This window comes from Pygocentrus nattereri, chromosome 3, assembly GCF_015220715.1.
Source record: "Pygocentrus nattereri isolate fPygNat1 chromosome 3, fPygNat1.pri, whole genome shotgun sequence".
Classification (NCBI taxonomy): Eukaryota; Metazoa; Chordata; class Actinopteri; order Characiformes; family Serrasalmidae; genus Pygocentrus; species Pygocentrus nattereri.
The window spans coordinates 16407337-16551515 of record NC_051213.1 but is presented as its reverse complement, the minus strand read 5'-3'; the positions used below and the strand labels follow the sequence as shown (position 1 = coordinate 16551515).

The following is a 144179-nucleotide window of genomic DNA, read 5'->3' as shown; positions in this document are numbered from 1 at the left end:
CAGGTCCATCTGCCTTCTGCCACTCAAACCTGGGCTGAAGCATGCTCGCCAATCCTTGCATGTAAGGTGTGTAAAATCACACCACCATAACTCTTTACACCAACCTTGAGGACTGCACAATACAACAGTGATGAAATTACAGGCTCTTGTAACGTATTAAGACAATATTCAGAATTGTCAAAACTGCAAAACTGCATTAGCCTGCATCATTTTGGCGAAATTATTTAAGTTTGTAACATTACGTAAAAGCCTTGACTCTTCAGAAATTAGTCAGTGCTTTTCACAGTTCTCATTTCCAAAACACTGTTAAAAGCACTGATAAGCGTGGACATTATGACAAAGGTAACATGTGCTTTTGCATTATTCCAAAAGGGCATTTTTGCCAGTTTTGTAGAAAAACTGCAAAATCTCAATAGTCTTCTCCTATAACAGCTGCTGTTTTTGTGTCTGTGCCATTCAGACTGATATATGTAAATAAACTCTGTTTTGATTTCCTGTCTGCAGTGTGCCCCATTGTAATTCATTGTAATTAACAGAAATTTGAATTATTCTCTCGCAGCATCATTGGCAATATTATGATGCTCACTATTCTCCTGTACGTGACAAACACAGCAACTTCAATTATGACTACATTCCCCCTCCAGTACACCGAGTGTCAAGAGCATCTCAGAGTTATTCATGCAATGGGTCTACGTGCATCTGCACACACTGGCTGGACAAATATAAACAGCCTTTGTCAGGAGTCCCCTAATAATTCCATGTTGGCCCCTGCATCTGGTGCACCATCAAACTATTTGTTTGGACTTCAAATTGATTCATAAACTGTTTTTATACAATTGCTGACATGCAAAAGGATTGACTGGCTTGCAGCTGACTCTTTGCATTATGACCCCACACATATAAACTCATCCTGTTCCAAGATGACCCACCATTTGGTAAAATTTCAAGGAATGAATAAGATATTTAATTCACTCCTTCAGCTATGAGAGCTCGAATTTAACTGGTGATCTGGGGCTTTCCAATGCCCCTGTGAATCTCTGTGTTTATCTTTAAGACAGAGCTCAGAGCTCTACTTTAAGATGAATGCAAATGATGCTTGGAGAAGGCCATTCCCACAATAAGAATGACCCGCTGGTGGCGGAACTTGGCGGAATCCCCACAGGAAGCATTTCCCTTCATTGTGTCTCCGAAAGCTTGCGGCTATGATCGCCATAACACTGGTTAGCTTGCTTTCTCAATCACTCATCACATCTCCATGGTTGTCATTTTGACAATGTCCATCAACAACATCTGAGAGCTCACTGCAGTTAGTCGAGCTAATATTCCTAAACTTGTCCATTTTTTGCTATGGTAGGCTATTAAAGTCAAAATGATCATTTATTCACACACACTATTGTTATGCCTGGCACGGCTCTACAGACCTTTCAAATAAATACAGAGATCAAAGTATGCCGTTAAAATTTTCCAGATTTACCTTAAATTCAGCAACATCACATTAACCCATTGAAGGGGGGCATTTTTTGAAAACTTATGAAGACCATACTTATGTAGTGAAATACGAAGCCAAGAAAGCTGTAACATTTGCATCTATAATAAGTATTAACTTACAATTACTACTCACATATATAGCCCATAATTAAGCAATAGAACACAAAAGGAAGTGTGTTATCATGAAGGCTTGTGTCTACGACCAAATCACAGCCGTGAAGTTATAGTGATAACACACGACCTCGAGTGTTCTACTGCTTTTATACAACAGTTAAATAAATAAAGTAATAAATAAATTGGGCCACGAATGTGTCATTTAATATGTTTTAATATTCGCAGTTCCTTCCAAATTATTGTTCCTTAACAAGCAGCTTGTGGCTACGTCAGAGTAACATGCTCCGCTCACTTGCTGTACAGCCGGCAGTTTGCTCTCCAACTCCTCACACAGACCAACTGACAGTTTGGGAATTTAGTGTAGTCTCATCTTCAGAGTTTGACCACATCGGCTGTCGGTCAAATGAGATCTTCAAAGTGTCAGTTTTCTGTTTGTGGCAAAGTAAGAAGTAAAAAAAAAATAGAGAGCGTCTCCTATCAAAGTCGTTGCTTAGCAATGGTGTCTCAGTGGAGTAATACGGTGTTTGTGAACCCCTGATGTTATGGCGAAATAACAACACAGTTACAACGCCTCTCAACCAATCAGCTTGTGTGGCCAGACCTAACTGTTGTATAAATGGAAACTAAGCTGCAATAAACGGCCTGTTTCAAATTCATTGCTTTTGTGATGTCATGAAATATATATTACACATTTATTACACATAACTATGCAACCTATACCTGTATCAAAATTTATGCTGATGTTATGTATTTCTGGATTCCTTTTTGAATAAGGTTCAATTTAGCGCAGCAAAAAAACCCCCAGAAAAATCACAGATGACTTACGTCAGTCTTAAAGGCACAATAAAAAAAAACAGCCTCTTTAATTCTCTGGGGAAAGAGGAGAGTTTGAAAATGGTAATGTAAATAATTAATTATACCTGATTTTGGGACATAAAAACATATAAATGTCATAAGTTAACCTTAAGGAGCAAAAATGTATGATATGGGCTCTTTAATACTCTCAAAGAAGTACACAATCAATTGATTCACTTTCACTATTACTTATTCTGTTTGTCCAGGGCTGATTATTGATGTTCTGATTGTATCCCTCTTTATTCCAGTCTCTCTTCATTGTTTTCCTTGCCTTTTATCATCTCTCACTTCTAATCTTTGTCTCTCTCTCGCACACACGCACACGCACACGCACACACACACACACACACACACACACACACACACACACACACACACACACACACACACACTTCAGCAGTAATATGAATAAGTACAATCTTATCTCCATTAAAACAGCTGGAAAAAATCTCACTGGAAAATGTGTGTGAACATCAGGAAAAGGGTGGTTGTGTGATTATGACAAAAAAGATCATTTTGATTACTTTCAGTGATTGTGACTCTGATCATTAGGCTGAGTGCAACTTACAGAGATTGAAATCTAAAAACGCACAGTGACAATGCACTCCACACTCCGGTACATCAGTCATTCAGCAGACTATTCATAGAGCATTTAAGGGCATTATCAGGTTATTCAGCATGTCTACAGCAAAGGTTTGTGATTTATTAGAACACCCATTTGCTCAGGCATGACAGCAAGAAAGTGCTATGTTTATCCTGCGAACATATTAACAGATATAATAAATCACTTTTAGCTATTCTCAATAAAACAGGCTAACTGAAAGCAAAACTTGGGCAATATATAGTACTGTGTCACAGACCACCCTTCACTTATTTAATTTCCAGCCAAAACGGACAAAGAACTCAATGCTATGAAACGGTCTGAAAGAATCTGTGTAAATGTCAAAAAGGCACTACTGAGAAAAGAAAATAATAAAAAGCAAAAAGTAAAAAAAAAAAGGAAACTTACAAATTAAACAAAGAAGCAGCTGGCCTTTTCAGAACAATAGAATGTCCACCCCAGACCTTAACATCAGTAAATTAGTTTGAATCGTGAAAAGCGGAAAGAAATAAAGAAGACTGAACTTTGGAGGTGTGGAAAAATATCCCTGCAGATTTCTCTGAAGAACTGAAGGCAGATCTAACAAAAAAAATTGACAGTTGCAAAAGCAAAGAGTGGACACCTTAAATACTGATCAATCTGATATATTTAGCATTGACGCTTCTGTGTCATTTTCCATCAGATTTTTTTTGCTCTTGCTGCTGCAAAATTAAAAACTTTTACTTAATGGCAGTTAAACTAAAACTAAAAATGAAATAAACAATGGACTTTCTCTGATGTTTACACGGTGATGTTGAAATTGTGACTAAATCCATCTGGTTCGGCATTTAAAAATAATTTAACGTGTACTTCTGTACAGCTACAAATGCAGTAAAGCGAATAAAATGCGGTCACTTTAGCAGCACAACATCACCTGCTCTTCTACATTACAAAACATACATCAGTAGATATCGGTCTGAAATATCGGCCAAATCTTAACAACACTTTTTTTAACCAATTAACTGCTGATATTGATATGATTACAATATCACTGTAAATCACTACTGCAACAGCTACTACCAACTATTAATTTATTGGTAAATCATAAATGCACTCTCTCTATGTTTTATTATGGTGCCCAATCCCAAAAACTACAGAAAATAACCTTACCCTGCAGAAGACTCATGAAGGACGCTTTTCTTTGTGAAATGTCAGATGTCATTCACTACATGTACACTGGGTAGAGCAGCTGGTTAAGGAACTGAGGCACAGTTCTCACTAAATGAACCAACTACCTATTCACACCCCACAAAAAAGGAGTCCATTCAAAACAATGTGCTTCCTGCCCCTCTGTGTGCGTGTGGGTGCGTAAAATCGTGTGTATGTGCGTACTGTAGAGTTTGCTTGCTGTGATATCTGTATTCAATTAGTGATCTTAAAGGCCAGTTTTGGGGAACGTGGAAAACTGCTCTTCAGGGGAATCACAGCAGGGCTTAACCATTTCATTTACCACAGTACAAAATCTGAAAGTGACATTTTCTGTGATTCCCTATACCCCTTTATTCTTTTTGTAAAAAAAGGCCTTCAACCAGGACCTGGCTGGCAGTGTGAAGTCAAACAGCTGGACCCTGTGGCTAGCAGGCCCAATTAAAGGAAGACCTTGCTCGGGGCACCACAGCCGCTTATGTTACTGTGCCATACTCAGCAAAAGGTTTGTGCACTTCAGACTTCAACTCGGCAGATACTGTATCTGTATTGAGAATGGAGTATGTCAAATAAATCACATGTTAAAGTCACACATCTTTGAAGCCAAATTTCTTTAGTAAAATCTTCTAATTATTGCCTTAGTAGTTTCAAATAAATCTAAGCTTTCATCATGTAACAATTAGGGTTGTACTGATATGGCAATTGTGGGCTGATGCTGATATATGATATTCCTGCAGTAAAATTACTTAAAGAATAAGCTAAATAAATAAATTATTTAACTGTGCCTCTTTAATAATAATCATAAAACTATTAAAGTGTGCATGAAAGTATTACTTGTACCATGACAAACTGCCATATCAAAACCAGACTCCAAACTGCCTTTTTTGAAACACTTGAAAACACCAGCTGGCCTTTACACTGTGCAAAGATTTTATGACAAATGTACTGGTAGAAATGGCCCAAAAAACAAAGCAGCTTCAAAAAACAATGACAAAAGAGCCAGCATTTTTCCTCATATAGATCTTTTTGTTTCGGTATTTTTAATGTGGTCTACTATCCCATCCATGTAGCCCACAGCATAGAAACAGCCTGTTTGCAATGGAAAAAAGTCCACCAATAATTTTTAGTGCCAGCATTGCTCTGCTCCACTACCACCCCCCCCTCACACACCCCCACCCCCCCACTCCATATTCCACCTCTGTTTACGTCCAAAGCTCCAGCTACCCTGCTCACATTTTCCTAATAAAAGGGGAGTTAACTGACGTTCAGTGGAGGAAGCCACCCCTTGCCCCATGGTGGCAGCTAACGTCATTGGTTATACTTCACCATTCAGTGCCAAGAGCAACGCTTCCAACATTCCACTGCACATGCCCCACAGGCCAGTGGATTGGAGGCCGGGGTGGGGGCCTGCTGTGGCGTGGAGCGTAAGCAGCAGGTAGGAGGAAACCCGTCCCAGCCCAAGCCCTTCCTGCTCTGCCTGATTAGAGTGTGCCTGAACCACACACCTTCCTGAATCACAGCTGAGGCCTAATCAGTTAGGGCACTGCCTGTGCTGGTTGAATGGAACAGAAAAGGTGTTCCATAGAAGGACTGAATTCTTACTACAAAACCAATCAATTAGGACCTGAGATCACACAATTCACTCAAAACATTTCTGAAATCAACTAAGGCTTTTCCATCAGATCTTCATTTGCACTGCCATGTGACCCATACTGAATGTGTCCATGCTGAATTTAGGTACTCTTATTGACAGGGCACCAAACATACCAAACTGGGATGTAAGGGTGAAGGTAGAAATAGTACAGACCGGTACTTTCAGAGAATCACCGCACTCTGTCAACTGAATTTGACTACTGGCATTTCTGAAAAACCATTCACTTGCCATTGTTTATGTTTACTATTAACACCAGTGAGAGAGACACAAGCTCCAGGGAACCCCACCTACTTTCATGTTTCTGTTGTACGATGGGAAAAGACATGGGTATTCGACCAAGGTATGGATGGCTCTATATTAGCACCTGTCAACGCTGTTTTGCGCTGCAATGAATTTTTGTTTAGAAACTGTTCAGAAACTTTATGTTTAGCGAGGCTGCAGCAATGACAACAGATACTAGCAGCTTTCACACTGAGCGAAGTTATCTTAAATAGATATGTAAATATATTAGTGGTGTCAAAACGTATGCATTAATACCATTTTAAGACAATAAAATGTTTAATGCCACTAATTTTTAACACTATTAACATATTTTCCTCGTTTGACCTTTCAAACCATCTGTAGTTACCCTGAAGCCCAGCTTCTTGCATGCTGTTGCTAAGACTCTGTGACTGCAGCGCTCTTGATGACAAACAGCTTTTAAATGACAAGTTCTACATTGGCTCTCTTGCTAAAAATAAAGTTATTTTTAACTACTTCCAAGAAGTGAATTTGTTTACCACAGGAGTACATTAAGTCTGAAGTATCATTTACCAGCCAAACAAATGACTTATGCCAGCAATACCAGTAATTCACCAGACTGCACTGGACAATGCTCACAGGAGACATGGATGCATCAACAAGCAGTGAACTAACAAAACCAACAACAAAAGGTAAAAACATCTATTCAAAACCAGAGGTAACCTAGCAGTATGAGAGTGAAAAGCTAAAATTCAGAACTACATGACATTGATGGACATCCTATTCCAAAACCGTGGGTATTAATACGTCGCCCACCATTTGTGGCTATAACAGCTTCCACTCTTCTGGGAAGGCTACTAATTGAGGCCTCTGTACAGGCCACTGGAGTTCCTGCATACCAAACTCATCAATTCATGTCATTATGGACATTGCTTGGTGCACAGGGGCACAGTCATGCTGAAACTGCTGTTCCCTAAACCTTTGATATAAAGTTAGAAGTCTATAATTGTCTAAAATGTTTTTATATACAGCAGCAACAACATTACCCCTTACTGGAACTAAGTGGCCAAAACCTGAAAAACAGCCCCAGGTGATTATCCCTCCTCCACCATACTTTACTACAATGCACTGTGCATTCCGATAAGAAGAGTTCTCTTGACATCTGCCAAATGCAAATTTGTCCATCAGACTGGCAGCTAGGGAAACTCTATAGTGAGTGATGGAAAGGAGTTTTTACAGGCCTTTTTACATACGTCCCTGCTCTGAGAGTTTGAGGCTTCATGGCTGAGCTGTTGTTGCTCCTAGGTACTTCCACTTCACAACAATAATACAGCTGACAGAGGAAGATCTAGCTACTGACTTGTGGCAATGATTACATTCTATGGCAGTGCCACATTTAGAGCCACAGAGCATACAGAATGACCCATTCTATAGCCAGCGTTTATTGGTGGACAGTGCATGGCTATGTGCTTGATTTTACACACCTGTCAGCAAGGAGTGTATCTAAAAAAACTCTAGCCCTAAGCCCAAACCCAATAATTTTGAGGGGTGTCTACAAACTTTTACTCATATAGTGTATATAAACCCTGTTGCTCTCACTGGACACTGGTGGTGGGAAATGGAAACTGTGTTCACTCTATGGAAATCATGTGATTTACATGTTCAGTTCATGTGAACCCTGCATTCACACAATGAAAACAATGTATTAATTTTCTGAAAGTAATACATTCATTCTGCTGAAGCTTGTTTTGTCCACTTGTATAGCTATGACAAAAAGCACTGCTTTAATTAAATGGAGCAAATATCTTTTAAGGTCAAATTTTCATTTATATCAAATGTTGATTTTGCTCATTGCAAACATACTGTAATGAAAGGAACAGACAAATTCATCTACTAGTTTTGTTTTGCTTAAGATGTTTATTTTTTTATTGCCATCATCTTATAATTAATGAAAGTCAGTGTTGCACAGAACAATGTGACTGTACTAAGGAATGCAGCCTAACCTACCATCTTCCACACAGAAAACATCTTCCCTAAACAGAAATCAATCCAACAGCATTAAAACGCAATACAGATTGTATGTGTTTGCACAGGAAGAGTTTAAGTTACGTAATCAAACAAAGTATCATATGTGAAGTGAAAGACATTGGGTCATTAGGCGATGAACTAACCAGTATAATCCTGATCACAAGACATGCTTATGGCTGTCTCCTCTGTAATGCTACTAGCTAAAGTTAATGCAACTTGAAGAGGGGATAATACTTACAGTCTTACATGGAGGAACACACTGCTAACCAAACAAAGTGGGAAAAATAACAAGTGTCCAGTAACTGATCTGGAGACCCATTCAGTCAAAGAAACTGAAAACATGTGCAGCCTCTCTCATCCCATTAGGCCCAAAATAGGGGCGGGCAATACGGTAAAATTGTAATGCCATGATACTTACAGATATATTCAAAGTGTATGATATGTATCACAATTGTTTTCAGAGGTCTGATAGTCTGGAATGGATTAAATGCATCAGCCATGCAACATCTAAAAATACTACATTTTTTCAATGTTTGAAATGTTGCGCATTACTACATTCAGTTAAAAGGGCCAATTGTGTTTCATTAGACTCACAGCTTTGTCAGTTAGAATAGTGCCAAGTTCCCAATGACAGCGAAACCCGACACAACAAAACCATATGGGAGGCCTGTCTAACTCTCGGGAGGCCTGTCTAACTCTCTTTTTAATTTAATGTACAGTTGTTTGGAACTCTCATGATTTGCTCAGGAACGTTTATAGCAACGTAACTTATCACGATGATATCTTACCATCAATTAGCTCATCCCATGCTGTCAACAGTGAACAACAAGACATGTCCGGAAGAAAAAACCCATCATTATAAACCTGTCCAACATTGTGTGCATACAACATTCTTCAACCGTCCCCGCCCTATTTACTCCCTACCTTTCAAGGCTCAGCACGGATCGCAGAACTAAGCAGCTGGCACTGTACAACCTGTTGCTCCAAGCACTATACAACGGTCGCTTATCAAACCACAGACACTCGCTGATTATCCTCCACTGACATCAGTACTAGTTCACTACAATTGCGAAAGTGACCTCAGATCATTGGCTGCATTATTTCAAACTGCCACCGCCCTCAGTGGTAATCAAGAATCCAGCTGGTTGACATGCAGCTGCAATATGCATGCAGTCAGTGCCCTTCAGTTTGGCCAAATTATGGCATATTAAATATGTCAGAGTTAACCTGAGCAACGCATTTTCTTTGTCGTTTTAAAGAGCCATAAACATATAATAATATGAAGTATGAGCGGAGGCCCTACAATCACTCATGTGGCAAAAAGACAGCACGCTTAGCCCTGTACTCAATAATACGGTGCAAGAATAAGATAGAAGGGAGTAAGTTAGGGCGAGGTTAGAACCAGCTGTGGCTTTTCTGAGAAACCTTTCCTGTCAAGCAGCGAGTTAAAGTTTGTTAGTTGCGCTTAGCTAATAAGCAGCCCTAACGGACAGGCTTTCATCAACACTTAACTACAGCTAGCCGGCTAACTTTGTCACCTACAGGTCTTAGACTCCTACACTCCAAAGTTGAAATGTAGCTACACCACCTATACCGCGGTTCAGATCCACTTAAAAAAAAAAAACATTGTGGCTACATGTTTGCCTGCAAGTTGCGGGTTCCATCACACAGACGCTAACTCAAACTCAACTCGCGCGTAAGCTAGCTAGCACCGTGCAGCACTAAGCCGCCGCCAACAGTGTTCACATAAAGCGCGTTAGAACAAAGAGCAGGCTGTTCCTGAGGACGAGACAGCCTGAACAGCAAGAGATCCTACAGTACGGTGTGTAAGCATTGTCACCTATTTCTCATACTCACATAGTTGTCTCAGCGCTCCCGTTACCGAGCTCAGTCCATGTGATTCAAGTGCAGGGTGTGATTTTCTCCCTCCTGCTGTATCCATGGGGACGCGGCGTCACCATCAGCTCCGGACTCAACACCAGGGGGCGGAGCCAGGGGAGGAGCTAAGAGAGAAGAGCGAACACAAACGATTACAAAATTCAAATCTATTAATTATTGTTCGTTTCTTTTATTGGTATTTTTCATTTAAACCATTATATAGAATTTCCAACGCAAACGTGCCTATCATTTGTCACGTATTCAATATGGACTGTACAAAAGCAGACTAGAAAAAATTCAAATCCAAAAACTAATTTTCCTTTCATTTGAATTTTATCGGGACAGCTCTATTTTTAAGGATTTTCAGGTTAAATTTCTATGAGAAAAAAAAACCAATAAGGCGAAAACAAAAACAAACCTGGAGGGAAGCTGAAATCTGCAAACCCAGTTTTCAAAAAAGATAAATAAATAATAATAATAATAAAACAAATAAATATCGGAGGTCGTGGGATGTGGGAGGGGCGACATAAAACGAGACTTTAAGCGATTCGATCTTTGCTCAAACCCTAGACTTAGGGTTAATGACTTTTTAATGCCAAAGTCATTTAAATGCCATCACTTCAGCTTCAGGAGAAATTTCTCAAAAACAAGAATTTTAATCATTTGAAAACGCACTTCACACTTCAAACATACAGAATTCTCTCTAAAAACATCCTTTTCATTGGATGCTCACAAAAGTATTTCCCTGGTCTACCAGCAACTAAATGGCAATAAGACACTAACTAACTAACTAACTAACTAACTAACTAACTAACTAACTAACTAACTAACTGAATAATGTAGAGTTCACTTAATTCAGTAACTTAAAAATACATACTGGAATAATCTAAATGCACTGGTCAGGACCTTTTGCCATTTCTTTTCAGCTCATGAAACCTGAGATCTAAACTTGTCATTTTGTGTTTAAATGTGTGTTTAATGCAAGAGAGCCAAGCTGTAGCATAGAGCAATCAGAAACTTGCTGTAAAATACAAACACAGGGCCTTATTTTTTAATAAGTTTTCAATAAGTTTTTTCGTGTTCTTGAGAAAAGCTGTAAGATAAAGTTTACCTCAGATTCATGACGTGTTCTTAAGCCACAGAATTGTGCACACCCTTGTTCCTTAGAGTGTGCGTAGATTCTTAGATTCTATTCTTACCTAAGAATAAATCCCAAATTAAAGCATTTGTGAATGTCAGAATCTTCATGAAAACTGCGTAAGTGGGTTTTAAGAAGAAAGATCTTTGTAGGTAGAGTTGGAGAATGAGGCCTGCAGTTAGCAAATATTGCTTACTGTTTTTTTTTTCAAACATTGGTCTGAATTTTAAGTTATGACTGATGACGTATTCTAGTATGTTAAACAGCTGTCATGTCACATTTCTCTTAGAAAAAATGATCAAATTCATGACATTTGAATATTTCTAATGTTCGGTTGTTTATTCTCTCTTCTCTGATGCTGATTGTGAACTGCAGGTATAGCACTTCGGCTGTGTAACATTTGTCTTAGTCTAGTGAGAGAAGTCGTTTCAACAGCAGCAAAACACCACATGCACTTCATGCCAAAAAGTATAAAATTACTTCTTCTGATTAGTAAATTCAGCTACTTTAAGGTGAACCCGTTGCTGACACCGGTGTTCATTTGCTCATGCAGCTGGTATAATCTCCTTAAAGCAGCATTGCTAAAAGGATGGGACACACTGGAGCAGCTGCATGAGCCCATGATCACCATGTCCAACGGCAAACGTAGAGGGGTATGTTCCAACATCTAGTGTAAAGCTTCTCGGAGGTGCAGAGGATGTTACTGGAGCAAATTCGGAGCGAAATACCCTCAATTTGAGAAGAAGCTCTTCTGGGTGTGTACAGAATAATTAGAATAGGCAGATGAGGTCATTGAATACAACGCTGCCGGTGGGCGGGGACAGAACGTTCAACAGGGCGCGGGAAACTGCTGCAAACCACATAAACCAGTTTTTATTGAGCGACATTGTGCTGTTTTATTTGTTTGCCGTTGTTAGCCTTTCATTTCATTCATCTTATTTGGATTTAGTGAGAAGAATGAAGAAAGGAGAGAGAGAGAGAGAGAGAGAGAGAGCGAGAGAAAGCGAGAGAGGGAGGACGCGAAATGTTGCTATGCTGCGCCATCTAGCGTGCCAAGTGTGTAAATGTAAACCAGGTCAGTAAGGCATTGAACTCACGAGTAGCTCATGTAGTTCTATTTTTTTATTTACCAGCATCAACAGCAGCTGGTTTGGTGACATCTGAAATTAAAATACTCCAATGTTACCAGATAATGTGGTAAAAAGCTGAGGTTGTTGCCGTTTAGTGTTAGGCAGTGGGTGAGGTCTGAGGCTAGTGTCCTATTTTAGCTATAAGCCTTAACAGGTTAAATCTGCTGTCTGGGTTTGCACTGGACAACTGGAGGTCATCACCTGATGACCGCAGACAGTAGCATATGCCACAAAGCAGATGGGCCTGCGGTCAGTGACTGGCTATGTAGGTCTACCAGGCAGGTCATGAGAACAGTTTTTGTTGTTTGTTTGTTTTATTTTTTGAATGGCCCATCAAAGTAAATGACAGAACACTTTCCGGATAAAAAATGTGAAGAAAAACAAAAAGCAAAAGACCTCTGTGGATATCAAATACAAATAAGTTCACCTTGACCTTGCACTAGGTACCTTTCAAAGTAAATTTCAAGCAGAGACAGGCAGCCAGTTGCTGTGACCTGAGGGCAGAACAGGACACCATATGGCTTACCCAGACTCTTTTATAGCCTTGTAGATGTTATTAACCTCTTTTTAATTCGTAATTATCATCCAAGAGAACCCAGTTAACCTCATATCTTCTCAAAATCACCCATTTCAAATGATTTAGAGCTTGTTAATAAGCTGCAAAGTTAAAGTTAAAAAACTAATAAGCAGGGGGCTCAGGATTGGGAAACATTGCCCTATTACTTTCACTGTTGTGGCATACACTAGCAAAATACCTTATATATTGATAATAGATCATATATTTTGGTGATTCCATACAGATGCTATGATTACATGCGATCTATAACGAAGGGATTTCTGCATTAAAACCTGATGATGCCTGCCCTTCATTAAAATTTAATTGGAAGTAATAAGTAAGATTGAGAAATATTTAATTCTCTAACCTGGTAATCTGGTTGAAATGTGCAATTTTAATTGTTCCTACTACACACCCAGGCCTACCTTTCACAAACCGTGCCCCTTTATTTTCTGTATCTTCACTCTGTTCTCATTTTATAATGATTTTTCATATGGGATGTTATTTGATTGTAGCCCAGATATTTATCAGAGAGCATGCCAAAAGCCAGGAACAATTTACCCATGTTGTGCCTTTCTTTTCGAGTATTAAACAATCACTTAAGTGGATGTACTCCTGGCACAGTACTGCTAGTCCTGATGCAAAGCCTGGGAATAGAGCCATGGTACATGTGAAGCAAAGTTCTAGACATGGAGATTGAAGGAAATCTCATTTGCGTTGTCATTAAAGCCCAATAAAGAAACTCAGCAGGCAAAGCCACCTTTGAGGTCATAATAGGACTCTATTACAAGAGAGCTGCAAACATTCAGATTCCCCAAATTTCCTGTTGACAGCCTGATGCACAGGCTACACTTGGGTCTCAGCATTCCTGTCGATCAGTGACACAGACAAAGTGCATAATAATCCCAATAGAGAACTGTTTAGCACCAGCATCTCCACCCCCAGTTTGTAAGATAATGGCAAAAAGGGTAGGTTATGCAAATGTAATTTGTATACTCCTTTCCATTAACAAAATAATTGTGTATATAGATGTCAGAGGTTGTGAAATCAGTTTTGAGAGAGTTGATGTCTGCATGGATCCTTTGTCATCAATAAGATAAGCCTGCATCTCCAGCTTTGGACGTAATGAATAGAATTATTATTATTATTCTGTATGTTGTAGGAATAGTTTTTGTAACATAACATATTTGCGGTCCACCACTGCAAGGGAATATCTAATTTCAACAATCACATGTGCTGTGTTGGAAGTTAGCTCCTAGGTAAAAGCAGGCGCCTTCAGTTTGCACTTCCAGGAAATTTGGGTAAATCTGTCACAGTTACAGTGGTGCTAATGGAATAAAGTATAAGCACTAAATGAAAAAAGTGAATAAATGTAAATAAGATCTGTCAGCAGACCGAAGTGGCTAAAAAGCTTGCTGTCTTGGGCACATCCTCCCTACAGATTACAGGCCTACACTCCAGCACTGTGTTTTGAAGGTGAAAAGCAGTCTGGGAGCCTGAACAGTGATGACGTTTGACCTAGAGGAACACCATCTGCTTTGAGCTGCTTTACCACATGCAGCACATAAACCTTGTGCTGTCACAGTTAACAAGACTTACTGCTGGTCACAGCTAGAATAATGAGGTCATAAATGAGACGTGTTCAGTTTAAAACAATACTTAGTGTGCCAAGCCTTGTCTTTCTTGTCTTTCATATGGAAAAAAATAACTTTCTATATGTATTTATCAAATATATTTTTGCAGTGTATGAAAATGGCCAAAAATGTTTTTGTTTGTACAAAAATGGCAAAAAAAATTTTGTTAAATATATTTTTTTAAATGTCCTTATTTATATTTGTTATTCATTTTTTTTTTCAATTGTGTGTAGTTTTAACAAAGGTTACAGATATAACTAGCTACACACGAGCTGAATGAACGGTACTGACTTTGTGTTTTGCATTGTACATATAACTGCATTTTCACAGTATACCAAGTGTACACCTCCAACACTTGACTTTGCCATGTTAAAGGTTTATAGACTAGTAATTAAAATTAAGATACTGGAATACAAATTCCTTTCAAAAGGTATTCCAAATAGTAAAATGATAAACACATTTACATACATTTAATTTTATATGACACATTTTTATAAAGATTTCCCCATTCATTTTCAAATAAATGCAGTTAAACTGCACCTTTTTTCACATTTTAGTTAAATTAATATCTAAGTGACATATTCTTACAATTACGCTAAAGTGACCCCAAAACAAACAATTGGAGATGCCCCATTGCACGTTGCTCAGGTCTGACAGACTGACCCAATTTGGAGACCTCTCCATAGGAATTAGGCTACCTTCCTCTAGCCAACAAACAAGGTATGCTGGGAGCAGGAGGCTTATGCCACACTGTAAACAGAGGGGTATAAAATCCGGCTCAGTGCACGTTTGGCCATCAGGAGTCAGAGCCTGCAGAGGGATAGTACAGCATCTCCTCTAGCAAACATATACATACATACCTTTACCAGCCCACTACAACAAGAGCAAGCATGGTTCTGGAGGACTCTGAATATGACTCTGTCTTTGAGGCTGAAGTCACTGTGAGTGCTGACTGCTCTTTTGATTGTATTTAGTTGGTGAACTGGTTTCAGAGAGGGCTGGTTTAAGAAGAACTGCTTGAGACTTTTTATCTAGTTTTGATTGATTTCTCATTGAATTAGTTTTGTAATTGACTGTTGTTTATGGCTGGATTGGGTTACTTTCTTATTTTGTTCTGGTTTTAAAAGGATTAGGTTGGATTTGATTATTTTGTCATGTTGATGCTTAATCGGGTTTATAGCAATGTTCTGTTCTTTTTTTTTAAAAGGTTGTTAGTTATTGTTAGATTGGGTTACTGTGGTTGTAGATTGTATCAGTATGTAATAGAGCAGCTCAGGACTGGACCACTCTGCTGAAAGACATGTGAGATCTTTCAGGAAATGTGTATGAATGAATGAGGGAGGAACTTTCTCATTGTGAAACTGCATTCAGCTAGTGGAATGAGAGCAAACAGTTCCAGTTGCCCTTTTTGCAGCACTGTATTAACCACAGTGACTGATTTAACTGACTGGTAGGACAGAAGGTACTTAATACTAATGATTAATGTAATGTGATTCTACGTGATTTGCGTTATTGTATCAAAGCTTCCTCAACTTGATATACTGTAAAATGAAAGGAGATCTCATTTTTATAATTTCTACATGCCCCATTTCATGATTTCTACAAGGATGGATGATTTTACCTGGTCGTAATGGCTTCTGTCACTTGTCTGTTAGCAGAAATTCCTGCTTATACCTTTACAGCTGCCTAGCCAGAGGCTACAACTGGCAGTTAAAAACAGCAGGCATCCTTGAGTAATGTGAACTGATTCAGTTGGTGCTATACCTGCTGTAGAAGGACCACTTTTAATTCCCTAAAGAATCTTTTAGTGAACAGTTCTTAAATTTTTTTAAAAAATGAGAATCATGAGTATAAAGACCTTCTACATACTATAAAGGCTTTGATACCAATTAAAGGTTTTTCCTAGAACTGCACATCCAACATCCATTTAGGAAGCTTTATTTTTAAGAGTGTACCACCTGGATATGTGGAACCACTGCTGTATAATCAGCCTTCCTTCTTGAGAGAATTTGAAGCTAGTCTAAGCACAGCTGTATATTTTTATGTGGCCTAAAAGCTTGTGATCTAGACCTCTAACCTCGGCTTTGCTCTTCATAGGAGGACAATGTGGAGACCCCCTTTGGCACAGTACACTGCAGCATGACCGGCATCCCCAAGGAGAATCGACCTGTCATCCTTACTTTCCATGATATTGGACTGAACTGTAAGAATCTGTATCCTCTTATTCTTTCACATGTTACTCGTTGAGTTTTCATGCCAAGAGTATCTGAGGTTTATTGCTTTTAGGTAGCTGATCACAGCTTGACAGCACAGCCTAATCATTTTTGTGTGTGTAAATTCCAGGTTTAAATTCTAAAACTATAAGCTTTATTTGTTGCTTTGTAATGACTGTGTATGGCTGTCTGCAGATAAGACCTGCTTTGATGGCTTCTTCAGCCATGAGGACATGCAGGAAATCACACGCCACTTTGCTGTGTGCCACGTCAATGCGCCTGGGCAACAAGAATGTGCCAGCACCCTTCCCACTGGGTGAGTGTGAGGCAGAAAGGCATTTTAGGGAATGGAAGATATTCTAAGATTACATTTAATCTAAAACCAGATCTTAGTATCTCTTACCCTTTCCACAAACTTGCTCACCAGAAGTCACTCTGTAGGCATCTTTGTGCCTTCAAACCACAACATATCTCTCTAATCTCTACGACTCCCTGGATGGCAGATAGAATGTAGGTCATGGTGTCAGTGCCAGGGTCTGAGTGAGGCAGAGCACAGCAAGGCACCGGTGTCTGATCTGCCATCTGTTCTAGGACAGATGCAGCATCTGCTACATTAATGCAGCCAGTCTAAGAAATATAGGGGTAGACTATAGGTTTTCAGAGCTAAAACAACTCTGGAGGCCAAGACTATAAATGTGTATAGTGAACTATAGCTTGACTTTCATCAGCTTTGCCATCCCTGGTATCCATATGTTTTATTTCTAGCTGTAGTTCAGAGTTGACTTTTGCCAGATCTATGAGATCTGTAATCCAGTTGTCATGGTGTTCCACTCTCAGGATTAAAAATTAAATACTGAAATTTTGCTTTTGTAGATACACCTACCCCTCGATGGACCAGCTTGCAGAGACCCTGCCTATTGTGCTCAAGCATTTTAAGTAAGTGACCCAGTTGAACTCTGAGACTGAATGTCAGAAATGTTATCATTTTTATATGAAACATCACCTTTACTTGAAGAAGCTACATTTTTTTCTTTAAAAAAATATATTTTCTCTCTGCAAGTATTAAGAGTGTTATTGGATTGGCCATCGGGGCTGGAGCCTACATCCTTGCACGCTTTGCTGTGAGTTGCAACTCTGTCTGTCTTCTTTGTGATGCATTTTGACGGACCACTGTGATTAAACTAGGATTATGGCTCCGATAAATTCTTGTTGCAGAATGTAGCAGTATGTTGACACTTAATACTGGCAGCATAATCCTACTCATTATAATTGGCAAGCTGGTCATTAATCCACTGGAATGTTGTCCTAAGCACAAGCAACCACTCAGCAAAACGCTGATACTTTAGAATCACTTGTATAAATATATATGCAGCCTACATTCAAGGAAAAATTATTCTAAAGTATCAGCATTTTGAAGAGTGGCTGCTTGTATCTTGATTGATCAATTGTCTTCTCGGGGTTCACTCTTGTATATATATCTCTTGCAGTTGAACCACCCTGATCTAGTTGAAGGTCTCGTCCTGATCAACGTCAATGCTCAGGCAGAGGGCTGGATGGACTGGGCAACACACAAGGTGCCACACCTTATGCAGTCTATAACCAGCAGCTATAACTAGTACCTTTAAATTTGAACACTATAATTTATTTTCTTGATCCAAATACAAGTTCTGAGGAACTGTAATTAAATTAGAATCATGTGTATTAAATGGGTACAGACACTTTGGAACAGTTTTCAGACTGGTACTCTGCTTATTCACTGTATGCAGGCAGTTGCAGGCTTATGGTGACACATTGATTTAATCCTAGATTTTCATTCTTAGGGGATTAGAAAAGGAGTGTGGCTTAAACCTCTTTTAATAAACTCATGTATTTGAAAAATTACTTTACTCACTAAAAACTAACTGACTTTTTCCAAAGTTCTCTGGCTTGACACATGCTGTCCCTGATATGGTCATCTCCCACCTGTTTGGAAAGGTAAGAAATAACTTGCATAAACAAATATGTGTTCATTAGTCCTTGAAGATTTAAAAGTTAGACACCTTTTCATTAACTGTGCCTTAAAATGTTACCAATGTCTTTTTTGAATAATTTCTGTGATCATGCTCACTGTGTATATAGAGACCAAAGCTATTTTAAATATATTTACTTCATGATTGACTGGTTGATTATTTTTTTACTGAATGTATTCTGTTCTTATCCCAGGAGGAGATTCACAATAACCATGACCTCATTGCAACCTTCCGTCATCACATCACAACCAGGATTAACCAGACCAACCTTCAGCACTTTGTCAAGTCCTATAACAGGTATCTCTGAAGTCTGGTTCATTTATTGGCATCCATTAGCATCTTCTCAAGAGTTCTCCACTCCTGGATCTGTTAAATATAAGAGGTCTATTTTTTCAGCCGAAGGCATCTGGACATTGAGAGACCCTCTGCAGGTGGAACTGTCAATGTGAAGACCCTAAAGTAAGTTACAAATGAAGCACTGATGCCAGTGTTTCTGTTTCATCTTCATTCTGCGTTATTTTTACACTCCCTTTATTTACTGAAAGATTGTATTTTGTTCTAGGTGTCCGGCTCTTCTGGTGGTGGGAGATAGCTCTCCGGCGGTTGATGCTGTGGTATGTTCTGGGTTTTTATAATCATCAGAAAACACATCATTCACATCAAACTTCCATGTGAGTGTTCATGTGAATGCTGCTGACCTTTCTTTTCTCTCAGGTTGACTGTAACTCAAAAATGAACCCAACGAAGACCACCTTTCTCAAGGTTAGTGGTCTCCAAATTTCAGACTTATTGTATTTCTTTTCTTTTTTAAATTATAAATGTGAAAGATGACATGAACCATTGTGTTCCATTGGGGTACTTGAACCCATTAGCACATATCGATGAACCTGTTATGTGCAACATGTTTTGTATATGTTCCTCATATAGATGGCTGACTGTGGAGGCCTTCCCCAAGTTGACCAGGTGTGCATTCACCCATTAAAAGAATACTTTCCCATTTTAACTGACCTTTAAACTGAGCCTGTATGTATTTACTTCACTTACGGTTTCTTTTTATTATGTTACAGCCAGCCAAGCTGGCCGAGGCCTTCAAATACTTCATCCAGGGACTTGGCTACAGTAAGTGAACACCATAAACACAAATAAATTAAATTACACAATCAGCCTCTATAAAATGTGAACCACATTCGAGAAAAGACCTACACATCATTATTTGTGTTTTAATGACACCAGTGTGTTGAAAAAACCTTTTGTATTCCACCACTTATTCAGTAGCACTGCAAATTTACATCTCATGCATAACTTGCTATTCAACTTTATTGAATTTATATATATATATTTATATGATACTGCTTGTGGTTGATGGCATAGGCCTTCATAAATGTCTACAAACGTCTAACAAGAACGTTTGTGTTAATATGGATGGAGAAATCTGTGTTGTGTTAAACCTGCATATGTGTTAAAACTCCTCAGTTATTCACTGTTGTAACTACATACCTTATAAATTACTTTCATAGTTCATAGTTAAGGGTGTAAAAATTCAATACAGTATAGAATAACTGTTTCATGGAAACAACAATCAGTGATGAAAACTAGGCATCTGAGTGCTTCCTATCATAGCTGAAGTGGAGTAAGCCTTATGCTATGCACCCACACTAAAATGGGCTTTGTTCTGATATTGCTTATTACTTTTGTGATATTTGGGACTTATTTTGTTAGAATTCTGCTGTCAGGTGCTGAGACAGACCACAGAATCAGAAATTGTATTGAATCTGAAAATATGTGTATTGTTGCAACCATAATTTAATTCACTGGTTAATAAGCCTTAACCACAAACACCATAACTACATAAGATCTCAACAGTAGAAACTAAATAATTATTTAATAATGAGTTCTATGGTTAATAACTGAATAATAAGCCCACAGTTTAAGAGGTAAGATGAAAGTATTACCTCATCTTGTCTCTCTGCTTTCCTCTTTGTCTCAGTGTCTTCTGCAGGCATGACTCGTCTGTCTCGCTCTCGCACTGCCTCTGGCAACAGCGTTTCGTCTCTGGATGCCAGCCGGCTCCGCACACGCAACCGCACGCACACCGGCGAGGGTCAGCGTGGACGGTCTCATACTGATGTCTCCATGGAGAGTGCCTCCAACAGCAGTGTTGAGCCAGTCCTGCCAGCAACCATCCATTCCACTGAGGTGTCCTGCTAAAAGCCTGACTGCCCTCACACTCAATTTCAGTCTAAATCTAATATATAATGCCTCAAATGATGTGATAATTGCATTTGGAACATTAGAGAGATTGTGTATCTTCATCAGGGAGCGTTTCAATGAGCTGGTGTGGATGTGCATGAAAAAGCCCACTGAAATAACATAGCTAGTTTAAAATGTCAGTCTCAGTATTATAAGCTTTCCTTTTATATTATCAGTGTATTATACTTTTTATGAATGATCATGTATGAAAATACTAATATACTATCATATGTATAATATGCTCCTGAAAAACTGAAAGCACTTTGATGTATTGGTTGGATAAATGTGTGATGATATGTATCTGAGGAGGTGCATTGCGGGGTACTTGTAATAGCTGATGTGAAGCTATGGGGGAATTTTTCTATGTTACAGCAGTGAAGAATGAAATGTTAGATTTAGTCTTTATGCTACCATTGACTTTCTACTGTATATTGCAGACCTCCAGCATGGACATCAAACAAATTTACAAATGCTGGCCATGAGTGGATGCATCCAGAACTTTCCCCAAATGAGAAATTAAAGCTCTGAATAGCATCACAACAACACTAGTCTGTGTGTACTAAGTGCACCTCTGTCATGCTATGTAAACTAGATATAAAAAAACTAAACAAGAAGAACAAGGTTTTCCTTAAATCGCATGGTGATATATATCCCTTTATAATGAAATTTCAAAACATGCTCAGAATGTGCATTTGCTAGGCTGCTTCTTTAATCAGCAGAGATACTAGAACACACTTGTCTCACAAGCCTCATTACTTCTGAATGTAGTAAATAAGTTATGAGATCCATTGCATATTTATCACAGTGATACATGGGCAAACCTATATAGCTGTATAAAAATATATCAAAAGCATTTTATGTCTGAGTTAAATGTTAGCATATGATTTTTCCCATGCAACATTAAGAATGCCCTATCTGTACTCTCTTCTCTTCAACAAGCTGTAAAATGAACACAGTATTTGTACAAAAGCTAATTATTACAGGTTTCAGAAAGTGCTCTTATCTCCCATTATAATATTAAAGGATTGTACGAAAATGATACAAAAATTTAGCATTAAACAATAAACATGACATATATCTATAGACTATATTCACCTATTGTTGAAACAATTTTTGCACTGGCGTTCCTAAAACACTATATTCTCATGTCATTAATAGAAAAATAGCATACATTTGTGAAACAATATTTCCATATTCTAACAGTTTTAACATTTTATTTTACAATGAAATCAATTTCCAAATCTCTTGATCAAACAAATATTACATGAGCTAGTCGTCCACTCATTGCACTTAGGAACTCAATATGAACTTTGAAGAGACAGAGGACAAAAAAAACGTCCAAGGAAACTCTCTTCAGCAAATATATTCCAAATGACTGACCACCATAAATTCCTTCCAAGTTGTTGGAGCACAATCCAAAATCTAATAACACACAGGGTTCTTCTCCAATACTCTGAATCCAAAAGTGGAAATTGGCTTCCACATTAAGCGTGCAAATATATTATCTGAACGCACAAAAGTGAAAATATTACCATTTGACATGAGGAATCCACGTATGACCATAAATCAGCGGTCTTCTCAATTCATGATCTCACCGTGCTCATAGAAGGGCTGCAGCTCAGAAAAGATATCATTGGGGTTCCTGCAGGAGAGGTTACAGAAGCAGGCGTTGATCCACATGTACTTCCATGTAAAGACGGATCCATTGGGGCACTCAAACTCCACTTCGATTGTCTTAGACTTGTAGGGGATGCAGCAGCGCTCATCAGAACACACACCACAATATTTGGGCCAGTAGGGCTTCTTGCTGATACAACCGGAGATGGTGAAGTTCTGAAACTCACGCTCACGGTAGATGTTCAGGCACTTCTTTCCTGGCTGGGTAAAAGAAATTATGACAGTGAGAAAGATTTGCTTAATAGGACAAATGTCCCTCATTATAATATGAGTAGTATGTTTGGACATAAAGTTTGGTAAAGAACAAAATGTGTGACCAAATAAACATGCTGCCACTGTGAGATACACAGTTTTGAGATACACATACAAAAATATGCTTGATATAATTTGCATTTTGTTGTCTTTGTACTGTATCTATGTTTAAATATATGCAGTATGTGTAATTATTTTATGTCTATACAACATCCTGTGTTTTTATGCTACGGTAACACCAGAATTTCCCATTGGTGGTATATCTACCCATACAAGGTTTTAACACAGTAATGAAATGAATAAATAAATTGCATCATTACCCGGAAGTGTTTGGTAATGTCCACCTCACAGGGTCGGAGGTTGCATAGTCGGGTTTCTTTCTCCATCTCACACTGTGCGTTTTCATTGGAAATTCGCAAGGATACGCCCCGCCCACAGGTCTTTGAGCAGGGGCTCCAGGGGGTGGTCTGGGTAATGCAGTTCTTGTGCCAGATGTCATTGGTGCTTAGGGACACTAAGTAAGACATAAAACACTCTAGTTGCATAATCCATCTAAACCCTTGAGGTCTATAAACTGGCCACATAAAATACCATATTGTGAACACAATGCCTTATATTGTGACAGTGACAGGCCTTAGGATATACTAAAAATGTAGCAGTGAGCTCTTGAGGTGGCAGAATTGAAGTGTGCATTGTTTAGATACATTGACATTTGTTGGCCTTGATTCAAAATCTAAGAACGCTCATCAATAATATCTGAGGCAGAGCAGGATGCTCAGAGCACAACAAAAATGTCTTTCTGCATTTGTTGTCAGATTACACTACTCAGCCCCCTATTATATCCATATTGCAAAGGTTGGTAACACTTCACTACTTGAACCCTTCAACATAATACAGACACAACCATCATAACCTGCTACATATCATGGCAGACGTCATTTGCTGTCATGTGTTATCATGACAGATTTTGTTCAGTGATATAACAGTAACAAGTAATAAGTCAAGACAGATGACAGATGATGTAATGTTTGATGTCTTGATAACTTGCACTGTATGGCCAAAAGTATGTGGATACTCTCCTAATTACTGAGTTCAGGTTTTCAGTCACATTCGTTGCTAACAGGTGCATAAAATCAAGCTCATCGCCATGGATTCTCCATGGACAAAGAGTGGCAGTAGAATGGGTTGTACTGAAGAGCTTGGTGACTTTAAAAGTGGTACTGTCACAAAATGCCACCTCTGCCTCAAGTCCATTTATGAAATATCTGCCCGGCGAGATCTGCCTTGGTCAACTGTAAGTGCTATTATTGTGAAATAGAAGTGTCTGGGCGTAACAACAACTTTGCTACAAAGTGGTAGACCACCAAACTTACACCAAGTGCTGATGCGTGTACTGCTTATCCTCCGTTGCATCATTCACTACAGAGCTCCAAACTGCTTCTGGAAACATCAGCACAATAACTGTGAGTTGCGAGCTCCATGAAATGGGTTTTCATGGCTGAGCAGCTGCACACAGGCCTAAGATCCCTCTGTGCAATGCCAAGCGTCGCCTGGAGTGGCATTAAGCACACTGCCATTGGACACTGGAGCAGTGGAAACGTGTTTTATAGAGTGATGAATCATGCTTAACTATCATGCTTCACTATCTGGTGTGTTGGACACATCATAGTGCCAAGAGTAAAGTTTGGTGCAGAGGTATAATGGTCTGGGTCTGCTTTTCAGGGATTGGCCTTGGCACCTTAGCTCCAGTAAAGAGTAAAGTTAATGCTACAGCATACAAATAATTTTAGACAATTATATGCTTTCACCTCTGTGACAAAAGTTTGGTAAAAACCCTTTCTCGTTCCAGCATGACTGCATTACAAAGCAAGGTCCATGAAGACATGGTTTGACAGGTTTCGTGTTGAGGAACTCCAGTGACCTGCACAGAGCCCTGACCTCAACCCCACTGAAAACCTTTGGAATTAACTGGACTGTTGATTGATGAGTCAGTCCTTTTAATTCAACATCAGAGCCTGACCTCACAAATCCCCACAGACCCATGCAAAAATCTTGAAGAAAGCTCGAAGAGCAGAGGCAGTTATAGCTGCAAAGGAGCAGCCAACTCCATATTAATCCCCATGGTTTTAGACTAAAATCCAACAAGCTCCTATAGTAGTGAAGGTCAGGTGTCCACATACATTTGACCATGCAGTGTATGTTATATGCTACTTTTTGATGCATAGTTTAGTTAGCTGTCATGAAATCAAAAATTTCTATATAACTATATAACTGGGCATAATTTGAAAACTCATGACAGCATATGCAATTTACTGTAACATGTTTATGTCATTACATCAATGTTATGTAGCAGGGTTCAAATAAAGTGTTACTCAAAGATCAATACCGTGATAGTGATTAACAAACGATAGGTTATGCAGCTACACCACATCAGAACTTTCCCTCAATCAACAGAAACTTGATAAATACAAAGCTGATAGTTTACTGTTTAAATGGGAAATTTAAGCTCACTAAAGTGGTCCTTACCCTCCACAGCATGTCTGGGGCTGGTCTTGCGTGGTTTTCGAGGCTCATCACAGATCCACTGCTCACAGCACCTGCCTGGAATCTTCACCAGCTTGGGCGACTGGCACCACACCCGGGGCGGCAGGGAGTCAGTGCACAGGGGCACACATCCAATTGCTCCATTCACACACAGGCAGCGGTACTTACAGCTGGGCTGGAAACTCTGCCCATTACGGTAGATAACACCATCATATTCACACCCTGACCCCATCATATCTGAAACACATACACAGCAGCACTGATGACATCATCAGCATGAAGACTTTCTTTGTGCAGCTTTTGAATTACAGACAAAATGAGAGAGTGAGTGGCAAGAGCCTGATAGCCACAAGCGCAAGTAAATATACAACTAAAGTGCATTATAAGAAGTGTTTATACAATAAGCAATTCAGAAATGTCCATAAATTGGGACAAAATTCATTAACAATGTTTTTACCTTTAAAATCGAGGTGGTACTACAGGTATATGCTGAGCATGTCTAGGGCTGTTTGCATTTGTGCCACAGCGGATGACAAAGGCCTTTTCACATAATGTTAAGTTTTGAAAATGTACACATTACCACATGATATCTTTCCTGTCACAGTTCATGTTTTGTTTGTTTATTCCTTTTAATGTAAGAAGCTCTGAGCACAAGCAGCACCGCAAACTCTACCACACACAGAAATACAGCACTGCTGTAGGATCAGTGGCACACACCATGCTGCTAAAAAATTAACTAATTTCTCAATTTCATGGTCATTATTGGTAATTATCAATAAACTGATAAGTGGTCCTAGAGCTATATATGTACACTATATTGCCAAAAGTATTCAATCACCCATCTAAATCATTGAATTCAGGTGTTCCAATTACTTCTATGGCCACAGGTGTATAAAACCAAGCACCTAGGCCTGCAGACGGCTTCTACAAACATTAGTGAAAGAATGGGTCGCTCTCAGGAGCTCAATGAATTCCAGCATGGTAGCGTGATAGGATGCCACCTGTGCTACAAGTCCAGTCGTGAAATTTCCTCACTACTAAATATTCCACAGTCAACTGGCAGTGGTATTATAACAAAGTGGAAGTGATTGGGAACGACAGCAACTCAGCCACAAAGTGGTAGGCCTCGTAAAATGACAGAGCAGGGTCAGCAGATGGTGTACAGAGGTCACCAATTTTCTGTAGAGTCAATTGCTACAGACCTCCAAACTTCATGTGGCCTTCAGATTAGCCCAAGAACAGTGTAGAGAGCTTCATGGAAAGAGTTTCCATGGCCGAGTAGCTGCATCCAAGTCTTACTTCACCCAGCGCAATGCAAAGCGTCAAATGCAGTGGTGTAAAGCACCGCCACTGGACTCTAGAGCAGTGGAGACGTGTTCCCTGGAGTGACGAATCACGCTTCTCCGTCTGAAAATCCGATGGACGAGTCTGGGTTTGGCGGGTGCCAGGAGAACGGTGCTTGTCTGACTGCATTGTGCCAAGTGTAAAGTCTGATGGAGGGAGGATTATGGTGTGGGGTTGTGGTTCAGGAGTTTGGCTCGGCCCCTTAGTTCCAGTGAAAGGAACTCAATGCTTCAAGTTACCAAAACATTTTGGACAATTTCATGCTCCCAACTTTGCAGGGACAGTTTGCGGATGGCCCCTTCCTGTTCCAGCATGACTGCGCACCAGTGCACAAAGCAAGGTCCATAAAGACATGGATGAGCAAGTTTGTTGTGGAGTCCTGACCTCAACCAGATAGAACACCTTTGGGATGAATTAGAGTGGAACCAGGCCTTCTCGTCCAACATCAGTGTCTGACCACACAAATGTGCTTCTGAAAGAATGGTCAAAAATTGGTCAATAAACACACTCCTAACCCTTGCAGAAAGCCTTCCCAGAAGAGATGAAGCTGTTATACCTGCAAAGGGTGGGCCAACATATTAAACCCTATGGATTAAGAATGGGATGTCACTCAAGTTTATATGCGTGTGAAGGCATACAAGCAAATACTTTTGCCAATATAGTAGATATACAGATATACATATACAGATAGATAGATAGATAGATAGATAGATAGATAGATAGTCATACATCAACATAATATATTTTTTAATATATTATTAATAATGGTACTTTTTTATATTTCAATCACAAAATAACAAAATATAGTGTAATTACATAAAACCTTAAAACATTCGTTATTTGTATCTTGTTTTTGTCTTTTCGGCCCTTGACTCAAAAACCCTTTTGCCACCGAAGGCATGAAGTTTGGTGATCTTTTTGTTCTACACTGGTGGGCATATATATATTGCATCAGGTGTTGTGTTAAGGTATGATTAGCTGGTAGATAAACAGATTATGAAGTAAGAACAGTTGATTAGTATGAATCACTTACATGCACATACTCCTTTTTCGTACCTAGGCTTGTCAGCGCTGTAATCACAGTATAGTCCCTTATGGTAGTCACAGGTGTCTTTCTCATTGCAGGTTTCGCCCACCTGCTTGGCACAGGCCTTACAGCAGTCACAGCCGTCCGTCAGCAAGCTGACCCCAGGCGGGCACACAGAGGGGCTCTTGGGGCACTTGCAAGGCCATTTACAGAACTGTGTCCTGTTGTAGGGGTCCAATTCTGTGGTCATAAGAGGAGTGGCAGTGGAATTTTGGGACAGGGCCTTTATGACGAGAACAAAGAGAAAGAGAAAGGTGAAAAACACTGTTCTGTAATACCATGCTGCAACACCAGTGATGCACAGGGGGGCAGCATTGAGTTAGTTTTCACAGTGCAGAAGTACAGTTAGTGAACATGAAGTAACTTCAGGGAAGATGTAACTGATCCCACGTCAGTTCATCATGATGACGGCTATCGATTAAATATGATGGTAAGACATGCCAATGACGACACCAACCTTAGCCACTGCGCTCCATCTAAAGTAAGCGTGTTCGTAAGCAGCGCTTCATCCTTTAGCCGGTATATACTGTAACATTTAACACGGCAATCCTGAATCACAGTTAACGCTAAATACTGTATAACGTGTTGCCACCTCATAAAGCGCAAGAACATTCAACCAACTTCTCTGTGTGCTAATGACCACTTTCAGCATCTCCCACATCTCACTCCTCCCTGAACTTACAACCCAACTGTGCCTCTGTAAGATCTCGACATGCAGATACACACAACCAGTGATAAGATCATTCACCTGATGGAGGCCACTGGCTACCAAAAGAATCCACGACAGGAGCCACCTCATCACTAAAATCCTGAGGGAGACACATTGAGACAGAACTTATTCTCCTCTAGAACGGAAATCCATCGCCCTCCAAGCTGCTCCCGAGTCTGTGTGAGGCATCAGTTTGTGTCTCACTGCCACATTTACAGCAGCAGCTCTGCCTGACTGCGTGCTGACGTCAGCGAGGAGCTCATTCCTTTGAGGAGAGAGAGAGAGAGAGAGAGAGAGAGAGAGATGGACCATCTGACCTTTTGGCTTTTGTTTTCCACCTATGCGGCTATTCCTAAGCACTCAACGTGTCCTTACAGGTGGTACATGGATTTTATTTCTGCTGTGTATACTTACCCCCACTGCCAGCTTCACTAAACCTTGTTTCTACACTCAATGTCTGTTTCTCTGCATACTTTGTTAGCTCTTTTGCTCTTTAGTGCTTTAGTGGTCTGGACTCCCTCTGGACCACCACAGAGCAGATATTATTTGAGTATAGGGTTGGGCAAAATACTAAGACACTGCCCTAAATGTATTCAGTAATATATTCCTATGTATAAAAGTAACATATTAAGAATACATTTAGAAATCATAGAGTATTCATACAAAATGATTACAAAATTATCAGTATTTTGTCTCTTATGACCTGCTTCAGTCTGCTGCTCCCATAATCCCACTGCCCTTTCATGACCTAAGCTAAGAGTTTGCCTTGTCCAGATAACATGTTTTAATGTGACTGCCCTGCCAGAGAAAACAACATAGTTTTCTAACTAGCAAACTATGGCTGATCACCAGCAAAACCAGCATGTGTTGTGTTTTGACACTGGTTAACCAGCATGGCCACAGTGAAGTAACCAGCTAAACCAGCACCAGACATAAACCATCTTAGACAAGTATGAAATACTGTACATGCTGGTCTGTGTTGGATTTTTTAGCAGGGAGTAAAGTGGGTAGCTCTGTGATTTACAGTTAACAACATGTATGTAATTTGCCACAGATTGTTCAGTACAATTCCAAAGCTGAGCTTATTATTCATAATCGTGTCCACAACTGAAGAGATGTTTTAGTTCAGTTATCAACAAAGAGTTTACCATCACTGTGATTTATCAGTCTACTCAGGCTTTAGCAGGAGCGTCCATGTCTGTAAGGAAGCTGTCTTTTGAGTTCTTCTTTAGAGTATATCTTTACACGCTGTGTTGATTTTAAAATAGTTAATAACAAGCATTGATGGTGTTTCTATTACAGATAGCATATACATATTTTTCAATTCAGCAGGTAAGTATTCTAAATTTATTCTCCTATAAATGTAAAAAGTGACTGGTACGAGTGGATCGGACACAGCAGTGCTGCTGCTGTTTTTAAAGACTACGTCCACTCACTGTCCACTCTATTAGATACACCTACCTTGTTGGCCCACCCTGTAGACGTAAAGTCAGAGATGATAGCTCACTGTGGTTGCACAGTTTGTGTTAGTCATCATCTAGTCCTTCATTAGCGGTCACAAGACACCGTTGGCTGAATATTTTGGTTGATGACCTATTTTCAGTCCAGTTGTGACACTGAGGTGTTTAAAAACTCCAGCAGCACTGCTGTGTCTGATCCATTCTCACCAGTGCAATACATGCTAACACACCACCATCATGTCAGTGTTACTGCAATGGTGATAATCATACACCACCCAAATAATACCTGCTCTGTGGGGGTTGTGAGCACTGAAGAATAGGGTAAAAGGGCACTAACAAAGTACAGGTTTTCAGTCTGTAACAATGAGTGCAAAAACAAGGAGGTGGTTTTAATGGTATGACTAATTGGTCTATGCTAAGATCCTGACCCTGTGAAGCCACAGATTTGACTAAATCCCGGCACACTGAAAGCTGTCTTTCTTTGTGATAATACTACATACTGCAAAATGTAATGGTGCAAAAGGTATTTGGGTGGTAATGGGCTACTATTCTCATAGTAAAGCTTAGGTACACATACTATTTCCTAATATATGCACCACAGTGAACATACTGAACAACAGAACCCTCTGTGTGCCTCTAAAACTGTGTTAATGTTCTTGAAACCTTTGCTAGTCCTCAAGTGTTCAGTGTTTCCGGCGTCCTGCCCTGTGTGGTCTTGCAGCAGTACATAAATCATATTGTTCTATTAAGTCCTCTTTGAGCCAAATCAGATGTGGAAAATATAAAACTCTGCAGCACAGCTGGACAACAGGATTGGAGTTCAGGATATAGCATTATTGTGAACACGAGTAGTCATTTCAGGAAGTATATTTTCATGTGACTGCTTTACAGGCAGAGGGTCCATATAGGGCTTATGGTGAGAAAAACAAAGTGCCCCCTTTTCTTGATATACTGAAATGAGCTAACCCTCATTGATCCTATTCAAATGCTATTATACACCACTTCTAATTAGCAAATTCTTCTAATTTACAGAGAACCAATTGCCAATGCAAAATGTTCAGGTGTACACACACAGCTTGTATAATCTCCACAGAAAAGCGACAGTTAGTACAATGGGGTGTTCTGGAGCAGCTGGACATGAGTCTAAGGTCATCATGCCCAATGTTATGTGGCTAGAGGGTTATAATGACCCCAAGCACTGGACTGTAAAGCAGTGGAACTGTGTTATCTGGAGTGATGGAGCTACACCCAACACATTTGGGATGAGGTGAAGTTTGTGATCCAGAACTAATTGTCCAATATCAGTACCTCACTAATGCTTTTGTGGCTGAATCTATCTAGATTCTCACAGCAATGCTCTAACTTCTAGTGTAAAATGTTCCCAGAAGCGAAGAGTCTGTAATTGCAGCAAATTGGCATAAACTCACAATTAACACCCTTGAGAATGGTTGAATTAACTAGTAGTGAGATTAAGTAGAAACTGTCTACATAACTCTGACAAGAGGTTTAAACACATCTTATTCCTGGACCATTTAGGAGTTTCAGTGGGAAACAACCATTAAGACAGTAATGCTGCCCAGCACTGGACATGATCAATGTCTGGGAAACTGGCCTCAGGAGCTTTTCAGCTCTGACTGAGGACCATGTAGTGCTGCTGAGTAGAGCATCAATCATACTACTTAATAATAATAATAATTTCAGAAAACTTGGCCCCAATCGAGTGGTTTCTAGAACATACCTAAAGGAGCGCCAAGAATCAAAGATTACAGGGGGCTGTAGAAGATCAGAGACATTATTATACCCTGGGGTTATAACACTACTCTAAACACTGGTTTCCTTAAAGCAGGCTGAGTTTGTGTGTTGTCATGGAGTACACCTTCATCCAAAGGTATTAACAAATAGACTGATGTTTAAAGCATTTTAGTCCCATTACTCTGACAGTGAACAGCTGAATGCATTTGTACCATGTAATAGAAAACATATCTGTCAAAATATATTCATGACCAGTCTAGCATCTTGGAGCCAACATCTGATCTTGGACTGATAAAGGCTTTCAGAAGAGAACTTCTGTCAATCTGCTTTTCAAGACTATGCAAATAAAATGTGAGTGAGTGGAGAAAAGAGCAGTCTTTAATATAGTTTGAGCTGAAAGATAGTGTACAAAAAAGAATATGAGCAATTATTATAAAATTTGTTAAAAATCATCTAGAGATGTATTCAGGGACATTTCACTGACATCAGAGACATTGCTGCTTCTTTCTGTCAGTAAGAAATCATGCATTTCTTTACAGATGTGAATACATCAGAAGTCTGAGACACATTTGTATTTGAAAACCATGATGGAGAATATATTTCTGCTTTTGCAGTGAATCCATTAGGCGTGTATTGGAATTTGCACAGCCCAAGCTAACACGTCACGTCCACACATTCCATGATTTGAAAAATTGTTTGGACATTTTCTGGCTTATGTGAGACAAAATGAACAAGACAGTATTCCAGACATCTGGACCACAACAGCCAAGAGACAGCATGATGTCTAAGAATAGAGTGACAATGTGCATCTTGGACTAAATTTGTTTCCACAGTGTCGGATCGCGCTGAAACATCTGGAAACCTTCATCACTACAACAGCCCAGTTGCCCTAATCAGAGCTTTCTTTCACTCTCTCTCTCTCTTTAGGCTCTTTTTAAGCCATCACGTTGAAATCAAACAAATACATCAGTTTTTAATTCAACCAATGTTCAACTATGGAGGCAGATGATCCGCTGTGGCGAGGCCTAAAGGGAGCAGCCGAAAGAAGAAGAAGAAGAATGTTCAACTACTAATATGAATCTGTAGATGATTTTAGTTTAGTTATATCTATGATAACATGAAGGCCAGCAAAAGGAAAAGAAAGAATAGTTTGTTTGTAAAATGCAGTTTTATTGTTTAATTCTTAGTTTCATAGGTGCATGACTACAAAAATAGTTCAAAAAGCCAGAAATTTTGTGCTTTGGCAGCTGAAATTAAAATAGTCCTAAATTAGCAGACAAATGAAACCAATGATTTCTACACATTTTCAGTGGTTTAATTATAAGCATCTTTCTCAGATTTGGGTTTGCTCTGAGTCACTGAAGAGCTGAAATCAGACAAAGACACAGGCTTTGTCTCTGAGGTTGGAAGCTGAGATGCTCCAGCGTCTCCCACTGCATTTTCACACAGGAGTTTGCCTACAGTGTAAGAAAAACACATACAGTTGGATTTAAGTACTTTAAATACAACCCCAATTCCAATGAAAGTGGGACGTTGTGCAAAACATAAATAAAAACAATATGATGATTTGTAAATACTTTTCAACCTATATTCAATTTAATACACTACAAACACACGATATTTAATGTTCAAATGGATAAACTTTATTGTTTTTTGCAAGTATTCACTCATTTTTTATTTGATGCCTGCAACACGTTCCAAAGGAGTTGGGACAGGGGCAATAAAAGACTGGGAAAATTGAGGAATGGTCAAAATCACCTGTTTGGAACATTCCACAGGTGAACAGGTTAATTGGAAACAGGTGAGCATCCCTGAAAGGCTCAGTCGTTCACAAGCAAGGATGGGGCGAGGTTCACCACTTTGTGAAAAACTGCGTGAGCAAATAATCCAACAGTTTAAGAACAACGTTTCTCAATGTGCAATTGCAAGGAATTTAGGGATTTCATCATCTACAGTCCATAATATCATCAAAAGATTCAGAGAATCTTGAGAAATCTCTGCAAGTAAGCGGCAAGGCAGAAACCCAACATTGAATACCCATGACCTTCGATCCCCCAGGCAGCACTGCACTAAAAACCGACATCATTCTGTAACGGATATTACCACATGGGCTCAGGAACATTTCAGAAAACCACTGTCAGTGAACACAGTTCGTCGCTCCATCTACAAGTGCAAGTAAAATCTCTGCCATGCAAAGTGAAAGCCATATATCAACAACACCCAGAAACGCAGCCGGCTTCTCTGGGCCCGAGCTCATCTGAGATGGACTGACGCAAAGTGGAAAAGTGTCCTGTGGTCTGATGAGTCCACATTTCAAATAGTTTTTTGAAATTGTGGACGTCGTGTCCTCTGGGCCAAAGAAGAAAAGGACTGTCAGGATTGTTATCAGTGCAAAGTTCAAAAGCCAGCATCTCTGATGGTATGGGGGTGTGTTAGTGCCCATGGCATGGGTAACTTGCACATCTGTGAAGGCACCATTAATGCTGAAAGGTACATACAGGTTTTGGAGCAACATATGCTGCCATCCAAGCAACGTCTTTTTCAGGGACGTCCCTGCTTATTTCAGCAAGACAATGCCAAGCCACATTCTGCACGTGTTACAACAGCGTGGCTTTGTAGTAAAAGAGTGCGGGTACTAGACTGGCCTGCCTGCAGTCCAGATCTGTCTCCCATTGAAAATGTGTGGCGCATTATGAAGCGCAAAATATGACAACAGAGACCCCGGACTGTTGAGCAACTGAAGTTGTACATCAAGCAAGAATGGGAAAGAATTCCACCTACAAAACTCCAACAATTAGTGTCCTCAGTTCCCAAACGCTTATTGAGTGTTGTTAAAAGGAAAGGTGATGTAACACTGTGGTAAACATGCCCCTGTCCCAACTTCTTTGGAACATGTTGCAGGCATCAAATTCAAAATGAGTGAATATTTGCAAAAAACAATAAAGTTTATCGGTTAGAATATTCAATATCTTGTCTTTGTAGTGTATTCAATTGAATATAGGTTGAAAAGGATTTGCAAATCATCGTATTCTGTTTTTATTTATGTTTTACACAATGTCCCGACTTCATTGGAATTGGGGTTGTACTATTGATAATATAAAATTCAGTGAAAATATGCAATTGGTCCTTATTTTACATTTCTCTCTTTTTTATTTTTTCCACTGATGATGTTTATGTGGTTTCATTTAACAAAAGTGACCATTTTCCAATCTCTCTTTATTCTTTAGAATTAAACAGGCTGTTTTTTCCATGGTGCCTCTGTGACTGATGTATGTAAATGTCAATTTTGAGTGACTCTTGTTTTGTGCTTCATTCAAAAAGCTGTCAGGGCTGAACCCTTCTTTATAGCTTCAGTATGAATGGATGGAGCTGAACTAATGTAGACACAGTAGGTAAATATGTCCAAAACTGCATTAACACCATGTTATACATACTATACTAATAAATGGAATTGAATGGATGAACGGAATTCTAATGGTGATGTACTACTTTTGACATACTGTTTAGTATGGTGGTATGCTATTTTGGACACAATCTAAGTGTTAGTTTTAATGACATCAAAAACCATTAATTAAAAATGGGCTGCAGCTTTTATATATATATATATATATATATATATATATATATATATATATATATATATATATATATATATATATATATGGACTGTATCAACCTGAGAGTAAATAGCAAATTTTGACTCTTTAAGAATATTTATATACTGTTTTAAAGCTTTTTATTTTAAAATTTGGTGCTCCATGATATGAGCATTATAAAAGGTGAGTCTTTGAAAGATGCCATTAAAAAACACTTTTGGTTCCCTAAAGAACCAAGTTTGAAATATGTGTGAGTGTAAAGAACCTTTGAAAGAATAAAGGAACCTTCAAATAGTGTGAAGATTTAAAGCCTTTTTCCTAGAGCCTTTACATAATGAAGAGGTTCTTTAAATGCATATCCACTGAGAGATTCTTCAGGGAGCCAAAAAGTGATTATCACTTTTATCACACCAAAGAAAGAACATCGTTCATGACAGTCTTATTTTTAAGGGTTATTGCTAAATTTAATTTAGTTTAAAAGTAGTAAAATAAGCAAAACTACACTGTATGTGAACATACCAGCTGACAGCAATCAGTGTGATATTTTAAGTAATGTCTTCACAGCTTCTAGAATCTTAAAGCTATTGCTTCATGCCATCTATTCATCTATCCATCTATCCATCTATCTATCTATCTATCTATCTATCTATCTATCTATCTATCTATCTATCTATCTATCTATCTATCTATCAATCATCCCACAGAGCAGTATTACTGACCTGTGGAAGCGCTCAGGATTGGTACGTATTGGGACCAGAAGGAGCACTGTGCCGTCCGCAGGCTCTTGCGGTTGCTGAGGCTAGGGGACAGCTCCTTATAGTTCTGCCCGCTTGGGTGGGGCAGGAACTGAGGCCAGGGAGGCAAAACCTCACCCAAGGACATTGTAGACACTGAGAGAGGCAGATTAGGGGTTCTGCCGAGAGAAATACAGAAGGAATGAAAAGGATGACAGAGACAGACAGGGTACATTTCAGCACACAGAAGAATGATATGATGGGTACCCAGTCTTGACGAAGTTGGCCATGTAGCTCATGATCTGCAGAGAAAGTTTTCTCTCAGTGGAAGTGAAGAGTTCTTGTGTTTCTGGAACATGTGGCACTCCAAACACATACTGCATATCCAGAGGAGCTAACAATTCAGCACTGGTGTGAAGAAGAGAGTAAACAATATCAGTCCAGTGGAATTTGAGAAGTAGAAGAGATATGCATGTCTTTCTTTCTACAGTCATGAAGGTTCAAAACCAATCATGACTGTGCTTGCTCTTCCTGCGTTAAGAAGACTGTGGTCTAAAAAGGAACAGCTTGCTGATGCTGATAACATTCTTTAAACTTCAAGCATTCTTCTTTTGCTTTTTTTCCAACTACATCACTCATGAGGTTTTGGAATTTCCTTTCCAAGACACAATTAGGCAAAATCTCAAGGAGGCACAAGATGTACTGCTTGGAATTTCGCCTAACTGTGTCTTTGAAAGATAAGACAAGGTCAGACATTCATCAAAGTACGTTTAATGAACTGGTAAAACGAGGACTATAAAATGGAATGTTTCCTAATGATGTACTGCTGATTGTACAAATCTGCCACAAATTGTGTAAATTCTGCATTTCTGTTTTGCAATCTTACAGAACATTATTCATGCTGTATTAAACTATATCAGGAAAGCTGCAGTACTCTACACTGACTGTACTTGTTTCTAGAAAGGCACCAATATGGGCATTGTAGTCTGATGATGATATTTGATGTTTTTCATGTCTGTACCTTCTGATGCTGATCCATTTTTAAAATATATATCTACATGAATAAAAATAGTTTGTTTTTATAAAGTTATAAAAGCAATAAAATGAATGGAATGCAGACACTTTAGCACAGTAACCCAGCCTCACCTAAACATTCTGCTTTTTGATTATGATAAATACAAATATCTGCATGAAATATCAGTCAAATCTAAACATCTGGCCATGTATCCCTACTTGTTTCTGTGAAAAAATGTAGCTTTATGCAGAGCAACTGTGTAGTGTTCATATATTAACACTTATGCTGTCACAGTAACATTTTTCACAACTGTTGCAATTAACTGACTGTACAGTGTTGTATACTGTAAGTCATGCCAGACATTACTGCCTCTAATGAGAGGCTCGCAAGGACAATAGCTAGACAATTGAAATATTAATGTATGAATGCATTTGCAAATACTGTTTACACTGCATCTTTTTCAAAAATACTGTTTATGAAGACATTTACAAATACAGCTGAAGCATCAGTGGAGTGGGGCCTCAGGATGAAAGAGAAGAATGAGAGACAAAATTCCATAAAGTGAGGGAGTGAGGGAGGAAGACAGACACAAAGTTATGTTGTAGGAAATCCAGCAGCAGGCAAGTCCTTCTCCAACTGCAGATCCAGATCCGCAGAGGCATGTAGGAGCACACTGAGGCTTCTGCTTGAAATCTTCTATGTTCCATTCTTTTATTTTAATCTACTTACTGACCAACAATATGACAGCGTTTCCACTAAATTAGTACAAAATCTCTGGAAAAGGCATAAAGTTATTGGCCTGCGAGACTGTGTCTATGCAGTACCTGCTGTGTGCCATGTAGTCAGGGAGGTGGTACATGTAAACACTGGACCGGGTGTGGGAGGCCCAGAAGCTGGCCATGTCCACAGAGGGGCAGGTGATGAAGAAATCCCTGCAGTGGAAAAAAACAACTGATGAGTGTACTGGCACATGCCTACAGTGATGAATGGACAGACTACATAATGATAGATAGATAGATAGATAGATAGATAGATAGATAGATAGATAGATAGATAGATAGAGAGAGAGAGAGAGAGAGAGAGAGAGAGAGAGAGAGAGGACTACATTTTTGAGCGCAATTGAGTACAATTTCATGGATTTAAATCTCTGGATTGGAGGTGTTATATCTTCTGATTCCTTTTCTTCAGCAAATCAAGTCACAAAAAGACACCTCCTCATTGCTCCAGAACAGAAGTCAAAACTATGCAATAGTCTTCAATGGTCTAACTGTTTCAACAACATTCCTCTGTTCTTCACCGGTATTCTTGACTAATAGTTTCCTTTGGACTCACACCGGTTTCCCTGATGTGTGGTAATGTGCTCCTCTCAAGAATGCTATATATTTACACAGAGTGACTTAAAATGGGCCTAGCAGCCACCAGAGCCAAGACTTTCCATGCCGGCTTATGTTTAAGACTAAACACGTTTTTCAGTCTAGTCCTGTTACACCAACATGTCTTAGAAACTGTAAATAAAGAGCTCTCCCTCAAGCAGCTCTCAACATCATGTTTAACGGGACAAGTTTTGGCAAAATTTCACAGAGGTCAGAGAGGACAAATACATTTTTTGGAGCTAATCTCACTGACACAGATGATTTACAATATATGTTAACAGTGCTTGTTGAGGTCTGTGTTCTAGACACTTTGTTTGTATTTCACATACCGTCACAAACTAAGGTTTGCACAATTTACAAGTAACATCTGTGAGAAAAAAGCACACGGCCTCATGATTATGAATTGGTGTTTGCTGTGTTGCTGTGAGAGCTGCAAATTGTCAAGAGTAGTGTGTGTATCAGTTTGCTTACTTTTGTGTGGGTTAGTTTTAGTCCATGCTATATCTGACACTAGTCATTATGTGGGTGGGAAACCTCACATGAGCATACACACATCCCTAAGCCTGCCCAGTTCTGCAATTGGATCCTATTCTTTTTATCTAGCACCACCTTCATCCACTCATCCAACCCTGATCTTTATGGCTATTTGAATCTATAGCATGCTGCGTATTGTGCATATTGTGTCTATATGTTTTTTCCTATATGAATTTGTCTTTGTCTCTGGGTCTATTTCAGTTGCACTCAGCTCAACCATTTCCTTCCTGTTGATTACAAATGCCACACCCCTCTGAGCGTGAGTTTGTGGTGGCATCCTCACTGCATGCTGTTTAAAGCCTGCATATCCAACCATACAAACATTCGCCTGCTTTAAGCCCACAACACAAAACTATTTTAACTCCACATTCTTAAGAATTTCTGACCACTAAACATGCTCTAGAGGTTTCTGGTAAAGTAAAACAGTTATGCTTTTTCTTCGAATGCCACTAAGAATGAAAGTACTTGCTCAGAAAGACAGACTGGATTTGTTTGTTGATTTATTTAAATAAATGGTGGTAATTGACTGCAAGCTTAAAATACTTGCTTAGCATACATTTGAACTGAACATCCAGGCAAGACAACTCAGGAACATCCAGAGGAAAACATGTCTAAGCAGCCAAGTTTTTAACATGCCAATGATCACACACAGTAGCTTTCAAATAGGCAAATAAGTCATAGTTCCACTTGCATTATGTTAGGGAAAATCTTTACCTTGGGGGAAATATTTGATTTCTTGGCAATTAATTATAATTTAAAGCACGAGCACTAAGACCTGCCTGCTCCTGTGAAAAACACAGCAGGATCTTTCAAAAACAAGAGGGCAGTTCTGTCATTTAAACATTTCTCTATGTTTGACTTGCAAAGCAATCATATTGTGTTCTATTCTACAAAAAGAAGAACTCAGTTTTTTAAATGTCACAGAGGAAGTGAGCAAGCAGCTGAATCTTAGACCACTTTTTGGGATAAGTGATCTTTCCATTCTCTGCCCATGAATACCAAATTGCCAAAAGTCTTCACTCAACCATCCAAATCATTGAATTCAGGCATTCTAATCACTTCTATGGCCACAGGTGTATAAAAACAAGCACATAGGCATGCAGACTGCTTCTACAAACATTTGTGAAAGAATGGGTCGCTCTCATGAGCTCAGTGAATTCCAGCATAGTACCGTGATAGGACGCCACCTGTGCAACATTTATTTTTTTTAACATTTATGGCATTTGGCTGACGCTCTTATCCAGTGCGACTTACAATTTGATTGTTTTACACAGGTAGGCGAAGGTAGTGTTAGGAGTCTTGCCCAAGGACTCTTATTGGTATAGTGTAGGGTGCTTACCCAGGTGGGGATTGAACCCCAGTCTACAGCGTAGAAGGCAAAGGTGTTAACCACTACACTACACCAACCGCAACAAGTCCAGTCGTGAAATGATTGTGATTGGGAATGATAGCAACTCAGCCATGAAGTGGTAGGCCATGTAAAATGACAGAGCAGGGTCAGCAGATGCTGAGGCACATAGTGTGCAGAGGTCGTCAACTTTCTGCAGTCAATCAGACCTCCAAACTTCATATGACCTCCAGATTAGCTCAAGAACAGCGTAGAGAGCTTCATGGAATGAGTTTCCATGGCCAAGCAGCTGCATCCAAGCCTTACATCACCAAGCTCAATGCAAAGCGTTGAATGCAGTGGGATAATCCGCCACCACTGGACTCTTGAGCAGTGGAGATGTGTTCTCTGGAGTGACGAATCACGCTTCTCCATCTGGCAATCCGATGGACGAGTCTGGGTTTGGTGGTTGCCAGGAGAACAGTACTTGTCTGACTGCATTGTGCCAAGTGTAAAGTTTGGTGGAGGGGGGATTGTGGCGTGGGGTTGTTTTTTTTAGCAGTTGGGCTCGGCCGCTTAGTTCCAGTGAAAGGAACTCTTAATGCTTCAGCAGACCAAGAGATTTTGGACAATTTCATGCTCCCAACTTTGTGGGAACAGTTTGGGGATGGCCCCTTCCCATTCCAACATCACCAGTGCACAAAGCAGCACCAGTGCACAAAGCAAGGTCCATAAAGACATGGATGAGTGAGTTTAGTGTAGAAGAACTTGACTGGACTGCACAGAGTCCTGACCTCAACCCGATATAACACATTTGAGGTTAATTTGAGTGGAGACTGCGAGCCAGGCCTTCTCATCCAACATAATTGTCTGACCTCACAAGTGCGCTTCTGGAAGAACGGTCAAAAAGTCCCATAAACACACTCCTAAACCTTATGGAAAGCCGTCCCAGAAGAGGTGAAGCTGTTATAGCTGCAAAAGGTGGGCCAACATCATATTAAACCCTATGGGTTAAGAATGGGATGTCACTGAAGTTCATATGCATGTGAAGGCAGACCGCCGCCTTTTTTTTTTTACAAATATAGTGTATGGTCTAAGCGAGGTACTATTAGACTGGACAGAATGTTGGTGACACATTTTTGTCTTACTTTAAAGTGTTATTACTTTCAATGTATACATTTGTCACAATAAATGTGGTGTAGTTTTTTGTCTTGTAATCAATGGTAGCAAAAGTGTCCCAGCTGTAAACCTAATTTTAATTAGCATTTTAAACTGGAAGCTCAATGCTATAGTGAATCTAAAGATATATTGTAGTGGTCCAAAGTCCTTTCTGAAAATTTCTCATCAGGTTCACTCAGATTTTTGTCAGCATTGTAAAGCTTAATCAACATGGCAATAATTGCTATGGAAGAAGGTGTTTGTGGGTGGAACATGCTCTCTCTCACCTTGTTGCGTTCTCTAGAGCGCGAGAGAAGACGTTGTAGCCAGAGGGAGTTGGAGAGTGCTGAAGAGAGTAGAACCATGTAGCTGCTTCTTTCACAAACACATTGGCATCTTCTCCTCCAAGGGAATTGGACAGAGCCTCGTAGAAAGCTGTTTTGCTGTCTGCTCTTCCCTGGAGCTGCTCAAAGTTCTGTTCAAAAAATAGTATCCTACTTTAACTTTAAGCTTGTTCATTTTATCAGCATACAAAATCAGTAAAACAAAATAAAGTAAACCTCATAATTCTATATTTTACTTTTATTTATTTATTTATTTATTAATACACATTTGACTCCCCCAAACCTTTTCTAAGGGAAGACAAATATCATTCGTAGTTACTATCCAATGTTTCATTTCAATTAGCACAGGAGCTACTACTACATTTGAAAACAAAAGAATAATTGCTAATTTACACTGTATTTATGTTTATTTGTATTTATTCTAATAATGAAAATACACTTACTGTCCAGATAAATGGTTTTAATCAATTTGCTTAGGAGCCTAAAACTCTTACCCAGTACTGTATGATGAAAAGTACTTTTGTAGCATTAGACTCAGAGGCTTTCATAAGGGTTAGAGGTTTTTGTTTTTTTTTACTTCATTTACTTCTTTGATCTAACCTTGATATTTTTAGCTCTGCTGATAAGTCCATCCTCTGCTGAAGACCCAAGCAGCAGCGGGACTTGGTGGAAGCGGCCAGAGTTCAGAGCAGTGAAAGGCTGCTCTCCCACCACCACACCATCCACCACAGGTGACCAGGCCTGCAGAGGACCACTCACTGCCAATAACTGCTCTCACACACACACACAGACACAAACACAGACACAGACACACACACACACACACACACACACACACACACACACACACACACAATCATGCAATGTGCTTGACATTAAATCATCTGTACAACTATGGAATATTTTATATTTATATCAATGGGGAGGTTTCTAATAGTCTTAAAGGACCTAGCAAAAATGAATGGATCAATTAGCAAAATGAATGGATGATGTATATCAGATTAAAACCAACTGTGCAGTCATAATTTTTAATGCAGCAGAGCCACCTTGGTTTGTGCAGCGTTGATGCTTTGAGCTGGTTGTTCTCTCAGACACGTCAGTAGCTGTGCGGGTTCAGAGGATGAGCAGCCAAACTCTCTGCCTAGAGACACAGCCTGCTCCTGGGCCTTCTGTTGGCTCATTACCACTGCTGGAGAGAATGCTGAACCACCCTAAAAGAAAACATGCAGAAACTCAATAAGTGGCTGTCAGTATCCTACTGGAACTGTTAAAAAACTACATTATTAAATGGTTACATTTACACCTGAGTTCTTCCTTCCAAATATAGACAAAGGTTCACTACATGCTGGAACATTACTGTGATAATTTGATTGCATTCAGCTACACGAGCATTAGTGAGGTCAGATGATGAGTTCTGGATCACAAACTGCACTTCAGGTCATTCCAAAGGTACTGAAGTGAACATACTTCCACAGGCCAGTGCTAGGGGGTTTTTATACCCCTCTATATAATGCTTGGCATTGCTCATGGTGACCTTAGGCTCATGTGCAGCTGCTCCTGGAGATCATACAAGCTGTGCATGCAACTGTCAGCAATAGGTGCACCTTAAAGTAACTGATTTTTAATACTTTCGAACTCTTATGAAGCTATTGCCTCATTTCTTGTTATCCTGCTATGTCTCCATGGTGCTTTTCCCACAAGAGTAGCAACAGCAGTACTGGCTGTTTCGTATAGCTCTCCTATTTCATCATATGTTAAAATGAAAGATTAAACAGAAAAATGTTGTGATATAACTATAGATTTGAAAGTGTTTCCACTAAATATGAACACATGACAGTGGTTTATTCTGTTTGTATACACATTTATTGCCAGTTATTTATATGTGTTTTTGTTTCCAGTAGTGTACTATATGAATTTGCATGTTTTGGGCAGCTTTATCATCACTTCCTATTTTGTTCATTTCTGGAGTGGAAAATGTGGTCTGAAACATTACTTCCCCATTCTGACAGGTTGCTCTCAAAATCGACTCTTCACTTATCATAGGAAGCCAAAATATATCAGTCATCAGAAACAGCAAACTGTCCTGCAGTGCTAACCGAGACAGGAGAAGTCCCTGAGCTGGGACTTTTTGTATGACTGAGATATTAACTACATGGATAAGTGAGCACTGCTATGTTGGTACATTTAGAATAAGACCCAGTGATGGGCATTATACAGGCAAGCCTGAAGTTCTCTACAGAGAACTTGACACAAACTACTACTGAAGCTGATCTACCATCGAGAGGTAAGACCTTCACTAAAAAGAAGTACATGATGTTTATAAATAGAAAAATGATTAGGATCATAATTCCAGCATCCATGCTCATTTGTTATGATTAAATCTGTACTACATTGAGCAGGACTTCTGTCAATCAAATATGGATAAACGGAGCTTCTATGTAGATTTTTAAGTGCATCAACTACAGTCTATAGTTTGTGTATTATTTGTGTATTGTTTTTATCGCTTTAAAGTTAAAATTGCTAGGATGTGTCGACAAGAGAATAAAATCATGAGATCCACCATAAATCCGAAAGAAAACTGTTAACTGATATTTAACCTGCATTCATTTGAGAAAAATAACTCCCTGTCAAATCCACTCTATCAACTAAAACTGAAGCGGGACTCTGCTCTGAACTCTGAAAAAAAAAATACAAGGTTGTGAAACATATTTTGATGACTTGACAAAAACTGAATTCATCATCTGATTAGGACAAGGAACTAAGAGAGGGTGCTTCCGGTTTACTCTGTGCTCTGTTAATAATCTGAAATATGTAAGAAATTTGAATCTACATACTTTACAAGACTGCCTAAAATAAAACATAACTTCTTGTCCTCAGATGGCAGAACAACGATGGCTGCCACATTCACAACTATGTCACCTCACATTTAACTAAGCTCAAACCAGACAGACTGTATCCACAAATACTGCTGCTTTTGACCAACATTATGTTTACTAATTCATCAGACCCTTCTCAAAGTCAAAATATACTAGTCTTATTATTACTATCAACAATAACTTATACACATTTAACTGTACTTAGCTAATGGACACAAACACCATTTTTCCACAGGTTTCTGTTATAAATGTGTTTAACTCAACAGGTTGTCTGTTCTTTAACTATGTACAGGGAAACCCACTGAAAACATTGTCAATAGTAAGAGACACACACAGCAGATGTGACAGAAAGATAATAGGCTGAAAAAACACCCTTTGAAAAGCTCTGTAACACGTTATTTTAAGGCTACCTATATAAAGACTTTGTAACACATGCATAGGCACTGAATAATATTTATAAAGCAAAATTTGAGAACTTATAAGCTTAGGCCAGTAATCCTACACTGACAAATTGGAGTAAATGAAATAAATGGCCTTGTATTGACATAAAGAGCTTTTAATTAAAGTGTGATTGGATCTATTTATAACACTTTTATGAAACATAATTCCTAAGTATTCCTAAGTGATCTTATAAGGCAGATTTCTAGACTATTTCTATTTTCCCTTATGTACAAGTTCTACCACTGATATTTATATACAGGAAGATGTGTGAAAGTTATTACTTAGTTATTACCAAGTTCATATGCATCAAATTGTTCCATAGAACTGATAAATGATGTTCTTAATGAGAACTGTGCCTAAGGTGCACTATTTGAGAAAGTTGAGTCATAACAGTGTAATAAATGAAACAAATCCTCATCACTTTAGTATGAGGGTCATTAGGTTAAAGAACCACTCACTGAAAGGTTCAGTAACACTTCATTTGAAGGCTGCCTACATAGACGTCATGACACACACATAAGCATTGAATGAGATGTTTATAAAACAATGTTTGAAATTTGTAAAATTGTAAACAGTTTATGCCAGTAATCCAACGATATCATGTATTTTATAAAGTAAGCAATATTGTATTAACAGTAGTAACAGTATTAATACTCCAGTGTTTTTCAATCCAATCTCCATCAGTCACATCTGTAGTTACAGTCTGTTACCATGGACAATAATGTCATTTTGCAATTTCTGATATAATCTGTTCATAAATACTTAAGTATTGTTATTTAAATACATTATTCAGTGCTCATGTGTGTGTTAAAAAGTATGGAGGTAGCTTTTAAATAAAGTGTTACCAAAGGTTCTTTAGAAAACCCAAATGGCATCGCTGCATCACTTGCCACTTTGATTTTAAAGAGTGTAAATGTGATTATTTTTCTCTGGTTACAGTGAAAGACAAGGACACAGCGGTGGCACTGAGTGATTACCCTCCTCCTGATGTTTGTGAACCGCTATTCCACATAGGAGATTGGCTGAAACTTGTATCAGAGTGAGCATTCACACTCTTTCACATTTGACTGTAGCATTATACTGTATGCCCAACAAGACAAGAAAATCTTGAGAGAACCTCATACGAGGTTCATATTTTTAACTAGTAGTCTGACTCAAAATTCCCATTCTGACAGAGCAGTCTGTCCTGCTGCATACTGATAGGACTGTAAGCAATACTGCCAAGCAAAGCTCTTTGAGATGCTGGGCAATCAACGTCCACGCAGCCACATTTAATTACTATGCTGACACAACAGGAAGCAAAATCTGTACAGGATTTGGAAATACACCTTCTCTAAGGCAGCCCTTAAGCTGACATTTGAGGATTTACGCTTCATGTGGTTCTGTACACCCTAAAAAGTGATGTTTTAAATAACAACCCTCTACTTGCGCAACCCATTTGAACACTTTTTGTGTTGTCTTGTTTTCTGCTCCAACAAATTCTGTGTTAAAAGCAACCAAAATATGTTGTCAGTAACACAAACAGCTAACAATAACAAAAATGTGTTGCTTCCAACTGAACAGCCTAATGTGTCTAGTTAGATACAGAATGTGTTGTTTTTAACACATATATACTAAGAGTGTACTTCACAACTTTTACTTCTGCCTGACTTTAAAAAAAAAAAAAAAAAAAAAAAAAAAAAAAAATATATATATATATATATATATATATATATAAATATAGAAATTACTGTTTACTATTATTCCACATAGTTTCATTAATAAACATTCATCCAATTAAACTGACAGCAGCTTAATGAACAGACTTTTTGACAGACATAGATTTAACCAACAGAATAAGTTACATAGTTGAGCTCATTCAATAATTGCTTCTGTGCTTCTTGGGCTGGCCGGTCAAGTTCACACTTAGCCATTTTTAACTTCTGAAACTCTGAAAAAAGGGCCTATCAGTCCTCACTTCAGTTCCTCACTCTCATAACTAACAACTTACATATAAGTATCATTGCAGTTGCTGAATAGGTCATAGTAGTTTGTGAATAATACGCTGTACGATGAATAACTAAATCATTGCTTAGGCATAGGTTTAAATACAGTGATTGTAGATTAAGGTTAAAATACAATGATTGTAGATTAATTTACTCAGTAAATCAGGTACAAGCAGGACATGGACTATTATACACTGAAGAGTACATTTAATGTAATAAGTGAAGCTGCTGTGGTCAATAATGATTATATTGACTAGACTGGTAGCTCAATTTTTCTCTGACAGAAACTGTAATGAAGAACTAACATGTTTTGATCTATTATTGTTGACCTTGCTGTAATAATGAACTATATGTCTCTCAGAATATCAAATAATAACTGTAATATTAACAGCATCTGTCCAGAAAGCCATGACCCATGCCATCACATTCATGCTCTGTTTCTATCTCTCTTGTCCCAGTGAGGGGTACTGGTGGAAGGTATACTCTCTCCAGACTAGAGAGGAAAACTTCATCCCACACAGTCATGTAGCCAAGGTTTACCATGGGTGAGCGCTAAAGTTAAAGCAATAACTGTTCAGTTCTGTTTCAACTGTAATATAATAAGGGTTAAACATGATGTTCCCCGCATGGTTTCAGCTGGTTGTTTGAGGGGGTTGAGAGGGAAAAGGCTGAAGAGCTGCTTCGACTGCCTGGGAACAGAGTAGGGTCTTTCATGATCAGAGTCAGCACAAGAGGTGAGAATGCGAATGATGATGCTTTACATTTACACTTCTTTTAACACAGAAATCACTGCTATTTGCTGTAACTTGTTATGTAAACTAAATCAAAGAGTTTGACTTGGTCTGGGTTTTGCATCTGCAGGTATGTATGCCTTGTCTGTGCGTCACAGGGTTGTAATGCATTACCGGATATTTCGGCTGCCAAACAACTGGTATTTCATCTCCCCACGTCTCACTTTCCAGTGCCTCGAGGACCTGGTCAGCCACTACTCTGGTAACACTGATTGAAGTTGTGTTGTTAGCTAGTTTAGCTCCCATCCTGCTAGCAGCTATTCCTATTTAGTTTGATCTGGACAGTCAAAGTCTTTTTTACTCACACAGATATAGCGGATGGTCTATGCTGTGTTCTTACTGGTCCCTGCTTGGCTGCCCCTGACCTATCCCAAAGCCTTCCCTCCCCGCCTGCTCGAACGATGAGATCACAGAACTGCACAGCAGTGGACAGGTAAAGGCCCCATCCCAAACTTCAGCTAGATAGGTTATGGAACAGCAGAATTTTGCATGCTGATAGAAGAATCTCTATATTCACTAGTCATTAGAAGTTTACTGCATTTTCTACAGATATTACTTCAGATGTAATTAGATTTGAATAACATTTTTTTGTCTGTATGAATACAGTTTTTGTCTGTATGTTGAGATTTAAAACCATGACAAATATGGCAAATATTTAAAGCATATTTTTTCTCTCTGCAAAACAAGAATCTATGCACAAAAACTTATCATAATAAAATATAAAAAGAGTTGAACATTTTAAATATCCACGTTTACAGAAATTCTTTGTTAGTTTCAGCTGCAAATAGACTTAGGCTAACAAAAGATATTACAATATTAATAACATTGCAATAAATTAAATATGTGCAAATTGTTATTTTTCGCTTTCACATGCCACATGATTTCTTTTCATGCCTTTTTTGTGCTTCACCATTATTATTCCTTTTATGCAAGAGTGTGAACACCCTTGGTCAAATGACGTTTTATTGATTTTCCAGGTGAAAATAAATACCACGTCTTTTACAGTGTTTTCTGCAAAATTTTAGAGCCAAATTCCTATACATTCATTGAGTTTAACATAATGGAAAACAATACGTATGAACAGTGTCATAACTTAACTGTTAAATATGTAAATTCAGAAAATAAACAGTGATTGTGTGCAGTGTTCTCTGTGGAAGATGTAGTCATTTCTTTTCACTTAGAAAATCAATAAAAGTCCATGTGACCGGGGTGCTCAAACTTCTGCATACAACTGGATCTATGGTTCAAATATGTATACAACAGAAAAAAATTGCACTTAATTATATGTTACACAAACAGAACATCATTAACTCCAATGAAACAAACTGAACAAAAGAGAATCACTGACTGTTAAAATGTGTTTCATAGGCTCTGTAAAGCTTTGTATTTTTTACATGTGTTACTTTTGAACTAAAATGATCATTTAAGGCAAAAAAATCATTTATGGCAATAACTCTGCAGACAAAAATCTTTTGTCCAAATTTGCATTATTGTCCAAGCTTTAACTACAAGTGAGAAGTGATTAATAAAAGGTATACCAAGCTTTGTAATTGGCCATCAGTGATACCTGATTCATCTATGGGTGTCTGCTTTTTTTAGAGTTGGATAATTAAAAGGTTAACAGGAATTGTGATTAAATAATCCACCTTGCCTTGATGCCAGGTATAGTCAATCACTGAACCTGTGATAATCCATCTTTGTTATATCAGCTTTTTAAAGTGCATGTCATCTAACAGCTCCATGTAAAAGGTTCACTAACTGTGCTAACCCCTCCACAGTGCTGAACAGCAGAATGCCAGTGGCTTTCCTGCTCGCAGAGACTCTGCCATGAGTTTCGGGGTCGAAAACAGTGTGCTGACCTATCTCTCCCTGGCCGGAGTCCAAGAAACAAGGAAGCACAGCTGGAAGAGGAAGAAATGGAGATCTATCTACATGCCATCTAGCCAACAGGTCCACAGCACAGTCAGAGAGGAAGAGAGCTATGAGGAAGTTGCATAATGAACCTCAGAAAGAGCTGAAGATGCAACACTGAAATCTGAGGACATGAACGGCTAAAACCTAGAAACATGCTTTGCATTTGACCCAAGACAAATTGATCTATTCCAAAATATTACATTGTGTTTTAGAAAAATATCCTTGCAAACTAATCTTAAGGATGAATTGAGAAAGCCAGCAAACAACAAGGAGTTGTTAGCTGACATTTTGAGGTCAGCAAATTATGCACAGGGCTCAAGCTACTCCAGTGAAGATGTTTGAGATATTTCACACATTGACTTTTACTGCTTGTGTTTCAGTACCACATGTGGACTTCACTGTGGATTTACTCTGTTCTCTTCAACCATGAAAAGACCAAGACATTGTTATTTTCTCCATTCTGGCTCACCATCTCCTCATGATTCAGACAGATGCATTTTTCAGTTCTTACCATGAGCAGAGCCTGGTGGAAGAGAGATGAGGATGGGAAGAGATGAAGGCTGGCAATGTCAGCACCATTTCTGTCTGCTCCCACAGTCACCCTGGTGGGATCTCCTCCGAAAAGTGCAATGTTCTCCTGTACCCACCCAAGTGCTGCTGCCTGGTCCTGCAGCCCATAGTTCCCCGGAAGAGCACTGGAACCTGTGGTCATATGACCATGCAAATTGTATCACTCTGTGATACAAAGTTGACCAGATGTTCACTCAATGTATGAAACAACAATCTGCAACTGAATTCTACCAAATAATGTACATGCTCGTGAGTAGAGTCAATTCCTACACAGACATTTATGATACTGCTAATACTTTAACCATCGCAACAAGAGAATCCAGACTAAAGAGTGTTACTAAAGCATATCATTCATAGCACATAGCAGTCTTATTATTTTGAGGTGTCTGTTATAAACACTCACAGTGTTTATAAGCTATATATCATCGCTGTCAGACAAAAACCTTGTATGTCCAAAATAGCAACCAGGAGGAACATTCTTAACTTTCAACAGAACTTAATGTAAAGATGTTTTACTCCAAATAATTTGGGGCTCTTAATATAGGTCTATGCAACCTGACCTTGGAAAGGTATAGGGCACCAGACCAGTGTTGTGAGAGTTACAAAAAAAAAAAAAACAGTCCATAACAAATGGTTTCTCTCAATGTTCAAACAATTTTTATTAATACTTACATAGAAGCTTACAGAGCTGTTCTTGAATAAAAATCAGGTTTGGCCTGTTTAGGTGAGGTTAGGGATCTCTCATTCAGAATAGAAACTATCTATCTAGAACACATGCTTTCACAGCCTGTTTGCTCAGTTTACAGCACTTCCTGTGCTCATGATATATTCGATGTATTCACATCGAAGTCGCTCGGTTAGCAGATTCATGTGGCAAACACGTGCAGAAACAACATACAAGGTCAGGCACAAATAATCATATGTTGAATGCATAATACATGCTTAGTATCATTATTTTATATACATACGAGTAGTGTGAGTTACATAAATCTATTAAGCCAGTAACTGTGATTACAAGAATATCAACTGTAATGTGTTAACACACTGTTACAGTAAAAAGTAATCACATTGCTGTAGCATGTTACTTTGTACTGCAAAACTCCTTATGTATGTTTTATTGGTGTTTTCTAGCACTATGAAATGATAAACATGATAATAAATGTAAAAGTAAATGTGAGATAAATAAAGAAAATTATGAAAAAAAAGTGTGTATGTGTGATGCTGGGGTGTATTAGTACCTGTGCTAAGGAATCCAAAAGCAGCAACCCTGAAGTTGGCTGTCACCACAATGATGTTTCCTACAGCAGCAAGGTAAGAGCCATCCAGCAGGCCGGAGCCAGAGTTATGGAAAAATATGAGAACGGGTGCACCCTGACTCTGTAACCAACAGGATGGTGCCATGGAAAACAGCAATCAGGGTTTGTTGATGAGACATAAATATGGCATTCACAGTCATCTGACGAGTGTTTTCTAATCCTGCTGCTGCATTTGCACTGCACTTTCTCACAGAAGTGAAGAATATGTTGGTCAATATATTTTTGACCAAAAACGGGACAAAGTCTGTTACTAGAATTACAGCCAGTAACTGTAACTGATAATTTAGTGCCCTGTTATTAACACTGTCTCCCTGTAAATGGGAGGTGTGATAACTGTTATACCAATAAGATGCCTTTTAAGCTATCTTATGGCTGTGTAAATTTAATCAACTTTAAAAGTTAAAGTCCATATTCTCCATCAGTGTTCACTGTCTTATGTTCACTGCACTTCATACAGAGTCTATAGTGTGAAGTTTTTTCTTTATAATTAAAAAAAAAATCATCATTGTTGGTATTGGCTACAACAAGGTGTAAATTAGCAGAAATTCTTTATTAGTGCATCCTTAAATCAACTCATCAGCTACTTAACAAACTTCCCTGAGTTTAAAATAGGTGTGCTAGAGCAGGAGAAATGTGCAGTGCTGGATTGAGAAACACTTCATTAGACACTTTTTTGTGCTTGATTTGGATGTGTGCGTATGTATGTGATGGAGAGATATGAAATCATCAACACATACCACACTGCCTGGTACAAATATATTCAAGTAGAGACAGTCTTCACTGGAATGTGAGTCAGTGGTGTCACCAGGTTGAAGACAACTGGGTCTGAAACAATTCAAACATTTAAATACCAATCTCAAAACAGCCAGACTATCAAATAACAAACTAGTCATACATTTGCATTCAGACACAACCACAAAACACACACCGAGCAAACGTAGCATTCCACGATCCTGTCCAGTCAGCTGGCTGCGGGGCGCTAAAGCGGAGCTGACCAATCGGTGGACGAGCATAAGGCACTCCCAGGAAATAAGTCACACTCTTGCTGTCTGTACCAATCAGCTTCACCTTGTTTTCTCCGAGAAGCGTTCCATGGCCAGGGATGGAGACGGAGGTCTGCTCTGGCTTCAGAACTTAAACACAAAAATCCTTAAAAGCCATAACAATAATACAGACTACTTGAGCTGTTTGTAAAAAAGAGGTCCAGTAAACAAACACAACAATGAACCTTGGTCAATAAAAATATTGAAAGTTGAAAATATGGTTATTTTATGGTTTTCATTAAAATCATTTTAATAAATAAAAAGTGTACTGAAAGGTGGTGTTTATAAGGCTACACAACATCTGCATAAGCCTCCTACGACAAGTATCATAAACCTATACAAACACTAAAGGTTTATTCCAAAAAAACACAAGTTGTCACAACACTTTCTAATGTGACCTCAAAATTGACAAAAGAAGTCCATTACAAATTACACATGTAGGAAAAAGCCTCCATGTATGTTTATTTATGTAGGTTTATGGCAATTGTCATTAAAGGCTTAAGTAGATGTCATGTAGCCTTAAAAATGCAGGCCTTGACTAAAGTCTTATCAATAAATGTTTAGCATCAATCACAGTTGAAAGTGAATTAACAGAAATGTACAGTTGTTCGCTGGATGTATCAATCATTTGATTGTATAGTATGGAGATGAATTTGCAAAATATTTCTTCTTCTTCTTCTTTCGGCTGCTCCCTTTAGGGGTCGCCACAGCGGATCATTTGCCTCCATCTTTCCCTATCCACTGCCTCCTCTACTTTTACACCAACCATCTTCATGTCCACCTTCACTACATCCATAAACCTTCTCTGAGGTCTACTTCTTCTCCTTCTACCCGGCAGCACCATCTCCAACATTCTTTGACCAATATATCCACTATTCCTCCTCAACACATGTCCAAACCATCTCAACCTGGCCTCTCTGGCTTTATCTACAAACTGCTCCACCTTCACTGTCCCTCTGATCTGCTCATTTCTAATCTTGTCCATCCTTGTCACTCCCAACGAAAATCTCAGCACCTTCATCTCCGCCACCTCCAGCTCAGCCTCCTGTCTTTTAGACAGAGCCACAGTCTCCAAACCATACATCATAGCAGGACGCACTACTGTCTTGTAAACCTTCCCTTTCACTCTTGCTGCTATCCTTCTGTCACACATCAGCCCTGACACCCGTCTCCACCCACTCCATCCTGCCCACCTCTTTTCTACAATGACCATTGCTCTGGATGGTTGACCCAAGATATTTGAAGTCATCCACCTTTACGACCTCTACTCCTTGCATCATTACCTTTCCACCCGCCTCCCTCTCATTCACACACATGTATTCTGTCTTGTCTCTACTGACCTTCATTCCTCTCCTCTCCAGTGCAAACCTCCACCTTTCCAGATTCTCTTCCACCTGCTCTCTACTCTCACCACAGATTACAATGTCATCTGCAAACATCATGGTCCATGGAGCCTCCTGCCTGACCTCATCTGTCAACCTTTCCATCACCATTGCAAACAAGAAGGGGCTCAAAGCTGATCCCTGATGTAACCCTACCTTCACCTTCAAACCATTTGTCACTCCAACTGCACACCTCACCACTGTCTCACTATCCTCATACATGTCCTGCACCACCCTAACATACTTTTCAGCTACACCTGACTTCCTCATACAGTACCACAGTTCCTCTCTTGGCACCCTATCATATACCTTCTCTAGATCTACAAAGACACAATGTAGCTCCTTCTGACCTTCTCTGTACTTCTCTACCAATAGTCTCAACGCAAAAATTGCATCTGTGGTGCTCTTTCTGGGCATGAAACCAAACTGCTGCTCACTGACCTGAACCTCTCGCCTTAGCCTTGCTTCAACAACTCTTTCCCATACCTTCATGGTGTGGTTCATCAACTTTATACCTCTGTAGTTGCTGGAGCTCTGCACATCACCCTTGTTCTTAAAAATGGGGACCAGTACACTGCTTCTCCACTCATCAGGCATCCTCTCTCTCTCATTTTCCTCATTCATTAGTTCTTCAAAGTACTGCTTCCATCTACTCAACACTCTCTGTTCACTCAGTAGTTCATTTCCCTCTCTATCCTTTATCAGCCTAACCTGCTGTACATCCTTTCCAGCTCTATCTCTCTGTTTAGCCAAACGATACAAGTGCTTTACTCCTTCTTTACTGTCCAGCCTCTCATACAGCTCATCATAGGCCTGAGCCTTTACCTTTGCCACCATTCTTTTTCGCTATGTGACTAGCCTCACAGTACTCCTGCCTACTTCCTTCATCTCTCTGGTTATCCCACTTTTTCTTAGCTGCCTTCTTCTTCTGAATACTCTCCTGGACATCCTCATTCCACCACCAACTTTCCCTGTCTTCTTTCCTCTGACCAGACAAAACACCCAAAACATTTTTGCCAGTTTCTCTCACCACCTTAGCTGTAGTTTCCCAGTCAGTCATTTTCCCTCAACTGCCTGCAACCATCCTCCTCCTTCAGCTTCCACCATCTAATCTTTGGCTCTGTCTTCACTCTCTTCCTCTTCTTTGTTTCTAATCTCATTCTACAGACAACCACCCTATGCTGCCTTGCTACACTTTCCCCTGGCACCACTTTACAATCTCCTTTAGGTGGCATCTCCTGTTAAGAATATAATCCACCTTTGTGCACCTCCCTCCACTCTTGTTTGTCACCCTGTGTTCTTCCCTCTTCTGAAAATGTGTTCACCACAGCCATTTCCATTCTCTTTGCAAAATCTACCACCATCTGACCTTCCGCATTTCTGTCTTTCACACCATACATACCCAGCACCTCTTCATCCCCTCTGTTCCCTTCACCAACATGTCCATTGAAGTCTGCACTAATCACTAATCTCTCCTCTCTAGGGACACCATCTACCACTTCATCCATCTTACTCCAAAATTCCTCTTTCTCCTCTAACTGACAACCAACCTGTGGTGCATTTGAACTGACCACATTCAAAATTACACCATCAACCTCCAACTTCAGGCTCATGATCCTGTCTGACACTTTCTTTACATCCAGAACACTTTTAGGATTATCCCTACTCCATTTCTCTTCCTTTCTACACCATGATAGAACAGTTTGAATCCACCTCCAATGTTCCTGGCCTTGCTTCCTTTCCATCTGGTCTCCTGGACACACAGAATATCTAGCTTCCTTCTCTCCATCATGTCTGCAAGCTCTCTGCCTTTACCAGTCATTGTCCCTATGTTCAGTGTCCCTACTCTAACCTCCACACTCCTGCCTTTCCTTCTCTCTCGCTGCCTTCTAACCCGCCTTCCTCCTCTCCTCTTCGATGGTCTTCGACCTACAGTAGTCCAATTTCCACCAGCACCCTACTGGTCAACAGCACCGGAGGCGGTTGTTGTTAACCTGGGCCTCGACCGATCCGGTATGGCAATCATATTTGTGATCCGTATGATAGTTTTGGCACAAGTTTTATGCTGGATGCCCTTCCTGACGCAACCCTCACCATTTATCTGGGCTTGGGACCGGCACCAGAAGTACACAAAGTACACCCCTAATGGCTGGTTTAATTTGCAAAATACTTGCATTCTCTTAATGCCTTACAAATTACGATTACACCAGATTAAGATTAAGATTAAGGTTACACCACTAGTTCTCAGGACATTTTCTCACCTGTTTTAAGGTACACATATTCAGCAGGTTCTTCAGTGAGGAAGACACAGTGCTGGCTGCTGGATGAGGGGAGACAGATATGAGTGTCTGGATACATCACACATCTCACTGCAGCCTCTCTACTGGCCACTGACACAGCAGAACATGAGTCATTCTCCTCACAGGCTGTAAGAAATGTATTTATTTTATTTTTTTGTAATATCAGGACATATTTACTGCAAGTATTATATGTAATCAGAACTTTCTAAGCCTAACCCCTAAACCTAACAGCAACCTCCAGAAACCTAAAAGAAAATGGTAGATTGTTTTAAATTATTATTATTTAACAGGTTGCTTTTGTATGAAGGCACTTTACAATGTCAGGGCAATTTTTCTGGTCCTAACCATTCTGGTCTCTTCATAGGTAAATTAAAAGGAATCCTTCATCTTTACTGATTACTGAAGGTCATGCATTCGTAAGGTAAGTAAAGAAAGCAGGAAATAAAGCAAGCAAGCAAGCAAGAAAGAAAGGAAGTGAAAGAAAGCAAGAAAGAAAGAAAGAGCAAGGCACTCTCACCAGCCAGGCACCAATCACGCACGCCATCCAGCTCCTCTGCAATGTCTCTGCTGATATGAACTATGTCAAATGTGGAGACAGACGAATCCACAAGGACAGATGACGCATTTAACAGCTTCCAGTCATTCAAATTAACTGTGAAGAATCAGCAACAAAAACACATTTAATATATGATTTTAAAATGATAACGACATGTGAAGATGATGTAAAGTTGTGTATGAAAGTGTATACTTGTGTATTAAAAAAGGAAATTAAGTGTTTTACATTCACCAACTATATGTAATCGAATCATGTCTTAATCAAAAATAATTCCTGATAAAGAAATTGCACATGTGGTGTTTCTAAGTTATTTACATGAAGGTGCACAAGCTTCCAGTTAAAGGTAACCATCCTCTTACCAGCTTTTGAGGGTGAGCGAAGCTTGAAGGAAGGACAAATACCAGGACTTTGTGTCCACTGATTCACTGTAAACACAGGAAAATCACAGGTCAATTAAATCTGGTATCTGTTAAGCAGTCATAGTTTTAAAGAACGACAGTAGGTATATGTCAGTGTGATCTGTGCTTAAACACTCAGATGCATTTGGGATGTGTTTAACTTTGCAGTTTGGTCCCCTTGCTCCACACTAAAAGAGTACAATATTGGATTTTTATTATGGTTTGCTTAGTGTTCACACTCACATACTGTATTTGACATCAAACCAAATATGCAAACAAAAGTCATGAAATACAAAAATATCACAACTAATTAGACAAATTTTATGACATACATCTGTTGACAATGAGGTTGAAACAATAGCTTCAACAAACTTCCTGGAGCAAGCTGTACTTAGGTCTATCTGAGTTTTATAAAATTCTGAAGTGATCTCCTACAAGAGGCCATGTGTTGCCATGGTTTTCCCACAATGTAGAGTGGGGTGAGGGATAAAGACAGACTCTGAAATTTTCATGTATGATGAATTATGACCATTTTTGAGACATAAAACCACACAAATTCTATATGTGGATATATACTTGATGTATGTATGTCAAGTATTACAGTGGTTTTCATTGTGCCACTAAGCGAGTATTTAAGGAATAAGACTGGTTTTTCATTTACACATATCTACCTGTTTGCTCCCATATGCTGAAGGGCAGAATACACACATACCTGGCTTCTCATACCAGCCAAAGGGGTACAGTCCAGTCTGCACTTTTGAGGGGGAGCAGTCCTGCACTCTCCACTTAGTGCGGTCATCTTCCCCACACGTCTGAATACCCAGACTATTCAGAGTCAGACACAACACATCTGAGAGAGAGAGAGAGAGAGAGAGAGAGAGAGAGAGAGAGAGAGAGAGAGAGAGAGAGAGAGAGAGAAAGAGAGAGAGAGAGAGAGAGAGAGAGAGAGAAAGAGAGAGAAAGAGAGAGAGAGAGAGATGTACAATACCTATAGTTAATCAATACATGTATGATGCAAAAATCTATAAAAACATACAACCACATGTTCCTACCAGAAGCTCCAATATCTCGGACATATCCAATGCCCCTGCAGCAGGGGTCCTCATCACAGCGCCTCTCACACTCAAAAAACCTGCTCAACACAGCAACAGGTAGCAGCTGAGAGGAAATGATCATCAAAGGTCTATCTCAAGCACCACAAGACAGGATTTGCGGTAGAGGCTTTTGATTGCCAGTTGTGATTGTGAAAGATGAAGCGGTTTAAAATCTATTTCAGACTCAAGGTCATGACTTACTGCATTATTATATGCTTCGGGCTAAATAAAATGTTATCATTGTAGTTTTAGGGGGACAATAACTCACAATGCCAGCTTTCTTTACTCCAAATACTGTATTACAGCTCTCGAATGATACTGCATAGTTGCTTACCCTTCAGTAATGGGCTTGCTGGACACACTGACTCTGCTGCGGACAGAATAAGACACCATCTTTTTAAATGGTACACGGCTATAGAAGCTCTCCACACTGCCCGTTAAATCCACTGCAGAGAGAGAAGGAACAAAAAAGACCATCTTTTTGGTATGATGCTTCCAAGAACCATTTCTTAGGTGACATATGTACTTTACCTAAATGCATTTTCAAATCCTTTTAAATGTACATTCAAATAATCACAGAAAATGGGGAGATGAAGGAAAATGTTGGCTATATTATTTTACTGACATAAATAGTTCAGAATGTGTGGTTACCAGATACATTGATCACAATCATTCAAACTAACGATTCCCGAAAGGAGGGAAAAATACCATGGATGTTTGTATAAAAAAGAATAGTGAGGGTGGAATATTTCAGCTGATGAGAGTAGTCTGAACATATGGTTTTATAAGCACTGCATACAGAGGCGATATTAAACCACAAAGTTTTCCACAAAGTTGTCATACATAAACGTTCCATTTGTATGGTATAAAGGAACAGTGCTCTGGGTCATATAAGCAGTGCCAGGTCTACATTGGAAATTATTTTTAATGTAAATTCACCATAAAAAGAATAATTTAGTCCAGTTTTTATCTGCTTTAAGAGGAAAGCCTCAAGAGCTTGTTGTTTAAGACTTATGAAAAAAATATATTATGATACAAAAGATAAACAGATGGACACCAAAACACATTTAGTCACATTTTCGCAAAGAAAACCTCCTTTGAACCGATCTTGGATAAAGCCTGCTATACTAAGTCTTGCTTTCCAACAGGAGAAAACTCCTAGTAAAGCCCTTGAGGGAGCAAAAGTGCTGTAATTGTGAAAAGAGTGTTTGATTTTCTGTTAGGAGAAAGGCATAATGCTGGCTCAGCGATCCTTCAGAAGCCCCCTGAGGTGGCGCTGCTCACAGGAAGCATTATTTTCCACCTATCAAAGTCAACAGCAGACGGACCACATGTGAAGAGTTTATGCTAGCTGCTTTCTGTTGTGGATTATTTAACAGCCCAATGAAATACATGCGCCAGCTCTGGAAAAGACCAAGTTTTTTATGATCTTGGTATAAAGGAGTTTTTCATGCACAGATTTACATATGAGGGCCAGGACAATATGTGCAAACAATACCCACAGTCAGCCACACTCTGAATACTCTACTTAGCAGTTAATAGCATTTTAAGCATAAGATACATAAACAAGGTTTGTCTAAACTGCACCCTGGGGTCAATAAGAAACCTGGTCCTAATTACCTTCAGGTTTACTAGGACTGATCATTGGCACACAACTGAAGTCACATGGCAGAACAGACAGAGCAACCTGAGGGAGCTTCAAAGTGCAGCACAGACGCTATAAATCAGGTGTACACCAACACATCACCACTTGGCTTCAAAATGCTTGGTGTCCAGAACCGCTGCAGATGGACAGGAAAACTCTGCTTTACAGCTGCCTAGCTGGCAGCACACTGTTACGTAATGCTGACTTATTTCCATGGAGACAAACCTTAGACATCACAGAAATGGAAGGGAACATTTACTGTATAGATCAGGAAAATCCAGGCTAATATATCCAAATTAACAAAATTACTTGGCGTAGGATGTTGTCCCATTGTCTAGTCCAACATTGTTTTGTTTTATTACTTTTGGAAAATAGTTCTTTATCTTGGAATGAAGGCTAATGCTGAAAAGGGGTTTGTTTAATAAGGCTTGCATGAAAGATAATTATAAGAGCCCATATTAAAAAGCCATAAAATCCAAACTAACGCACAAAAGCTTCACACCACAACATAGGTTACATTGTCCCCATAACCAAGGAGTGGTGCCTGTGCAATTCTTCAGTTAAATGAAAAACTGTTTACATTTCTAAAATGGCATCCAACAGACTCTCAATATCCCTTTTAAAGGCCACCTAGCCTTAATCCAGGCATTTTTGAAATGTGGCAGTTATGAAACTTTAAGTGGAAAATTTCTTCTAGAAGTTCTAGCTGAGAGAGCATGAAGAGGGTAACAGATGTTGAAATTAAGTGGTTTAACTCCAAACCAAATACATAACACATTGATGAGTCAGACCTGACTGAGACTGATTTAAAAACGTGTGCTTCAAGTTAGATACATTCTGGAACTGTTCTCCAGGACTCTGACACTGGACAGAAAATCTCTCTCTCTACCTCAACTATGTCACGACAACAGAGCGGGGCGCTTAATCACGTGTCTGTATGTAAGCTTAGTTAAGCATGGGTATTGTGTTCTCACAGTGTGGTCATTACATGGTCATTTACTTTCTTAGGTTCAAGAAAATACTGACAATTTGTATGTTATAACAAGGTATATGCTCATACCTTTTGGTGTTTATAAAAAGGTTTTCCTAATGTTTTCAACCTAAAGGCCACCCTAAAAAGCATAGCAGCCCACAAGAAATTTAAACATTTTTTTAATAAAACATTTTCTTTCTTTATATGTTGACAATGAAAACCTGAAAATATCCATTTTAGTTAAACCACAGAAACTTTGTAACTAAGGGATCACTGTGTATACATACTGGTCAATTTATCAAAATTCCTTTCCTTTAAGCTCCGCCTGGAGTTTGTTAATGCCCATTTATTAATGAACCTGTTTCATGTACAGGTTCATGTACACCTGTAATGAAAAAAGCATACAGTTCCAATTCCAGGAGGTTGATTGTTTTAAATAACTGACTTTATTAAAATATCCAACCAAATGTGAAACTGAAACTGTGCTTATTAGTCTATAGATCTGATACCACAGATCTAGTCAAGATCTAGTACCACCAATTAGTCACCTAGAAAACCTTTGATTTGCTCGTTAAAGTACTCACACTTCCACTTAATCAGAGTTGTTCTGCACTTTTCCACCTCTGATAAAATGTTTTGAATGTGGAACTAATTATAAATATATCTACAGTAACATCTTCATTCAGAGCATTTGAGGTCTGTTGTTTTTTCATTATTTTAGTATCTAAAGCAGGGACTCTGCTTATTAAAGCTTTTGAACAAACACATCCTGTGCTTTGTTGGTTTTGCCAACACACACATACACACACAGCCCAGCAGAGCCACATTTTAAGCAGAACCGCAGAAACACACATTTTTTTGCCAGACAGAGTCATCAGCTCCTCACGTTTACCAGCGCTTGCTCACACAGCCCAAGCATAAATAAATAAGCTTACATCATCTGATCAGACCACATCCTCTCCCTTCTCTCACTGCTCAGACCCCGAGCAATACAGAGGCAGCTGTATAAACTTCTAAACTCTGGGACAGTTGCTAAGATCAACAGGCAGCAAAACAAGCTAATCAAAATACAGGAGGATTAGACTGATGTGGCATCTACCCGTTACAGAGCCGTGTGCACAGACCAGACGCCAGAACTATTGATCTTTAAAATGCCATAATATTACTAGTGATTTATAATTTAATGGATGGAAAATGTTATCACTGGAGGATGTTTTGTATTAGAACTCAAGGTAATAGGTTTTCTGATGAAAGACGTAACTGCTGCCAGAAACAGTTCATGAGATATAAAGGCAGACAGCTGTTATAACACAAAACAAATTCTTGTCTAAATGGATTAAGCTTGTGAAATAATGTAGAGGCACCATGAATTCAATAGGAGACAGGTTTCACTTTATTCATCAGGCTCAAATAATGGCTATACACTAACTTACCAGTTTACTCTAACTTGTGCACACTTAAAAATATATGTGTTGTATATGATTCTGTATAGAACCTTTTTGAAAGTGGTTATGTGTAGTACCAAAAAGGGTTCTGCTATTGTTATAATGTCAAGCTTGGAACAACAAAGGAACCCTTTTGATGCTATATAGAGCCATTTTCAACAAGGTTCTTTTGTAACAATCTGAAGAATTATTTCACCAGGCAAAGAACCATTCAAGCATGTCAATGGTTCTATATAGAAGTTATGGGTTTAAATACAGGGTGGGCCATTTATATGGATACACCCAAATAAAATGGGAATGGTTGGTGATATTAACTTCCTGTTTGTGGCACATTAGTATATGGGAGGGGGAAAACTTTTCAAGATGGGTGGTGACTAATCCACTTTCCAGGAAACTGTTCATCTAGGAATGCTTGGACCTGGCACCCATAATGTGGTGGTGCACCATCTTGCTGCAAAAACTCAGGGAACGTGCCAGCTTCCAAAGTGGATTGGTTATCGTGGGCCAGTTGAATGGCCCCCAAGGTCTCCCGATCTGACCCCCTTAGACTTTTATCTCTGGGGTCATCTGAAGGCAATTGTCTATGCTGTGAAGATACAAGATGTGCAGCACCTGAAACTACGGATACTGGAAGCCTGTGCTAGCATTTCTTCTACGGTGTTGATATCAGTGTGTGGAGTGGGAGAAGAGCACTGCATTGACAATCCAACACAATGGGCAGCACTTTGAACACATTTTATAAGTGGTCATAAACTTGTAAATAACTCATGAAAGAATAAAGTTACATTAAAACCAAGCACACCATTGTTTTTCTTGTCATCTCAATAAGTTTGATGTGTCACACGACCCTCTTCCCATTGAAAAAACTAAAGTTGGATCCAAAATGGCCGACTTCAAAATGGCCGGCATGGTCACCACCCATCTTGAAAAGTTTTCCCCCTCCCATATACTAATGTACCACAAACGAATTTAATATCACCAACCATTCCCATTTTATTTGGGTGTATCCATATAAATGGCCCACCCTGTAGAACCACTACCTTTACTAAAGAATCCTTAAAGCACCATCTTTTTAAGGGTGTACCTGGCCATTTTATTAGGTATTACTACCATATCGGTAGTTTACAATTCCTCACTGTAGCTCACGTGCTGCTGCAAAACTTTATTAAACCCACTCTACCCTCAATCAATGGAAAGGGACCACCATAGAACTATCACTGACCATCTATGGGTGGTGGACGATTCTCAACTCAGTAGTGACGTTGACATGGTAGTGGCAAGACTATCATCACAACAGTAATGCTGGGGTTTTTAAACATTGTGTTACACTTAATTTGTATTTAGTTTGTCCCCTTGTTACTTTTGTGTACTTCACCACCACTTCTTCCTTCGTTTCTTCCAATCTTAAAAACAACCAGTTACAGCCATGTCCTCGCAACAAAGTTGCTCCAAAAAGAGTGAGTTCTGCTTCAATAAGACAACATTCACACAAGCCACTACCCAAACTCACCGCAGCCATCTAAAAAATGTATTTCTCATGTGCATCTAAACTGACTAAAGGAGACATTTCTGAGGAGATTAAATATAGGATAATTTACCTGCATAAAAAAGGGAAAGTAAAAGGAAAATAAGTAAAAAAAATAAAATAAAAATAAAACAAAATCCCCACAGCAATATCCAAAGCTGGAATATATTAAAAGGTGTATAGGAAATGGGATTCCTAACAACCGTCCAAGATCTGGTTACCCTCAGATAAACAGTACTTAAAGCCTTCATCTTTGAGAGTGTGGAGAAAATCTGAAAAATATTTCTGCCCATAAACTGGCAACTGTATGTACAGTTTTCTCTGAGCATTTACATCAGAAAAGCAGCACTTGTATAAAGTAGTTTCGGTGTGGTTTAGCACAGGAAGTAAGAACGCGTGTTCAACTCACCCTTCTTCTGGTGGGCAGTGTGTGTATTCTGGGGCAACACCAGACTACAGGCCTGTCTCAGAGGCTTATCGTAGGCCCCGCACACACGTGTGTCTGGATACAGTATGCATGCATAATACACAGAGCCTTCATCTCGAAGATCAGCCACATGACACAGCTCCTCCTCCACACAACCTTCAGTGGACACACATAGAACACATGTCCACCAATATACACACACGAATAGGGATTCAGTTAGAGAAAAACAAAGTATGACATCATGGCCTGTACAAGAGCAGCTCTTGTTCTTTTAGTGCTAAATAAGGTCTTACGTTTGAGGCACCAGAGCTGGGCTTCTTCCCTAGTGAACTGGTGTTTGAAGACCCAGTACTGTTGTCTGGGTGTATTCTTCTCTGAGTCGATCTTTACATCACCACTGTCCAGAACATTAAACGTTTCTTTCACTGAATCTGCAAGGCCATGTGAAAAGTAACATGCTTAACAGGTTAGCCATTAATCAAATAATCAAATTTGCAATCATTTAAATATGTGATGCTATTATGTTATTATTATTTAGTTCTCTTTGACATGCCATGCATTTTCTTTTCGTACCACAAAAAGGAGTGTATTTAATTAAAGCTTACACAAATAGAATATCAAAAATGTAATTAACTACACACCCAATTCCTTTCAACACCATTTGGAAATATTATTTTTTGGAATAACAGATTTTCTGGGCAAGAATGCTGGTCAAGAACTCTAGTATGTGAGATCTATTCTCCAGTAGAGAATAAAATGTATGAGCTTGTAAAGAAGAAGGGTAATAAAGCACCAGTTTGGCAATACTTTGGTTTCCAAATAAACTAAGACAGAGAATTACTGGATGTTAACAGTGTTAACTGTGTGGAATATAGGTATCATAAAAAATTAAGTAATATTAGAGCTAGCCAGTTGGTAATTATATTACCAACAGGGAAAACACAAGCTGCAGGGTAAGACTCTGTAACGCTCACATGTTGAACTTTTTGCTATAGAATTTGGATCATGGTGATATTGCTAATCACAATAAATCTTATCTTTCTTTCCTGCCTCTCTTAAATAGCTAAAAAGTACTGTATAATTTGCAGTGACGTGTTATTTGGATAGCAGATACTTACTTTATCTTTAACCTACAATCATTAAATGTATATCACAATCATCTTAAGCTTAAAGATAACACTCAATCTAACCTTTATTTCAACTCAAAATACATAAACCCAAATATAAGCTTGGTCTAACTCATAATCCTAACCCTACAGTCACTGAAAGCAGCTGAGCTTCACCAGACAGTATGTAAATAATTTGAGCATTTATGGATAATCTATTATGAACTCCCCAAATAAAGTGTGATCTAATATAATGCTAACTCACCAAGTCAGTTATATACTCATCTAAATTTGAAGCCAGGGAAAAGAAGGTAGGAAAGTCTCATACCAGAGAGGGTCAGTTTAGGAGCCTCCAGAAGAGCTGCTACTTGACAGGATCCATCAACCCTCAGGCGAGTGCTCATATCTGACTCTAATGAGGAAACCATGGCTGTAAATACTGATAAAACAACCATGAAAGCAGGATATTTGTTGTTCCAAGTGTAGATTGTTCTGTCTTCTCAAGGGGTCATAGTGTGTAGTTTTAATAAAGATTACATCATGGTTTATGGCACATATGATCCAGACATATTATGTCCTTACCTTTCCACAGGTAAACACGTTGGAAGCTGATGATAGCGGCCTGGTAATCAGTTTTATTTTTGCTTGATGTTGGCAAAGCTTTATCAGCTGAAAGAACAAGAGTAATGAACAGGTCTGATAATCCAGAGAAAAAGAGACATACTGAACAATAACAACAACCACATCATTTTCCCAGTTGCTCATATTTAAGGTCTGCAATATGCTTCTGCTGCCTTACTGATGGTGAAGTTCTGTCCGCCAAACTCAAAAGTAAAGCGTTTCTGCTGCTTGTTGTATTTGACTCCAGCTCCACAGATGCGGCTTGAGGAGGCCACAGCACTCACGTCCCAATCATCTTCACTGCACTGCAGCACAGCAGGAAAGCTCAGTAGACCGCACATCACAGAGCCTGCCATTCAGCACACAGAGAAACCTTCAAAACACCATTTAATTTTCAAATCTTGACCTGCAGTGCCAGTCAAAAGTTTGGATCTAAAAGTTTTATGTATTAGAATATTAACAATAGCTACAAGAAATCAAGACTGATAAGAATAAGAATTACGCAGTGATCAAAAATTGTTAAAACTAATCTACAAAAACAATTCGGTTTTATACTCTTCACAGTGCAGCCCATTTGATGCAGCTTTGCACCATGATTGTTTTCTTTCCACACTTTTGTGAGGAGACACTTGAAATGCTTTTACAACAGGCTTAAAGAAGCTCCACATATGTTGAGCATTTGTCAGCTTTACACTAGATGTTAGAACATTGCTGTGAGGATATGAGTGCATTTAACCACAAGAGCATTAGTGAGGTCAGTTATTTATGTTAAATGATTAGTTCTAGATCATAAATGTCACTGAAACTCGTCTCAAAAGTATTGGATGGTGGTCCATCACTCCAGAGAGCTTTGCTCCACAGCCCAAGACACAGCCCTCTAATTTGATATTTAACATTGGCCATATTGACCTCATGTGTTCTGGTGTGCCCAATTCTATTGGCAGTGCTTTGCTATGGAGATTATACAAGCTGTGTGTGTACAACAAAATGTGCAAAATGTATATTTGTCTTTTTGCCAAAATGTTTTTATATGCTGTGAAAAACAAATATGTAATTAGATACGTTCAAGGTAGTTGAGGGAGGGGGAACTCAATTATGGACAAAAATTCTGTATCCCTGAGGTGGTAGCTCAGGGTAAAACCAAAGCTGACCTCCATTGAGAACATTCTGGTTGAGGATGAAGCCATCACAGCAGCTCTCCTGACTGCAGGAGTCCACACAGACATGGTGTACATCAGCCAGAGTTGCCCCAGGAGCCTCAAACACAAGAGTCCGGTATACTCCAGAACTCGCCTTGTGAAAACTCAGCCGCTCAAAGCTCTTCTGGCCTGCTGTGCTGAATTCATGACCTTTTAGGGGGTAAAGGTGGATGAAAGCAGAAAAAATACATTCCTCATGAAGAAGACATGGGAATAGTTCCAAAGACTTTGGAAAGGCCAAAAATATCATTTTTGTGAAGGTAGCTTATAGGTCAGCAATCTACACCACTGAGAAGGGGAATTCAAGTAAGTGTTTAAAGTTTTAAACACAGAAATATTTTCTCAATGATGTCTGAGTTAATAGATTTGCATTTCTTCTTAGCATATACATACATATTAATCACTTGTGTACATGTATCACTAATGTCAACAGCCCCATGTCCTGAGTATAAAAGAGGTCTTCAGCAAAAAGTGACCCAAGGCAATATTTAGAAATGCTGTACATTTCCTAGAAACTTACAAGGAGGCCCTGTCTCTCTTATATCATGGGTGACTGTAGTTGTCTGCTATTTACCATAAAGATGCTGTATAATTTATGATTAGTTTTACCAAGTAAGGACTAAAGCCAAAGTGAATCTGAAATCATTACACATTTTCCACCTGTGACATATTTTATGAGTGAAATATGATATTAACTGGATGAGAGGTGGAGATGGTGGGAGGGAAAGTGAAACATGCCATTTGTATTATGATGAATTGTGCTTAATGTAAGCAAGAATATGAAATAGCAATGTAAAAAATGGTCAATTTTGATTTCAGGTTTACTTTAAATTCCTGGTACGAACATTTAGGTCCCATATTTTACCTTTCTTTCTGAGCACTGTAAGATTTGGCTTGTCCCCAACTTTCACTTTCAGCAAGCAGCTCAGCGTCTGGAAGGTTTCAGCTCCTTCATTTCCCAGAAATCCTTTTCTCTATAACGTCACAAAAGCAAAATCAACAAAAGTTCTTAAAAAAGTCAAGTGAGTAGCAGTTTATTTCATGTCAGAACACTATAGCTTATCCTGTGAATCACAGTTGGAGGGCCACTTCTGACAAATGCAGTTAAATGTGTTTGAGCATTTGTGTGAATGTTCAATGGTTGCTTAGAAAAATGTAAACATGTAACAGCCAAAGTCAGTCATTCAAATCCAGATGTTTCCTTTCATCATGCTCCCCATTTGGACCATCCTTAATTCCTTTCAATCCAATGTTAAAACAATTCAAAACAAAAGCCAAAGGCTCACAGAAAGTCTAATTTTAACCTCAAATAACTGCCTGATGAAATAATACATTACTGAAAAATTACTGAAATGCTTTACAGAACATTTGTAGTTGTCATTAGTTTAAGAAGACAGTGTTGATCTTCACTCAACACAAATTCATCTGCTCTTGTACATTTTTTACAGTGCACACAAAAGCACTCAATACACTGACAGTTCAGAAAATTACAAAACTACAAGAACACATCTGAAAGAAATGCAGAGTGATGTATTTCCATTAGTCAAAACAATGTGTAACCTGAGCCTCTTACTTGCTGAGAGGTTCTGCACTGGATGTTAGCTGTGCTCATGCTGTAGAGGTCACAGAGGGTTTGTGTTCCCTCATGGTAAACAGCAACATGTTGGCAGGAGTCATCTTTGGCACAATCTAGAGAAGAGAAAGTGACAAACAAATGTTATTGACAATATACTTTCTTTTGACTGTCTTGAGTTCGCACATTCATTAATTTGGTCATGAAGGAGTAAAATATTTGGATCTTGGTACGTGCAACTCGCAAATAAGCAGTCTGGAACCAGTTAAACTGGCAATAAAGAAGCAGCTGCTGCACTACTGAGAAATGTAACTAACATTTAAATGTTTTATTTAGGTCCACAATTTAAAGTACACAATAAAAAGGCCCAATCTCATGAAATGTATTACATGTCCAGTCATGCCTAAACAAATTACTGTGTCAGCAAACAACAAACAACAATGCAGTAGGCTGGTTGAACAAAAGTGAACATTATCTGTGGCCCTTTCATTTAAGCTGAGTCACATCAAAGGCATCATGGTACTGTGATATACACTAAGCTATAAAGGCAGATGTTATAATGTGCTGCCATTTCACCCCAAAACTGAAACGACACAACCCAGCATCATAAACTGAGGTGGCACGTCAACCTGACCTCAAAATTGAAAAAGCAGCCTTTATGATATGATGCCTTTTGGAAAAAGTCTTTATGTAGCTTTAGTTGTTATGGCAAGCACAAGTAGCCTTATTAACACTGCCCTACAGTCCAATGTTACCAAATATTTGTTGTTACATGTTAGTAACACAGTTGACTATCATTTATTGAACATCAGATAATATATTTATATAACAATGTAAGACATGGATTGTTGTTTTGTTAAATTACTATTTAACATTCGATTAAATTCTAATTAAAACTAAATGTAAACAAAATTTAAAAACCTGGACATTTATGTACAACATAAGTTAGATTCTTTACAGTGAAGGTTAAAACAAAAAAAAAAAATAACACTGTCAAACATTAATGAATGCAGAAATCTGAGTTCAGTGGCTCAGATGGTACAGCTGTCTAAGTACAAAGAGACTGTGAGGTTGAACTTCAATGATACCACAGCCATCCACAACTGGTAGCTGAAGTAGAGGAAATACTTTGTGGGATTGTGTGATATAATAAGTCCCAGTTAGTGGGACTTAGTAAAAAACTAATTCTACATTGTTTATCTAACTGAGATGCCAGAACTAAAAATGTGAGAACTTTTAACTAAGCTAGGATGTTTGAGTTGGGTGTCCTCGAGTTGAGTTAACTTAAGAAAAGCAGTATAATAAGTTGCCTTACACACACACTCACCTAACACACATGCCCTGAGCTGAGTCTCCAGTGGCTGTGATGAGGAGTCAGAACGTATTACCACAGCATCCACAGAATCCAACAGCAATGATGAAACTGGAACGGCTTCAAATTTCTCCAGTACTGCTCATCCAGATACATGCACACGTCATTTGAGATACATTTAACATAAAAGTATCTGCACTGCTGTAAGAGCCGTGGACATGCAGCTCCTTCATTAATCACATATTGCCATACACCAGAGTAGAGCTGAAATGTTAGTCCTTATGCCTAAACTGAAGTACCCACCTTTGCATTGCTCTGCACTGATCTGCTCGTCTGCAGATGTCCAGGAGAGTTCCTCTCCCTGTGAAGTGATGCACAGCCATTTGCCAGACAGGAAATGCTTCTGGGCTGAAACAAAGCCTCCTCTATCTGTGCACCTGAGCTTACTTTTCTGACATGCCGAAACACCTTCACACAACAGAGAGAGTCTCAACTTGAGCAGGTAATGGACCATGAAGACACAACCATCACATTTCTATATTTCAGAATTCAATTTTACAGATGACATTTCAGAAATTAAAATGTTCATATTAACAGGAGCTGTTTTACATGAATTCTAGACTAGAGGTCCAAATTCAGTTCAGCTCTCTATGTTGAATTCTATAAAATTAACTATCATAACAAAATCTACTGTAGCCTTCAGTAATGTTATAGGATTGTATTTGTTTTTTTTTTTCTTCTTCACATTTTATTAGGTAATTTTGGACCATTTCTACTCATCCATTGAACATGAAATGTTCAATTTAAAATGGGGGAGCTGGCGTAAAAAATCGACTTCTCAGGTTTTGTTATGACTACAATTTATATATTTATTTAGCAGACTTTTTATTCAAAGTGACTTACAGTACAGGAAGGCATTTTAAATCAGTATTTGCTCCCTGGAAATCAAACTGACTGCCTTTGGATTGTTTGGATCATATTCTATTACTGCATTCACAGGGACAAAGACAGTGTGTAAGAGTCACTCACAGTGTGAGGGGCTGAAGGCACCCGGTGCTGCAGTGGAGGTTCCTGAAGGACAGGGGGAGCAGAACTCTTTCCCAGTCTCAGCCTGATAGGAACCACGAGGACATGTATCACACTTACCGCCACTGTAGAATGACCCAGCTGGACACACCACTGAGACAGATAGACAGAAAGACAGAGAAAGCTGTGGGTGTGAAATGCATTGAATCACATAACTATTACTGAATTCTGGAATAATAATCCTGACAATATGAACACAACATAATCAAAACAGATCAACTCAAATTTGAGATTCACACAAAAAACGATTGTTCCTTATTCCTCATTTAACTGAGTAGAGACTGACAAACAGAACAGAAATCAGTCCAACTTTCCCTGCTTTTTTTATGCCAGCAGACTAAACTACAATGTCTCAAGGGCATTTATGCAAATAGAAAACTGGCAAAACTGAGCCGAATCGCTCATTTCCCATTCATTACACAGAGTAGACCTATGATTAGGAGAGAAATGGGCAGTGGAGGCAGCGTACCACACCCAGTGGAGTCTGGAAGCTGCTGATAGCCCATGGAGCAGCTGAAATAGGCCGGTGAGGAGAAGCCCACAGCACGCTCTGACACAAAGACTGACCGGTATGATCCACTTGTGACCATTTCCATCAAACCATCCAGAATCTTCTCACTGCTGAACACAGTGTCTGAGCACAAACACAGAATCAGACTGGTCAATGGCTACTTCTCCAGGGCTGGTGATTTGAAAAGACTTCTTTATATGGGAAAAAATGGTAATTTATTATTTTGAATGTTTGGACATATTCAAGACTCATAAAGTGTATGGTTTTATGATTTACAAGTGATACAGCATTGTATAGCAATTATGTTTAGTTATAATTCCATGTGCACTCATTCTAGCCATTATAGCGGATGCTGTTTTTTACCAATGTCATGGAGATCAGGCAGGACATTGACTGGCAGGTCATAGAGACGGGCTTTAAGTGTGATGCTTGCAGTCAGGTTTTGTTCGCTCACACACTCCAGAGACACCGACGACTCATCACACACTGACAGAAAGCCGTACTGACCTGAAGACAGCTGAACCACAAGCAAGCAAAAACACGTGCAGATGTTACATTCAGAAGAAAGTGTGGGTAAATTGAAGAATAAAATACAAAGGAGGACAGCACCTGTAAGCTGCAGAGTCCTGCTGCCCTCATGTCATGCAGCAGAGAGGCCTGTAGTGCAGAACGCTGACCACTGCAGTCCTGCTGACCCTCCACCACAGACAGCTGCAGCACTGAGGTCACATGCACTGTCTGCAGTGGCTGGGCTCCTAACACATAAGCACACATCTTCAAAATATTGCATCTTCAGTCATATGTCTTAAATACAATCAAGGCAACTGGATATTTACATAAACTATACATTCACATATTGATATGCAGGTAGTAGAATCAGTTAATGCGGAACTGAAATCAAAATTAAAACAATATATTTTTTGTAGAACATAATTAAAAACGATTATGAAAGAACAAAATTATTTTCAAATGTAAAAGCTTTATTTTAAATTGTGGCAAACAAGTGTATAAGTTCTTTCGTTCCAATTGAACATTTATTAAATAGTGCAACAATTACTGATTTGGTGTTACTGTTATTTTAACCCAATAATCACACAGGTATGCTGCGTGTAACAGAAGAACAATAGTAGCTGTTTTATTGTTTATTGTTTTATTACAAACGGAAGAGTTATATTGGCTTGGATGTTTTAAAGCTGTATTTTCCTGCTTCTATACTGATCAAGTTAACCATGTTTTAAAAAAGCAAAGCACTTAGTCCCTTTTCATGTTGTTATATTAAAAATATTGTTTTTGCTTCAAATAAAATTAAATTCAATTGAAATTCAAATGAGCCCTCAGCCAAAAACCAACAGTGGAACCTAAAAAATAGGATTGCTTTATATCTTATTTATCTTACTTTAGGTAGTTTTAGCATATTTAAAGGTGGCAAACCATGTCAGTCAAACAATGACAGAAGTAGAGGACTTATTTAATTTTAAATAAGTAAATAACATTAAATATTAAAAGTTGTAAAATTATGAAATAAACCTTAGCAAGATCTAACAAACACAAATATTTGCAGAAAAGTCTTTAAACTATAGTTCAAAGTTTTATTTTAAGATACTGAGTTACTCAGTCATATTTATATGATTTCCATTAAAGGTCTTCAATAAATTAGTTAATGCTAAAAAAAAAAAAAAAAACAGGTATGTTAGAGATCATATTGACTGCAGCTGCAGTTGACTACGCTTGACTGTTTTACTGTTGATCTGCTGTTGAAACAATTTGAACATGCCTGTTCTGTCCGGCACAGGAGAGCAAAAGGAACAAACAGTGTTTTTAATCACTATTGGTAATTTTCAGTCAAATAATTTGTTAGGGGTTACATGTTGATATTTCACTGCAGGTCTAGTGAGTCTTTTAATTTTTCAGTGAATGTTTCTGGCCAAAAAACTCAAAAGTTATACTTTTGACCATTTCTGGCTAAAAATTCTCAGTGGCTAGAATTTGGTGCATCTCCTTGTTCTTAGAATTCCAGTCAGTGTGTGCATGAGTGCAACTTTTATTTACTTTGGCAGGTATAGGAGAGAGCAGCATCATTCAGCCAGATTTTGGTCACAGGGTCACACAAGAAGCTGTCCATAGGAAAGGCATTAATGTAACCCTGCTGACAGAAAACTCTGCAGCGTTGCCTCTGTTCACCTGCCACAGTTTCACTGTCACAGACAATGGCACCATGGGAAATGGAGTCACCAAAGGGGAGAGGACACTGAGGGGCTAAAGACAAAAGAGGAAGAGAGGGCCTTGGAACAGATATCTGTATAGAACTACCAGTTAAAAACACTCCAGCGGCATTTAGAGTCAGTCAGTATGATGCACCGTGCTTACAGTCACAGGATGGTGATTTCCCTGAGCTTTGGTCAACGCGTGTAGCAGGGAGCTCCTGGCCGCTCTCAGAGACACACCAACAGTAAGATGCGTCACACTGTCGAGGCGAGAACTGTCTTCCCTCTTCCACACACTCCGGCTCATAGCCAACACCAGCCTCTCTTTCAACAGCAAGGTTCTGCTGAAGAGCACACCAACCAGGACCTGTACATAACAAACAATACAGCAAGAAGCCTGGCATCATTAAGAGCACAGAGTGCTTTTGAATCCCTCTCCTATTTCAGAATGGTTTTAACTGAAGTCAGTTTGATAGCTTGAGGTCACAAACAGATGGCAGGACATTCTCCTTCAGGATTTTTTGGTAGACAGCAGAATTCATGGTTCCATTTACCACAGCAAGTCTTCCAGGTCCTGAAGCAGTAAAACAGCCCCAGACCCTCACACTACCACCACCATATTTTACTGTTAGTATGATGTTCCTTTTCTGAAATGCTGTTACTTCTATGCCAGATGTAATGGAACATACACCTTCCAAAAGTCTTGGGGATCATTAAGATGTTTTCTTGCAAAACTGAGTCAAGCCTTTCTGTTCTTTATGCTCAGCAGTGGTTTTTGTCTTGGAACTCTGCCATGCAGGCCATTTTTCCCCAGTCTCTTTCTTATGGTGGAGTCATGAACACTGACTTTAACTGAGGCAAGTGAGGTCTGCAGTTCTTTGGATAGTGTTGCGGGGTCTTTTGTGACCTCTTGGATGAGTCGTCACTGCGCTCTTGGGGTTATTTTGGTCGGCCGGACACTCCTGGGGAGGTTCACCACACCATCCAATGTGGCTGAATTAAAACAATTCTGCAAAGATGAGTGGGCCAAAATTCCTCTACAACGCTGTAGAAGAGTCATTGCCAGTTATCGCAAAAGCTTGACTGCAGTTGTTGCTGCTAAGAGTGGCCCAACCAGTTATTAGGTTTAGGGGGCGATCACTTTTTCACACAGGGCCCTGTAGGTTTGGACTTCTTTTTCCCTTAATAATAAAGACCTTCATTTATAAACTGAATTTTGTGTTTACTTGTGTTATCCTTGTCTAATATTTACATTTATTTGGTGATCTGAAACATTGAAATGTGACAAACATGCAAAAGAATAAGAAATCAGGAAGGGGGCATACACTTTTTCACACTACTGTAAGTACAAACAGTGTTTAATTATTTTTTGACTGGTTTTGATAGTGTTAAGCTTTTACTGCTCAGGTACAACCAATTTTCTTGCCATTCACCCCTCTTCTGATTGCTCCACGAACATGAGAGTTGAGGAAAAAAATTAATAATTCCAGCCAGTCAGGTCAGCTAGATTTAAAGCTACATTAGTCTCAACTATTAGCAATATATCTGTCACAAACACAGACAATGTAATGTTTACTAATGTTAATCTCACACATTACCTCAGTGATAGAGGCACTGAAAGACAATATATCATCATCATTGTCATTGACCGCTTAATCCAGATAGGGTTGCAGTAGCAGTTGGGAGAGCAGATGAGATTCCAGATGACCCTGTCTCCTGCAACTTCCTCCAGCTCATTCCCAGGGACCCCAAGCTGCTCCCAGGCCAACTTGGAGATGTAATTCCTCCAGCTGGTCCTAGGACGACCCCGGGGCCTTATCTCGGTAGGCCGTGGCTGGTACACCCCCACCGGGAGGCGTCCAGGGGGCATCAGAATCAGATGCCTGAACCACCTCAGCTGGCTCCTCTCAATGCAGAGGAGTAGCGGCTCTACTCCGAGCTCCTCCCGGATGGCCGAGCTCCTCACCCCATCAAATAGCGAACCACCCTGCAAAGAAAGCTCTTTTCCACTGCTTGTATTTACGATCTCATTCTTTCGGTCATTACCCACAGCTCATGACCATAGGTGAGGTTCGGGAGGTGAACCAACCAGTAAACAGAGCTTTGCCTTATGGCTCAGCACCCTCTTCACCACTACAGTCCGGTACAGTGACCGCATTACTGCTGCTGCCTGTCCCAGCCTGCAGCCAAGCTCACTGTCCAACGACTCAAGAGTGGTCGGGGTGGCTGCACCCAAGCTGTATTCAGCAAGGGTGGAGAAACTCTGACTTCAAATGAGGATATTGTCAGTCGGTGGAAGGAGCACTTTGAAGAATTCCTTAATCCAGGAGACATGCCTCCCTCATAGGAGTCAGGGCCAGAGGCCTCTGGTGTGTCAAGCTCCATTTCCATGGTGGAGGTCACTGAGGTAAGTTGGCAAGCTCTTCAGTGGCAAGGCACCGGGGGTGGATGAGATTCATCTGGAGATGCTTAAGGCTCTGGATATTGTGGGGCTGTCGTGGCTGACGCGCCTTTGCAATATTGCATGGACACTGCTCAGCCTCCCTGGGAAAGTCTATGCCAAGTTGCTGGAAAGGAGACTCCGACCGATAGTTGAACCTCAGATTGAGGAGGAACAATGCGGATTCCATCCCGGCCGTGGAACAATGGACCAGCTTTTCACCCTTTTGTGGATTGTTGAGGGGGCATGGGATTTTGCCAACCCAGTCTACATGTGTTCTGTGGATTTGGAGAAGGCTTACAACCAGGTTCCCTGAGATATCTTGTGGGAGGTCCTCTGGGAGTATGGGGTACCGGGGCTACTACTCCGGGCCATTTGATCTCTGTACTCCCAGAGTGAGAGCTGTGTTTGTATACTCAGCATGAATTCGGACCCTTTAAGTATTAGCGTTGGGCTCCGGCAGGGTTGTGCCCTGTCTCCACTCCTGTTCATGATATTCATGGACAGGGTGTCAAGGTGTAGCCAAGGTCAGGAGGGCATTATGTGTGGAGGCTGGAGGGTGGCATGTCTGCTGTTTGCAGACGATGTTGTTCTTTTGGCTGAATATTGCTCAATATTTATAATATCAGTATCAGTATTACTGATTAACCTGTTTATGGTATCATTTACTATTTCAGTAAAACAAATTCATTAAATTGGTTATTGGATTATTGTCATATTTTTATATATTATATTATATTATTATTATATTTTTATAATTTTTATCAAAAGTAATTATTTGGGAGGTTATATGGATAAATCATGATTATTACCATCCCTTCTTGGAAATCACAGCCATGAATGAATGAATGAATGAATGAATGAATGAATGAATGAATGAATTGTTTACATTGTAGGTCTCCATCAGGGCTTAGGGTGGCTGGTTGGATCATCCTTCCAGTAACAGGACTGACACACGATGCCACAGAGTTGATTGAACCATTCCTCTGGAGCACAGAAAACTCACCATCCTGCATGGATACACATACACAGCTATCATACTGTCTGTAATAACAACTGGTTATTTTATATGGTTACTTTAAACATGTCTGGGGAAAAAACATCTAGATACAAATAAACATACTTCCTCGCATGATGGGCTGTAGGAGAAAGACATGTCAGAGCTTGACTTCCTCCAAACAGACAAAATAAAATGAGCTTGTAATCTCTGGCATGGAGTTTGGCCTGAAAAATACCACATCACAAAACAAAGTTATTTTGAATCTAATCATAAATACAACAATCACTACTGATTTTTAACATCTCAATTACATGTAATGATGTAAGGTAATTACACCAAATGCCAAACCAAACAACAGGGATTATATTGAGCTGCAGTGTCATTCACCCTGCTGATGTATACTATTTATCATATTATATTATTTAAGTATATAATGTGAAAATATATGAAACAAGTAATAGGGGTTTACATTGTGGGGGCTGAAGGGCACGAGCAGTCAGAGATCCAGGGATGTATCCTCCTTCTTCATTAACGCACCAAGAGTGACCTACAATGAAGAGGTCAGAAAGGTCATATTTTATATTGTATCATATTATATTAAGTGCCATCTACATTCAAGGTTTATTATACAGTGACTACACTAGTTACTTATACAGTGACTACACTACACTAATCATGTAGATCAAGATACTATGTTATAGGAAGGGTGAATGGAAGTCTTGAATATTATGAAATAAGAATAACATCCAAACTACACAAAGGAGGAAATTAAATTACAGTCAAAAGCCAGATAAGACTGTGCTCCTACCTGTGCTTGGATAACGCTGACTGGGCAGCCACTGGCCATAGGTGTCACACTGTGGAGTATAGGGCTGGTAGCCAAGAGCTAGACTCTGTCTGTCTCTTTCACTGGTCATTACACTGCTCTGCCAGTAGAAATGAAGTGCTGCAGGAAAGTGAAAGCATTCAATGCTCTTAAGTCACAATATACTGCTATATATCAATATACACAATATATCAATACTTATACTTTTCTGTGAAACGTAAAAATGAATAACACAAATATAATGGCAAATTTGTCTCTGATTTTGCACAGTACTATAAATCTTAATTTTTGATAGTTAAACTAGAGCCATCCAAAATATGATCTACAACCCCAATTCCAATGAAGTTGGGACATTGTGTAAAACAGAATACGATGATTTGCAAATCCTTTTCAACCTATATTCAATTGAATACACTACAAAGACAAGATATTTAATGTTCAAACGGATAAACATTATTGTTTTTTGCAAATATTCACTCATTTTGAATTTGATGCCTGCAACATGTTCCAAAGAAGTTGGGACAGGGGCATGTTTACCACTGTGTTACATCACCTTTCCTTTTAACAACACTCAATAAGCATTTGGGAACTGAGGACACTAATTGTTGAAGTTTTGTAGGTGGAATTCTTTCCCATTCTCGCTTGATGTACAATTTCAGTTGCTCAACAGTCCGGGGTCTCCGTTGTCATATTTTGCGCTTCATAATGCACCACACATTTTCAATGAGAGACAGGTCTGGACTGCAGGCAGGCCAGTCTAGTACCTGCATTCTTTTACTACGAAGCCACACTGTTGTAACGTGCAGAATGTGGCTTGGCATTGTCTTGCTGAAATAAGCAGGGATGTGCCAGAAAAAGATGTCGCTTGGATGGCAGCATATATTGCTCCATAACCTGTATGTACCTTTCAGCATTAATGGTGCCTTCACAGATGTGCAAGTTACCCATGCCATGGGCACTAACACACCCCCACACCATCAGAGATGCTGGCTTTTGAACTTTGCACTGATAACAATCCTGACAGTCCTTTTCCTCTTTGGCCCAGAGGACACGATGTCCACGATTTGAAATGTGGACTCGTCAGACCACAGGACACTTTTCCACTTTGCGTCAGTCCATCTCAGATGAGGTCGGGCCCAGAGAAGCCGGCTGCGTTTCTGGGTGTTGTTGATATATGACTTTCACTTTACATGGCAGAGTTTTAACTTGCACTTGTAGATGGAGTGATGAACTGTGTTCACTGACAGTGGTTTTCTGAAGTGTTCCTGAGCCCATGTGATAACATCTATTACAGAATGATGTTGGTTTTTAATGCAGTGCCACCTGAGGGATCGCAGGTCATGGGCATTCAATGTCGGTTTTCTGCCTTGCCGCTTACTTACAGAGATTTCTCCAGATTATCTGAATCTTTTGATGATATTATGGACTGTAGATGATGAAATCCCTAAATTCCTTGCAATTGCACATTGAGAAACATTGTTCTTAAACTGTTGGACTATTTGCTCATGTAGTTGTTCACAAAGTGGTGAACCTCGCCCCATCCTTGCTTGTGAACGACTGAGCCTTTCAGGGATGCTCCCTTTATACCCAATCATGACACCTGTTTCCAATTAACCTGTTCATCTGTGGAATGTTCCAAACAGGTGTTTTTTGAGCATTCCTCAACTTTCCCAGTCTTTTGTTGCCCCTGTCCCAATTTTTTTGGAATGTGTTGCAGGCATCAAATTCAAAATGAGTGAATATTTGCAAAAAAACAATAAAAAAGTTTATCCATTTGAACATGAACTATCTTGTCTTTGTAGTGAATTCAATTGAATATAGGTTGAAAAAGATTTGCAAATCATCATATTCTGTTTTTATTTATGTTTTACACAACGTCCCAACTTCACTGGAATTGGGGCTGAATTGCTCATACCTACAGCTAAACATCAAGAGATCATGAATACCTAATTTTCATCCCATCAATGGCATTGTATGAATTAAGCATAACGAATTGTAAGAGGGGTCAAATCAAATGATCCATACTAGAATGTGCTGCAAGGTGAAGGGCCGAGTTGGTATTGCTCAAAAAGTCCTCTGAAAACTGAAACCCAGAACTGAAAGTCTGCTGCATCGCTTCACGGCTCAGATTCACACTTTCAGCCAGAAGAAAGCTGTAACCCACAGGTATATAAGAGCTGTTTGAGAAAGTTATCAGTCTCTCTGTTTCTGTGAGGAACTTATCAACCTCTCCTTTCACAAGAGAACATGGCCCTGGACCTGAAAAACAGTGGAGAGTACAAATATCATCACTCACATCACGAAAAGTGCCAGAAATAGTACATATGACACAGAGCTCATGCAAGATAAGGGAAGATTACTCAAGTCTAACAGCACTGCTAACTCACTGTGGTGAAGAAACCACAGGAACATCACTGCTGATTAAAAACAAAGATGTTTTTGCTTACATTTTGGGACTTGGTTGACTGAAGCTATGGAGTCCGCTATCATTTCCCCTTTCTGGTTAACACACCAGCAACGGCGAAGGTTAAAGTGAACCAGAGGAGCACTGAAGTCTGACAGTGGGCCTGGATACTGGGTAATGTCCCCTCTTAATAGGCTCCATAGAGACAGAGGGTTCAGAAAAATAGACGGTCCAAACACAGCCTGAGCATTCCCATCTAGGATTTCAGATGGAAGTTCTGAGAATGCTCCAAATTTGGATAAAGCTGGGAATACCTTTTGGTGCCCAGCTTGGAATAATGCAGAAAGGAAGCTCTTGAACGATGCCATAGCTTGTGGATTTTTTGCATATTCTTGTAGAATTCCAAGGAGTTCTAAAACAGGCAACTGTTTTCCAGCATTGTTGACTTGGTTCCACTCACTGTAGAAATCAAATGCTTGTTCAGGAGGGCCATCACATTGGATCTGGTGCCAGCTGCCATCCGAAGCACAGCGAGGGATATAGACATTAGAAAGCTGTGATATGGAAGAAAGGTTGGCCAATATGGAACTGACTGTGTTCAGGAAATACTGGCTTGCAGTAATCTGGCAATCTGTCGGACCTGGAAGGCAATCAAAACCACAGAATAATCTCTGATTACTCGGAATACCATCAGTGCACTATGAAATGTTCTTTTTGTTTTGGATGGTAATACAACTATCGTGTCTACTAAATTTTTTTTTAATGTCACCATTCATAATATTTAGAACAGCTCTATACATAAATAAGTACTTAATGAGGCTCTATATCCAATTTGAATATTGCTAGTGCCTAGATAGTAAGCACTGAATCACCATAGGTAATAAATACATAATTTGAGATCAAAGCAGTCTATAAGAGAACATAGCTGACTGTACATGCTCACAGTCTCAAAATGGATTCTAATACCATCACCACTGGGCATATCAATATCTAGAGATCACTCTGAGCCACTTCAAGTAACTCTAATTTGTTAACTGAAAACTTTTCTGTTACACCAGCAGATCTAAATCTTTCACAGCCTTGGTTTAGAGTTACTACTCACACTGTAGGGTGTTTCCAGAAACCAATGTGTTGTGTTTAGCTCCAGTGCGGTCCATGCAGAAGCAGATCTTTCCAAGGCACTGCAATGGCACATACTCTCCATCTTCCTTACATTTAGGGATAAACACCTCAGAACCTGCTGAGCTGCTGGCCTTGACTGCTATGGCCATCATGTGCTCTTTCTCACACTGGGATGGGCATCTCGGTCTGTAGCCTGTGGAACGAGAGCCTGCAATCTCTAGGCCCTGGGAGTCAACACACCAGCACTCAGATCCCTGACACTGGACTGCTTGATACTGGCCATCTTCAGTGCACTGGGGTACATACAGAGATGAAGGGGAAGCAGCTGACCTGCATAAATCATGACTCTGGAACACTGTCTGGAAAAGACGTCCCAGCTGGGTGCTGTCTTCTGCCTTGAGCAAAGTGATGGCCTCTCGTAGTGTAGTAAAAAACTGCTCATTTTCTAGCATACTTCCAATAAGCTTGATCAAATTCCTGTTGCGCTGAAGGTTCACAGAATGACCATATGTATCTGAAATCTCCGTATCAATGTTCAGACTAACAGACTCAGCCGAAAAGATCTTGGCTAGCTGCTGCAAGTCTTCACCATTCTGGGTCAGGCCAACCTGAGTAAAGGCTTGACTGAAACTCAAAGTGCCTCTGGTACCAACAGTGCCAGTGAAGTTGAAATTGCCTGCATTCTTCAAGAATTTGCCTCCAAATAGATTCTCCTGGAGTCTCTTCGGATTAGTGGTGAGGGACAGGGCCTTTAGAGCAAGAGCTCCAGTGGGGAACATTCCCTCAACAAGCTCAGCCATTATGTCACCAATTTCTGAATGTTCTGACTCCGGCAAGGATCTGGCAAGGCCAGAGCTGGACAAGAGTTCTTGGAATTCTGGGCTGCATAGTGCAAGAGGAGAGGCGTCTCCCTGTGTATTGGCCTGAGACGCTGAGAACACATCGTTCTGGCTGAAGTGTCCAGCTGGGCCATAAAACAGTCTGGACATTGCTCGTCTCCTCTCAGTACGGCAGTCTTTTCCTCCTGTGCCTACATAGACCAGCAGTTCAGACACAGCACTCAATAACAAAAAAGCTTCTGAAATATCTACAATCACAAGGGCTCTAGCTGGCAGAAACACTTAGGCCATCCTAGTGTTACTACATGCATTTATCTAGGGCAAGTAATAAAACTCCTGTGTTAGTTTCAGGATATGTTTTGTATTAGTCTCATAATATGAACACATTTGTACAATTAATGATACTTTCCATCGTTTCAAAGTGCACATGTGCTGTGTTTATGCAGCTAGTCTGACCACATTGTTTAGTCAAACAGACAAAGAAGTTGTTGGTGATCAAAGACTGTTTGCTATATAATAAATTCACTTCTCCATTGTACCACTTATCAATTAAGTTACATAATTTACATAATCCATCACCATAGAATTGTGTTTATCTATAGAGAGTTCCAATAAACAATACGAAACACTCGCAAACAAAATGTTCAATCAAATGTTCCATCTGTGGCTGTTTACAATTACAATGGCTGCTTACAATGTACAAAGGTTTCACAAGACAAAACGTTGTTTATGTCAAACTCACTACAGTCAGGAATTCCACGCTGACGAGTCCCAAAGATTTCCTTGCCATCAGAGCTCACACACCAGCACTGTCCACCAGCCTGGCACTGAGTAGGCAGGTATTGTCCACGGGCATCACATGAGGGCACAAAGATGTTACCAGCCTGGGAACTTGCAGATCGCTCACTTTCACAAGGTGTTGGACCTACAACATTACACATTCGTCAGGATGTCTCTTCAGTAGCGGAGAGCAATATGGCACATTTTTAACATCACAATACTTCAAGAACACCTAACATGCAATTCGATATGTAGTTATTCTGAGGTTTTATGTTGGAACACACAAAAGCCTCAGTAGAACCGCTTACAAATAAAATTGAAAAAAACATCAAAAACTATAAATATAAAGATTTTTATTTAATATTTGACACACTGCACTGCAATAAATCCAATTAAACATGACTATGTTCCACTAGTAATGACACAGGCAGTTGGCCAATGTCCTTTAAATGCTGATGATTTTCATAATATGCTAGAAAATCATATTGAAAAATAATGCAATTAATTGATAACAAAATAATAAATATTAACAATGCTCCTAGTTTTCAATCTAGATTGAAAAACAATGCTCTTTTTGAATCACAATCCAACTCAACATTATGGTTACAACTACCCTCACTTTGGACTGACTGATTGACATGCTCCATGATAAATATATGTCCAAATAATATATGTTCAAAAGTATACAGGAATTTCTAATTCTAATAAATGAATTCAGTCTTTAGACTTTAAAGGGCACCCATTATTGATACAGGCATTTAACCGCATACACACAGCTTGTATAACCTCCATAGAAAAGCGCTACTAATAGGATGGCACTCTGGAGCAGCTAAACTTGAGCCTCAAGTCACCATGCCCAATGCCAGTTGAAATGGCTATGATGAAGCTCCATCCAAGACCTCTGGGATGAGCTGGAGTGTTGTTTGCAATCCAGAACTAATCACCAACATCGGTACCTGACCTCAGTAATGCTCTTGTAGCTGAATGCATTTAAATCCTGACAACAATGTTCAAGCATCTCATGTGAAGCATTTACAGAAGGGTAGAGGCTGTTATTGCAATAAAAGGAAATAAACACCCAAGTAATACTCCTGATTTTAGGTTAAAACATTGGACAAATGTCTACAAATTTTTAAACACATAATTAATGATATGAATATAGTACATATAAACTCACATCTAAATCGTCCAGTCAAGGCCAGCTGGACAGCGAGGTATCTCCTTTGCAGGATGCGGTACATGTTGGACTGAGAGAAGGAGCGTCCTGCATCTAGGCCTGAGAACGCTGTGTCATACACTTCATCCATCAGCAGCTCCAGTCCTGTACAGCAGCGAGACATTAGCGTTGGTGAAAACTGATGCTCACCTTTGAAAGAGTATGTAGCTTTAACCATGCCATTTGACTCTGTCTATTAAATATATTATTATAAATTCGAATTATTGTTGTTGAATAATTCAAACAAATGCTTAATAAGAGTCATGTCACTAAATTTATGAGCACAGTTTTCTCTCACCAGTGCTGGGAAGCTCTCTGCCTCGAGTGTCAGTACAGTAGCAGTAGCTTGACAGTTCAGGGAAGGCCTTTCTAAAACCACTGAATGTCTGGAACACCTCTGGAAGTCTAAGATAAACAGATGCCACATAAAAACTAAAGACAACTTGAAAAAAGTGGGGGAAAAGTAAACTACTGCAGTTTAATTATAAATAAAAATGAAAGAGAAACTATAGCTTAATTAAAAGTGACAAATTGGTGTATGAAGACTGAACACGTGATGAGCATTAAAGGAGTCAAGTAAATGACTAATCACATGGACAAAAAAAAGCACTCATGGGGTTAGAGACAGCAAGAAGGCTTCTCATGAAGTTTGTTCTCAAATTTGACGTCATTTGTGCATGCTTGAATGAGTAGACTGTAAAGTCAAATCATTAAAGAAGCACTCCAGTCAACATGAAACTACTAAATCTATTGTAAGCATGCTCACTTGCACTCTACAGTACAGTGGTTTTCCAGATGTTGTACTGACAGAACATTGATAGATTGAAAAAAAAGGATGCAAAATCATGAATTCTGTCAAACAGATGAGGCTGATGGATGCACTACTGTGACAGAACATTACATAACATGACAAATAACATATTAAATGTTAGTTTGAGGTCAGAATGCTCCTTTAAGTCAACTTTTACCTCTTATCTAACTTTAACATTCACTTAAACTCTAGCGTCCCTCTCTGTCTACACTCCCTAATTATCAGCCCACAGAATCTCCGCACTGCGCTATGCCTGGAATCCTTAAGGTTCACTAAGCTTCTTCTGTAGCCTCTTTTCTGTCTAGATACACTGATAAAATATGAAAAAATACTGACTGAACAAAGCAACTCATAACTTACAACAAACTAAAGACCACCATTTCTTTAGACGCTAGGTGCACTGCAGTTTTTAAATGTCTAAACAATGTTGTCACGTGTGTGGTCCATCCATCCAAAAAAGAAATCATATTACACACATTGCTTTAAAAATTGGCCACAATATGTCATTTTAAATGATGAACGAGCTGAGAGGAAGCAGAGTAGAAACATGAGTCACACAATTGCCAGGACACATAGCAGTGCATGGAGTCACAGTAGTATGAAACTCTGCTGCTGTCTAGTGGTGAAGTAGCATGTTTGGAATAGGGGTTCTCAGCCACATCCAAACACTTAATACAGAACTAGACAAAGCTTGAAGAAAAGAAAGCAACGTTCTGAAAAACTTCAAAATCACTGCTTTATCATTGTTTACTTAGATTTACGCTTTTAACAAACCTTGAGCATTCATAAAACATCCAACTATTCTATCCATTTCTTTATTTTCATAACTACACATTGCTGTTGTATCGAAACCTTGCAATTATTTTTTGTCATTTTCTCTCTTTCAGCTCTTTACATAGTGTGTGATTGTCCAAAATTACTAAACTCATTACATTGATGTTTGTTTTGTTCTGACAGTGATGATTAGTTACATGTAAGGTCCATTCTAGTTACCAAGTAAATCAGAGTTGTTACTAGATTATAAGCCTTCAAATTAATAATTGAATCATAATCTTTCTGTTAAAGGACTTAAACAAGGCTAATGAAGCGTGCGGCCCATCAGTGCAGAAATACTGGGCTCTAAATAAAGATGATAAATATTAACAGATGCTGGGACTGCGGGGGAGTCTCACCTGTTAAAGGCATGTAACAGATCAAAGACCATCATATTGGTGGTGTTGATGAACTTGCACTGTACAGGAAGGAAACTGCCATCATCTGAGCACTGTGGAGGAGAGGCCTCTCCAACGCCATGAAGAAGCCGGCGCTGTCTCACTTCACAAACACTGGGACCTGGGGTTACATTGTATTTTTAAATATATAAATGAAAAGACAAAACTGTTTGTGTTTTCTTGATTTTCTAAGGGAAATAAGTTAACATTTTATACAAGTTTGTTCACTCCAAAAGTTAAGTGTGTTCACTGTAGAGGATGTGTTACTTATTTTCACTTAGAAAATCAACAAAACATGTAATTCGGTCAAACTTTCCCATATGACATAATTCCATCAGTATTATATATTTGCACATAGCAGGTATAGAACATAAATTCAGTAATCATGGCATGCAGACAACAGCATACAATCAGCTTAACTTCCCACTCACACATGGATGGTCTTCCATTTTGCCGTGTGCCATAGATCTCCATGCCCTCCAGGTCTACACACCAGCACTGAGTCAGAGCCCCATCACACTGCACAGGCTCATACTCTCCTGAGTCCAGGCAGTGAGGCACCAGAACGGCATCCCCACTCTGCAGCGCCCTCTGTCTCTGCAGCTGGCATGATGTCAAGCCTGTATTAGCCAAGGTTAAATGGAAAATGGGAAAAGTAAAACATTATACATACAACTACCATTTGCTCTGTATGAGAATTATCTCAGAGGCTTACTCAAATGTTTCATTTTAATAAATTAAACATTTGAACTACTCACAATGCACCACAGAACCAATCTGTCGGCTTCCAGGAATTTCTGTTCCATCTCCATTCACACACCAGCACTCCTCACCATTATTACACTGAACATGTCTACACAGATACAACCAGATACATCAGAAAGATCACACCGACTGACACCATGAGAGATCCTTGAATGCAGATATTGACTTGTGAAATAACATGATGTAGTCACAGAGGTACAGAAGTCAGAGGCTACACTTTCATTTGTTTACTTGCCATAAAAACCAAAAACTGAACTGTTATTTACTTTACAGTGTCAGGAAAGGGAAAAAACAGGAACATATTTAACAGAAAAGTACACAAAGCCTCAAAAAACACAAAATATAATTCCAAATATATCAGCATTTCATTTGTCCATTCTTTACTTCTATGTACTCTACTGATACTTGCACTCTTCCATCCTTCCAATCCTAAAACCTAACAGGTACAGCTGTGTCCTCCCGTCAAAAGCTGCACAAATGAGTCACTGGCATTATGTTCCCTTTCAAACACAAACTAACATTCACACAAGCAACCACCCAAACTCACAATATCAGTCTCACAGATGTTTTTCTCATGTGAATCTAAATGCCTAGAAGAAATATTTCTGAGGACGTTAGATGTAAAACAATGTACTTGCATAAGTAAGTGGAAAGTATGTGAAAAAAACAAAAGTTTTCAAAGCTGTATTAAAAAAAAAGATTAAAAGACAGAGAAAATGGGACCTCCTAACAACCGTCCCAGACCTGCTAGACACCAAAATGGGCATCATCATATAAGCAATACTTAAAGCTTTCATCTTTGAGAGAGAGGAGAAAATCAATCTCCACTCTTCAGATCTGAAAAATAAAGTGTTTCGCTTCATCCTTGCACTGTGAGAAGGCATCTCAACACTATGAGTCTGAAAGGATGTGTAGCTGTCAAGAAGCCCGTACTGACAAATACAAACACAAAAAAAGACTAGAAAAATTTGGAACAGAAAACCGAAACTGCATATCTTAGGTAAGGATTTTATCAGTCTAAATTTGAGTTGGGATTACTTGGATCACATGAAGCAGAAAATTAAACCAACTTCTCTTCTAAAACTGAACTTTGGAGCTACAGAAATGTTTTCTGTTTTCTGCCTTTTCTGAAGCTGAACAGTGAACAGCTTGTACTAAATGGCAAATAAAACAAAAAGGTGACTTTTGCACAGTACTTGCAAAGTAGCTGTTGTACTTGATGAGTAAACGGGCAAATTACTTGGTGTCAGTAGCTCAGCACTACTATCATATGTTATGCAATTCAAGCAAAATTACTGACGGACATTTGCTTCACTGGATTAAAACAGCAGAAACAGGACAGAGATGAGTAATGAGATCAGTCCATTAGCTCAGTTCACTCAAAGTACCTGTAGCGGCCATCCTCTGAGCACTGGGGAATGTGGTCATTCTGCTGAGCTGACCCAACACCTCTCAGCAGTTCACACTGACTGCGGGTCTCTGCCTCCAGCTGGTACTCTACAGAAAAGATGATCATGAAGCTCGTCCAAGAACTACAATTTACAGTGACTGATACTCCTTTATATCACAAAGCCAATTTATACTTATGAACACATGCAGGCTAAACTCAAGCTAGGAGTCGCCTGCTCTGAGGAGAATTAAGAGTTTCACATTGAGTGCACTCATCAAGACGTGCTGCTAAGTAAAGAGTCTTACCTGAAATCTTGCCTTGAGTGACACAGTAGCTGCTGATCAGTAAAAGCAAAGCACAAAAGAAGTTCATCTTCATTGCACCTGTGTCTTGCACTCCAAGGCAAGAACACCCACCACTGGCAGCAACAGAACAGCCTTATATAGTGTAGATATGCACCGTCATACTTGTGTGGCAATTCTGGAGTGTCTGTCGTCTTCACTCTCAAAACATGAAGCTCTTGAGTCTGCATAAAGCACTTTCAAGTGAATGTAAAGATTATAGAGTGTTACAACCTGAGCAGCCAAGCTTGGCAACTTGAGTACTTTCATCAGGGTGGCCACTTCATCATAAGAGCTTTTACAGAGTCTTTAGAAGGTTAAAGGTAGACAACAGATGACAACGAGTAAGAGATTCAGGGCTGAGCATGTTTTACTGTACATTGTTTAGAGGGCAAACTCATGGCTCTTATTTCACAGACACATAACCATTTTAACAAATTAAAGTCACATATACAATGTCTACTTCTACAGCTAAAAAGCTATTACAAGAAAAACAATCAACCGAAAGTTTGTTTGTTTTGAAGTTACATCTAAAAACAAGATGCTACAGTTTAATCGACTATTAAATCATAACATTAAAAAGAGTAACATGTAGCCTTTGTTGGTCCTGAAAAAAAACTTTTTAGTCTGTACTTAACAAATCTTCAGTATTTTTTTCTGAGGTTCCCTGAAACATGTTTTGATCAGACTGCACCTGGATGAGCGATATACCATCTATACCAGTTTACTATAGTGACATGCAACACGTGACTAAGTGACTAAGCAACATGATATTGCTTTTTCTTTCAGGGCATCATTTTTCTTATTGTTTACCAGACCCATACACAGATATTCTGAGGGGCTTAGACTCAAGGAAAAAATAGGACAACATGAAAGTGAGTTGAATATCTAGAAAGACAACGAAAGCATGTTTTGGACAAAACCAGTCTGTGAAGAGTTTTTGAGAAGGCAGCCCATAATAGTACAAAGTGATTTGAATTCTACTTTTAAGCGTACAAACCTGTCACTCACTATGCTATTCAAAAGCAATATGGAAACATAACCCTATATAAGAGACTGGCATTAATCCCTGCCTTTTATTCTTTTTAACAGTAACAAAAACGTAAGTTTAATAAGTAGTTGGTGCATTATTAGTGGGAGTTCCATCACATCTGTGGCAACTTTAAAGGAGAAGGCAAAAAGGTTCTTCACTTTTAATGTAAAGTAAAAAGACGTTTTAGTGCATGTGTTTTGGAGCATTTCTATTCTATATTAATTTCACAGTGTAAAGAACTGACAGCGTGCACAAATCTTCTTCTTCTTTCGGCTGCTCCCTTTAGGGGTCGCCACAGCGGATCATCTGCCTCCATCTTGCCCTATCAATTGCCTCCTCTACTTTCACACCAACCATCTCCATGTCCACCTTCACTACATCCATAAACATCTGAGGTCTACCTCTTCTCCTTCTACCCGGCAGCTCCATCTCCAACATTCTTTGCCCAATATATCCAGTATTCCTCCTCAACACATGTCCAAACCATCTCAACCTGGCCTCTCTGGCTTCATCTCTAAACTGCTCCACCTTCACTGTTTTCGAATCTTGTCCATCCTTGTCACTCCCACGAAAATCTCAGCATCTTCATTTCCGCCACCTCCAGCTCAGCCTCCTGTCTTTTAGACAGAGCCACAGTCTCCAAACCGTACATCATAGCAGGACGCACTACTGTCTTGTAAACCTTCCCTTTCACCTCTTTTCTACACTGTCCATTGCTCTGGATGGTGTACCCAAGATATTTGAAGTCATCCACCTTGACGACCTCTACTCCTGGCATCTTCACCTTTCCACCCGCCTCCCTCTCTTTCACACACATGTATTCCATCTTTTCTCTACTGACCTTCATTCCTCTCCTCTCCAGTGCAAACATCCACCTGCTCTCTACTCTCACCATAGATTACAATGTCATCTGCAAACATCATGGTCCATGGAGCCTCCTGCCTGACCTCATCTGTCAACCTTTCCATCACCATTGCAAACAAGAAGGGGCTCAAAGCTGATCCCTGATGTAACCCTACCTTCACCTTGAAACCATTTGTCACTCCAACTGCACACCTCACCACTGTCTCACTATCCTCATACATGTCCTGCACCACCCTAACATACTTTACGGCTACACCTGACTTCCTCATACAGTACCACAGTTCCTCTCTTGGCACCCTATCATATGCCTTCTCTAGATACACAAAGACACAATGTAGCTCCTTCTGACCTTCTCTGTACTTCTCTACCAACATTCTCAACGCAAAAATTGCATCTGTGGTACTCTTTCTGGGCATGAAACCAAACTGCTGCTCACTGATCTGAACCTCTCGCCTTAGCCTTGCTTCAACAACTCTTTCCCATACCTTCATGGTGTGGCTCATCAACTTTATACCTCTGTAGTTACTGCAGCTCTGCACATCACCCTTGTTCTTAAAAATGGGGAGCAGTACACTACTTCTCCACTCATCAGGCATCCTCTCACTCTCCAGGATTTTGTTAAACAACCTGGTTAAAAAAGTCCACTGCCTTCTCTCCTAAACATCTCCATACCTCCACAGGTATGTCATCTGGACCAACTGCCTTTCCATTCTTCATTCTTTTTAAAGCTGCCCTCACTTCCACCTTACTAATTCTCTGCACTTCCTGATCCACTATCTCTCGCCCCGTTGTCCTCCTCTCTCTCTCGTTTTCCTCATTCATTAGTTCTTCAAAGTACTCATTCCATCTACTCAACACTCTCTGTTCACTCACTAGTACATTTCCCTCTCTATCCTTTATCAGCCTAACCTGCTGTACATCCTTTCCAGCTCTATCTCTCTGTTTAGCCAAACGATACAAGTCCTTTACTCCTTCTTTACCGTCCAGCCTCTCATACAGCTGATCATAGGCCTGAGCCTTTGCCTTTGCCACCATTCTTTTCGCTATGCGACTAGCCTCACAGTACTCCTGCCTACTTCCTTCATCTCTCTGGTTATCCCACTTTTTCTCAGCTGCCTTCTTCTTCTGAATACTCTCCTGGACTTCCTCATTCCACCACCAACTTTCCCTGTCTTCTTTCCTCTGACCAGACGAAACACCCAAAACATTTTTGCCAGTTTCTCTCACCACTGTAGCTGTAGTTTCCCAGTCCTCAGGTAGCTCCTCACTGCCCCCAAGGGCCTGTTGCAATTTTTCCCTCAACTGGGAATCCATCTGGTCTCCTGAAAACACAGAATATCTACCTTCCTTCTCTCCATCATGTCTGCAAGCTCTCTGCCTTTACCAGTCATTGAACCCTATGTTCAGAGTCCCTACTCTAACCTCCACACTCCTGCCTTTCCTTCTCTCTTGCTGCCTTCTAACCCGCCTTCCTCCTCTCCTCTTCGATGGTCTTCGACCTACAGTAGTCCAATTTCCACCGGCACCCTGCTGGTCAACAGCACCGGAGGCGGTCGTTGTTAACCCAGGCCTCGACCGATCCGGTATGGCAATCATATTTGTGATCCACATGATAGTTTTGGCACAAGAAAAATAGATTTTTTTTTTGGACCACAATAATAATAATAAAAAAAAAGACAAAAAAGACAAAACTTAAACACACACTGACTGAACAGGCACCTTTTCAGGGTAAAGGGGCAAGAGTTCAAGTCCCCCCTCAGGTTCTATCAGTGCACAAGCCTGATGCTTGCAAATCTAAGTAAAGTTCAATTGAGTGTAATTTTAAGAAAATAAAACAATACAGTCATCCAAACAAGCTGTGACTATCAGTACTCAAGAAGCATGGCATTAACTTTATTAATGCTAACTTCAGTATAATCTTAAACCCTAATTTATTTGGAATTTTATCAATATCACCCAAGTCAACGTTGCACTTAGATTTCTTATGCGAAGAGTGGAAAGCCAAAACTGTGATTCACATTATAACAGCGCATCATCTTTTTTCATACTTGATTTGTTCACTGTAAAATACATGCATTTTAGTGAAAAAAATTTTTTGGCTAAGACTAAACCATGTTATAGATGCAACCAATGCAGAATCCAGATCATTGCAAGCTGATGCACAATGATAAAACAGTAAATAGTCAGAATATCTTTTATTGAAGTACATAAAGTTAATTGCATCAAGTTTTTAAATAAACTCTTTAATGTACAGCTGGTATCTCATCAAAATCAACTTCAGTTCTAAACACCTTTATACAGATTGATACAAATGTTGAATAAACAGACATTTCAAGTATATATTGTCCTACTATACTTTAGTTTCTTTTTCTGCATCTTTACAGTACATACAAACACTATATACATTCCTTCCCCCCAAAAAAACTGAACTAACCTCCTTAGAAAATGCATTTACACCCAGCTTCAGAACAGCTTGCTGTGCTGAGGACACTCAAAAATAACAGACACAAAAGCTGGATAAAGAGACTATGATGGACAGCAAAGATGGTGTGTAGTCACCCATCCTGGACCAGCTGCCTGGGTAGAACTCACTGTTAAAATGGGTGATTCTGATCAGAGTGTCAAGTTCTACAGAGAGCCAAACTAAAAGTGAAAACTATAGATGCCTCCTAATTGAAAATTGCTTTATTGTGAGTCAACTGTCAGGGGGACTTTTGCTACAGTACAGCAGAGATTGAGCCACAACATAGATCACTTTCTACAGAGGTTTTCCAATGCAGCTTTATAACCAACTAAATTTAATCCCTGTTTAGGGGTTGTTACCAGACATGGATTAAACTTAGTCCAACATTTTCCTTCAGACGAAAAAAAAAATTCATTCACACTCGTGTAGTCCAGGACTAGATTTAATCTATGTCTAGAAAACCAACCCTAAAAGGTTTTTCAGTCAAGAATAATCAGGCCCCAAGACGCTGCCTCAAAGATGTCTGTGTGTGTACCTGGTGTTTTTAGAAATGATCATTCATGTAATTAAGTCACTGTTTTATTATATTGTTGCAATAAATGAATGCAGATTCTTTGTGTCTTCATCTGATGGGTTTTCTTCCCCCACTACTGAGTGGAATGTGGTCCAAATAAGAATTGAATGGATATTTTTTCCTTTTTCACACATACAGTGGACCGGTGAAAAATGTCTTTAAATGCATTCATATAACACTAACTCAGTTTTATTATTTCATGAGTCTCTTTCTTGGACAAAGAGCTCTTCAGAGTGATCTTCCTAAATCCTCTTTTGTTACAGCACATTTTCTTTGTGCTATATTGTGAAATTAACTTTATTTTAATGAACATTTCTAACAAGGGACGAAAGGGAACACCCTATGCTAACACACAGTAGCTTAGACTCTGCGAATTGCAAACAAGTGGACTCGCTGTGTTCAACTGTATAGATGACGTCACTTCATCCTTGGTTAAAACAGAGCTCACTTTTGTCCATAGTCCACAAGTCCTGAGAGCACAGCTCTTTCTTGTCTTGTAACTGCTACTGCTCAGTGGAGACTACATGCCATGGTCTCTCTTTAACAGTATGCAGCATGTTTTAGGTTCTGCAAGTATGTGCTGTTGTGTCTAAAGGACCACACAAACACACACAGAGCCCTTACAACTTCACCTTGCTTCTCTGAGCAAGCCTACACAGAGCACAGTGTGCTCATCTGTTGCACTTTTCCCAAGTCCGTCAGCAGCTGTTTGATTCGGCACTTGAGCTGAGGCAGTCTGGCCAGAGGATCCGGAGGCTCCAACTCTCCAGTGAAATCCAACCAGCTCTCCAATACTGAACCACAACAGGATCAGGAATGGAAACACGTTAATTTGTCATAAATTTTCAAGACTAAAAAATAAATTAAATAATTAAGTACATGCTAACGTGATTCAAAACAGCTTTGTGCAGATGGCTATCATATCTGATATACATATACAAAGATGTATTAGAGAAGGAGGAGAAAGTTACAAACAGAATGATTGTGCTAGTGTTAACATGCACAAATGGTCAATATGGTCAAGTATTTAACACATGCATGCTATATTCTGTATTGTAATGAGTTAATTTTATGTCAAAGTGGGGAAAAATAACAAAGTACAAAAAAAAAATAAAATCAAAATGTAGAAAATGTGCTGCAAACACAAATAATAAGATTTAAATCACGTAGAGTAACTACACCCTGCTATTTTCAGCTATCTTCACCCCTGAAAAATGCGGAGGGGACAATTGGGAGGGGCACTGCAGTGATCTTTGTGTTTGACGGTGGGGCTGCTGTATGCTGTGCTACGTTACGTAGCGTACGTTAGCTACCAGAAAATATGGAGAGCGACAGAAGCAAACAGCATTTTTGCAAGTGAGAGGTCTTTTTGATTGACTATTTTTCTCTACTGCTATCCCCATCTTCGATAAGAGAAGGTGTTTCTGATTAGACAGTGCATCTTGAGCCCTGCAGTATGAGCAACAGTAACAGTGACTGCTAGCCTCTAATTAGCTGTTCAGCAGGTTAATATTCAATATAACCCTAGTCCTGATTTCTTAGATGCACAGAATTCTGAATTAATAAAGCGGATGTCTTTGAACACCCAAGTTTCGTTCAGTTTGACATCAAGGTCGCAGACTGCATCACTGGTCAGCCAGGGTTTGCTGCAGAGGCCCCAAATCCTCACGTTCTGCAAGCTGTTTGTGGCACTTACTAGTGTTACATCTGATTTAGCTCCACCTCAAATTCAAGTTCCCCTTCACCAGTGCTGCACTCACTGAACAGAAATCAGAGGCAAGCAACACTACAACTACGGGGTGCCCGAGAGTTCGACTTATGAAGGGAAATGTGAATCGGACGTGACACTGACAGACACTATAGACACTCACAAAAATCCTCACTTAATCAGTCCAAAATCTTCATTACAAACTAAGCTTAGATGAATTATTTACAGATGTTACAGACATCTGGCATATCACAGCCTTTTGAGGTGCTGCTGGGAATATTTAGTTTGCCATGCAAGTGTGGTTATCTCCTCTCTCCAGTGTCCTATGCTTTCATATGTCTGAGCACAGCATGAGAGGCGCATCATCAGCGGTCAACACTGTCTGATTTGCATATGATGACTTCATCCGTGCCTAAAGCAGAGTTGAACCAGAGGCCCACTGCAGAGGCAGAATTGACCACGAGAAAAATTATATTTTTACAGTTTGGAAAGATATTACATTTTAAGCAAGGCTGGTATATCTTATTACAGAGCAGTACATTTCAGCTGTTTATGGGAAAAAGGGTCTTAAGGTTAACTTACTCTAATATTTCAAAAGCTATTCAGTCCCTCTACTCGTCATTTTTGCAAATTTATTCTGAATATCTCTCCTTTGTTTCTTCAAATCTTCTCTTACACCCATTATCATTAAACAGTCATTAAACATTTTACAGGTGAGTGTTTCTTAGAAGACAGCACTAACAAATGTACACTGATTTGGAGTGACCCTTAGCCTTGTGACCCATAATTCACAAACCGAAAACAATAACAGCAAAATGCTAGCAAAATGCTAGTAAAATTAGCAGCACAGGAACCAAATACAGTTTGGGGTGGGGAGTTCTCAAATTCTCAGCATTTATATTTGCAACAATTTACGTTTTGACTTATAATATTTTGCTTGTGGAATAAGATTTTAATTTTAAAAATTAGCACAAAACATACCCATAGGCAACCCAACGCTGAAATAGACTACATTCAAAACACACTTAATGCAGGTTTACTCAACAAATACATATTTAATTTATACTTAAAAACTCACCGTCCAGCTCTTTCTCAATGAGATCCATCCGGCCAGCCAGCTGGTTCTGAACATCCTCTATGTGTGTGAGCAGGTTCATCTGCCACTGCAGACAGTTTCTAGCCTGCTCTACCTGTCCGGAGCTGCTCTCCCTCATACAGCCAGAAAGTGAAATAGCACTAGTCATCTGCAGACACAGACACACACACAGACACCCCATCAGGTTTCAGACTTCGCAAAATAAGTACAGCAGGCATGAATTTTTAGAACTGTCTGCAATCACAAAATGATAAGGACACACAGAAAAATACAAACAATAACAAAACCAATAAACTAAATTTAAATTAGAATTGGAGTAACTAAGGAGTAACGAGTAATCATATTGTGGTCACATGATAATAAATAAAGAAGATTATTATAGAATATACATAATATTCACAAATGTTATTTTATCAGTGCTGGAGAATAAATTGTTCTGTCAACTCTCTAAAATGTCAGTTTCAAACTGAAACCAAGCAGAAAAATCAGTCACCTCCTCCTCCTTTGGTACAAACAAGAGTGTCTGAGAGGGAGCATGGGACCCCTGCTCATGTGCGTATTGGTGGCCTGTGCCAGAAGGCTTCTGGTAGCTGTGCTCGCTGGTGATGTAGGTGTCCGGGTTTGAGTTCTGACTGAAGTGTTCCTGAAACAGGATACAGTCTGGAACTCCACCCATAGGCTGGTCCTCGTCAGAGTTCACCCAGGAACGAGCCCACAAGTGCAAACTGGGATTGTGTTTGTTCCTTGGGAATGACAAGAATTTTACAAATCCTGTCTGTATCATGTATTTAAGCAAATATGATTAAAAGGTATAAAAAGCAAAAAGACAACAGTCTGGGAATAGTAAAGGATGCAACAGCAAAATGACAAAACACTCTCTAAATTTACTAGGCATACACATGTATAATCAGAGCTGTTCTTTATCAGATCTGTTTCTGTATCTTTTACACACACATTGTCAGAAATGCTCTTACTGTAGGATGTCCATCTTGAGCTGTAGACCATGAAGCACCTTTTTAACACTGTAAACATCAGCCAATAACTGATGGGTAGAGACAATCTTCTTGGCATTTTGATGCGAGTAGTTTTCCGTCAGAAAGGACAAGCCGTACATGTGACCCTTATATAGCCAGTCTTTATCATGACGATATTTGGCACTCCATCTTTGCCCTGGTGCATAAACAAAATAGTTAATGTATCTTTTATACTGAAATTAATACAAAGTAATGCAGACCTTTAATAGAATTGTGTGTCAGAATTTTTTTTTTTTGGTAAAATGTATTTTGCTTGAGCTGTAAACACCCAAATCAGTGATTAAACTGAAATTCTAGTGACTTTAATAAAGCCTGAATAATTAAACTATTAAGATGCAAGTCATCCGAAATGGTTGGATGTGAAATGTGCCATTCTGAAAAACTTCAAGTCAGAACTAATGGTGATAGGAACCAGACATTCTAAACATTTAATGCCTCTAAAAGCTACCAATTTAGGTAGTTATTACCTGAAATACTTATAAATATGTTGCATGGTGCAGAACACATTGTTTACAATGGTTCTGAGATAAGATTTTGGCCTAATGAAATTTAATGCACTGATAAATGACAGGTACAGGCAGTGTGGTGAAAGGCAAATATGTTTCTTGGCAATGCACCATTTTATATCAAGCTACTCTGAATTACTTTGTGTATAACTCAACAACTGTGTAATACAAAATTACATATTTATTTAAAAAAATGTCAGTATCTCAGTGAAACCCCACTAAGTCTGACCACATGAATTGGGTCTTCGCTTGTTACCTGGTGGGTCTCGGCAGACGTAACATATATATTGGTCAGGGATGCTGTCCTCAAGCAGCCCCATACAAACACTGTGCTGCCAGCACATGCACTCTTCACACTGTTGGAAAGAAACACAATCACACCAAGAGAATTATAAATCACACAAGCTCACCACATGCATGCAAATGCAGCACATTTCACTCTGGGTAAAAATCAATTTCACTTGGAAAATTAGTTTTGGTACAAGTTGTTCAAAATGGCCCAAAAATAAAGCTTCTTTCAGCTCCATCTATTCCTCAATTCTAGAGGTGTTCCCTCCTCTAGCGTTTGGCTGCAGGCCTAATTTAAACATAGGCTCAAAATATTTAGATACCTTTACAGACCATGATTACTCACCCTATGGAACTAGACCTCCCTCTAGTGATGACTTTTTTAAATTACCAAACTTATGTAAACCTTCTAACAAGGCCACCCGGCTACTCTCACTGTGATTAAACCTGATGCGAGTATTTTGTGACCTATGTGACTTTTGTATTTGGACATGAATATGATAAGGGATATGAAATACTACAATAGGTCAACAACAAACTATCAGTTTTCAGTGTATGCACCTTCATATAAGATAACATTCTTATATAAGAAGATCTGTAATTCAGTTTTGGAGGACTTGTTGCCATTTCATTAACTCCTGAAAAAGAGCAACAATAGGAATAGAGTTGTTCATATTTGTGCTAATTGCATTTTTATTGTGGGCTCTCTACATGCAATTCATATTCTTTGTAAAACTCATTTGTCCTTGCACATGTGATCAACTACTTATATGCAGTCAAATATTCTTAGACAGCACCTCATTTCAGTAGAACATCAAGCGCAAACGTTCAGCTGAAGATCACAAAAAATATCAGCAACCAATATTAAGAATGACAATTTCCTCTGTTGTAACATGGCTACGTAATGAGACCCATGTTAAAAAACAAACAGTCTTGTACCCCTCAATGGTTCACCAAACAGAGATGAGCAAACATCCTAATTAAAGCTTTCTATATTTTCAGTCATTGGTTCCTCTTAATTCCAATATGCTGGATGCAAGCAAAACAACACAAAAGGTCTATGTACAAATGCACATCAACTGTACTGAAAGTTTGGTTTCTATGCCATTGTTTCACAATTAATGATGAATAAATGATAATTAAGTTGCCTGAAAATATCATCCTCTTTTGCATTATACAATATGGTAACTGAAAAGATGGAACACTGAATTGAGAAAGCATGCCATGTTCCTGGTTCTTTGACATGAATCAATCACTTGTCAAAAATACACAGCCACAGTGTATTTGTTAGATGACAATGAATAGGTCGCCTACCTGAATCATGAAGCCATTCTCTTCATCCATTTCACAGATACAGCGGACAATCTCATTAGTAGATACATCCTCTTCATCCTGAAAGTCCTCCATGGTGAGAGAGTCCATATCCTGGTTGTACTCATCTCCACTGAACAGCAGGGACTCTGTAGTCGAGTCCTCCAAGAAGTCTATGTCTGACAGGTCTGGAAAGACGTCAAGTCATTTAGAGAGATAATTATCACAGCTCAATAAAATGCATCCAAAGATTTTCATGAATTTATTTTCAGGAGTAGTTTCCCTTCCAAAGTAGCTTAATACTCACTCTCCCCAGTGAGATCAACTGACAGTATGGCACGGGGGTACTGGAAGGCTGAATGTTTAGAGAATGAGTTAGAGGAAGAGCGATGAATAGGATAAGGTGATCTCTCCAAGTAAGACAAAGACACCTCCTCCATGTCAGAATAACCTGGTGGAACACATCAGTGGCAAATCATTACTGATCTGAGGGTTTTCGTTTTTAACCGTTTTAACTTGTTTCAGCTCAAAATGATTTGCAGGTGTGAACACAGAGACATTTAAAACTTCTAAAAACATAAGTCACTGTTGTTGGAACTTCAGATGTCCAGAATCATAACTTCACAGGAAATGAAAAAACTACTTTAAAGTCAGTCGAACCAGACATCTTTCCAAGTCATTTGAGGCCATTTCTTTTGGTCCAATCATCATGAAATTTGCATACAATGTAAAGGGTAACAGGTTTTTTCTAATTATGTCTTCCGACAGCAGCGTAGTGCTTTTTAAAAAAAAATCACCCCACTGAAGGAAAGTATGCACGTATGTGCACAAAATATTCACTTGTGGTGGCTTTTTTTCAAACAGTGAAAAGATGAAAAAGCTTACAACATGGTTTTAGAAAGTAAACATTTCTTACAGTGCTGCTTAGATTTCTTCTTTTTCTTCTTTTTTTTCTTCTGTTTAATTTTGAAAGGGTCTTTTTCTTTTCGGTCTCTGCGTTCTTTATCCCTCTTTTTCCCTGACAAAAGAATGCAACATTTTAGGAAGATTATGATATTTAGCAACAAGTATTTAAAATAAATAAACCAGAGCAGTGCACAATTAGAATTTACCAATGAGCTGGCATTTATCTTCCACTTTAAATTTCCTCTCAGTCTTTATACACAGTCCTGAAAAAAAAAATGTATTAAAAAGTGCCACGTAAAGTGGCTTTGGCTAGTACTTATTATTAGTAAAACATGAACGCCAGACACAATAACGCAACGAAAATAATTCAGTGACAGGAGTCCCTGAAAAGGGTTCTTAGTAAAGGCAATGTTATATCTAGAACTGTATATACAAAAAACAAACAAACATTTGAATGCATACATTTTTTGGTACTACATAGAATTTTTTTCTGCTACAAGTGTACTGCTATCCACTCTCAACTAACTGCTTTCTAACCATCTTAGGTTGATGCTTTTGATTCATGTACCTGCATCCAGGTGTTTGTCCTTATCAATGACCTTCTTCAGGATCTTGTCACTGAAGTTCTCAAATGTCTTCTCTTTAGAAGGAGGAGGCAGTGAAACTTCAGTGCTATCTGAGCTCACAGAGGCAGACGATCGCTTCTTTTTACAGAATTTGGGTGGCTTTGGGCAGGAGCCAGCACAGTCCAGTGATAACATGTGGCCTTGTGGGGACAGAGCTATAAAGGAAGGCAGCACTGTCAAACCTATTGTTGAACTCAGCACAGCTGTGATGTCAACGGTTATAAGCAGTGTCAAGTTTATATATATAAAAAAAGTGAAAGACAATATGCACACCAAACAACAACCACCATTCAACAACTAAAACTGTAATGAATGAATATAATTGGCTCAAAAAAAACAAGACAAAATGTCACTTATGTACACAAATGCCCAACAAATGTTTAACCAACATACAAACAACATATAACAACAATAAACAACATATAAAACATAATCCCCAAATTTCACCCTGAACATACAGGAGGAAGTTGAGACTGTTCTGCGCCTCTTGTTATCCGGTATCTCCACTAGAGTGCTGGTGGGTACAGAAGCAGATGTGGCCCTTGTGCGACCACCTCTCTCAGGTGAGCACACTTCACTTTCCAGCTCCTTATCGGTATTGTGGTAATACTTCAGATGGTAGTCCAGTAGCTTGGCTTTCCGGAAGGCTTTAGAACAGCCAGGAACTTGACACTTGAACTTATTGTGGTCCAGGTCAACCAGAGGCTCGCTGGAAGATGTGGGGTCATCAGATCGTTTGGTATTTATAACTGGCAAAACAAACAATGAGGTGGCACATAAAAACTCCTCATATGAAAGACTATAAACTACAGTCCAAAAAAAGTCTAAAACATAACTTCTTCAAGAACAAGCTTTTTAATCCCTACACCTCAGCATGCCTGGTTAAGCTGAAACCATAACTTTATCATAACTGTGCTTTAATAACACGGCAGGTACATACTTGGCTCCCTGGTGTGTTTGTTGGCTTTAGGGGTCCTGGATGCAGTTTTTAAGCCAGCAGCTAAACAGAGCAACACAGAGCAACAGAGGTGAGACAAAGAACATGATGAAACCATTAAACAAATAAAAATGATCACAATTGAAATTACTGTTTTATTCTTTGTTACCAACACAACACTACCTGTTAAAACGGGTGAAGATTTCTCTCCCACTAACGTATGATTTATTAGCAACATGTCAGCCATCTTTTCCTTCTCAATAACTGGAGACTGAGCAGTTGCAGGGGCAGGAACTGAGGAGGTATGTATGGTGGGAGATACTGTACTTGGCGGGTTTAAAATTGGTTCAGCAGTCACCACACAGCTATCACCATCATCTAAAAAATGAACAGAAATCTTGATTAATTGAGGTATTTTAATTTATTTAAGCAATGGCCACTCTACAAACATTCTGAAAAGGAAACAGTCTTATCCATATTTTAATCTGCATCCTTCACTGAAAAAAAATCTTTGGTAGGGAACCACTGCTTTAATAAAATGAGGTTTGATTATTAAGACTGATTCAGTCTAATTAATTAATTAATTAATTAATTAATTAATTAATTAAGACTAATTCATATCGAGGACTTAAATTAGCTGACAAAGGTGACATATCTGCACATTTATTTATCAAGGAGTATTATATCATTATATATATATATATATATATATATATATATATATATATATATATATATATATATATATATATATATATATATATATATATATATATATATATATATACACACACACACACACTTATAAAAAACATGTTTTTCTTTTATTCTTTCTGTAAACATGCAGGAAAAATCTTGGTCAATTATAGTTTCGTTTAATTCAGTGCTGTTTTAGACTGCAGAAGCACATTTAGTATCTGATCTAATGGCTAATGTGCTAAATATTTTGAGCAACATGTAGCTGACAATACCAGACAACAACAGCAAGTCAGCCAAAGGCTACCTTGAGGGATTTAGCAGAATTTAAATTAATTCTACATCAACGCAAAAAAGAACAACAAACTGGAAACAGCACTAGGATCACTGGAGCATTACTGCTGTTTAAGCAAATGGGACATTATTAATATTTAAAAACTCAAACTAAATGCAACAGAAACCATATTTAAGAGCATGTCTGCAAAGTGTGCATAAGACATTCACTTCACAGTCCAAACAGATTGACAATTTTTCATAAAGAAATATGGCTTATAATGAAAGAGCTTGAATGATGTTATAGCACATTAACACTCCGCTAATTACTTATACAATTCAAGTAAATCAACATGTTGTAAAAAGCACTGAGCTACAACGTACTTTCTTTGAGGTTAACTGAATAGATGTGATGTCGCATTTCAATTTGTGTCATTAACCTGCGTGAATATTTATGATGAGCTCTTTTAATAAAATAAGCATTCATGTGAATCAGAGATCTAAAGTTTTCACTCAAATAACATTTAACACTCCTACAGGAACAATCTAGAAGAAGTCACATTACACCCAGATCTTCAAAAGCAAACCAGAATACGAAAGTTAAGCACAAATTGGAACTTTAGTGCTGCTTTAGTTTGATGTGTTGCTGGTTCTCCTACCTGCTCTCTGAGTGTTGTCTGTCGGGGGTGGGTTGTGGCTGGAATCCCGGTTAAGTGGCGAGGGGGGGAAGGTTGGGTCAACGGTTGTTGCTAGACGTTGAGATCTTCTCCGCCTCTGAGGAGAGCTTGGAGTGGCTACATTCCCATACACACAGAGATGTACACAAACACAATTATTTGTAATAAATAACCACACTTTCATGTCGAATATAACAGCATGACACTTCAGTAGTAGAATGTCCTTGCTCCAGGCACACAAGGCGTGTCATGGTATGCATATTACTATTCTTTTTGGCTTGTCTGTTTTAATACAGGGTGAGACAATATGCTCATTTCATGCTACACAAAATATGTATGTTAGACATACTACTATAAACTGATGATTAATCCTTTGGAATACCAGGGAACATGCACAGTCAGCGCTGCCCTCAAAAAGGATGAGTGTTGCTACTAAATGGTTTGGACTTACTATGTGAAAGTAATTTAAATGCAGATTGCCAGTACACTCTGCAGAAAAGTAAACCCCAGAAGAGGGTTGGTGACCACTGATCTAAACCTTTTCATTTTTGCTGCCAAAATGGTCATAAATCATGGCCCAGTTATGTATTAAACAAGCAGAAAAAAAGCCACAGAATGAGCTGTGTCCAATAGCTTACACAGTGGATGTGGACAGTGATAGACACAGTCTTACCCACTTAAGCAAACTGCTTATAGTTTCTCTGGGCAGTAAATGTGTTCCTGCTTGTAAAAACACTACATAAACTTGTAAAACATACTAATAATAATAAATCCAGAACTTATTGTTGGTATAAGCTGGTAAGAACAGATATTTGCTCAATTAAATGGCTTTATAAACATCACTTGGTACATGTTACTCTACTTTCCTGCAGGCTTCATCACTTATTACACAAGACAGACCAATACATCCATATAAAGATGAAAATAACCATTCAACAACTTTATTAGTACCTAATAAGTGTGTGCTTGTAATTCTATGCTGAGCAATGCTCAAGCTATCCCTGTACTGTGATGTTTGTGTAATCATGTAACATTCATTGAGTAAAATAGGAATGTCATGAACTTCTGACTACAGCATAAACATCACATTTTTTTGTTCAGATTAATGTGTTTCTTTGACCAAAATCCATTTCCTACATTTGATGTCAGCAGCTTATGAACTAATGAGTAATACTTTCCTTAGCTGTTCTTACAAGAGAATGAATGTTTTAAATATTATCTAAATCTAAATGTGCTAATAAACGTAATAAATCTTGAGCCAAGTTTTTGAAGTTTAAGACTGTACAGCAATAACGTCAATTAACAAAAAAATCCCACCTGTTTGAGTATCTGGGAGGGTGTGAACGGAGCTGGGTGAGGGGTTGGGCTCTGCTGCTGTACTTGTGCTGCTGATGGTGGACTCTCCAGAATCATGTTTCAATCGCCTGGACCGAGATGTGCCTGGAGAGGTGCTGGAGAGAGGCACCGGGTGCCTTTGGGTAACAACAGACTGTGCTGCCTCCTCTCCTGGACTGATACTGGTTGCAGCATCTCTCTGTGAGGAAATCTGTGACAGGATCAAAGAAAATGAACCAAATTATTAAAGCCTAGCTGAAATGCCACTTTGTCAGTGCTGAAAACAATGGAATGAATCAGAAAAGAAAATTGAAACTCTTCCCATAAAGGCCAAATCACACCTGTTGTGAAGATATTAGAAGGTCTTCTTTGCAGTCACTCTCATTTTTGGAGCATCCTAGACCATGGAAAAAAGGCAACGCATACATAAAAAATATCAACATTTTTGACACATAAGACACACATTACTCATCACTTAACTGGTAAATACCATGGTAATATATTGTGTAAAATTAGTTTTAACAAGCTGAATTCTACCTGCCACTTTGTTGAGGCGAGCTCTTTTTACATTGCAGAAACTGCCTTGTCTGCTTCTTCTTCTTTTTGTTTTAGCCATCTCAAGCTCTTCAGGGGAAGGCTTACAGTCTTCCTCATCTGAAGAGGCTTAATAGGTCAAGGGGACAGACACATGATTACAGCAAAGATCTTATGATGGCATAATCCTCTACAGTTGGCCATCTCTTGCAGACCCCCCCCCAACAAATGATACCATTTATCTTTACATAAAAACTCAAACCATCAGCTAAAAGGTAACATTAGCCTTAACCATCTGCCAATGTCTGTAAATAAAGCTGCAAAACACATCGTAAAGGGCTACATGTTTGACGGTGGCACTACCCAAACATGTACACAATGAGACAACTGTGATTTGACCATGAAACTCTGTTAGTACCGAGTCTGTCAGAATCTGCGTCGTTATCCTCCTCATCTTCAAGCTCATCAAACCTGAACTCTGTTCTGTCTTCTCTCTCTTTGTTGCTGTTGGCACTAGTGCGAGGCCTACACCCTCCTTTACTCTTGGCAGCAGCTGAGGCTGCCTTCACAAGGGCAATCCAATCCTGCTTCAACACACAGTACAGGTCACTGATCATGGCTAACATGAACAACAGATAATCCCAAAAAAAAAAAAAAAAAAAAAAGACCTACCTAGGTTTATATAACCCTTAAACACAGGCAAAATACAAATCCAATTTCAATTAAAACTGGGACAGTAAACTTGGTAATCTTTTATAGACAGCACAAAGAAAAAATATTTCATATTTTATCAACTTTATTGATTTTATTAAATGTATACTAATTCCAAATTTTATGCCTCAAACACATTCCAATACGTTAGGACAGGGGCATTGTAAGACTGGCGAGTCTGTGGAATAATCGAAAACACCAGTTTTTGAACTTTCCACAGGTGAACAGATACCAGGTGATGCTGTTATGATCAGGTAGAAAACATTCAGAACAGACTCAGTCGTTTACCAGTAAGGATGGGTTCCATATGGTTTATATATATATATATATATATATATATATATATATATATATATATATATATATATATACACACATAGATAGATAGATAGATAGATAGATAGACACACACACACACACACACACACACACACACACACACACATCTAGAAATTCAAGTGAAGACTCTTTAAAACAAAGAAGAAACCATATATATATCAATCTGAAACACCACCAACTTCTATAGGCTAAAGCTCATCTGGGATGGACTGAAACAAAGTGTAAATGTGTGCTGTGGTCTGAATTCAACTTTTCAATTTGTTTTTGTAAATAATGAACCAAGGGAAAGGACCACCCGATTTTAACCGACGCAAAGTTCAGAAGTCAGCATCTGTCATGATATGGGGGGCATTAGCACCAATGGCATGGGTAACTTGCACATCTTTTAAGGTACCATGTAGGTTGAGCAGTATATTTGCTCTTCGCCATAATGGCATCTAAACAATGCCCTTTTCAGGAGTGTCCCTGCTTGTTTCAGCAAGACAATGCCAAGGCACGATCTGCAAGTGTTATGATGACAAGGCATTGTGAACTGTTGAGCAGCTAAATTATATCAAACAAGTATGAGGAAAAAAAAACCCACTTCCACAAGTACAACAGTTTGTATCCTCAACTCATAAATGATCACTAAACGCTGTTAAAAGAAGCTGGTGATGTAACAAAGTGATAAAAAATTCCCCTGTACCAACTTTTTTGGAAAATATTGCAGGCAACTTATTTTGGAATTTGGATTTCTAAATATTATTACACATGCACTGTGGAGGAGATATACTCTCACTCCAAAATACTGTGATTTTAGATAATTGCTGAAAACATAATTCACATTTTAAAACAAATAACTAAAAGACATATACACAACAAAACACAGCTTAAAAAGGTAAGCAAGCATTCATTTAAATTTTTCTGTGCCGGATCCAACTAACATTCTTAGGCCATTTACACACTCAATTTGTTTTCTAACATCTGAACCACAGTTAGTTTTAACTGTTTCAGATGGTTTCACAATGCACCACATTAAGTGCACCAAATTACACAGGCAGATGTTTGATGACTGACCAGATTTGTGGCTAGGATAAAAGCAGGTCTTTTTTTTTTTTTTACTTTTCTTTCAAATTACATTTGTAAATTTCACTAGCCTATCACTGTATCAAATTCAGATCTATCCCTCACACACTCAAAATGTAATCCATCACCCTACTCATACTTTGTATTTAAATATATGTATGTATACTTAATACATATGTGAACCACAATCAAAGTGATAAAAAACCTTACTTAATCTTTGCGTTTTTATGACTGGATGGTTTGTTAATTTGAATTTAACCGATCAAGTCACTGACACTTGGCCAAAATTATGTTCTGTGATCCACACGTTGCTTTGCCATTACTTTATTGCTCGGCTGCTGTTATAAGCAACAGTTCATGCTGCAAGAAAAATGTGTGTCTATGAAGAGTCCACCAAACAAACTGGGTGTGAAAGTGGCCTTATATTATATCTCCTTCTGAAAAAGAAGGGGAAGTGAGAAACAATATACAGGCTTTAAATTCAGACCAAGAAAGTTTACAATAAGATTACATATAATTACAGTGCATTTTATCAAAATATTGTTGATGCTACACACTGACTTGCATGTAGTACACAACAAAAGAAGCTCTGTCAATTTATTTCAGTAGGGCTATAAGCTTTAAAAGATGCATTTTTCAACTTACTTGTCCTTTGGCATCCTCTGGCATGGATTTGATATGAATTCTTTTCACACAGCGAACAACCCCATCATAAAACTGAACTGTGTAGGTTCCTGTGAAGCAACAGATTTTCTTGTTAAAAAACACCATCACTACCTATGCCCTATTACAAGGTTTATAAGACACAAGAAGCATCACTTGTTTATTTGTAGGATCCTCATTAGCTGCCATTGTGATAGCCGCTATTCTTCCTGAGGTCCAGTAGACATATAACACACAACAAAAACTTGCCCTCTTTGTTGACACTTTCAATCTTGGCAGGGTAGTAACGGCAATCAGTCCATCGGGCAAGAACTTCCTCACCATTCTTCAATTCCTAGAATTCAAGCAGACATACAATATCACTTAGGAGAAATGTTTTTCCTCTCACTAAAAATAAATATTTTCACTGAATTTCTTTTCACTTATTATTAACACTCAAAGAATTACACAGCATACACCTTTTCTATAAAATGAGAAACCTTCATTTTCAAAAATGCAGAATCAAAAAGTAATGAAAGTAAACCCCCCCCCAAAAAGTTCTGATTATATAACATCATTCTATCAAATACCCTATTCTATTACAGTACAGACTCACATAACCTGACATTATACTGTAAAGGTTATAGTGACATGAACTTTTCACACTACTCTTTTTCCATTCAAAATTTCAAAGTACGATGTGGCACACTGAACAAAGAAAATACCTAATGGAACACTGGAAATGTAAACCCAAAGACTCAATCACTTATAGGTTTTATAGGTTATGGTCTTCAGAAATGGATGACAGCTTATGTAAACCTAAAGGCTTCTGCAGTAGTTGATGGAGGAAAAAACCCAAACAATGATGAGACAAGCAGTTAATAGAGAACCAGATCAGGGGAGATCGGCGGCTGATGTATGTACTTGTCTCTGCTGTGGCAAGTCTGTTTGGTCTTCTGTGCTCTCTGTACATCCAGGAAGCTCACGCAGGCGAGATGCTCTCATCTCGCCGAGTCTCTCCTGGTAGAAATGTTTGCAAGAAAACAATATTTTAATTAACAATCTCAGTAACAACTGGTTAATGAGATTAATGAACAAATCTTCTCATCTACATAATATAGAACAGTCTTTGTGAGGCATGTATCCAAACTTATCCTAGATGAGAGAAAGCGGAAACGTTCTCTGCATTTCATATCGTCCAAAGTCTGTCCTACACATTTCAGTCTACACAAAAACTAACCTAAGAACAGAACTAACCCAGCACAGGGCATTTATGTACTCCTGTATGAAAAAGAGTACCTATATGAAAAGACTTAAGTATTAAGACATACAGACATGTCTTCCTCTTCTTTGAGTCCCTCTTTACGGAGTGCTGGTCTCTCTAGAGGACGTAGTCTACTGCTGTCCCACAAAATCCACTCATCATATCGATGGCTCCAGCGGTCAAAATGGACAAGCATCTTCCCTTCATCATAATCAATCTTTTCAATACGTGAAGGATACCTATATTGAAAACATGGAAAAACTTGATACATAGAAAATGCCCAAAAAACGTGTTGTAAAAGTGGGGATGAGGGGAGAAAAAAAAATACCATTTTTGTAGATAGTCCTGAGCTTCCACTCTGGCTCCAACCTCAAAAGTGATCCCAGGTCGATTAGGGGGTTTCTTACTCATCTTCAAGGAGATATGTTAAGGTCTTTCTCAAGACACAAAACTTCCCTTAGCCTGTGGATTATTAAATGAATTAATAGTCAAGCAAACGGGTGAACATAAAGCTGTTTTGAAGACACAGAGCTGAGCTCCGCATAACATACGGACACTTTTCCTCGAATAAAGCAAAAGGTTTTAGTTTTTGACAAAGAATATTTTAGCAAGCACGACCAGTCAGACAGCATACAACGGCAGGGTCTATGAATTTGTAGCATTTTGTAGAAAAACTACCAAAAAAGACGTCGAAGCAACGATTTAACTAGCTTAGCTAACTAGTAAACCTGAATACTGACCTGCGTGTATTGAGCAGGTTAACGCTGAGTAAACGAAAAACATTTCACTTTGCAACAAGTTTCGAAACTAAGACACTAATTTGTATAACACATCAGCTGGCTATGAGACTGGCTATAGACAACATGCATTACAAGTATTCCTGTAATCGAATAACTGCGTCTATCTCATATTTTAAGCCACTTACACGAAAACTTCGCTAGCTGCTGAGCTAGATAAAATGGCTAGCCTATAGGCTCGTAGCTGGCTAGCGTTTCTTTACTGCACCACTAACAGAGACAACTGCCTTTTAGTTCACTTACAGTGACTGCATCGACCTTAACACATTTCACCTCTTAGCAAGATGTTGAATGTGTCTTTGTGTGGTCCTCCTAATCAACTAAAGCGAATAAACGCGTTTGACCCAGTTTTGGTCAGCTTCAGCTAGCTAGCCAGCCATATTTTCATTGAACTCGCCTTGCCAGCTAGCCAAGCTAACATTAGCTAGCGAGTTAAGTCACTTTTTACAGCCTCGAGTCCAAACTGCTGGTATTTGAGTATTAGTTATTGACAAAGACTTGACTCTGGATAGCAAGCCTTGCACATCCGAACCACTACAAGGCAATAAACCTCACAATGAAAGCGTAAATATGGTTCACAAGCTGGCTAGCCAGTTACACTATGAACGCTAGTCGCCCAAAACTGTACCAGCTGATTTGACCACTGCTGCTGTTTTTCTAGCCAGTCGTTGACGAGGGGAATTAAAGTAATGTGGCAAAAAATATGGCAAGCTACTCCTGTATCTCATTAAAGGTTAGCAATAAATTCTGACGTGCGAAAGAATAAATATATTGTTCAAACAAAACGCATTGGGATTTACCTTGGCAAATTCATTGAGGACTTTAGCTATTTAGTTCCTAATGTGCTTTCTGCTCATTCTTCAGTTCAGAGACATTTTAACAGGGGCGACCGCAGAGTCAGCGTCATACGCACGGGTCACGTGATCACGCACGTATGCTGACGCCGAGCAGCCCAGTACTGGGTGTCAGAGGTGGGCCTCCGCTTGATATTTCAGAGAGCGAGTTAGCAGCGCTGGGCTTCTTTAGACCGAACATTTATCACTGAAACACGTACTTATTACCAGTATTAACCGTATCCTATTATTTTAAACCACCGTATATATTGAACGTGCAAAAACAGCAAGTGACTTGTGTGACTGGTTAATTCTTTTAAAGAGTAGAAGTTAAAACATGCAGTTTTAATTAAAATACTTCAAAGATATACAACTGTGGACTATTCATGCTTAAGTAGGAAGGTAAATGTGGCCGTAAATGAGAAGCAGCTCATAATTTTCTAATAACCAGTTGTTCACAGGACAGGAGGGCCGCCCCGGTGGGAGTGCAGCTGGACTCTCTGGTAACAATAGCAGACAGGAGGACTTTGGATAAACTGCTTTCTATCATGAACAATGATAGTCACCCACTTTACACCATCATCATGAAGCAGAGGAGTGTGTTCAGTCGCAGACTGCTGTCACAGAGCCGCACAACAGACAGACTCAGAAGATCATTCATTCCGAGAGCCATCAGACTCTTCAATTCCTCCCATCGGGGACTGGAGGCTGCTGCTGACTGAGTTTAACCCAGTCACACTACATGGACATTATTCAATTACTCAACTGCTTAATTATTTATTCACAATTACACTTCCCCAACCTCTCTTACACTCAAGCACATTTACTCAGGGTGTGGTATTCATATATTCACATATTCACTTTACAGAACTATATTTTTTACATGTACATATTAATAATTCTATGGCACATCAGTCACTTTTATAACTTTTATAACCAATGTCGTTTGCACCTTGCACTTTGCTCTGTGAATTTATTTATTGGCTGTTAGAAAAATCTACTGCACTGCTCCATCTACAGATAGTTCTTTACCTTGTACAGAAAGTTTCTATACCCTTATATATTTTCTATTGTTCTGTGTTTGATAGATGTTGAAAATGTTTCCTACTGTATTGTGTTGTTGCTTCCTTCGGGATCAATAAAGTATCTATCTATCTATCTATCTATCTATCTATCTATCTATCTATCTATCTATCTATCTATCTATCTATCTATTTAATTAAATAATAATTATATACTGTTGAACACAGATTATCTGTTATTATTTTGCAATCAGGTCACAATAATTAACTCAGTATACATTTAAAATGTTAAAATGTGCAAACTGACCTGTTACTTTTATTATAGCTCCGAATTCCAGGTGGTACAGTACCATCTGCACCTTCAGTTCCAGCATTATGGAGCAGGAGCCCTCCTTCCTTCCTTGTTTGGGTTTTTTCAGGTTTTTTTTTCCAGTTCTGGTGGTCTTCTCCAAGGAAAAGCAGCTGAACATTTGCAGGAAAAAGTTGCCCATTTTGGTTTATGTATGAATTTTAAAGGAATAAAGGAATTCCACAAAATAAAAAAATATTGGCATAATTCAGTTATTCAGATGTAACCTCATTCAGAGTGCTTTGATGTGAAATGGTTTAATGTAGATAAACGTATTTTAGATTTCAGTGGTGGTGATAGGAACCATTGGTTGTGATGTCTGTGGTGCCATTAAACCATTTTATTTCACTATCCAAAAAAACCCAGTGATCTACACATGTCTTCTGAGTATTTAGATGTAATGTTGATGATGGTGAAGTTATGGTAAATCTGAAAAAGAAAAGGTTTCTTTGGGGACTATTTTGACTTACAATTTCCTCCCATGAATTTATTTTAGAATGTGAATTTAATGCCAAAATCTGATCTCAGATGGTCTTAAAACAGTGTCAGGCAGTGTATTCATAAATATTAAACTCTTCAGTCATCTGGTTTCTATTACCACCTCTGTGAATAATTCTGACATTTTTATTATGCAGCAATTTAGAAAAAAATACCCTTTAACTAATCATTTAGGCACATTATAGTCAACGTTTCTTTTAAGTTGTAGGTCAGGACAGGTTAGCATTTTCCATCAATGACAGACAAGTACAGATCTAGATTTCTTTGACTTATTGTAGATACAACAAATAGGCTAGTTAGTTGAAGGAAAACAGTTTATGATGTTTTAGCTCTAATAAATGAACCGAAGAAAAGTGTTTCATGTTCCTGTTCTGCAACACCACAACTGCGTAATTACATAGATGGCTTATGACATCAATGATGACACCAAAATGAAATGTAGCCTGTTTTTCCAGGAACATATTGGACATATGAGGTTCTGTGAAGCTGTTTCATGGGTTGGGTGTGTTTGAGACTAGTATGAGATTCCTGCTCCAGGGATTCATGAGTGTAGCAAGCAAGCAAAATTTATTTATATAGCGCCATTTACAATCAGAATCCTTTATTGATCCCAGAGGGAAATTGCAGTTGTTACAGTTGCAATCATTTATGTAAAAGAATAAGCACTTTAATAATTTAAAACAAAGATTAAGAGAAATTTGCAATATGTACACAAGATTACGTACACAAGTTCTTATGAATACAGTAAAGTGGCGGTGGCTGTGATAATAAATATTAAACATCTAGTATAAAGCAGTTTAAATTATTTAAATTATATGATGGCGTCTTCAACTCCCAGGCGGGGCTGATAGGCAAACTGGAGGGGGTCTAGAAAAGGTTGGACTATGAGTCGGAGCTGATCCAAGACAAGCCTCTCCATGGTCTTCATGACATGAGACATCAGTGCCACTGGGCTGTAGTCCTTGGTGTCACTGGGCCATGGCGTCTTTGGAACAGGAACAATGCAGGATGTCTTCCACATCATAGGGAACCTCTGGAGACTCAGGCTCATGTTGAAGTCATGTTGCAGTACTCCACAAATCTGGGAGGCACAGGCTTTAAGCACCCTGGGAGGAACCCCATCAGGGCCTGCAGCCTTGTTTGTGTGGAGTCTCTTCAATTGTCTTCTCACCTGGTCAGTAGTGAGACTCACTGTAGAGGTGACGGATGAGGGAGGGATGGAGGTGTGAGATGGGCTGTCACAGGAGGGGCAGGCTATCAGGAGGGGAAGGGGGTGAGTGGAATGGGCTGCTGAGGAGCGGCAGCAGAGGAGTCGGGATGGTGGGGGACAGAGCCTGCAGTGTCAAATCTGTTAAAGAACAGATTTAGCTTGTTGGCCCCGTCCACGCTGCCCTCTATTGCTCTGTTGTTGTTTTTTTTTTTAACCTGTCATGTCTGGCTATTGCTCTGTTGTTACTGGACCTGAAGCTAGTGATGGTCCTCATTTCATTCCAGACTTCCCTCATGTTGTCCTGCTGGAGTTTCCACTCCAGCTTCCTTCTATATTTGTTCTTCACCTCCTTGATCGCTGTCTTCAGTTCCCTTTGGATTGTTCTCACCTCCACTCTGTCTCCAGCTCTGAAGGCCCTCTTCTTCTTGTTGAGGAGAGTCTTAATGTCCTTTGTTACCCACAACTTGTTGTTTGGGTAATATTTAACAGTCATTTAACATTTAACAGCGTGGTCACAGGCTGACTCTTCACCAGCGGCACATAACAGGGACTGAGGTTGACCAGGTTGTGGTCTGACCTACCCAGGGGGGGGGGAGGGGGGAGCAGCGGTATGCATTTTTAACATTAGCATACAGCAGGTCTGGTGTTCTTTCCTCTCTGGTGGGACAGTCCACATACTGAGTGAAGTGTGGTAGTGCCTTGGCCACAGTGACGTGGTTAAAGTCACCTGATATGGTGTTAAAGGTGTTGAGTTTGGAGATGTGCTGTAGTTGAATAAATGACGTCACTCGCCAACGTCACGATGATGGCATGCGAATACTTGCGTGGCAAATAATATGGCCTGAGTCCAACAGCCAACAGCTCAATGTCCAGGCAACAGGTACGTTCCTTGATAGTAATGTGACCATGCACAGCGAGCCCTCCTTCTTTGCGCTTACCGCTCTCGGTGCAGCCCAAGTGTTGTCACAAAGCAGCTTTACAGAACAATCAGCATTACAGAAAGAAAATCCGGGTCCAAGCCCTCATGAGCAAGCCAGTGGTGACAGTAGCAAGGAAAAAAACTTCCTAAGAGCAAGGGAAAGAAAACTTGAGACTCAGAAGGGGCACCCATCCTATTCTGGTTGACACCGGATAGCAAACATTGTTAGTATAAAGTATTATACAACCCCTGGCAAAAAGTATGGAATCACCAGTCTGGGATGAGCACTCATTCAGATATTTTATTCTGTAGAACAAACTCAGATCAAAAACATGATGCAATAATAAGGTCATTCCAAAGTGCAACTTGTTGGCTTTCAGAAACACTAAAAGAAATAAAAAAAACATTGTGGAAACAAAATAAATGTTACTTTTATTGAGCAAGCATGGGGAAAAAAAAATATGGAATCACTCAATTCTGAGGAAAAAAATATGGAATCATGAAAAACAGATAAACAAAAGAACATTTAAAATACATCACTAGTATTTAGTTGCACCACCTTTGGCTTTTATAACGGCTTGCAGTCTCTGAGGCATGGACTTGATGAGTGACAAACAGTATTCTTCATCAATTTGGTGCCAACTCTCTTTGATAGCAGTTGCCAGATCAGCTTTGCAGGTCGGAGCCTTCTTGTGGACCATTTTTTTCAATTTCCACCACAGGTTTTCAATTGGGTTGAGATCTGGACTATTTGCAGGTCATGACATTGACTGAATGTGTCGTTCTCCAAGGAATGCCTTCACTGTTTTTGCCCTATGGCACGATGCATTGTCATCTTGGAAAATTATTTCATCATTTCCAAACATCTGTTCAATTGAAGGGATGAGAAAACTGTCCAAAATGTCAATGTAAACTTGTGCATTGATAGAAGAATTAACCACAGTCATCTCCCCAGTGCCTTTGCCTGACATGCAGCCCCATATCATCGAGGACTGTGGAAATTTGGTTGTTTTCTTCAGGCAGTCCTCTTCATAAATCTCACTGGAACGGCACCAAACAAAAGTTCCAGCATCATCACCTTGTCCAATGCAGATTCTTGACTCATCACTGAAGATAACTTTCATCCAGTGATCCACAGTCCATGATTGCCTCTCCTTAGCCCATTGCAGTCTTGTTCTTTTCTGTTTAGGTGTCAATGATGGTTTTCTTTTAGCTTTCCTGTATTGAAATCCCATTTCCTTTAGCCGATTTCTTACGGTTCGGTCACATACATTGGCTCCAGCTTCCTCCCATTTATGCTTCATCTGTTTAGTTGTACTTTTTCGGTTTTCAAGACAAATGGCCTTAAGTTCTTTGTCTTGACGCTTTGAGGTCTTTCTTGGTCTACCAGTACACTTGGCTTTAACAACCTTTCCATGCTGTTTGCATTTGGTCCATATCTTGGATACAGCTGACTGTGAACAGCCCACATCTTTAGCAACCATGCGTGAAGAGTTACCTTCTTCAAGAAGTTTCACAATCCTCTCTTTTGTTTCAAGAGACATTTCTCTTGTTGGAGTCATGGTTCTTGCCGCTCCACTTCGTCCAGCAGCCCTCCAAGGTGTCATGACTGCAGGTGTTTTTAACTGCAGACTAACGAGCAGATCTAATCTGAGGCAGGTGTCCATTTACGGAAAGGAAATTGACTGGGTGTGTCCTTATTTTCTATCTCCAACTTGAGTGATTCCATATTTTTTTCCTCAGAATTGAGTGATTCCATATTTTTTTCCCTGTGCTTGCTCAATAAAAGTAACGTTTACTTTGTTTCCACAATGTTTTTTTTAATTTCTTTTTTAGTGTTTCTGAAAGCCAACAAGTTGCACTTTGGAATGACCTTATTATTGCATCATGTTTCTGATCTGAGTTTGTTCTACAGAATAAAATGTCTGAATGAGTTCTCATCCCAGACTGGTGATTCCATACTTTTTGCCAGGGGTTCTAGTACAAAGTGGGAAAAACTTGTGGGGCAGTGGTTAATTTGATTAGTTTATGATTATGCAGCGGCAGCAGCATCTGAGGGTGAGGATTGCACAACGTTGTACAGCAAGAAGCTCAATGGTAATCAAGCTGGTCCAGAAGGCTGGCGAGCAGTGGCACCCGATCAAGGCAGAAGAGGCAACAGCATCAGACGCACAGGATGGGAAGCTGCTCAACTCGGCAAAGAAAGGAAAAAACACACAATGTTAGCTCTGTAATGAGTGACTGACCACAGATTACAGTGTTAACAGAGCAGCAGAGACTCTGTCAGGTCTAGATCTTAGAGGGAAAACTAATTACCAGAGACTTGATTATACAATAAGTTTTTAGCCTAGACTTAAAGACTGAGGCTGTGTCTGAGTCCCGAACATTAACAGGAAGATTATTCCAAAGCTGGGGGGCTTTGTATGAGAAGGCTCTCCCTCCCTTATGTAATTCTAGGTACTAGTAGTAAACCAACACCTTGTGATCTCAGTAGGCATGATGGTTCATAGTAGGAGAAAAGTTCACTCAGGTACTGAGGGGTGAGTCCGTTTAGAGCTTTATAGGTCAGTAATAGAATTTTATAATCAATGTGAAATTTAACTGGTAACCAGTGTGGGGTTGATAAAACTGTGCTGATATGGTCAAACTTTCTGGCTCTTGTGAGGACTCTGGCTGCAGCGTTCTGGACTAACTGAAGCTTGTTAAGGCTTTTGCTGGGACATCCAGACAGCAGGGCATTACAGTAATCTAGCCTTGAAGTAATAAATGCATGAACTAACTTTTCTGCATCCTGTAGAGATAATGCATTTCTTAATTTAGCAATATTGTGGAGATGCATTAAGGCTGTTCTAGTAATATTAGTTATATGTGCGTTGAAGGACAGATCAGGGTCTATCACAACACCAAGATTTTGCAGATTGCAGATGAGCTTGATGCAACTGAGAAATTGTTAAGTGTAAGTGTAAAGTTAGACAGTTTGTCTAATTTATATCTATAATCTAGGTAGCCTATCTAGGTAGGCTTAGATGGACAGCTGACAGAAGCTAATAATTGAGGAAGGTTTTTGATAAAGCTACCTGTTGTGGAGGAAGTTATATTCCACTTAACATGATAACATGGTGATGAACTCACATTACCACTAAAATGAATTTCATACGAGATTAAACAATGGTCTGAGACTGCTGTGCTTAATTCCGACACCAATGGTCAGAATTAAGCCTAAAGTGTGGTTGAGGTAGTGTGTGGGCCCCTTGATAATTTGATTAAAACCTACAGAGTCTATGATAGATATACATCTTACTTAGTGAATCTTGAGGATTGTCAAAGTGGATACTAAAATCTCTGACAATTATTATTTTACTTGAAAACATTATTAAATTTGATAGAAACTCAGAGAATTCCTGTAAGAACTGAGAATATGGCCCGGACGGCCTGTAAATTGTAATTAGTGAAAAGGAATATTTGTTTGGTCCTTGATCAAGTATATTAAGTAAAAGAACTTGTCTAATAAGCCTACTTTCTGGCTCACGTCTAAAGCTTTAATATGGATGGTTGCTATACTTCCACCCCTGTTGCTATAAAAGAAATTGATCTTGAGGCAGGTAGTGTGGGATGAGTATACTGCCTGCCAGATGGCAAAAGGAACAAACAATCCATGGGTGGGGTGCACAGAGACTCTGATGATGTTGCGAGCTTTCCACAGATATTCCTTATTATAAATATCCTGAGCGTGACAGTGAAGCGTCAGTGATAAAATGAGCTGTTTCTGCCTGCTGTTCTAGTGTCATCTGGTCAGCAATACTGAAATTGCCATTAACAGACTTTGGCTTTGCAGGTATACATGCTCTCCACTGTTTGGAAAAACTGTTGTGTAAGGTGTGTAACAATGCTCTAACAATGGAGAGCGATGTGCACATGTGCAGAGACAAGCAAGATTTATAATGGGCAAATCCAAAATCAGGGTCACGACAGCCCAGGTTCAAAAAGCCAACATGGAGAGATTGGGGTTTAGACATGACAAACGGAACACAGGATCCAAACAACTCCAACAAACAAAACATCCAGCAAACAAAGAATAGCAAAACACATTAAACACGATCAAACAGTACAAAGACCAACAAAAACAAAGGGCAAACACAGGGCTTATAAAACACAGGGATATCGAGGGACAGGCGGAAAACAGGTGGTGACAATCAGGGGCGGAGTCAGAAACAAGGGGCTGGGCTAAGAACCAAAACAAAGCATGTGGATGAAAAAGTAAACATGGGCAGGACTGGGAGGGGCCAATCGTGACAAATACAGATATTTACAGGTTTGATAGGAATTTCACTTCTAAAAGTAAACAACATTTCTCACATAGGCAAAAACACAAGTATCACAACAAAAATCAGTATTTTTGTTTTTACTATGACAGCGCTTTGGTTTTATAGATTTAGTTCAAAACAAAAGACTGCAGTTCTATACCCTTGTGCAAAACAGTATTCTAAGAAAATGCAACTAAGCTATAACCAGTGCAAAAATGTAATGATAGAGCAAGATGCCTAGTTTTGACCACAGACAATGGTCTCGATGAAAGTAGATGAGAACTTCTTGGAAGGATCCTTCTATCGTAAGTATTGGTGATTTGGTTTTTTAAAAATTATACAATGTTTTGAAGGATCTTTTATTTTCCTATACTGTTTTAAAATCTTTCCACAGTTAGTGTCTAGAATGCTTCATTTTTCTCGCAGGATGTCCTTAAAAGACTTGAATTACATCTTGCCAATTAAAGGCCCTGATAAGTATAAAATTTTCTTAACTTTGGTCTTAGATTTTAGAATGCAATGTGTCATTTTAATGATTTTTTAGGAAAGAGTTGACAAGGTAAGACAGTTAAGACAAGAACTGGTATGGATAATGGATAACTTAGATTCAATTCCCTGCTCAGGCAAGAACACTACATTATACTACTAAGAGTCTATGGGCAAGACACCTAATGTTGCCTTCACCTACCTCTGTAATATATTTGAACTGTAAGTCATTCTGGGTAAGAGTGTCAGTTAAATGCCATGAATGCATACATATGAGTCATGAAAGTATACATATGGGTCAGGGTTACCCTGAAGAGTGTCATTTTATTCGATATATTGTCTTAAATTGCATTGGTGGCATTGGCATTAAAAAGTCTTAAAAAGTGGTCCAGGAGAAATCCCTTCCAATGTGCACTCCAAGGAATATGAAGTTGATTGCTCTTTCCATTCCAATCCTGGTGACAATTACAGGGGTGTGGGCACTATGCACTCTCCTGAAGTTGACAATCAGACCCTTTTCTTTGTCCTGACATTGATGCACCATGCTGTAAAGAGTTTCACCTCATCTCTGTAAGGCTGTTGGTGATGAAGCCCACAACTAGAGAGGTGTCAGCAGTCTTGATGATGTAGTTTGAATCATACTGTGCAACACATGGTACAACACTTGTACACATGGGGCAGTACAAGAGTGTGGTTAAATACAGTTTTCTTGCTTAAAGGGGAATTCCACTTGTTTTTTTAAAAGTCTGCATACATTCATTTTAAGCTGTACACAAAGTCATTCAAGATGGTTAAATGTGAAATGCATGGTTCAGGGAATCTTGCCGACTTACAATTGCTCACAAAGGTGGTGCTAGGAATCAGACATCCGAACAGTTTAATGCCTCTAATAGCTGCTCCAAAGAAAGCTATTAAGTAAAATGGGTACAAGAATGTTACCTGATACTTGAGACATTGATATACAGTCATTGATAAAGTTTTGCCCTAAAACCTTTTTTTATGGCAGAGAGGTACATGCAGAGCATTGTAAGGTAAAATAGTAGTAAAGGGGAAAAATGGTTTTACTACTTTACCTTTATCAACATTGCATATTATAACATGTGTTGGTTCACTGGTCATAAAATTTCTGTATTTGTGTTGTAGGCTTTGCAAGCCCCGATGTCTCCATCACTGTAAATAAAACATTGGTCTGTTTGTTTATAATAAACCATTTCAGATCAAACGAGTCTGTATGACTTTGTTCACAACTAAAGATTGAATCATACAGAAATTTTGAAAAAATTAATAGGACCCATCTTTAGCAGACTGGGGTCTACCAGTGAGGAATGTCTAGGATCCATTTGCATTGTCTTGCCAAATGTTTTGAGCTCTGTAACAAACAATGAACATACACAGTATGGCCAGAAGTATGTGGCCTAATTATTGAGTACAAGTGTTTCAGCTGTTCACCTATTGTTAATAGCTGTATAAAATCAAGCGCATCGCCATGCAGTCTCCATAGACACACGTCTGCGCTAGAACTGGTCGTACTTAAGAGCTCAGTGACTTTAAACACGGCACTGCCAGTTCATGAAATTTCTGCCCTGCTACATATGCCCAAGTCATGAAACACAAGCATCTAGAAGAAAAAGCGGCTTAGCCACAAAGTGATAGACTATGTAAACTAACAGGGGAAAACCACAGAGTGCTGATGTGCATGCCATGTAAAAATTGCCCATCACTCACTACAGAGTTCCAAACCACCACTAGAAGACACAAGAACTGTGTGTTATGAGCTTCATTAAATGCTTTTCCATGGCTGAGCAAGCACACAAGCATAAGATCACTATACACAATGCCAAGTGTCAGCTGGAGCACTTTAATCCATGAATTGATACCAAACTGTCTCATCCAACATCAATGCCTGACCTCACGAATGCTCTTTTGACTGAATGGGGACAAATTCCCAAAGACACACTCAAATATCTTGTAGAAAGGTTTTCCATAAGTGTGTGTTATAGCTGCAGAGGAGTGCCAACTCCATATTAATGTCCATAGTTTTGGAATGGGATGTCTAACAAGCTCATAAAGGTGAGGTAGTCAGGTGTCTAACATACTTTTGATCATAGAGTGTGTGATGGTGTTGAATACTGGACTGAAATCAATAAACAGCATTTTTCCATTACTGTCCTTTTGTTCAAGGTGAGTTAGAGCTGAGTACAATTTGAAATTTGTCATCATTAGCTGCCTCTTTTCTTTTCTTTTTTTTTTTTTTAATTTCCCAGCTCTCTTTTGCTAAAAAGATATCATGGCAGACCTTATTCAGGCTGACAAAGTATTTTTACCTGACTGGAATCTATAATGAAAAGAATGACCGCATGAAGAAAGGAAAGCTGCATTAACATTTATATGCCTGACCAGTTAATATGTTACATAGTGATGAGAAAGAGAGGAATTTCATAATATCTCCGTCCAATAGAGACTGCAGTCAGCCGTATCTTTAGGGATTTCCTGCCACAGTCAGGGTGTGTTCCTAAATTCTCTATAGTGGTATAGTACAGACTTCTGCACTTAAGAAGTCCTTTTACTTTGTATGTTCTTGTAAATAAAAGCACTAAACTGAAGAAGAACTTTACCTTCACAGTTGTCTTACATAGCGTTGTGCAAATTCAGAGACCACGTTTCATTGGAAACCTCTCATGTGAAAATACACTATATTTCCAAAAGTATTCAGTTGTCTGCTTTCACATGCATATGAACTTGAGTGAGATCCCATTCTTTATTTAGTGTTTAATATGATGTCAGGCCACCCTTTGCAGCTATGACAGCTTCAACTCCTCTGGGAAGGCTTTCTACAAGGTTTAGGAGTGTGTTTATGGGAATTTTGGACCATTCTTCCAGAAGCACATTTATAAGGTCACATAATGATGTTAGACGAGAAGGCCTGGCTCCACTCTAATTCATCCCAAAGGTGTTCTGTTATGTTGACATCAGGAGTTTGTGCAGGCCAGTCAAGTTCTTCCATGCCAAACTCGCTCATCCTTGTCTAGACCTTGCTTCATGCACTGGTGTGCAGTCATGTTGGAACAGGCAGGGGCTATCCCCAAACTGTTCCCACAAAGTTAGGAGCATGAAATTATCCAAAATCTCTTGGTCTGCTGAAGCATTAATATTTCCTTTCACTGAAACTAAGGGGCCGAGCCCAACTTCTGAAAAATAACTCCACACCATAATCCCCCCTCCACCAAATTTTACACTTGACACAATGCAGTCAGACAAGTACCATTCTCCTGGCAACCGCCAAACCCAGACTCGTCCATTGGATTGCCAGATGGAGAAGCATGAATCATCACTCCAGAGAACACGTCTCCACTGCTCTAGAGTCCAGTGGCGGCATTTCACACCACTGCATTCAATGCTTTGCATTGCACTTGGTGATGTAAGGCTTGGATGCATCTGCTCGGCCTTGCAAACCCATTCCATGAAGCTCTCTATGCTGTTCTTGAGCTAATCTGAAGGCCATATGAAATTTGTAGCGATTGACTTTGCAGAAAGTTGCCGACCTCTGCGCACTATGCACCTCAGTATCCGCTGACTCTCTGTCATTTTACATGGCCTACCACTTTGTGGCTGAGCTGCTGTCGTTCCCAATCACTTCCACTTTGTTATAATACCACTGACAGTTGACTATGGAATATTTAATAGCAAGGAAATTTTACGACTTGTTGCACAGGTGGCGTCCTATCACAGTACCACGCTGTAATTCACTCAGCTCCTGACAGAGATTGGAACCTTTGAATTCAATGATTTAGATGATTGAGTGAATACTTTTGGCAATATAGTGTATGTGACTGCACACAACATATGGAAGAACATTTCATAACGTTGGTTGTGCTTCGGAATCCAACAAGCAGATGAATCTGATGTTTGCAAGTGCCGTGAAAGAGTATTTGGAGATAACTCAGTCAAAACGTGGTGAAGGACGTGTCCTCTGAGGATGTAAGTGAATTATCTCCTGTGATATCTTCGTCAGTATAATGTTGATTTTGCATTTGAGACCTAAACATTGAGCTGGACCTCCTTTTTGAACCCGTGCCAGTAATGTTAATATGTATCACATGGCAGCATGTTAGCATTATTATTTTAAATAATTATTTCAGGCTTTACAGAATGATTTACAGCATGTTTTAGTGTGCTATTTATTTCTCCATACTCAGTAATGCTACTTCTTTCAGGTTTAACAAAAAATATAATGCTGCATTAAGAACAAGTTCAGACACATTTCAAATTAATTTCAAGAGATATCTCTGAGAAGATTAGATAGAAGATAACCCACTTGTATAAGACAGAGGAAAGTCATGGGAATATACATGGAAAACAAGGCATTTCTGAAATGGCTGTTCATAAAATGACTCTGAGGTATATAGAAAATGGGTCTCCTAACAACCATGCAAGACCTGGTAGACACCAAAACTGTCACCATCAGATAAACAGCAGAGAGAGGAAAAAAATTAAGCTCCACTCTTGCTTCAGATCTAACAAAAATCAAACAGGTGTTTCTGTCCATCCTTCTACTTTGAAAAGAAAACCAAAAACTACGAGTCTGAAACAACATGAAGCTGTCAAGAACCTGTTACTGAGAAAGGGAAGCACAAAGAAAAGTGACAGAAAGAAAGTTCATTTGTACATCAAACAAAGAATCTCCTGGTGTTCTTAAAGCCCAGAGTCCAGACCTCAACATCATTGAATGTATTTAGGATTACTTGGATTGTGAGGTGACGCAACTGACTTTCAAGCCTGGAACTTTAGTGGTGTGGAAAAATAGCCCTGCAGATTTCTTTCAAAAACTGCAGGCAAGTCTCCCAAAAAGAATGGAAGCAATAATACAGGAAAATGGTAGTTACATTAAATATAGAAACAATCAATTTGATAATATATTTAGTTCTCTGCAATTTTCTGTTTCATTTTACCTGTTTTGTTGGGGGTTCCGATCAAAAACAGGTTAAACCTCTGCTTAATTGAAATGATGCAAAAATCCAAACATATGAAAAATGCATCTAAACATGAGCCTGCTTTATCTCGAACTTGATGATATCTACAAAGTCTATATTATTAAGTTGGGATATAAACCTACTGAGCTTGTAATATGCATCAGCAATTTTATGTAACCATAAAAAGTGGTCCAAAATGAGCAAATCTAAATCTGTCTAGCTGGTGCATGTAAGCTTTCTGTGTCATGACAAGAAAGGCTGGTCCCTTGCTTGGACACCACAATATCCATCATCTTCCCTCCCTACTGAAAAATTTACAAAACTATTAAAGATTTTCTCAAGAACACTCACATTCTTTAAAATCGTACACATACTCTAGACATATGCGGTGACAAAATGCAAAGGAGAGAGGAGCAGCAAATGTGCAGTCATGGCTGACATTAGGTGTGTTTGAGACACTAAACTGTGTAGTTGGAGTCAAGCAGCCTTATCCTACGCACTGATGTTACACCAACTATAATTAGAAAGAAGATGAAGGATAGTGCTTAAACGAGTACTCTACAAGAATAATCAAGCTGGGTTTGTTTTGTTCCTCTTTAAGGAAAAGCACAAGAAGAGTAATTTCATAGCCAATTTTAAATTTAATAAAAAGCTCAAATCCAAAACTCTGACTATTACTGGCTTCTCCATTTAGCATTCAAGGGATGGAAAAAAGTGGCCTCCCAAGCATCCATGTTTTAACAGCTAGCTTTATATGAAGTGGGCACCAGTACTATGATGTAGGATATCAGGGTGTTTAGATATGTATGCAGTTCCACGCATTATAGGCTTTGCTGTTGCATATTTCCGAATCATTTAGCAGTTTGTTTTTTTTTGGCCAACAGTGAAAAACGTGAATTTCCCTGTGAGTACCACTGCAACCAACATGTGAGAGAGAGCAAATGGAAATGTATTTTTAATGTGGTCAAGCCTAAAGTTGAAAATGCTGACTATATTTAGCATGTGTTGATATGACACATCTCTAAGCCCTTATTGAATCTTCATGCTCCAGTGAAACAGTGATTTGCAGTGAGCCTCAGTTGGATCACACATCGCTCTCGCTCGCCCAGCATTCGCCGAACACACTTGGAGGAATCGCTATGGCAACTGGTTGCTATGGGTGATGTGACACCACCACATACTCCTCTGCTGAGGGGAGAGGGAGTTGGACAACAAAAGCCAGGGATGCAAGCAAGGAAGGGAAGCTATTATTTTGATTCCTGAATGAATCGAGGGTTTGGGGTTTGAAAAAGTTGAGCAGACATATGTCTTCAGGCAGGCAGCCATAATGGAAAAGCAGCCCCTCTTCGTTTATTTTCGGTGTCCGCCTGCCTCCTGCTTCTGACGGATCTTTTTTAGCTGCTCCTCCACAACAGGTAAGTGAGTGATTCTCCAGATTGCTAGTGGAATAGAACATGGAGCTCATATCCATTCAACTCCATACATTTACAAGCCTAGTTGAAGCCATTAGCTGCTAGAATGTATAAGCATGGGTATGTGAATGTGACATATACAGAAGGGCAGACACATGCTGGAGCATGTTGCATATAATTGTATTAACAGAGACACGAAGGCACATGGGCGTCAGTTACGCTTTAATTTGTGCTGTGTACACATGTAAAGTCATGACTGTATGTGGGATTATAGTGAGATTCTTTATCCTGTGACAGTTGTGTGAGTTTGAGAGTTACGTGTGGCACATTCAAAACACTCCTACATTACGAAAACATGAAATATGACAGGGAGTGCCAGGGCTCTTATTTCTGCTATTGGGTACTGACATCAAAGAAATGTACCGATGCAGGGTCACTGACCACCAGCAGGGCAGAACATTTCAATTGAATGACATGACAATTGCATGTTGCCCTTTTCATGCCATTCCACTGAAATCTAAGGTAGTTAGAAATGGTCTGAATCCCTTACGGATATGCAGATGTGAAGGGAAATGCGTTCACTGTTGCTCAGACAAGAAGCCAGTTATCATGATGTGTTTTCATAATTTATGTTGATCATTCAAAGAGTCCACGTTAATGAAAACCTTAAGTGCATGGCAACACATGCTGAAATTATATAAGCTGGTATAAGGCATTAGATATGAAGCCATGTGTTTTCACTCAAGTAGAATAGTAATAGAATAGAGTATATAAATAGAGCAGAATAATTTCCTTAGGACATGTTCTTTATGTCCTAACTTCTTCTGCTAAGATGAGAAAGACCACTGAGTTCAGTCTAGGACATTCTGTGCTCTTATATTCTTCATTCTAGAACCTTCATTCTACAAAAACGAAGCCCAATCATATTTGTCATAGTCTTTTGCAATATTGCTGTCTTTTTCCTAAGCTAATGGAATGTAAAATGGTTCTGAACAGGGGACTTGTTGAATCTGAGGCTCGCCATGAAGAGCCCACGCTGAGGGCGGCTGGTGGGTTTACGGAGTTGCGTGTGCTGGGCTGAGGATGGCGGAGCACCTCCACAGCAGCACGCTGTCTGCGTCCGGGGCCACTCAGCCCATCCCTTTCCTCACCCTGGAGCAGAAGGCAGCCTTTGTCTTTGTGCTGCTCCTCTTCATCTTCCTGGGCCTGCTGATTGTGCGCTGCTTTCGGATCCTGCTGGACCCCTACAGCAGCATGCCTTCCTCTACATGGACAGACTATATGGAGAAAGACACATTTGACTACCGCATCGCCTGAGGGACTTGTGTCATGGTGCCATGCGATGGCTACCTCACCGTCTTCACTACAGAGTAGACCAACATCTGCATGGTACTGCCGTACCATGCTGGCAGCGTGTGTTTGGTGGCATGTGTCATTTTTACAAGTCATGTATTCTAAAACCCTCTCATCTCTTCCATCTGTTCTTAATGGATATTTCACTGCCAGCACTATACCTCACACCTTTCACCACAGCTGATAAGTGATGTCAAGTCCAGCTCCTCTGAAAAGTATTAGCGATGACACATCTGTAACTAAAACTAGCCAATTGCCTGACACAGGCCATTTGGGTGAGCTATTTGGCGGACTTATGTCTTGTCCATGCAGTGTATAAATAGTTTTGGGGTTTTTTTTCTTCAAAATGAGGTTAATCCTTTACTGAATTTATTAGTGTACTACCTTGATAGGATTATAAAGTGCTTTGGTTTAGGGACTGTGGAATCCTCTGAGCTCTTTGTTGAGAAAGTCCTGAGCTTTCAGCCTTATGATTCAGTGTGTTTACAGAGCTGCCAGAAAAAAAAACTGGCCTTGCTGTTATTAAGCTAAATGTCAATCAGTGTAATGACCAACCACCCTCTTCGGGCATCTGAATGAGCACTTTGACCAGTTCCCCTCTCTCTTTCTCTCTATCTATTCCTCTTTCTCTCTATCTATTCCTCTCTCTCTCTCTCCCTCTCTCTCACTCTTTCTCACTCTACCTGCAGTGTGCTTCAATAGGGTGCGTCTGATGTTGTGCATATTGTTCAACAGTTTTTTGCTGATAATGAAACGAACTGGTGTGAATTTTTAATGTTGTGCGCAGGGTATCAGTGCATTAGTGTTTGCGCAAATTCTCTGGTGCAAAGCCGTGTTTAGATTTACTCCATGTTTTATTTTGCTTTTCAAACAAAAAAGCTCACATAAGCAAGACGTGTGAATTTGTGCAAACCAGATCAGAATTTGCCATTTTGGTGCCTGTTTCTATTTCATTTCACTGCTAGCTACTGCTTTAGGGTCTGTAAAGGTGGGATTATTCTGTTTTAAACTTGTCCCTATTGAGGACAGTTGTTGCCACAGCACACTAGTGTGGAGAATGATGGCCAACGTTATAATGCACCTTGTGTTTTTGCTGAGTGGTGTGTGCGCGTGTGTGTGATCTATTAGATACTTAATGCTGACAGACGCTAGTTTTTTCAGAAAGACCATATGCCATGTGGTCCACAAGTGGGTCTTGCATTTGTTGTGCTTTTTATATTTGTTTCCAAATAAAGATAAATGTATTTCTCTCATTGACTGAATGACTTCAGGATGGCTGAAGCTGGGTGTGTCTTGTTTAGGTTGTGCTTCCCACAGCACTTAGATTTAGTTTTTTAAAACATGCTTTAAGAAGCTATTTGTAAAAATATTTGGCAAAATGAGGAAAAAGGGAATGTACAGGTACAAAAGAAATCGAATTTCATTGATCCTGAGGGAAATTACGCTGTTACAGCAGCCGGTACATAAAAACACTTGAATAGCACCACCATATATTAAGTCAACTAAGTGAAAAAGTACACATGCAGTTAGTGTTACCACACTGTCACATCGCTGCTGTTGGAACAAAACCTCATATCTGTGAAATGAGAACTTTACAGGAGAAGGAAAAAAACATACTTTGTTTTCAATGTAAGTCAGTGGAACCAGACTTTTTCTCTCTTCTTCCTTTTTCTTTTGGTCTATTTATCATGATATGCATATAATGCAAAAGGAACCAGGCATTTTCAAATTCTGTCAAAAATTGAAACATTTTTTTCCCCACCGACAGCAGCGATATATCTAATGGCTTGTAAATCAATAGAGAAAAACAAAAACAAACAATATTAATAATGTAATGAATAATGTAATGTATTTTCTAGAGCATGTTCATTTCACTTTCTTGACCTTTACAGTGGTGGATTTCTTTTTGTCACTGAAATACAATGAATTCAGCAAGAAAGGCATAATAAATAAAGGTAATAATAGACAGAAATATGTCCTCATATGAGGAATGGTCTGTTTCAGATGGCAGATGTTTTCTGACAAACCAGCCCTCCAAAGGTGGACTTTTTTAGAAAGACAGTATTTGCGAAATCTGTTTTAGCTCACAGTCACAATGCAACGTAACTGGTGTTGGAGACGTTAAGGAAAATTCACTCTTGCAAAAGATGACATCAGTAAAATAGGTGTGCCTTAGAAATGTGCCTTTTGTAACAATCATGCATGCGAGCCCCCAAATTTATGTCATGTAATTGCAAAAAGTGGAAAGGACATGTCCCCTCAGTTCCCTTGCCCTTATTTTGCACCAGTGTCTCTATTCTAAATGCTTAATTCATGGACTGGATGATCCCTTACAGGAAAGTCATATATTAGAACATATATTTCACACGTCAATGTGGTTTTACACCTGCTAAAATGAAAAGTGCATGAGAAGTGCTAAAAACGTGTTTTTTTCACATGAGAAATTCACACGACTTTTGTAAGAGATTGTAAAAGATTGTTACTTTTCGGTTTTTGGTTCAAGTAATTTTACGGTATCGATTGAAAGTTATATTTCTTTTCCTGATTCAAAACACTCAGCACTGAAGCATGTTTATTTAACAAAGAACACCATCCAGCAGTAAAAACAAATCCAATTTGCATACAGACTGGAAAGTCCTCCGTCATATTCCTCTATCACTACCTGTAGAAATGAGAACTAACACTATAGGACCTCTATTAATAAAGAATCTCAGCGGTGCTGTTGAAGAAAGAGGCTCTTGCAAAGCTACAGGGAAACCATACCTAACAGATCCATCTTCATCCCTGTATGTCAACATTTACAGATATGCCTTCGCTCCCATTTAGGATGGGAGAGACAGCTCCGTTTTATAGAGCCACGGCCCAGTGGGACATTTAACACTCGTGTCAGTGCTGTGGAGCCAGTTTATTTAGCCCATCATGACAGAGAGGGTAATGAGTCATATAATGTATGAAGAGCAGCGGCACTTCATTAAATTACACATTCTGTTTGTTATTTAACGTCTGGACACGTTGCGTAAATGGAGGTTTAATGATAATCCTCCACATGTGACAATGATCTAAATGGTATTTTCCTGTTGCTTATGAGCAGCAAAGCCCTTCTTTATTGTAAGGCAAAATATGAAATTGTCATTCATTAACATTTTCAATGTTTCATTCATGGCTTCTGGTCATAGTGAAGAACTGGGTTTTGAAACTCAGACAACTTTCTCAACATTCACTTAAAAATCAAACAATTCTATATTGTTTCTACACAACAGATTACGTACTATTATGCACTTCTTACATTAACATGTACTTTGCCTGGACAGTAAACAAGTCAATGTGGTCATCATGCTGTAATAGAAACTGAAAACAGCTTTGGGTATTGAACATGAAACAAATATTTCCTGCATCGTTTGATAGTTTTAGATATCAAATATCTAAATAGAATTTACTCACTTGTTTTTAGTTTGAGAGAGATCTACAAGTAATTCCACCCATAATTCAGTGGAATTACTGGCACAGTAATAATGGAACTGTCTGGCACATCTGACGGATTTTGACTCTGCCTTATATGAACTTGATTCTCCTTGAAATTAACCTGAAAATGACACTGAATGCCAGTGTTCAAGAGCAGTACTTCAAATCAAAGGAATCTCAAGTGCAAGTGTAACTATTCATCTGAACGACAGAAATACTTATGGATTATTATGAAGCACTGAAATACACAATGTGTTGTCTCACTTTAATCTGAGGTGGGTAGACTAGTCCAGTGCAATCAGTTCTCTGTACTTAGGTACAATTATAATTTAGATCTTCAAGTTATAACCCTTTTACTTAGACTAAAGGATCTATGCTTAGTTCCATTTTAGTGATGAACACCTCCTCTGTAACTCTGTCTGTTTACTTCTGTTGTGTTGGAGCTGCAGGGCTGCTGTGCTGTTGCTCACCCCTATCTGAAGCTTTAGGTTTTTGTTTTTTATTTTAGGAAAAACGGCCTAAAAAAGAGTTTTTGAACCTGATATTTTCCTCCGACTCGAGTTATTTGGAGGTTCTTCTATTTTAGTGGAGCCACTATTTAACCGAAGCTCCTCTGAACTCCTCACTGAGTTCCACAGCGAGTCGGAGCTTTCGGTTTCAACGGGAGGGAGAGAAACCTCCCCTTTAAGAGCGTACGCCTTTAAAACTACCTGGACACACCTGAGGTCCCCGCTCCGGAAAGTCCAAAGCGACACTTACGTGAAGCACATTTCGTTGGAGAAAACGGACCAGGCCTGGAGGACAGCCGCTCTTCTGCCTTCTGCCGGTTTTAGGTGAGTGCAGAGTAAGTTTACTGACTTCTCGGCTGTTGACGAACGTCTGGCTGTCGTTAACGGAGAGGCCGGGCTACCTTACTTCACGCTGCTTCCGTCTTAAGCTTCGTTTACGTTAGGCCCGCCAGAGCTCGGTAAATCTACAGACAGGGATTTGAATTAGCTCAATGTTCCGTATATTGATTGTTTAAAATACACATAAGGACTGTTATATTAAAAAAAGACACTGACGTTTTGTTTAAGACGGGTGAATAGTCTGTTTTACGAGGCTGAAGTTGGCTCCCTATTCGCCAGCTTCTTGTTCCGTTCCACCTTAAAACAGTGCAGCAGCGCGCCGCAGGTCGGACTGCTTATACAAGTGGCCTGAATGGAACTGCTGCGCTGTTTAAGGTGGAACGGGAAAATTACTTACTAGACATCCAGCTTCAGCCGCGTGACTGTTGTTTCCTCACAGGTTACAGGTTTAGTTTCTGGGGAATGCTGTACAGGATAGCCTAGTCGATATTACTCAAACTGACAATGGTTAGACAGCATTTTTTTATCCCATTTCAGTATTTTATGTAGACGTTACTGTCTGAACTCACGAAAAGAAAGAAAGCTGAGGAAAATGGAAGGACGTCTGTGTTTGTTGCATAACGTCCTTGTGAAGAACTCTATAATCAACCACACTGAATTCTTCTTTTATTGCTTCTATTTCAGACAGAAGAAATCCTACGAGTGGCCACATGTAATCCCGCAGACTCTGTTCTGAAAGATGTCCTTCGATGATCTTTAATGAGCCGCTGCAAAACGAAACAGACAGCCGTACCAGTGTACCACATCTTCATTCATCAGGATGTCTGAGACCCTTTCTGCAGATCCTGAGCCACTGGTCAAGGCCCCTCTAGGACCGACAGCAGGACCCGACACACCTGACCAGGCAACAGAAGAGCAGAAGATGAAGACAGACGTGGACGGAATGGTCAGCAGTGCTCATGTGGAGCCGAGCACTCTGCAGTGGCCTGGAGATAAGGCTAATCAACCTGGCAGGATGGGAAACAATTCAGGGTCTGATCTGAAACTAGACAGCAGCAAAACAGATGTTGCAGGAGAGGAAGCAAGTGTTCGATCAGATTGCGCATCGGTCCATAGAGAAATGAGTAGGACGGAGAGCGAGAGTGAGTCAGACGAAAAAGAGCTGAAGGAGAAGGTGGCACACTTGGAGATTGAGGTGGAGGAGCTGAACTCGATGCCAGAAAAAGCAGCAGGAGTCTTCAGGCCTGGTGGGGCCGCCCTGCACACCAACAAAATACCCGAACCACCCAGACAGAGTGTGGCCTCCTGGGAGGAGAACATGGAGAAAAAGCCCTTCCTCGGGCATCAGGCAGCTCTGTCACATGACTACTACCACGACTACACCATGAGCAACAAGCAGTGCTGTAAGTGGGAGGGGAATAAGCTAGAATATCATTGCTATTATCAAAACAACAGTATCAGTATGTGGACAGTTCAGTATGATGGACAAGATAAGAAACAAGATACAAGTTTTGTTAGAAAAACAATGATATGCTTCTGAGTTCTCTTACGTAATCAAATATTTTAAATGTAGTCGATCAGCCAAACGTGTTTGGTATCTAAAGTTTGCTTCTTAAGTTTAGCACATGAACTACAAAGCTAATATTATGAGATTCTATGTCACCTAAAAAGATTTTTTCAATACTTGTTAGCTACATGAGTCTCATCTCCAGAGACAAACTAAAGAAGCAAACTTTAACCTCCAAAGGCGTCTTAGCTTATAGACTACATTTAGGGTAAAGGGTTGCTTTTTCTGTGATTTATTACATTTGTTAGTAATTGGAAATCTTTAAAACGCACTGACATTTTATCTACCTAACATGTAACTTTCTAAATTTTAAGGTTTACAGATTTCTGTTCAAAACAGTAACCAACACCAGCATGGTTACCCCAAAGCAGCATAATGTTTAACATTTCCAACTTAATCTTGAAGATAATCAGCTGTTGGTTTCTGTGGTTTCAGAAAATGTTTAAATGTTTTAAATGCCACATATATGTTAGGGCCGTGGTTCTGAGTCCTGGTCCTGGAGTGTCACTGTCCTGCATATTGTTGTGGTTTCCTGTTTGCTAATTAGCTCAGTGTTTGTATCATGTGTGTTGGGAGCAGGAGAAAAATGTGCACTAGTGCTCCAGGTGCAGTACAGAGAACTGCTGTAGTAGGCTGCCTCTTCAGTTGACTTAAAATAAAAGGCCATAATTTTAAACAGTGTCAATTTCTCAATCAGTTATTTTTTCCTTTTAAGGTGGATGTACTGGAACAAGCCGTGATGTGCTGGAAATGGGTGTGTCTATATTTATGTCAGCTCTGATTTTCCCCATCCTGGTATGGGGAGGCCACACTTTTCTGCCCTTTGATGCTCCTCTGATGGACAGTGCTCCCCTAAGGCTGGTTTACACACTGCGCTGCTCAGTTTTTGCAGTCGTCCCGATTGTACTGGGTAAGGAAAAAGTTGCATAGTGAACTGTGTATGAATTTTTCTGATTGTTTTAAAAGGACATGGAGTTTGATTCATTTGAAATAGAAATTAAGACATTACTCTTCCACTCTGTTAATACTAGATCAGCACTCCTATGCACTATTCAGGCTAGAGTAGTTTCACTAGCTGAGGTTTTGCATGATTTGTAAGGCACTGATCCATACAGGCTAAAGTATCTGTAAGTGTCTGACAGTCAATAACAACATGGTGCACAGTGTGAATATTAGCAGTATTTTTTTATGAAGTTAGTGTGAGGTCCACTACTAACACTGAGGGAACTTTGAGTTCAGCTAATTACAGTATGTCATTCGTTTTGGAACTGTTAATGTCAGAATGTAAAAAGACTTTGTGGATTTGTACTGGATGTTGTCTAAAATCATAGATGTCTATAAAAACCTCTACTATGTAAACTAATCCAACTAGAATCGGACTTCAGTTGTCACTGTTCTCCCATTCTTAGGTGTGTTTGTGCTGGGTGTGTCCCGTCTACGGTACCGTTCCCTGAAGCCGCAGTGTGATGGAGAGACTGACGCTGAACAGGTGATCATCCACCGGCGCTTTGTGGATGACTCCATCTCCCTCTTCCTTCTGTATTTCCTGCAGCTGGGTGTAATGGCTGCCTATCTGAGCCAGAACCTGCTCAAACTGGTCCCCCTCCTCACCATCATCTTCGCCTTCGGCAGGTAATGTGACCCTTACTACTTCACATATTGGTTACATACCAATAAGCAAAGCTGTGGTAAACTAAGACTAGGTAAAGACCTGGTTATTAACATTATCAAGGATAGACTTTTTACATTTCTGGGAAGAGAAATGTTTCCTAAATGGTTCTAAGCTTTGTTGTGTACTTCTAGGGAAAATCTTTTAATTGGTAAAGAACCTTTAAATTATGTGGAGCTTATATACCTTTAAATAAATCTTCTCATATGTGCTCATATAAAATGTAAATTCAAAAATTTGCTCATTTACAAAAATGGAAACATTCATTTAAAGGTTTATTTAGAGCACCAAAAGTGGTTCTTCTCTGTCATTGCTTTTTATTTTTCTTGGCACACCTCTTCAGATAGGATGAAATGTAAACATCAAACTGAAATAACTCAACAATGTAGATCTTCACTTACTGTTTTTGTGGCCCCTGCAGGCTGGTGTACTGGATTGCAGCTGCATGGGGCAGCAGCATAAGGGCTTTTGGCTTTGGCTTCTCTTTCTGGCCTATGCTGACCATGTTGGTGGCTAACCTTTACTTCATCTTCATGGCTGACTCCGCTGGGTCAATCTTCACTCCGGATGAGCTGGCCGCTCCTGAAGCAGAGCAGAGGCAGAGGTTCTGGGGTTAGAGGAGCACCAACTAAGAGTGGAGAGGAGTTTACTTAACTGTGTCCATTTCTGATCTCACTGAGCTAGTTTTACACCTACATGAACTCCATATACACACAAGCAGGCAGGAGGTTTTGAGAGAAATCTCATTTGTCTTAGAAAAGATAGGCAAAGACAAATCAGCTATTTGCAAATTGGACCTTGGGGCTTAGATTTACAATTTAGTTTCTAATGATTGCCCAAACATTGCAGACACTCATCCTATTAAGAGCACTTAAAATCAAGCTAGGTTTTGAAACTAGTGCCTGCTTGCAAAGGACTGGCCTAATTAAATTGACTTAAATTGCACATGTTAAGCATCCACCTTCAGCACAGTCCTCTAGTGGGGCAAAAACAGGATGGTGGATGGTAGGAGAGGAGTGTGAAGGTGTTTAAATGGCACAGTGAAATGATCAGATCTGTTTTTCTCTTTGCATTTGTGAGTTTGACTAGTTGGATTGCTGGACTGCCTGATCTAAGGCAAATGGCAAGACTATTAATACAGAGTTTCTGATATGATCATAGTGATTATGGTTATGAACAAACAGTTAATGGAGGTAAAATTCATTTAGATTTGTACAAATCAGTTACAGTAGGTGCTTAAACATTAACACAAAGTAGAGGGTAGAAAAGTAAAAGTTTCTAACTACAGGTTTAAGAGGTGGTTTAACTTTCTGGCATTCTATCTTTTTTCCTCCTATAATTTCACAAAGTCAGAAAAATATCAGTACCACTTTCTTTCTGTGTAGTTTGAAAATATTGCAAGATTTTTTTTTTCTTGTGGATTTGTTTTGTATTGTGTGGACTGTGGAGCTTCCCTGAAATGACTTCTCCATGATCGGGTCAAATAGCTTGACACAGTAGCGCAAATATAACAGACTGCCGAGCAGAAATGTCATGGGTTTAGTGCTTTTACGATTACTACGACTTCTATTTTGTATTGCACAGTGCAAGTAACTCTACCCTTCTCAAACTGTGCAGGTGAATATTTACAGTTGTGAGGTTCCCTTTACTAATGCTGTTCACAGTGAAAACTGTATTTGGGCTGCAGTATCTACTTTTGCTGACCAAACCTTTACAAATGTCCTGTACCATGCAGAACGTACTTGGGAAATGTTTAATTATTTAAACATGCTAGCTAGCCACCCAAATGAAGCTATGTAAAGTGGTTTAATGAGTAAAGAATTTGTCATATATAAAATTAAAATGTTAAAAATAAGTGCACTGCCAGTGCCTCCTGTGAGGATAATCCATTTTGACTTTGCAAAGAGAAAGAAAAGGGGAAGAAAGAGGAAGGAACAGGGATTGAGGACGCTGCTTAAAATGTCTTCATTTCTTTCCAATACTTATTTCTCCACAGACTTTTTTTTCCCTCTCACTTTTTTGTGGGATTGGGAGACATGGCATTAATGAATGTATCAGACTCTTTGGGTAGAAAGAAAAAAGTAATTGCCAAACTGCCAGAACCAGAGAGAACAAAGGTGTTCCCTTTCGGAAGAAAACGAGAGCGCTCGTAAATGTGTTTTTCCTTTTGGAAGTATGTTTGTGTTTCAGCTATACAAAACAAGGGTATTCAGATGTTTATGCTAGCTTCTGTATGAGCTTTTATATCCATTAAGGTGCTCTGTCCTCCCACACTGATACTAAACCTTCTGTTTGTGTCTGAACTTGCACAACTCCTCCTACAGCTGCTCTCACAAACCACATCTGCTGGCTTTATTTTTGTTTCCTTACTATGTCAGTTATATTTAAAGCATACGGTGCCCCAAAAGCTGTTTGGATACTTTGACAATTTAACAAAGTATAAAATGCTTTAATGCAGTTCTTTAGGTTATTTTTATAAAATTATGGCTCAGAGACAAACTATTTCAGCACATCAGACTGGTGGTAGACTTTATGTAGAGTTCCAACAAGGCACAAGGGTTTGGCAAAATTGGGGTGGAAAGAAAGTTTGGATCTGTTTTTCTTCCAGTTAAGAGGGTGAGCTTGTGTTCATGGATGGGATTATGAATTCAGAACGGGTTTGCATTTTGCATGTAAACCTGCAGAGGTCCACAAAGAAACGCTGGGTCAATCTTCACTCCGGATGAGCTGGCCGCTCCTGAAGCAGAGCAGAGGCAGAGGTTCTGGGGTTAGAGGAGCACCAACTAAGAGTGGAGAGGAGTTTACTTAACTGTGTCCATTTCTGATCTCACTGAGCTAGTTTTACACCTACATGAACTCCATATACACACAAGCAGGCAGGAGGTTTTGAGAGAAATCTCATTTGTCTTAGAAAAGATAGGCAAAGACAAATCAGCTATTTGCAAATTGGACCTTGGGGCTTAGATTTACAATTTAGTTTCTAATGATTGCCCAAACATTGCAGACACTCATCCTATTAAGAGCACTTAAAATCAAGCTAGGTTTTGAAACTAGTGCCTGCTTGCAAAGGACTGGCCTAATTAAATTGACTTAAATTGCACATGTTAAGCATCCACCTTCAGCACAGTCCTCTAGTGGGGCAAAAACAGGATGGTGGATGGTAGGAGAGGAGTGTGAAGGTGTTTAAATGGCACAGTGAAATGATCAGATCTGTTTTTCTCTTTGCATTTGTGAGTTTGACTAGTTGGATTGCTGGACTGCCTGATCTAAGGCAAATGGCAAGACTATTAATACAGAGTTTCTGATATGATCATAGTGATTATGGTTATGAACAAACAGTTAATGGAGGTAAAATTCATTTAGATTTGTACAAATCAGTTACAGTAGATGCTTAAACATTAACACAAAGTAGAGGGTAGAAAAGTAAAAGTTTCTAACTACAGGTTTAAGAGGTGGTTTAACTTTCTGGCATTCTATCTTTTTTTCCTCCTATAATTTCACAAAGTCAGAAAAATATCAGTACCACTTTCTTTCTGTGTAGTTTGAAAATATTGCAAGATTTTTTTTTTCTTGTGGATTTGTTTTGTATTGTGTGGACTGTGGAGCTTCCCTGAAATGACTTCTCCATGATCGGGTCAAATAGCTTGACACAGTAGCGCAAATATAACAGACTGCCGAGCAGAAATGTCATGGGTTTAGTGCTTTTACGATTACTACGACTTCTATTTTGTATTGCACAGTGCAAGTAACTCTACCCTTCTCAAACTGTGCAGGTGAATATTTACAGTTGTGAGGTTCCCTTTACTAATGCTGTTCACAGTGAAAACTGTATTTGGGCTGCAGTATCTACTTTTGCTGACCAAACCTTTACAAATGTCCTGTACCATGCAGAACGTACTTGGGAAATGTTTAATTATTTAAACATGCTAGCTAGCCACCCAAATGAAGCTATGTAAAGTGGTTTAATGAGTAAAGAATTTGTCATATATAAAATTAAAATGTTAAAAATAAGTGCACTGCCAGTGCCTCCTGTGAGGATAATCCATTTTGACTTTGCAAAGAGAAAGAAAAGGGGAAGAAAGAGGAAGGAACAGGGATTGAGGACGCTGCTTAAAATGTCTTCATTTCTTTCCAATACTTATTTCTCCACAGACTTTTTTTTCCCTCTCACTTTTTTGTGGGATTGGGAGACATGGCATTAATGAATGTATCAGACTCTTTGGGTAGAAAGAAAAAAGTAATTGCCAAACTGCCAGAACCAGAGAGAACAAAGGTGTTCCCTTTCGGAAGAAAACGAGAGCGCTCGTAAATGTGTTTTTCCTTTTGGAAGTATGTTTGTGTTTCAGCTATACAAAACAAGGGTATTCAGATGTTTATGCTAGCTTCTGTATGAGCTTTTATATCCATTAAGGTGCTCTGTCCTCCCACACTGATACTAAACCTTCTGTTTGTGTCTGAACTTGCACAACTCCTCCTACAGCTGCTCTCACAAACCACATCTGCTGGCTTTATTTTTGTTTCCTTACTATGTCAGTTATATTTAAAGCATACGGTGCCCCAAAAGCTGTTTGGATACTTTGACAATTTAACAAAGTATAAAATGCTTTAATGCAGTTCTTTAGGTTATTTTTATAAAATTATGGCTCAGAGACAAACTATTTCAGCACATCAGACTGGTGGTAGACTTTATGTAGAGTTCCAACAAGGCACAAGGGTTTGGCAAAATTGGGGTGGAAAGAAAGTTTGGATCTGTTTTTCTTCCAGTTAAGAGGGTGAGCTTGTGTTCATGGATGGGATTATGAATTCAGAACGGGTTTGCATTTTGCATGTAAACCTGCAGAGGTCCACAAAGAAACGGCTCAGATAGTGATCTGAAACACATCGGGTGCCTTTGAACAGATTCTTTCCCTTTTTCGTGAAATACTCTGAGATGAATGCTAGTTGGTGTGACATTTTGTAGATACATTTACGAATGGCACAAATGTCAGTTTTTCTGGGCCACTGTAGGGACCTCATACAGTCTTGAAGAGAGTGTATTACACTGTAGTTCCATGGTTTACCTTGTTAAGCATATGTGTAGTATGTAAGCTGTTAATGAATTGTAACTGTGAATGTAGATATTTTCTCTCTAGTGCGCTATAAACTGGAAATACGTTTTAGCCTATAGGCTGACATAAAGACAGATTGCAACAATGACGTGTCTGTGTGTTTTTTTTAATGGTAGTTCCTCAAATGTGCTGTGACTCGCCATGATTTCACCGCTTCAGCTCGCTCAAGCCAAAACTCTGAACCTGTTAGACGGGTTACAGGTCACGGCTCTGTCGGAGGGCAAATATCCTCGCTTACTTTCCACGACAGACTACAGAGAAACACGAGACGGTTGACCCTCCGAGAGAGGCTAAACACCATTAAAAACAACATTTGGGACTAAAGAGAAAGCTGTGGCCGAGAGTATGAGCAGCTCTACGGGGAGAAGGAAGCACAGCGCCTGCATGCTGAGGATCAGAGAGAGCTGTCCTCTCAGAAAACTCAGGAAAAACAAGTGCAGCGGTAAGAGCCGTTCATGGACGACTGGTGTTAAGCAGCAGGCAGGGCTGGGCTAGACAGGTCTGGAAGAAAACACGAGCTGTGGTTTGATGTCATGTTACAGCTTCGCCACGCTAGTGCCTCTTAACTTCAGCATGTCAGTCAAAGGAGGAGAGGAAGTGAAAGCTTAATTCTGAACCTCTTTTTGCCAAACTATCAGAGGAATATTACTGATCTCTGTGACTAGCTGGGCAGAAAAAAGCGCTGGACAGGTGGCTCTAAATGACAGGCAGATCAAAGGTCTTCATGCACCAATAGGACCGTCCAAAGGTTAGTTTTCCAAAAGTGGTGGGATTTTAGATCTCAACAAAGCAGGATTTTAACAGCTGCTGGGCGAGACACTTTGTAGTGGTCAAATTAGATCCACCTTCAAAATTTATCCGCAGTTACTTTGCATTTAACCCTCCTTCGCCGCTTAGTATCGTTAAGGAAATGCTACGTCATCCAGCGTTACGTAACCAGGTGTGTTTATTCGCTGTGTGAAGTGTCCAGCAGCTCAGAGGCAGCAGGAAGGCGATGGGGAAACTCTCAGGCGAGCGTTTCTGCTGTGGCGAAGTGCGAGACTTTTCCACAGACACTGAGCGCCCAGGCCTTCTTCCAGCAGCAGCAGCAGGGAGAGCACACAGGTGCGCTGATGATTCAGACTTGCCCAACGTTCAGCAAATGATGGTCTGACTCTGACACGCTGTTTCTAAACCTGTCCAACAGACATGGAAGCAGAGGCAGCTCCCTGTATTGCTGATCCATCCTTCTCCAGCCTCTCAGCAAGTGCCTACTCAGCGCCTTCAGCCTCCAACCTCATGAAGCTCCACCAAAACAGTCTGTCCACAAGTGACCCCAGCATGGGTAGGTGACCATACTAGTGCAGTATGGCGGCTCATTAGCGGCCACTGTGGCGTTTAGACTGCATTCTGGGCGCAGCACAGATGAAGATGCCAAGTTCGGGCAGCTCTGGTCAGATTACACGTTCTGTTGATATTCGAAGTGAAAATAAGTTAACACACCCTCTATAGAGAACACACGTCAATTGTGCATTTTAATGCATTTACTTTATTTCCTGAATTTAACATATTTGGGGGACAAAATATAAAATGTGGCCTGTGCAGAAGTTAAGGCACATCCTATATTTTTCCAAAACCTTAACAAGAAAAATGGCATATTTAAGTGTGTTCTCTGTAGAGGAGGTGTTACCTTATTTTCACTTAGAAAATCAACAAAAAATTTTACCGTGCTAGTTTAGATACAACTGTATGAGGTTATATATATATCGCTGTTGTCAGAACAAAACCTCGTATCTCAAAAATGCCAACTTTACAGGAGAAGGAAAAAACATACCTTACGTTTAATGTACGTCAATGGAACCAGACATTTCTCCAAGCAATTCTGGGTCATTTTCGTTGGTCCACTCATCATGGAATTTACATACAATATATATGACCACTGGTACTTTCAAACTGTCAAAAACTGAAAAACTACAAAAATGTAGATACGAGGTTTTGTTCTGACAGCAGCGATATGCTACAACAATATATACAGTACTGTGCAAGTCTTGGACACCTAAAATATTAAATACATTTATAAGAATATAAAAGCAATAATTAGTGCTATTACTGTCAAGCTTATAAGCTTTTAAAATATTTTTCTCAGGTGCCTATAATGTGCACAGTACTGTATGTATTTGTAGTTATAACAGATACAGATGCGTACAGCTGTGGTCCTGTGGTGGCCCCTTTCTAATGGTACACATCATTGGGGCTGATAAATTGTGCTGTAGATATACAGCTAGTAGGTATCACCTACAAAGTGCACCCATATGCTAGGACACATGAACCTGCTATATTGGCTAATGATAGTTGGTGTTAGAGCAGTATATACACTGATCAGGTATAACATGATCACCTCCTTGTTTCTACACTCATTGTCCATTTTATCAGCTCCACTCATATATATAGCTGCACTTTGTAGTTCTACAATAACAGATTATAGTCCACTGGTTTCTCTGTGTACTTTGTTAGCCACCTTTTACCCTGTTACTGCATTGCTGAGAATTATCCATGACTCAAATACTGCCTGCTCTGTGATGGTCCACGGGGGTCCTGACCACTGAAGAACAGGGTAAAAGGGGGCTAACAGCATGTAGTATAAAGTATGCAGAGAAAGAGATGGACTACAGTCTAGTTGCAGAACTACAAAGTGCACCTATATAGTAAGTGGAGCTGATAAAATGTACAATGAGCATAGAAACAAAGAGGTGATCATAATGTTATACTTGAACCTCATATCTCTGTTCTTGACAATTTGAGAATAGGATGGAAAGGATGGATCCATGCTTTCATGTTGTTTACGCCAAATTCTGACCCTACCATCTGAACGTCACAGCTGAAATCGAGACTCATCAGACCAGGCACCATTTTTCAAATCTTCTATTGTCCAATTTCGTTGAGTCCGTGCGAATTGTAGTCTCAGTTTCCGGTTCTTAGCTGACAGGAGTGGATCGGTGTGGTCTTCTGCTGCTGTAGCCCATCTTCTTCAAGGTTCGACGTGTTGTGCATTCAGAGATGGTATTCTGCATTCCTTGATTGTAACAAGTGGTTATGAGTTACTGTTGCCTTTCTATCATCTTGAACCAGTCTGCCCATTCTCCTCTGACCTCTCATATCAACAAGGCATTTTCGTCCACGCAACTGCCACTCA

General features: G+C 39.3%; 8 protein-coding genes across 15 annotated transcripts in view; 4 read left to right on the top strand and 4 right to left on the bottom strand.

Moving 5' to 3' along the window:
- Positions 1–10137, bottom strand: part of ptp4a3b (protein tyrosine phosphatase 4A3b) — a 37838-nt gene extending 27701 nt beyond the window's left edge. Inside the window, exon 1 of one of the 2 annotated variants that reach the window (XM_017713155.2) lies at positions 10023–10137. The gene's annotated coding sequence lies outside the window, so the exon portion shown is untranslated. Of the gene's footprint in view, positions 1–9089; positions 9203–10022 lie in introns of those variants that run through there. The other variant, XM_017713157.2, reaches the window with a different exon arrangement.
- A 5168-nt stretch (positions 10138–15305) lies between these two features.
- Positions 15306–21572, top strand: ndrg1b (N-myc downstream regulated 1b). The gene is made up of 14 exons (XM_017713151.2): positions 15306–15442; positions 16599–16704; positions 16910–17030; positions 17588–17650; positions 17775–17835; positions 18202–18288; positions 18632–18688; positions 18917–19020; positions 19120–19182; positions 19286–19337; positions 19438–19485; positions 19651–19686; positions 19791–19842; positions 20711–21572. The coding sequence occupies exons 1-14, from the start codon at positions 15392–15394 to the stop codon at positions 20929–20931; spliced, it is 1122 nt and encodes a 373-aa protein (XP_017568640.1). The 5' UTR covers positions 15306–15391; the 3' UTR covers positions 20932–21572.
- An 88-nt stretch (positions 21573–21660) lies between these two features.
- On the bottom strand, positions 21661–28817 carry ccn4b (cellular communication network factor 4b). The gene is made up of 5 exons (XM_017713153.2): positions 28626–28817; positions 27824–28100; positions 25429–25683; positions 23223–23416; positions 21661–22851 (listed from the first exon to the last, which is right to left on the bottom strand). Exons 1-5 carry the CDS (start codon positions 28674–28676, stop codon positions 22552–22554), a joined length of 1077 nt encoding a protein of 358 aa, XP_017568642.1. The 5' UTR covers positions 28677–28817; the 3' UTR covers positions 21661–22551.
- A 4183-nt stretch (positions 28818–33000) lies between these two features.
- Positions 33001–89354, bottom strand: tg (thyroglobulin). Its single transcript, XM_017713149.2, has 48 exons — positions 89282–89354; positions 88975–89083; positions 87580–87674; positions 87253–87441; positions 86783–86942; positions 85098–85204; positions 84761–84904; positions 83546–83728; positions 81945–82994; positions 80886–81482; positions 80464–80697; positions 78421–78558; positions 78082–78159; positions 77736–77836; positions 77502–77622; positions 74336–74539; positions 74018–74224; positions 72578–72723; positions 72332–72485; positions 71927–72091; positions 71401–71550; positions 70675–70839; positions 70387–70509; positions 69060–69175; positions 68352–68460; positions 67439–67636; positions 66466–66636; positions 66249–66335; positions 65995–66078; positions 64854–64991; positions 64543–64716; positions 58880–58991; positions 58504–58583; positions 58164–58301; positions 57413–57478; positions 57015–57149; positions 56459–56623; positions 52701–52905; positions 52510–52597; positions 51695–51833; positions 50398–50588; positions 42926–43090; positions 42480–42647; positions 41823–42010; positions 37968–38075; positions 36396–36536; positions 36114–36307; positions 33001–33255 (listed from the first exon to the last, which is right to left on the bottom strand). The coding sequence occupies exons 1-48, from the start codon at positions 89352–89354 to the stop codon at positions 33113–33115; spliced, it is 8196 nt and encodes a 2731-aa protein (XP_017568638.2). The 3' UTR covers positions 33001–33112.
- Positions 43922–51127, top strand: LOC108436582 (Src like adaptor). The gene is made up of 7 exons (XM_017713150.1): positions 43922–44163; positions 46136–46235; positions 47640–47726; positions 47818–47915; positions 48043–48174; positions 48282–48405; positions 49751–51127. The coding sequence occupies exons 1-7, from the start codon at positions 44082–44084 to the stop codon at positions 49968–49970; spliced, it is 843 nt and encodes a 280-aa protein (XP_017568639.1). The 5' UTR covers positions 43922–44081; the 3' UTR covers positions 49971–51127.
- A 4040-nt stretch (positions 89355–93394) lies between the features above and the next one.
- On the bottom strand, positions 93395–111906 carry phf20l1 (PHD finger protein 20 like 1). Of its 4 annotated transcripts, none has more exons than XM_017713145.2 (24): positions 111798–111906; positions 110529–110662; positions 110268–110439; positions 109861–109956; positions 109207–109291; positions 108940–109028; positions 106598–106766; positions 106183–106308; positions 105987–106042; positions 105628–105856; positions 104293–104427; positions 102848–103042; positions 102668–102727; positions 102186–102476; positions 101670–101882; positions 101308–101364; positions 101112–101213; positions 100503–100646; positions 100199–100383; positions 98853–98952; positions 98031–98226; positions 97550–97799; positions 97039–97204; positions 93395–95046 (listed from the first exon to the last, which is right to left on the bottom strand). In XM_017713145.2, exons 2-24 carry the CDS (start codon positions 110609–110611, stop codon positions 94904–94906), a joined length of 3342 nt encoding a protein of 1113 aa, XP_017568634.1. In that variant the 5' UTR covers positions 110612–110662; positions 111798–111906; the 3' UTR covers positions 93395–94903. The 4 variants fall into 4 exon arrangements, with proteins under 4 accessions (XP_017568634.1, XP_017568637.1, XP_017568635.1 ...); XM_017713148.2 differs by having other exon boundaries at positions 106598–106763; XM_017713146.2 differs by lacking the exon at positions 111798–111906 and adding an exon at positions 111241–111597.
- A 14757-nt stretch (positions 111907–126663) lies between these two features.
- On the top strand, positions 126664–129606 carry LOC108436542 (cortexin-2). The gene is made up of 2 exons (XM_017713082.2): positions 126664–127003; positions 127997–129606. Exon 2 carries the CDS (start codon positions 128084–128086, stop codon positions 128315–128317), a length of 234 nt encoding a protein of 77 aa, XP_017568571.1. The 5' UTR covers positions 126664–127003; positions 127997–128083; the 3' UTR covers positions 128318–129606.
- Positions 129607–132491: 2885 nt separating this feature from the next.
- tmem79b (transmembrane protein 79b) lies at positions 132492–141092 on the top strand. 4 transcript variants are annotated; one of them, XR_005130122.1, is made up of 6 exons: positions 132492–132648; positions 133348–134066; positions 134946–135140; positions 135640–135862; positions 136321–138585; positions 140742–141092. XR_005130122.1 is itself a non-coding variant. In XM_037537305.1 (6 exons), exons 2-6 carry the CDS (start codon positions 133484–133486, stop codon positions 138669–138671), a joined length of 1197 nt encoding a protein of 398 aa, XP_037393202.1. In that variant the 5' UTR covers positions 132492–132648; positions 133348–133483; the 3' UTR covers positions 138672–141092. The 4 variants fall into 4 exon arrangements, 3 of the variants coding, with proteins under 3 accessions (XP_037393202.1, XP_037393200.1, XP_037393201.1); XM_037537305.1 differs by having other exon boundaries at positions 136321–136449; positions 138605–141092; XM_037537303.1 differs by having other exon boundaries at positions 136321–141092.
- The last annotated feature ends 3087 nt before the right edge of the window (positions 141093–144179 follow it).

Bases quoted from the DNA above. Each gene is read 5' to 3' on its own strand.
- ndrg1b (XM_017713151.2), top strand. From the start codon at position 15,392: ATGGTTCTGGAGGACTCTGAATATGACTCTGTCTTTGAGGCTGAAGTC. The intron at 17,651-17,774 runs GTAAGTGACCCA...TCTCTCTGCAAG, and splicing joins ATTGTGCTCAAGCATTTTAA to TATTAAGAGTGTTATTGGAT. The intron at 19,486-19,650 runs GTTAGTGGTCTC...TTCCTCATATAG, and splicing joins CGAAGACCACCTTTCTCAAG to ATGGCTGACTGTGGAGGCCT.
- ccn4b (XM_017713153.2), bottom strand. From the start codon at position 28,676: ATGAGGTGGCTCCTGTCGTGGATTCTTTTGGTAGCCAGTGGCCTCCAT. The intron at 25,684-27,823 runs GTAAGTGATTCA...TATGTGTTTCAG, and splicing joins CGAAAAAGGAGTATGTGCAT to ATATGATGGGGTCAGGGTGT. The intron at 23,417-25,428 runs GTAAGGACCACT...TGTCTTACTTAG, and splicing joins CCCCAGACATGCTGTGGAGG to TGTCCCTAAGCACCAATGAC.
- LOC108436582 (XM_017713150.1), top strand. From the start codon at position 44,082: ATGGGCATTATACAGGCAAGCCTGAAGTTCTCTACAGAGAACTTGACA. The intron at 47,727-47,817 runs GTGAGCGCTAAA...GCATGGTTTCAG, and splicing joins GTAGCCAAGGTTTACCATGG to CTGGTTGTTTGAGGGGGTTG. The intron at 47,916-48,042 runs GTGAGAATGCGA...TTGCATCTGCAG, and splicing joins GATCAGAGTCAGCACAAGAG to GTATGTATGCCTTGTCTGTG.
- tg (XM_017713149.2), bottom strand. From the start codon at position 89,354: ATGAAGATGAACTTCTTTTGTGCTTTGCTTTTACTGATCAGCAGCTAC. The intron at 51,834-52,509 runs GTATGTGTTGAT...TGTTGGTTACAG, and splicing joins TATTTGTACCAGGCAGTGTG to AGTCAGGGTGCACCCGTTCT. The intron at 36,537-37,967 runs GTACTGCATAGA...TCTTCACACCAG, and splicing joins GACTACATGGCACACAGCAG to TGCTGAATTGTTAGCTCCTC.
- phf20l1 (XM_017713145.2), bottom strand. From the start codon at position 110,611: ATGAGTAAGAAACCCCCTAATCGACCTGGGATCACTTTTGAGGTTGGA. The intron at 109,029-109,206 runs GCAAGTTTTTGT...GTTGCTTCACAG, and splicing joins TGAAAGTGTCAACAAAGAGG to GAACCTACACAGTTCAGTTT. The intron at 97,205-97,549 runs GTGACTGATTTT...CTGTGTCTGCAG, and splicing joins TTGTACCAAAGGAGGAGGAG to ATGACTAGTGCTATTTCACT.
- LOC108436542 (XM_017713082.2), top strand. From the start codon at position 128,084: ATGGCGGAGCACCTCCACAGCAGCACGCTGTCTGCGTCCGGGGCCACT.
- tmem79b (XM_037537305.1), top strand. From the start codon at position 133,484: ATGTCTGAGACCCTTTCTGCAGATCCTGAGCCACTGGTCAAGGCCCCT. The intron at 134,067-134,945 runs GTAAGTGGGAGG...TTTCCTTTTAAG, and splicing joins CATGAGCAACAAGCAGTGCT to GTGGATGTACTGGAACAAGC. The intron at 135,863-136,320 runs GTAATGTGACCC...TGGCCCCTGCAG, and splicing joins ATCATCTTCGCCTTCGGCAG to GCTGGTGTACTGGATTGCAG.